General features: G+C 48.9%; 3 protein-coding genes and 1 long non-coding RNA gene across 7 annotated transcripts; 2 read left to right on the top strand and 2 right to left on the bottom strand.

Moving 5' to 3' along the window:
• Positions 1 to 10,710: 10,710 nt before the first annotated feature.
• On the top strand, positions 10,711 to 92,292 carry COG7 (component of oligomeric golgi complex 7). Of its 2 annotated transcripts, XM_032328084.1 has the most exons (18): positions 10,711 to 11,097; positions 16,191 to 16,339; positions 16,508 to 16,624; positions 18,818 to 18,986; positions 37,266 to 37,348; positions 38,096 to 38,218; positions 45,846 to 46,044; positions 52,017 to 52,144; positions 53,546 to 53,700; positions 59,424 to 59,540; positions 66,720 to 66,785; positions 71,131 to 71,317; positions 72,822 to 72,962; positions 78,022 to 78,105; positions 81,767 to 81,881; positions 89,015 to 89,158; positions 91,653 to 91,753; positions 92,102 to 92,292. In XM_032328084.1, the coding sequence occupies exons 1-18, from the start codon at positions 10,929 to 10,931 to the stop codon at positions 92,102 to 92,104; spliced, it is 2,250 nt and encodes a 749-aa protein (XP_032183975.1). In that variant the 5' UTR covers positions 10,711 to 10,928; the 3' UTR covers positions 92,105 to 92,292. The 2 variants fall into 2 exon arrangements, with proteins under 2 accessions (XP_032183975.1, XP_032183974.1); XM_032328083.1 differs by lacking the exon at positions 92,102 to 92,292 and having other exon boundaries at positions 91,653 to 92,074.
• On the bottom strand, positions 64,635 to 65,896 carry LOC116581073 (X-box-binding protein 1-like). Its single transcript, XM_032328089.1, is given in 2 exon segments — positions 64,635 to 65,349; positions 65,351 to 65,896. Coding segments are annotated over 2 exon segments (774 nt in total). The 5' UTR covers positions 65,860 to 65,896; the 3' UTR covers positions 64,635 to 65,084.
• A 3,968-nt stretch (positions 92,293 to 96,260) lies between the features above and the next one.
• On the bottom strand, positions 96,261 to 117,520 carry SCNN1B (sodium channel epithelial 1 subunit beta). The gene is made up of 12 exons (XM_032328088.1): positions 116,734 to 117,520; positions 114,654 to 114,930; positions 112,250 to 112,440; positions 105,456 to 105,559; positions 102,839 to 103,002; positions 102,490 to 102,597; positions 100,199 to 100,316; positions 99,125 to 99,200; positions 98,830 to 98,887; positions 98,121 to 98,182; positions 96,956 to 97,031; positions 96,261 to 96,689 (listed from the first exon to the last, which is right to left on the bottom strand). Exons 1-12 carry the CDS (start codon positions 117,255 to 117,257, stop codon positions 96,309 to 96,311), a joined length of 2,139 nt encoding a protein of 712 aa, XP_032183979.1. The 5' UTR covers positions 117,258 to 117,520; the 3' UTR covers positions 96,261 to 96,308.
• LOC116581074 lies at positions 106,514 to 111,561 on the top strand. Of its 3 annotated transcripts, none has more exons than XR_004281873.1 (3): positions 106,514 to 106,833; positions 106,970 to 109,260; positions 109,394 to 111,561. It is a non-coding gene; the product is annotated as an uncharacterized LOC116581074 (long non-coding RNA). The 3 variants fall into 3 exon arrangements; XR_004281872.1 differs by having other exon boundaries at positions 106,970 to 109,270; XR_004281871.1 differs by having other exon boundaries at positions 106,970 to 109,588; positions 109,737 to 111,561.
• Positions 117,521 to 118,754: the final 1,234 nt, after the last annotated feature.

Genomic DNA, 118,754 nt, shown 5'->3' with positions numbered 1-118,754 from the left:
AGCCTCCTCCTCCCCTCGCCCCTTCCCCTCCCATTTTCTTTTATTTGAAAGCACCTGTCTGAGCCTTCCTGGATTCTTGATTCCTGTTCGTTTTAGAACCACTCAGTAGCTTTGTCTCCTTTAGTCTCCTTCTAAATATGATATCTTGCCCTCCCCTGCATTCACATGGTCACTGCCCTGGTTTGGCTTTTTTGGCTGGCGGAGTGGGGGTCAGTGAGGCGGGGTGGTGCAGTTAGCTGCCTCTCAATTCTCTGAACTGTGAGACTTGGTGCCTCCAGATTTATCCGACAAATCGGGCCACTTGACCCCTTGCTGAGAAATCCTGAATGGCTTTCCAATGCCCTAAAAGTTGATACAATCCAATTGAGTGCTTAAGTATTCACTGCCCTTTAAGTATTCACTAACTTGGTGTGCTCCCTACTCTTCTGGCACCTGCCAGGATGAGCACTTTGCCACAGGCACAAGTACGTCCTTTCGTATTTTGACAATGCCATGTTTTTTCATGACGTTAGGAGGCAACTCCTTTCCCTTTATCTCTTCAGTGAATTTAAGACTAGGCTAGAACCCTGCTTTATCTGTGAGTCACTGTGAGCATAAATAGGCTTTGGAGATGGGAAGTGTTGAAAACAGGATAAAGGACTTAATGACCAAAAGAACATGCACATTAGTTATTGAAAATGGTATGGGGTGCCTGGGTGGCTCAGCGTCTGACTCTTGATCTCAGCTAAGGTCTTCATCTCAGGGTGGTGAGTTCATAATGACCAAACCTTCAGGATAGAAAGCAAAGGTGATATTCTAAAATACAAGTACTGCTTGATTACCACAGTGTTTACAAATCAAATTCTTCCTATCCAGTGTAGAAGACGCTGACTCAGCTCCAAAATACAAGGTTCTGTGAACTAGGTGTTTTGTTTTGTTTTGTTTTTTTCTTTTGAAGAAAACAGGAGGAGAGTGTCCTGGAATGTCCATGGTTTGGGGGGGGGGGGTGGCGGCTGTTTTAATAAAGATGTGACCTGTGATCTGTGAAGAGGTGAAGCCAGGTAGGACAAAGGAGACCTCAGGTGAGCTGAGCCAAGCCTTTCGTGACATAGTTGAGGCACTTAGAGTCCAGAGTTCTCATGACATCTAATGTCAGCCCGAGTGAAAAATCCAGTCCTTTTTTTTTCCCCTTGCACAATGCATTCCTGATGACGCCGTGCTCATTCTGAAAAAGCTTGCATTTTAAAAAGTGAACATTCTGTTCCTTCCAGCTTTCATTCTTAAATACCTCATCCCACTTAGAGAAGTAGCACTTTGATTTTAAAAGTTAAAATTGTGAGAGCATACTGCAGTGTCAGAGGCCCCGGATGCATAGGATATTGACGTTGGCCATCTTCTGAAGCCTCGAACTGGAAACACTGATCCTTAAGTTCACCCTTAGTTCCAATTCGGCTCTTCAGTGGCATTGCTGCCTCCATGAAGCCATGTGATCTTGGGTAAGTAATTTGCCACCTTCAGATTCCTCCTCCGTGTAGTGAATAACAGATATTTTTTTTTTTTGAGAATTAGAAAGACTATGTAAAGGAACTATACAATACTGCATGGCACTAAATTAGCTAAGACTTACTTCATTTACTGTCTACTGTTAGCCTGTCCACCTGGTGTCCTTCCAGCACGTGAATAGAGTCAACTTGCCCATAACTATAAAGTTTTATCTCCTAAAGTAAAAAGCAGATATTTAAAATTTTGGTAAGTCTCTAATACCGAGACACAGTAAAACGTCAAGGATAAAAAGATAACCAAAAGTTCATTGGAAACCAAAAGACTTCTTGCCATTTTGAAACACATCCCCAAGCTTCGTCAACAGATGAATTCTGTAGCAGAACACATTTCCTAGAAGACATTCAGTTACTTTTGTGAACAAAGCTGTGCATTCTAGAATGTATGGCCCTGACATCAGGTCTGGAGCAGGCAGTGTAGTCTGCTCTTGTTTTTGCCGTACACGCGGCACACTGCCGTACAGCCCGTGGCCTACTGAAAGAACACACGGTACAAACCACATCCGCGCAACCAGACTATTTGGTCATCTCATGGATGGAGAAAAAGTCCTTATAAATTATTCATTGTTTAATCCCAATAAAAATAAATGACCAGGGGAGCCTAGGTGGCTCTGTCAGTTAAGAGTCTGCCTTTGGCTCAGGTCATGATTCTAGGCTCCTGGGATGGAGTCCCGCATGGAGCTCCCCGCTCAGTGTGGAGTCTGCTGCTCCCTCTCCCTCCCCGACCTGAGCAACTCCTGCTGTTGGTCTCAGATAAAATACTACAAAAACAAAAACAAAAACCGACCAGTAGCATGTTTAATAAGGAGAGAGTATTGTGGCCTAAACACAGGTATATTTTCTTGTTAAAAAGACCTGATGTAGGGGCACCTGGGTGGCTCAGTGGGTTAAAGCCTCTGCCTTCGGCTCAGGTCATGGTCTCAGGGTTCTGGGATCGAGCCCCGCATTGGGCTCTCTCTCCTCAGCAGGGAGCCTGCTTCCCTCTCTCTCTCTGCCTGCCTCTCTGCCTACTTGTGATCTCTGTCTGTCAAATAAATGAATAAAATCTTTTTTAAAAATTAAAAAAAAAAGACCTGATGTAGTCTGAAACCATTGCTGATAAAAGCATCACAAAGTCATTAGGGATCCAGACTCCAGCCAGCCCGAAACCCTCGCCCACGAATACTCTCCTCAGCATGTTACGTGGTGATGGCTTGAGATGCGGACACAGCAAAGAAAGGAAGGAAGGAAGGAATAAAGGAAAACGGACATTCTTAAGGTTTCCCGTAAGTTTCATGTGATACTTGCATCCACATCTTACTGGCTGTGTAGTGACATCGCCACAATTTGGGCAAAGAAGGCTGAGAAATTGTCATATTTGCGCACAGTGCCACGCCTCATGAAACTGGGTTTTGGCCAAGGAAGAAGGGAAGACTGGATTTGTAGTAGATTAGCTATCTACCATAAGATACTATGGCCATCTATTGGAGGGAAAAAAGCTGTCCTTGAACTACTGTGGAATGGGACAAAACAAAAACCCAATCCCATGTTTCATGACCTGAGCTGAAGTCAGACACTTAACGTCTGAGCCACCCAGGTACCTCAAAACCCATACTTTTATATATATCGTATCGTAACCCGCTTTAAAAACCAAGCAATCGGGGCACCTGGGTGGCTCAGAGGGTTAAAGCCTCTGCTTTCGGCTCAGGTCATGGTCCCAGGGTCCTGGGATCGAGCCCCGCATCGGGCTCTCTGCTCAGCGGGGAGCCTGCTTCCTTCTCTCTCTCTCTCTGCCTGCCTCTCTGCCTGCTTGTGATCTCTTTGTCAAACAAATAAATAAAAAATCTTAAAAAAAAAAAAACAAACCAAGCAATCTAGGTAAATGTGTGCATATGTAATAACTGATAATCTTCGGGTCCTAGAATTGCAAATTGAGTTTTTTAAAGATTTCAGAGCGAGAACATGGTGGAGGAGAGGGAAAGGGAAGCTTAAGCAGACTCCACACTTGGGTGTGGAGCCTGACACAGAGCTCAGTCTGGCAACCCTGAGACTGTGACCCGAGCCAAATCTAGGAGTCAGACGTTTTTCCGACTGTGCCACCCAGGCGCCCTGTAAATGGGTTTTCTTTAAATTTTATTTGCATTTTCTAAAGTTGCTAGGCTGAAAAAAACATCTTTATGCTTAATGTTTTTTCCAGATTAAAAGGTGGAAAGTCTTCCACCTGATTACTCTTCTAGGAGACAGTGTTACTCGTTCTCTTTCGTCCTTGGAGATACTCTGGGCATACTCAAATGAACTGGAGTGTTGTTTGTTTTGTTTTGTTTTTAGATGTAATGATGTAGCTTGAAGATAATGTCATGCTACTTCTTAGTAGGAAAAAGAAGCTCTCTGATTCCATCTCCTGACAGCAGATGGGATCAATCAGTTCTATGTTAAAAGTCCCATGTATTAAAATTGGCACATGAATTTCCTGGTAGTTCCTGTGTATTTCCAGTCTCCCCCTCACCCTGGTTCCATTTCTATGGGCCCAGACATGCTTACATCTTCTCTAGCAATCCACTCCCTGCCTGCCTTCTGTCAGCCCAGCATTGTAGAGTGGAAACAGGTATGGGTTTTGGAGTCAGGTTCGATTTCTAGTTTTCTGCCATCTGTGTATCTTGGGCAGGACACTCAACAGTCTGGGCTTCAGTTTTTATATTGTTAAATTGTGAAAATGTTAAAAAATCTACTTCTTAGGTTTAGATGCAGGTTTTTAAAAAATATATTTTATTTATTTATTTGACAGAGAGAGAGAGGTCTCAAGTAGGCAGAGAGGCAGGCAGAGAGAGAGGGGGAAGCAGGCTCCCCGCTGAGCAGAGAGCCTGATTCAGGGCTTGATCTCAGGACCCTGAGATCATGACCTGAGCCGAAGGCAGAGGCTTAACCCACTGAGCCACCCAGGCGCCCTAGATGCAGTTTTAATAAGGTCAACAAAATACCAGACACAATAGGGACTCTGTAACTGTAGGTGCTATCATTTCTCCTCAAATCACCATACCCAAGATTCATTTACGATTGTAACTGTGGTGACTTCCATTTTGTCACTTGGTTCATTTCACAACCTTCTCTGTTCTCATGGAAACCAGTAAAATTTTGCTAATGTTACTAACCTAATGTTTGCTAAGGCTACAAAAATGTTTGGTTGTTTTGATGGAATCTGACCATCCCCTCCATCTCTGTCAAGGTTCTCATCAGCTGCAAGAAACGGGTAAGGCCAAAGAAGCATTGGTTAAACAAAAGATACTTATGTCTCTGTATTGGCTGCTTGGGACAACTGCAACAACATACAGTGAGTGGGGTGGCTTAAAAACAACAGACATTTGGCAGTTCTGGAGAAGTTTGAAATCAGGCCATGCTCACTCTGAAACTTGTCAAATAACTGTGGTGATTTGCAATGATCTTTGGCAGTCTTTGGCTTGCAGCTGCGGAACTCCTTCCTCTCCCTTTGTGGTCATGTGGTCTTCCTGTGTGTCTTCACGTGACCATCTTGATCATATTGGATTAAGGGCCAATCCTACTCCAGTAGGACATCTTAACTATTTCTGTAGTTTATTAATACAGATATAATACTATATCTGTATTATGCTATTGATAAGGTCACATTCTGAGGGACTAGGGATTAGGATTTCATGCCTAAGTTGAGACACAAGTCAACCATAATTCTCTCAAATTCAAAAACCCTGGAGGTAGGGGCGCCTGGGTGGCTCAGTGGGTTAAGCCGCTGCCTTCGGCTCGGGTCATGATCTCGGGGTCCTGGGATCGAGCCCCGCGTCGGGCTCTCTGCTCTGCGGGGAGCCTGCTTCTTCCTCTCCGCCTGCCTCTCTGCCTACTTGTGATCTCTGTCTGTCAAATAAATAAATAAAATCTTTAAAAAAAAAAACAACCCTGGAGGTAGTGGGATTAGGGTTTGTATGCAGTCCATATGATGTCTGGCACCCAGATGACTTCAATCTTGTTGCTTTGCCATGAGTGACTTCTATTACTAAGAACATTTTATGCTTCAAGATAGGAGACTGACCAACAATAAAAGATAAATTATCAAACTCAGGAAAGAAGACACATAACTACTGATTCTACAGAAATTGGAAAGGACTATAAAGAAATACTATGAACAATTTTATGCCAACTTAGGTGAAATGGAGAAGTTTCTAGAAAGCCATGAATTATCAACTGATTTAAGAAGAAATAGAACATCTGAATAGGTCTATAAGTTGAATCAATAAAATCTTCTCAAGAAGAAATAGCCAGGCCCAGATGGTTCCACAGTTCTGCCAAATTTTTAAAGAAGAGGCTTCCCCAGTTCTCAAACTCTGAAGCTAGAGAAGGAAGGATCATTTCCCAAATGATTCTAAGACCAGTATTACCCTTAAACCAAAATTAGAGAAAGATCACAAAAACAGTATTACAGACCAGTTTTCTCCCATGAACATTGACACAAAAGTCCTCAACAAAATAGTATCAAAGCAAATCTGGTAACATTCTACATCATGACCAAGTAGAACTTATCCTAGGAATGCAAGGTCAGTTTACCATCCAAATGTTAATTGCTATATAACATGAGTCGAATAAAAGGCAAAAACCACACAAGTATTCCAATAGGTACAAAAAGGTATATGTGTTTTAACCAACATTTTAATAAACTAGAAATAGAAGGGAACTTGGTCATCTTGAGAAAGGGATTGGACTGAAAGGGACGCCAAAGACCAGGAGCAAGGCCAAGATGTTTGCTCTGGCCGTTTCTACTCAATATTGTGCTGAAGATTCTGAGCAGTGCAGTTAGTAGGAGGAAGAGAAAGGAGAATCTCTATTCACAGATGTTATGAACCTGTACATAGCCAAATTCCAGGCAATACATACAGAAATAACTGGAACTGATCAATGTCCAAAGGGTACAAGACACATATACAAAAATCAATTGGATTCCTATAGCAAGAACATACGAAATGAAATTAATTACATTCATAATAGCATTAAAATGAATGCAATACTTTGGACTAAATTTAACAAAAGTAGTGCAAGATATTTACAATGTATAACAAAAGGTATTGCTGAGAGAATTAAGCTAAAGGTCTCAACCAGGGGTGATTGTTCGCACTGAGAAATTTTTGGCAATGTGTGGAGATATTTTTAGTTGCCACAATTTGGGGGAAGGGATGCTTTTGGGATCTAGTGGGTAGAGGCCAGAGATGCCTCTGGCATTGTAGTAGTGGGTAGAGGCCAGAGATGCCTCTGACATTGTACAAAACATAGGACAGCCTGAACAATAAAAAATTACGTGGCCATGAATGTGAATGACACCAAGGTTGAAAATCCTGATCTAAATAAATGCAGAGGCATTTCACATTTATGGATTGGAAGACTCCATATTGTCAAGATGCCAATTCTCTAAATGATGTGTAAGTTCAATAAAATCCTTATTCCAGCAGCATTTTTGTGTAGAGATTGATAAGTGGGTTATAAGATGTATAGGGACATGCAAGAGGTCTGGAGTAGCAGACCTCTTTTTTTTTTAATTTTTAATTTTTTTATTTTTATTTAAGATTTTATTTTTTTATTTTTATTTAAGATTTTATTTTTTTATTTTTATTTAAGATTTTATTTATTTGAGGGGCACCTGGGTGGCTTAGTCAGTTAAGTGTCTGTCTTCAGCTCAAGTCATGATCCCGGGGTTCTGCGATGAAGCCCCAAATCGGACTCCCTGCTCAGCGGGGAGGCTACTTCTCCCTCTCCCCAGCCCCCTACTCATGTTCTCTCTTTATTTCAAATAAATAAATAGAATCTTTAAAAAATTATTGTGTTGGGGCGCCTGGGTGGCTCAGTGGGTTAAGCCCCTGCCTTCGGCTCAGGTCATGATCTCAGGGTCCTGGGATCGAGTCCCGCATGGGGCTCTCTGCTTGGCAGGGAGCCTGCTTCCTCCTCTCTCTCTCTGCCTGCCTCTCCAACTACTTGTGATTTCTCTCTGTCAAATAAATAAATAAAATCTTTAAAAAAAAAAAATAAATAAAAAAATAAAAAAAAAAATAAAAAATTATTGTGTTTATCTCAGAGAGAGTGCACGTGAGAGAGCAGGCCAGAGAGGGCAGGAGGGGCAGAGGGAGAAACATATTCCCCCAAAAGCAGGGACCCCAACATAAGGCTGGATCCCAGGACCTTAGGATCATGATCTGAGCTGAAGGCAGATGCTTAGCCAGCCGGGTCACCCTGCAAAATAATTTTTTTAAAGATTATACTTATTTATTTGAGAGACAGAAATCACAAGCAGGCAGAGAGAGAGAGGAGGAAGCAGGCTCCCCGCTGAGTAGAGAGCCCAACGTGGGGCTCGATCCCAGGACCCCGAGATCACGACCTGAGCCGAAAGCAGAGGCTTTAGCCCACAGAGCCACCCAGGTGCCCCAATTTTTAAAAATAAAGTGGGTGGACCGACGCTATCAGACTTCCAAACTTACTATAAACTATGGTAATCAAGACAATTTGGTATTGGTACTATAAGAATATAGAAAATGCAACAGAATTTAAAGTCCAGAAATCCTCATATCTATATCACTTGATTTTTGACAAAGACATTAAGGCAATTCAGTGGAGAAGGAAAGTTTCTAAATCATCTTGGGATAACTGTATACGTGTATGTAAAAAATTAGATGGGCGCTTGGCTGGCTCAGTAGAGCATGTGACGCTCGATCTTGGGGTTGTAACTTTGAGCCCCACACTGGGTATAGAGGTTACTTTAATTCTTTAAAAAACTTAGGCCTTTACCTCACACCATACACAAAAAACTCAAAGTGGACCATGGGCATAAATGAAGAGCTACTACTTTAAAACTTCTAGAAGAAAATTTAGAACTTCACGATTTCGTGTTAGGCAAAGATTTGCTAGATAATGAGACAAAAGGTAGGATCTATAAGAAAGAACAAATGAAAATGGAATTTATCAAAATTAAAAACTTGCACCTCAAAGACACCATTAAGAAAATGACAAGATACAGATTGGAAGAAAATAGTTGTAAACCATATTAAAAAGGGAATTCAAGGGGCACCTGGGTGGCTCAGTGGGTTAACGCCTCTGTCTTCGGCTCAGGTCATGATCCCAGGGTCCTGGGATCGAGCCCCGCATCAGGCTCTCTGCTCAGCGGAGAGCCTGTTTCCTCTTCTCTCTCTGCCTGCCTCTCTGCCTACTTGTGATCTCTGTCAAATAAATAAATAAAATCTTTAAAAAAAGGGAATTCAGAATATGTAAGAAATTTAACAGCTCAATATGACGAAGACAGCCCCGTTTGAAAATGGGTCAAAGATCTGAATAGACGTTTCACCAAAGAAGATGTAAGAATGGCTAATAACATGAAAAGATGTTCAAAATCGTTGGTTGTTAGGGAAATGCAGACAGAAGCAACAGTGACTATTACATACCGGAAATAGGTAAGGGTACAGCGAAGCTGGAGCCCTCACATGTTACTGATGATAATGTAAAATGGTATCAGCTACTCTGGGTAAATTTGACAGTTTCTTAAAAAGTTGAACATAGGGGCACCTGGGTGGCTCAGTGGGTTAAAGCCTCTGCCTTCGGCTCCGGTCATGATCCCAGAGTCCTGGGATCAAGCCCCACGTGGGGCTCTCTGCTCCACGGGGAGTCTGCTTCCCCCTCTCTCTCTGCCTGCCTCTCTGCTTACTTGGGATCTCTCTCTCTATGTCAAATAAGTAAATAAAATCTTAAAAAAAAAAGTTGAACATAAATTTATCTTGTAACTTAGCAATTCCACTTCTAAGAATATATCCAAAAGTAATGAAAACTTGTCTACACAAAGGCATGTGGCCGAACATTCATAGCAGCATTATTCATAATGACTTTAAACTAGAAACAGGATAAATGCCCATTAGTTGGTGAATGGCTAATATGTCATATCCACACAATGGAATACTATTTAACAACATAAAAGGAACAAACCGATACATGGTGCAACACAAAGGGACCTCAAAAAACACGCTGGGCGAAAACAAGCCAGATGGAAATCTGAAATGTCTGCAAAAGGTAAATTTATAGAGATGGCAGATGAGTGGTTTCCTAGGGCCTGGTGTGGAAGCAGAAATTAAGTGCAAATGAGGAGGAAGGAACTTTTCTGGATGATGGAAATGTTCTTGTGGAGATAGACCAACTCTAAATTTTTTAAAAATCATTGAACTGTATAGTTACAATGGGTGAATTTTTAAAAAAGATTTATTTATTTGACACAGAGAGAGAGATCACCAGTAGGCAGAGCATCTGGCAGAAAGAGGGGGAAGCAGGTTCCCCGCTGAGCAGAGAGCCTGATGTGGGACCATGGCCCAAGCTGAAGGCAGAGGCGTAACCCACTGAGCCACCCAGGCATCCCACAATGGGTGAATTTTATATCCTGTAAATTATTAGTAAAGCAATTTTTAAAATGTTCATCAGGGAGGCCAAGGGATATATTGTAGAGGCGCCTAAGGCTTCCAACGCTCCCACCAAGAACAGTATACTAGCTTTCCTGATTTGTGGATTGGGGTTCTTAGATCTACAGAGTCTTCAAGAACTACCATATGCATCGAGTCGGAGTATGCCTGGCGTGAGAAGGGTAAGTGGCAAAACTATTCGCAATTACACACAAAGCATTTTTTTAAATTTTCGGTTCTCAGGACACTGAAGCCTTCTCTTTTCCGAGGCGTCCTACGAGGCTACAGAAAACAGGTGCAACCGGTCAGTTCCAGTTCCAGCGTGGTACGTTTCGGGAAAGGACAGGAGGACAATGTGGCTATGGCGAGGGCTGAGGCCACATCGCGTAGATTGATCCGCTCTCCGTAGGAAGGCAGGAAAGCGTGGTAAAGAGTTCAAGCTCCAGTGGCCCGCTTGCCCCAGTTCAAGGCCCCACAGTCCCCCTTTCTGGCGACCTGACCCTGGACCAGTTGCTCAGCGGCCTCTTGATTCTTTATCTTTACCTTGGGGGAGAATAACGGCCCTCGGAGGACAGTGAACTCTTTAAGTGCGCCAGTGCACGTAAGGGCTTCAGAGTAAGCACATACTTTCAGCGCTCAGCGTGCACTCAAGTTAGCAAGAGCAGCAGCGAGCCGCTCTGCGCCGGGAGCCTTTCTCCGGTCCCCAGCTCTGCAGAGCGCCCGGAAGCGCCGGCGTCGCTATGGTAACGGCCACCCACTTCCGGAAGAAGTACGGCGCGCGGCGAGGGCCATTCGGAGTCCGCTGCTCCGCGAGTTCACAGAGGGGACGCGGAGGGACGAGTTTAGTGGGCGCTGAGGGTTCTGCCTGCCGCCGCCCCCTCCCCCCAGGCCAGCCCGAGTGCCCTCTCAGGGCCGCTCGACCCCACAGCCTCGTTGCCGCCGGACGCCGGGGCTGAGCGCGGGTGCGGCCATGGACTTCTCTAAGTTCCTGGCGGAAGACTTCGACGTGAAGGAGTGGATCAACGCGGCCTTCAGGACCGGCCCCAAGGAGGCGGCGGCGGGGAAGGCGGACGGCCACGCGGCCACCCTGGTGATGAAGCTGCAGCTGTTCATCCAGGAGGTGAACCACGCCGTAGAGGGTGAGGCCGAGCTGCCGGGACCGGCGTGGGGCGGCGGGCGGCGGGCGGGCGCGGGCCCCGCGGTGGGAAGGCGAGCCCGGCCCTCCCCTCCCCCTCCTGCAGACCCTTGGTCGGGGGGTGCGGGTAGCCGGGGGCCGGTCTCAGCTCGCTGCCGCCTGTCTCACGCCTGCCGAGGCCGGGGCTTGCCTCCTACCCCTGGCGGTGCCATCAGGTTTCCTTTACGTCCCAAAGAGTGAATTTCAAGAATAGTAACTAATCGTCACCTGGTCCTTAAATTCGCAAAAGCATATCAAAGCGGCGTGGGAATGACACAAATCTGGGGAGCGTAGTTTTTTAGCGGACCCTCATGCCCTTGAAGACGGGCTGGTTTTAGCGGACCTTCATGTCCTTGGAGGTGGGCTGCCTTGAATAGAGACTTGAACCATCTTTCGAGGATAGTTAACTGAAAAACAATACACACCAGCAACCTTTCCATTAACTCCTCGACTCGATGTTTACTCACCGTATGTTCATTAGATGCATCCTGGACGCCGGTCTCTCTGCCAGGCTTGGTGGGAGAGAGGTCCCGCAGGGAAGTTTATGACCCAGTAAATAGAACTTTACTTTAGAGATGGGTCCAGTGTTTAAGAAAAGGCTGTTGTTGGGGGGAGGGGAGCTTTATTTCACTGCAGGTTCTTTATTGTGCTTTGCCTCTAATACTCATAATTGAGCATCTGCCACACCTGTGCCCAGAAACGGGGCCAGGGGCAAAAAGTTTACCCTTCAGGAGATTGCTGCCTCGTGGGGAAGATATAAAACAGTTGAGTTACAATGAGGGATGGCTTTTCTGCAAGTAGGACCAGGAGCTGTGAGAGCTGGCAGAAGCGTGCAGTCACCCCTAATCATAGAGGGTTTTCCAACTGTGTTAGGCCTTGAAGGAAGGCTTAATAGGGCAAAGAGAGAAAGGACATTAATAACGGTGATAGCAATATTTGAGTCCTTGGTATGTGTCAGTCACTCTTTTAAATGCTTTGTATGTATTAACTAAGTGGTTCTCAAACCAGGGGTGGTCATGTCACCTCCTTCCAGCCCCACCATCCCCCTGAGTTTCTGGATGTTGTGGGGGTGTGTTTTTCAGTCCTTGCGATGGGAAGGAATGTCACAATGAGGGACAGTTAGTGGAAATACCTAGCGATGCTTAGTGTCCTGCATGCTTGGGGTAGTCCTACACAATGAAGAACGGTCCTGGCCAAAATGCTAATGTTGCCCCTTTTCAGTCTAATTATCCAGTTTAAACCTGGCAATAATCCTTGGAGGTGGGCACAGTTATGGTTCCCACTTTATAGTTGTAGAGACTGTGGCTGAGTGAAGTCACGGACCCAGCATCAGGTTTCTAGTTTGGATTTGAAGCCAAGGATTGGTCCCAGAGTTTAGGGCTCTTACCCGTTATACCTTGCTCCCTCTGGTATGAAGGGGACAGAGAACACACGCAGGGCCATGTGGGTATAAGAAGGCCTAGCTAGCCCACAGAAGAGTGAGAAATTCTAACAGAGCTGCATCAGTAACATCAACAAACATTAGTCATTAATACTATTATTATAGGATCACACTTTCCCCGGGGGAGGGGAAGACTTCTGGAGATAAGACAAAAAAGTAGGTTGGGATGAAAGGCGTTTTTGCCCATCATTTTATTTTATTTTATTCTTTACACACAGATACACACACACACACGCACCCAGGGAAGGGGGGTGCAGAGGGAGAGAGGGGGAGAGAGAAAATCTGAAGCAGGCCTGATTCCATGACCCTGAGATCATGATCAGAGTGGAAATCAAGAGTGGGACACTTAATTGACTCAGCCACCCAGGTGTCCCCTTTTGGTCATCCTAAGGATTTGGGAATTTGGCCCTTAGGCAGTGGGAAGCCTTCAGAGGTTTAAAGCTTTATTTTTATGGAAGATGAGACAAGGGCTCAAGTCTGCAGTGAAGAGACGTTATTGCAGAGGCTCAAGGGGGGGATGTTGAGGCCTCCAAATTGGAGGATTGATTTGTTCATTCATTTAGTCAACAAACATTTACTGGGCACAAACTGTTTTCCAGGTTCCAGAGATACAGTGTTGAACAAGACCCAGTCCTAGGCGCCTGGGTGGCTCAGTGGGTTAAGCCTCTGCCTTCGACTCAGGTCATGATCAGGGTCCTGGGATCGAGCCCCACATCGGGCTCTCTGCTCAGCGGGGAGCCTACTTCCTCCTCTCTCTCTGCCTGCCTCTCTGCCTACTTGTGATCTCTGTTTGTCAAATAAATAAAATCTTAAAAACAAAACAAAACAAAAAAACAGACCAGTCTTAGGTTGGATCAGTTAATAGATCAGGTTGGGGGCGGGTGGAGGGAACCCACAAAAACCAAACAGGGACCAGATCATGCAGACATTTAATGTCACATTAAAGAGTTTGGATTTGATACAAAATGAATATAAAGGGTAGGTACCAGAGGATTTTTAAGCAGGGGAGAGACATGGATGGGTTTTTGTCTCTGTTTGAAAAGCAGCTGTCCAGAAGAATGGACTGTCACATAGTGGCTTTAAGTGGGGTTATGGCAGTGGGCATGGTGAGAAATGGGTAGATTTAAGATATTTTTAGGAGGGGGAATGGGAAGAACTTGCTGATGGATTGGAAGGAGGGGTGAGCGGGGGGAGCATCGAGAAACACAGCAGGTTCTTGAGCTGAGTGACTGTGGGTGCAGGTCCCTCGCGGTCGGGGACTGTGGGAGAGTTTGTAAAGAGAGTCCATAGCCCACCACCTGGATTCTGCAGCGAACAGTGTACTGCTCTGCTCTGTCACGGATCTGTCCCTCTCTCCACTCATTCATCTTTTTTTTTTTTTTCAAGGATTTTATTTATTTATTTGACAGACAGAGATCACAAGCAGGCAGAGAGAGGGGGGGAAGCAGGCTCCCCGCTGAGCAGAGAGCCCGATGTGGGGCTCGATCCCAGGACCCTGGGATCATGACCTGAGCCGAAGGCAGAGGCTTTTTTTTTTTTTTTTTTTTTTTTAAGATTTTATTTATTCATTTGACACAGAGAGATCACATGTAGGCAGAGAGGCAGGCAGAGAGAGAGAGAGGAGGAAGCAGGCTCCCCGCGGATCAGAGAACCCGATGCGGGACTCGATCCCAGGACCCTGAGATCATGACCTGAGCCGAAGGCAGCGGCTTAACCCACTGAGCCACCCAGGCGCCCCAAAGGCAGAGGCTTTAACCCACTGTGCCACCCAGGCACCCCCATCCATCCTGTTTTTTGACGTGTTTCAAAATGAGTTGCGGACGTCAGTATGCTTTACCCCTGTACATTTCAGTTGGTACCCTAAACAGTAGAATTCAGTACTTATTTTACAGCTCTTTATTTTTCAACTGAATACAGTTTACATAAGGTGAAAGGCACAGATCTGTTCTGATGAGCATCATGAGTTTTGGCCAGTGTGTACGCTGGGATAACCTAAATCTCTGTCAAGGAGAATATTGCCGTCACCCAAGAAAGTGCCTCCGTTCCCCTTCACAGTAAATCTGGTCCTTATCCTCCCAGAGGCAACCACTGCAAGTGAGAGTTTTAAAATGGGGGAAAGAGGGGCGCCTGGGTGGCTCAGCCGTTAAGCGTCTGTCTTTGGCTCAGGTCTTGATCCCAGGGTTCTGGGATCGAGCCCCACATCCGGCTCCCTGCTCGGCGGGAAGCCTGGTTCTGCCTCTCCTACTCTCCCCGCTTCTGTTCCCCTCTCTCACTGTCTCTCTTTCTGTCAAATAAAATCTTAAGAAAAAAAAAGTGGAAGAAAGAGTGGATTCAGTTTGTGGGGGGAAGGGTTGTGGAGAAGGAAAGCGAGGGATCAGCAGGGGCCGAAGAGTGACTGAGGCTTAGCAAGCAGAAGGTTGGGGCTATAAAAATGTTGTTAAAAGTCAGCATTGTTCAAAGTCCGTCTCTGTGTGAAAGAAATCCTTGTTCTGTCTTTGTTTTCTTAGTCTTAGAACTTTACCTGGGGTCAGTGCTGGAAACAGATTGTTATTCTATGTCACAGCTGGACGAACAGGTTCCTGAAATACTTCTTCAAGGTGTTCAGGTTCTAGGGGCGCCTGGTTGGCTCAGTGGGTTAAAGCCTCTGCCTCCGGCTCAGGTCATGATCCCAGGGTCCTGGGATCGAGTCCCACATCGGGCTCGCTGCTCAATGGGGAGCTACTTCCCTTCCTCTATCTCTGCTTGCCTCTCTGCCTGCTTGTGATCTCGTTCTGTCAAGTAAATAAATAAAATCTTAAAACAAGATGTTCAGGTTCCGTTCAGCGCACTGGTAGAGAGAAGACAGCGGACTTACTGATTCCCGGTGAATTGCCCGTTAAAGGTCAGAGGGCGTGCCATTAGCTCTCCCAGTTCCACGTAACACATCAGAGGGCCCAGAGATGTGCACGCTGTAGTCTGTGTTTGGGACGTTTGTTTACAACATGCAGCTTTCTTAGTGTCACCCGGTCTCCTACTGGACTTGCTAAATGACAAACTCTGGCAGGCGCCTAGAGACCTGCATTTAACTGTGCCCCAGTTGGCGCTGGCCGTCTGTGGAGTCTGTTTCAAAAAGACCATGGAATGCGGACATTGGGGCCAGACATATGTAAGGTTTGGTTTCAGCTCTGTGAAATCCGAGGGCAGTTACTCAACCTCTCTGAGCCTCAGTTTCCCAATTTGTAACAGGTGGCTGCTGGTGATTCCTGCGGACCTTCAGTGCTAGAATGTTCGTAGGTCACCTGCTACATAGTTGGCATTGACCCAGTGTCAGATTCTTTCACCTCCTCTCCTCACGAAGGGACTTTCAGTTGAACTCAGTCGTGGAGAAGCGTTCATGTTGGGTCAGGTTGACGGTTCCGTCCTTGTCAGATCACATGGCGCACGTCCGGCAGACTGGGAGGACACGGTCCTGGCAGAGCCCGCCTCCCAGCCCTCCTCCTCTCCCTCCGCATCTTCCACAGAAAACTTGTGTGGTTGGGGGTGCTTTGGGCAAAATCCCTTCCTGTCTCACGATCTGTTCATCTTGACACTGGTGACCGGTCCGAGTTTCACCTTTTGTTCTTGGGTTCTTGCTACAGAAACCAGTCACCAGGCTCTTCAGAACATGCCCAAAGTGCTCCGCGATGTCGAAGCCCTGAAACAGGAAGCGTCTTTTCTGAAAGAACAGATGATTCTTGTCAAGGAGGACATTAAAAAATTTGAACAGGATACATCTCAGTCAATGCAGGTATTTCGGCTCCTGTCCCTCATGCCGATTCTTGTTTTGGGGAGACATTCACAGAAGCTCCCTCAGGACAGGCACGTGCTGTGATGCTTATGTTTCCGGTCACAGGCGGAGGCCAGAGATGAAGGAACTGCCACTTCCTTAGTGTTTGCCCTCTCGTCTCTCTTTTAGGTATTGGTAGAAATCGACCAGGTGAAGTCCAGAATGCAGCTCGCGGCCGAATCCCTTCAGGAAGCGGACAAGTGGAGCACACTGAGTGCCGACATCGAGGAGACCTTCAAGACTCAGGTAAGTCTTGGGCTTCTGGGTGGCTCAGTGGGTTAAGCCTCTGCCTTTGGCTCAGGTCATGATCCCAGGGTCCTGGGATCCAGCCCCATATCAGGCTCTCTGCTCAGCGAGGAGCCTGCTTCCCTCATCTTCTCTCTCTCTGCCTGCTTCTCTGCCTACTTGTGATCTTTCTCTGTCAAATAAATAAATAAAATCTTTAAAAAAAAAAAAAACTCAGGTAGGTCTTTAGTTGAGGGCATGTCTGCAGGCCAGGTAGGCAGGCGCTTGAGGTTCAGAGACACAAACAAGAAAGTCATTTCCCCGAACCCGCAAGGGATTGGAAAAGGCAGCACGTGGAAACACACACAGGCAAAGAGTGGGAAGACCTGCAGTTGCTCTGGGTCTTTCCACCTTCTGGAGTTGGTGTCTCCCACCTGACGGAAGACCTTCTCAGTCACAGAGTTCGGGAGAAACCTCCATGGAAAAGGCAGAGAAAATGGATGAAATGGAGTGTGGAACACAGGTTGGGGGGCCTTTCCCATCCCGGGACCTCTCTGTGGTTGTCTGTTCGTTGGGTTCCTCTGCCACTGCTCTGGTCCTGCTTCCCGTTGTCCCTCCGCTAAACCGTTGCGGCAGTTGGCATCCCTGCTGGCTCCTGGCCTCTCGCGGGCAAACTCATTCGCTCCCTCCCTGTGCCCGCTGGCACCTGAGCCGTACTCCTTAAATTGTATCCTGATCTTACTGTCCCAGTACGCTGTGAACTCAGGGGCTGCCGTGTGAGCTTCTGTGTGTCTCAGGCATCTAACACGGTGTCTGACATGATATAGACACCTGTGGAGTGATGAAATGAAACACAATTACTATACCTTGAATTCTTCTAAAAAACAGCATTTATTTTTCTAATTTTAAACATAATTTATGTGTGTCTTAGAAGATTTGGAAAATTCCAGAAAGTACAAGGCAGAAAACAAAATGATCCTATTCCTGTGCACACTGATAAGTTTTTTTAATGTGTACTGGGTATTTTTTTCTACTATTTCCATATTTGTGCTTATGTATTTTGTATATATTATGTATTACTGGTATAAAGACATTACATATATTCTAGTGTCTATTTTTTATCTAAACAAGATCTTACTTAAATGAATGTCTTATTTCTTACTTAATAGAAAGTCTTATTTCCCTTTGTAATTAATACTTCTCAGGGGCGCCTGGGTGGCTCAGTGGGTTAAGCCGCTGCCTTCGGCTCAGGTCATGATCTCAGGGTCCTGGGATCGAGTCCCGCATCGGGCTCTCTGCTCAGCGGGGAGCCTGCTTCCTCCTCTCTCCCTCTCTGCCTGCCTCTCTGCCTACTTGTGATCTCTCTCTGTCAAATAAATAAATAAAATCTTTAAAAAAAAAAAATACTTCTCAAAAACACGATTTTTAATATGTGCACATATTCCGCATGTCATTATGAGTGACTCGTCCTTTAGGATTTAGGTTGCTTCCAGGCTTTCGTTACTACAACACTAGAATCACATTAATTAATTAGAATCCATGACTATCTCTGTGTCCCTCTGATTGTTCGTTCTTTGTTTTTTTAAAGATTTTATATCTAAGTAATCTCTACACCCAATGTTGGGCTCAAACTCACCACCCTGAGATCATGGTACACCAACTGAGCCAGCTGGGCACCCCCCCCCAATTGTTTCTTTAGGACAAATTTCTAGAAAAGGAAATACGAGGTCAAAAGATGTGAGGGGTGCTTGGGTGGCTCAGTTAAGCATCTGCCTTCGTGAAGCTCAGGTTATGATCTCAAGGTCCTGAGGTTTGCCACATTGGGCTCTGTGCTTGGCGAGTCGTCTGATTCTCCCTCTCCCTCTGCAACCCCCCCTCAGCCCTTTGCTCATGCGTGGCACCCTCTCTCTCTCTCTCAAGTACATGAGTAAAATCTTTAATAAAAAAATCGTGTGAATAATTTTCCATTTTTTTTAAAGATTTTATTTATTTATTTGATAGACACACAGTGAGAAAGGGAACACAAACAGAGGGAGTGGGAGAAGGAGAAGCAGGCTCCCCACTGAGCAGGGAGCCTAATGTGGGGCTTGATCCCAGGACCCTGAGATCATGACCTGAGCCGAAGGCAGAGGCTTAGCTAACTGAGCCACCCAGGCGCTCCTGAAGGGCCTGGGGTCTTTAAAAATAAATATCTTCTGTTCTGGCCTTTCGTAGGACATAGCTGTGATTTCTGCCAAGCTGACCGGTATGCAGAACAGCTTAATGATGCTTGTTGATACGCCAGACTACTCAGAAAAATGTGTGCACCTGGAGGCGCTGAAGAACAGGCTGGAGGCCTTGGCCTCGCCGCAGATTGTCACGGCCTTCGCCTCCCCGTCTTTAGGTACGTGCCGGCCTCTCTCCTCGCTCTGCACCCCCCCACAGGGGTAAGGCTTTCCAAGTCTTCCACCTTTTGAGTGTCTTACTTTGGATTAAATTATGTAATTTCGAATTAAGTTGTAACCTAATGGGGGTTACCTTTTTCCAGTAGTTCATATGAATATTTTTAAGCATATGGAAATGTCGAGATAAGCACACAACAAACAACATCTAGATCCTAGTTTGGTGTTTCAGCACATTAGCTTTGTCACACATCAACCCACCCATCCATCGCTCTGTCCATCCAGGTTCTGTTGGGGGTGCATTTCAGAGTAACTTGCAGATATCAACATACTTCACTCTTAACTGCTTCAGCATTCATATCAACAACTAGAGTTCAGTATCAGTTTAAGATTCTCTTTTGGGGGGGTAAAATTTACTTTTAAGGAAATGCACACATCTTAAGTGTACCGTTTGACCCTTGTCAAATACGATTTTTATTTCCTCTGATCTACTAATGTGGGTAATCATATTGATAGCATTCCTAATATCCTATTATTCTTGCACCTCAAGATCAAGCCCCCCATGTTTATGAGATGTCTGTGTGGGTTCGCATGTGCATGTGTGAGTGCATGTTAAAGTCCTACTGGATATTTGATGACGCTTTATTTAGAACTTTTTCATAGAGAGCTCGTTAGTAGATATCTGTGTCAGGAGTTAGTGTCATGGTTGTGTTGATGTCATAGAAACAGCTGGGAAGCTTTCATTCTTCGTTATTTTTTTTTTAAAGATTTTATTTATTTATTTGACAGACAGAGATCACAAGTAGGCAGAGAGAGAGAGAGGAGGAAGCAGGCTCCCCGCCGAGCAGAGAGCCAGATGCGGGGCTCGATCCCAGGACTCTGAGATCATGACCTGAGCTGAAGGCCGTGGCTTTAACCCACTGAGCCACCCAGGCGCCCCTCATTCTTCCTTATTACTCTATTACAGTTTTTTGTTTTTGTTTTTTTTGTTTTTTTAAAGATTTTATTTATTTATTTGACAGACAGAGATCTCAAGTAGGCAGAGAGGCAGGCAGAGAGAGAGGGGGAAGCAGGCTCCCTGCTGAGCAGAGAGCCTGATGCGGGGCTCGATCCCAGGACCCTAGGATTATGAGCTAAGCTGAAGGCAGAGGCTTTAACTCACTGAGCCACCCAGGCGCCCCTCTATTACGGTTTTTTTGTTTCTTCATTTGAGAGAGAGACAGAGAACAGGGAGTGGGGAGAGGCAGAGGGAGAAGCAGACTCCCCCTTGAGCAGGGAGCCTGGCTCGGGGCTTGATCCCAGGACCCTGGGATCATGACATGAACCAAAGGCTGATGCGTAACTGACTGAGCCAACCAGGTGCTCCAAAATAGCATTTCTGCTATTTTTCTGTTTAATTTTTACTTTTGTGAGATGATTATTTACTTTCTAATGTTTTCCCTTAAGCTCTCCCAGTGTCCTTTTATATCTCATTGTGATACCTTAGATCCCCAACCCCCCTTTATTTAAAAGATTTACTGTTTTAAGTAATCTCTACACCTAATGTGGTGCTCAAACTCAACTCCGGGATCAAGAGTTGCACCTCTGTTGACTGAGCCAGCCAGGTACCGAAACTTAGATCCTGTTAGGGAAAGCACACCGTATGTAATTTCCTTGAGTGTGAAGCGGTTGTAGCTTCAAATTTCTTCTCTTTCCTAGGCTAATTTTTTTTTTAAATTTTTATTTATTTATTAGACAGAGATGACAAGAAGGCAAAGAGGCAGGCGGGGAGGGGGAAGCAGGCTCCCCACTGAGCAGAGAGCCCGATGTAGGGCTCGATCCCAGGACCCTGGGATCATGGCCTGAGCCGAAGGCAGAGGCTTTAACTCACTGAGCCACCCAGGTGCCCCCCCAGGCTAACTTTTTGAAGTGCTCTCTCTTTTATTTATTTATTTATTTATTTAAAATATTTTTTTAAGTAACATATCATGTATTATTAGCCCCAGGGGTATGGGGAAGTGCTCTCTATTTTAAAAAGAGTTTGTTTTTCTTTTAATTATGGTAAAATACACAGAGCATATAATTTACCATTTTAACCATTTCTAAGTGTACAAGGTAATGGCATGAAGTATATTTACGTTGTGCAAACATGACCACCAGCCACCTCCAGAACTCCTCATCTTCCTCAGTGCTATTAAATACTAGCTCCTGGGATGCCTGGGTGGCTCAGTTGGTTAAGCCACTGCCTTCAGGGTCCCGGGATCGAGTCCCGGATTGGGCTCCTTGCTCAGCAGGGTGCCTGCTTCTCTCTCTGCCTCTGCCTGCTTGTGCTCTCTCTCTCTGTGATAAATAAATAAAATCTTAAAAAAAAAAAAAATACTAACTCCTTACTCTCTCACCCCCAGCCCCTGGCATCTGCCATCCTCTTTCTGTCTCTAGAGATTTGACTACTTTAGGTACCTTATAGAAGTAGAATCACATGGCATTTGTCATTGTGTGATTGGTTGATTTCACATAGCACGTATCATTAAGGTTTTTCTGTGTTTTAGCATGTGTAAACATTTCCCTCCTTAAAAAAAAAAAAATTTCCAGGGCGCCTGGGTGGCTCAGTGGGTTAAGCCTCTGCCTTCAGCTCAGGTCATGATCCCAGGGTGCTGGGATCGAGCCCCGCGTCGGGCTCTCTGCTCAGCGGGGAGCCTGCTTCCTCCTCTCTCTCTGCCTGCCTCTCTGCCTACTTGTGGTCTCTGTCTCTGTCAAAGAAATTTAAAAAAAAAAATCTTAAAAAAATTTTTTTTTCTCCTTTTTAAGTCTGAATATTATTCCATTATATGTATATATCACCTTTCATTTATTTATCTGTCCACAGACAGCTGAGTTACTTTCGTCTTTTGATTGTTGTGAATAGTATTGCTGTGCACACAAGTGTACAAATACCTGGTGGAGCCTCAGCTTTCGGTTCGTTCAGGTGTATGTCCAGAAGTGGAATTTTTGAATCATACGAGAATTCTACTTTTAATTTTTCAAGGAATCATGTTTTCCATAAGGAGTTACATCTTTTTACATTCCCACCAGTAATGTACATGTGTTCCAGTTTCCCCACATCTTCCCCAGCACGTGTCATTTTCTGCTTTTTTGATAGTAGTCATCCTAATAGGTGTGTATTAATATCGCAGTGTGATTTTGACCTGCATTTCCCTAATGACTAATGATACTGGATATGGCCATATCCTTATTGGCCATTTGAGTATCTTTGGAGAAATGTCTATTCAAGTCTTTTGTCCATTTTTTTTTTTTTTAAAGATTTTGTTTATTTATCTCTCAGGGAGAGAGACCATACAAGCAGGGGGAGCAGGAGGCAGAGGGAGAAGCAGGCTCCCCTCAGAGCAGGGAGCCCAGTGGGATACTTGATCCCAGCACTCTGGGATCATGACCTGAGCCGAAGGCAGACACTTAACCGACTGAGCCGCCCAGACGTTCCAAGTCATTTGCCCATTTTAAAATCAGGTTATTTGGGGCGCCTGAGGGGCTCAGTGGGTTAAGCCTCTGCCTTTGGTTCAGGTCATGATCCCAGGGTCCTGGGATCGAGGCCCGCATCGGGCTCTCTGCTCAGCGGGGAGCCTGCTTCCCTTCCTCTCAGCCTGCCTCTCTGCCTACTTGTGATCTCTGTCTGTCAAATAAATAAATAAAATCTTAAAAAAAAATAAATCAGGTTATTTATTTTTTATTGTTCAGTTGTAGGAGTTTGTTATATATTCTGGATATTAATCTCTGTTCAGATATATGATTTGTAAACTCTCATTCTGTGCGTTGTCCTTTCTTTCTTTTTATAGTGTCTTTTGATATACAGTTCTTAAATTTTTATGTAGTCCGATATATGTTTTTAATTTTGTTGCCTGTGTTATTGGTGTCACAAGTGAGAAACTATTGCCAAATCCAATGTCATGAAACTTTTCCCATCTTCTAAGAGTTAGTAGTTTTAGTTCTTATGTGTAACTCTTTGATCCATTTTAAGTTAATTTTTATATGGTGTAAGGTAAGTGTCCAACTTCTTTCTTTTGCATGTGGATATCCAGTTTTCTGAGCATCATTTGTTGTCCTTTCCCCACTGTATGGCCTCGACACCCTGTTGAAAGTCATTTGACTATATATGTGAAGATTTATTTCTGGGCACTCTGTTCTCTTCCGCTGATCATGTCCGTCCTTATGTCAGTACCACACCATTACCCCCACTGGTCCATACATATTGTTTTGATTATTGTAGCTTTGTTGTAAGTTTTGAAATCATGAAGTGTGAGACCATCAATGTTACCCTTCTTTTTCAGGAATGTTTTATCTATTTGGGGTCCCTTGAAGTTCCGTATGAATTCTAGGACAGGTTTTTCTGTTTCTCCACAAGACACCATTGGAATTTCAATAGGGATTGCATTGAATCTGTAGATGGTTTTGGGTAATATTACCATCTTAACAGTATTAAGTCATCCAATCCATGAACATGGGATGTTTTCTCATTTACTTGTGTCGTCTTTAATTTCTTTCATCAGTGTTGTGTTGTTTTCAGAGTACAAGGCTTTTAGCTCCTTGTTGAATTTTTTTCCTAAGTATTTTATTATTTTTTTTATGTTACTGTTAATGAATTTTTTCTCCTCTTCAGATCATTCATTGTCAGTATGTAGAAGAACAACTGATTTTTTTAAAAAAAGATTTTATTTATTAATTTGAGTGAGAGACAAGGCAGAGAAAACACAAGCAGGGGGAAAGGAAGAAGCAGATTCTCCACTGAGCTGGGAGACCAGTGTGGGGTTCGATCCAGGACCTGGAGATGATGACCTGAGCCAAAGGCAGATACCCAACCATCTGAGCCAGCTAGGTGCCCCAATACAGCTGATTTTTATGTGTTGATTTTGTGTCCTGCAACTTTGCCAAATTCTCTTATTAATTCTAACAGGTTTTTTTTGTGGAATATTTAGGGTTTTCTGATTATAAGATCATATCATCTGCAAACAAAGACAATTTTACTTCTTCCTCTTCTCTTTGAATGCTTTTTTCTTTCATGCCTCGTTTCTTTGGCTAAGACTTCCAGCACTAAGGCTTATAAAGGTGGCAAAAGCAGACATTCTTGTCCTGTTCCTGATCTCAGAGTAAGAGTTTGAAATAGTCTTTCACCATTGAGTATTAGGTCAGCTGGGAGCTTTTCATCCAGGGCCCTTAATTATGTTGACATAGTTTGCTTCTATTCCTGGATTGTTGAGTTATGTCATGAAAAGTGTTGAATTTTAACAACTCCTTTTCTTCACCATTTGAGATGATCATGTGGATTTTTTCCAGCATTCTGTCAATATCGTGTAATCCATTGCTTGACTTTTGTATATTGAACCATCCTTGCATCTCAGGAACAAATTCTACTCGGCTGTAGAGCATCATCCTTTAATATGCTGCTGATTTTGGTTTGCTAGTATTTCGTCAAGGATTTTTACATCACTATTCGGGGATGTGACATCTGGGTGGCTCAGCTGGCTAAGTGTCTGACTGGTGATTTCTGCTTAGGTCATGGTCTCAGGGTCATGAGATCGAGCCCCGTGTTGGGATCTGTGCTGGGGGTGGAGTTTGCTTGAGCACTCCACCCCTGCTTGAGTGCACGTGTCTTTTCTCTCTGTCCAGAAAAAAAAAAAAGTCTTCAGGGATATTGGTCTGTAGGTTTCTTTTCTTGCATTGTCTTTGTCTGGCTTTGGATTGGGGGAGTGTGGCCTCATAGAATGAGTTAGAGTGTTTCCTCCTCTTCATATTTTTGGAAGAGTTTGGGAAATATCAGTATAAATTTTTCTTTAAATGTCTAATATATTCACCAGTGAAGCTATTTGGTCTGCTTTTCTTTGTTGGAAGTTGTTGGATTACTGATTCAGTCTCCTTACTAGTTTTGGATCCATTTAGAGTTCTTATTTCTTCATGATTCAGTCTTGGTAGATTGTGTGTGTCTAAGAATTTGTTCATTTCATCTAGTTTATCCAATTTGTTGGTATTTATTTATTAATTTATTATTAATTGATTTACTTTAAAAAATATTTTATTTATTTATTTGAGAGAGTGAGCACGAGCTTTGGGAGGAGCAGAGGTAGAGAAGCGGAAACCCTGCTGAGCACAAAGACATGGGGCTCGCTCTCAGAACCTGAGCTGAAGTTAGTTGCTTAACTGACTGAACAACCCAGGGACCCGTATTTTTTTTTTTTTAAGTAGGCTCCATGCCCAACACAGGACTTGAACTCACAACCCTGAGATCAAGGCCTGAGATCAGGAGTTGGACACTCTACCAACTGAGCCATCCAGGCACCCCCCATAGTACTTTTTTATAATCCTTTTTATTTCTGTAAGATCAGTAGTAGTGTTCTTTCTTTCATTTCTGACTTTATTTGAAATGTCTTCTTTCTTTTTCATAATAAATCTAATTAAAAGTTTGTAAATTCTGTTCATCTTTTCAAACAACCACCTCTTGGTTTTGTTGATTTTTCTTTTTGTTTTGCTGTATTATATTGATCTCTGCTCCGATCTTTATTATCTTCCCTTCTGCTACCTTTCGGTTTAGTTTGTTCTTTTTTTTTTTCCCTTTTCTAGGTCTTTAGGATGTAGAGTTTAGGCAGTTGTTTTGAGATATTTCTTTCTTTCTTTTTTTTTTTTTTAACATAAACATTTACAGCTATAAATTAGCTCTTAGTGCTGCTTTTGTGGCATCCCACATATTTTGGTATATTGTGTTTTTATTTTCATTTGTCTCAAGATAATTCTTAATTTCCCTTATGGTATCTTCTTTGACCCATTGGTTGTTTAAGACTGTTGTTTAGTTTCTACATATTTGTGAATTTTCTCACTGTTTTTTTTTCTTTTGATTTCTAGTTTTATTTCATAATGATCGGAAAGGATATATGATTTCCGTCTTAGTTACGCTTGTTTTGTTTTTAAAGATTTTATTTATTTATTTATTTGTCAGAGAGAGAGAGAGAGAGAGAGCGCGCGCACAGAAGCAGGCAGAGTGGCAGGCAAAGGCAGAGGGAGAAGCAGGCTCCCTGCTGAGCAAGAAGCCCGATGTGAGACTCGATCCCAGGACCCTGGGATCGTGACCTGAGCGAAAGGCAGCCACTTAACCAACTGAGTTACCCAGCTAACTTGTTTTCTGGCCTCAGATGTGAGCTGTCCTAGAGAATGTTTCATGGGCACTTGAGAAAAATATGTATTCTGCTGTTGCTGGGTGGAGTGTTCTCTGTGTGTGTGTGTGTTAGGTCTAATTGGTTTATGGTGGTGGTCAAGTCCTTGACTTCCTTATTATCCTCCCTCTGCTTGATCTTTTTTTTTTTTTTTTTTTTAAAGATTTTATTTATTTATTTGACAGAGAGAAATAACAAGTAGATGGAGAGGCAGGCAGAGAGAGAGAGAGGGAAGCAGGCTCCCTGCTGAGCAGAGAGCCCGATGCGGGACTCGATCCCAGGACCCTGAGATCATGACCTGAGCCGAAGGCAGCGGCTTAACCCACTGAGCCACCCAGGCGCCCCTCCCTCTGCTTGATCTTGAGGCGCTCTCATGATGTACCTTCTGCACGCTCTGTTCCTTTTCTTTTCTCCCCTCCCTGTGCTACTTCTGCATAGGTCCTATTGTGGGGGTTTTTGGTTTTTTTTTAGTTTGTTTTCATTCTGCTTAGTCATACTTCTACGTGGCTGCTTTTTTCTGGGCTTGCTCTTTTTTTTTTTTTTTTAAAGATTTTATTTATTTATCAGAGAGAGAGAGGGGAGAGAGGGAACACAGGCAGACAGAATGGCAGGCAGAGGCAGAGGGAGAAGCAGGCTCCCCGCCGAGCAAGGAGCCCGATGTGGGACTCGATCCCAGGACGCTGGGATCATGACCTGAGCCGAAGGCAGCTGCTTAACCAACTGAGCCACCCAGGCGTCCCTGGGCTTGCTCTTAACTGGAAAATAACGTGCAATCTCCTTAGAAGCCCATCCTTGTTTACCTGGGCTTTGTTGAGAGCTGTCGCCTTGCCCTTGAATTAAAAGCTACATTCCGTGCTGTGCTCTTCAGCTGCCTAAAGAGAACGGCTTCAGTACCCATCTCCAGCCTTTCCCTTCCATGACTTACCCTCTTGTCAGTCATCTGTTTGGAGTGTTCTCTGCCTCTTTAGGATCCTAGGACTGGAGCTGGTTTGTGGAAAGTCACCATCTGGTAGCTTTGTCCCTCCCATTTCCTCACGAATTTTTGTGGCTAGAGGCCCACAGAGCTCACGGATATGGTAGGGGTGCACCTCTGGCTACGTGGGGTTGGAGAAGAAGTTAGGAATGGATGTGGGGAGGCAGTGGCTCCATGAATTTGAATGCTTTTCCCTTCCTGCTGAAGAGGTTTGCTGCTAGAATCAGGTTTGGAGGATGCCCTCTGGGTCAGGATTATGGGCCTTGGTAGCGAGGGCAAGCTATGTTTGATTACCTTTGTTCAGATTTAAATCAGGCCCGATTCCAGACCCACTCTCTGCAGGCAGGATGGCTCTTTTTAGCCTCTTCTGGGCTGATGCGGAACTAAGCCTTCTCCGCTGGCCTAGACCAGACCCCCTCTTTGCTCCCTGTCTCCACCCTGTCCTGCCATGCTTAGCTGCTCCCGGTGACATTCCCAGTGCTTCTGGATTCCCCACTCACCATGGGCCAGGGTGACTGAATATCTGACTTCTGATTCCTTTCTCCAAAGTTCCGCAGTACAGATATTTCCCCGGCTTCAGCACAGATGAAGTGGTTGTATTTTTCTCATGGTAGTGAATTTTGGTGAGCATCAGGAAGTTTCCCCACCCCACCCAAAGTAATGTGTTCTCTCATTGGACATCTTTCCTGGTAGGCCAAGTTGCTTTTTTATCTGATGGTTTTTATTTTTTAAAAGATTATTTATTTATGTATTTATTCGACAGACAGAAAAGTTTTGCATTAGCACAAGCAGGGAGCAGCAGCAGAAAGAGAGGGAGCAGCAGGCTCCCCGCCGAGGAAGGGCCCAATGCAGGGCTCGATCCCAGGACCTGGGGATCATGACCTGAGCTGAAGGCAGACACTTAACTGACTGAGCCACTCGAGCGCCCCATCTGCCTTTCTGCCTTTTTTTTTTTTTTTAAGATTTTATTTATTTGACAGAGAGAGATCACAACTAGGCAGAGAGGCAGGCAGAGAGAGAAGGGGAAGCAGGTTCCCTGCTGAGCAGAGAGTGCAAAGTGGGGCTCGATCCCAGGACTCTGAGATTATGAGCTGCACTGAAGGCAGAGGCTTAACCCACTAAGCCACTCAGGCACCCCATCCCTATCTGTTTTTAAAGGGAAATCTCTGGAAGTGCCTGGGTGGCTCAGTTGGCTAAGCATCTGACTCTTGTTCTCAGGGTCTGGGGTTCTGTTGACCTACTTAAAAAAATCAGGAGGGGAATCACTGCTAAGTTAGTACCTCCCCAACACCTTACCACTTCCCATCTCTGCTCAGAGTGACATTCTCCAACCTCATATGCCTATCTCTGTTTACACAACCAACCAGTAATTCAGTTATGTTGAAGCAAACTTTTAAAAAAAATTTTATTTAGGGACGCCTGGGTGGCTCAGTGGGTTAAAGCCTCTGCTTTTGGCTCAGGTCATGATCCCAGAGTCCTGGGATCGAGTCCCACATCGGGCTCTCTGCTCAGCAGGGAGCCTGCTTCCCTCCCTCTCTCTCTGCCTGCCTCTCTGCCTACTTGTAATTTCTCTCTCTGTCAAATAAATAAGTAAAATATTTTAAAAATTTTTATTTATTTGATAGAGAGAGACACAACAAGAGAGGAAACACAAGCAGAGGGAGAGGGAGAAGCAGACCCCCCATCAAGCAGGATGCCTGATGTGGGGCTCAATCCCAGGATCCCAGGATCATGATCTGAGCCTAAGGCAGATGAAGCAGATTTCTTTTACTGAAGATTTTATTTATTTATTTGTCGAAGAGAAAGAGAGAAAGAGCACAAGCAGGGGGAATAGCAGGCAGAGGGAGAAGCAGGCTCCCCACTTAGCAAGGAGCCCAATGTGGGACTCGATCCCAGAACTCTGGATCACCACCTGAGCCAAAAGCAGTTGCTTAACTGACTAAGCCACCCAGGTGTCCCTGAAGCAACTTTTTATAGCAGTTTTACACATAGCAGGGAGATTCATTGATCTAAGGGATCATGGGAAAATAATAAGCATTTTAGGGGCAAAAAGCCATCTTCCAACTCATGGACTCCTGCCCATCAAAGTGAGTTCTACTATCAGATTTCCAAAGCTGGATAATCATCACAATAACTGTCCTCACAGATTTTTCTTCTCAGCAAGTATAAAAGGTTGGCTACCAGTTTGTGCAGTTAAAAGTTTTCTTTCTTCTTTTCCTTCTGAGACGGTGGCATCTGAGTTTTGGCCAGAAGGGGGCAGACGAGTGCCATAGGTGGTGCTTTGGACAGCCTGTCCCAAGGCTGCCGCCCTGGCTTCTCAGCAGTGAGCCTGGAAGCAGGGGCTTCCCTTCAGTCCTTTCCTCTGCCCTTAGGAAAATATGTAAGAAACTACTTAATATAAATGCCAGAATTTGGCTCTTAGAGTCCATTGCTATGTGTGGAATGCTGATGTTTACCAAATTACTTACTTATTATCCTCAAGCCACCAAATATGTGAACATCTAAGCTGTTGAGCTTGTTTGCTTTTGTATAATTCCTATCTGGTGTAATTCCAAGTAGGCATTTCAAAAGGATAACTCCTTCTTAAATATTATTTTAAAATACTGATTAGTGAGGAACAGCAGGGAATGCAAGGATGAATAAGATAAGGTTGCTGTCCTTCAGGGACCTTACAGCTTGGTTGAGGGTGAGGCCAGGAGAGAACAAGCACACAAATCATTTTATTACCAGATGGAATGTGAAAGTTGCTTTAGCCGTCCCTGGGGTGAGGGGAAAAGATGATGGAAAATCGAGGAAGCTTTTCTGAAAGAACTGACATATGTGCAGAACTTTGAAAGAGCGAGGAATTTTTTAAAATTTTTAATTGTTTCCTTTTTTAAAATATTTTATTTAAGATTTTATTTATTTGACAGAGAGAGAGACAGAGCTAGAGAGGGAACACAAGCAGGGAGAGTGGGAGAGGGAGAATCAGGCTTTCCACCAAGCAGGGAATCCTTTGTGGGACTTGATCCCGGGACCCTGAGCTGAAGGCAGACACTTGATGACTGGGTCCCCCAGGTGCCCCTAAAGATTTTATTAATTTATTTGAGAGATAGAGAGTGAAAGACAGCACTAGCAGGGGGAGTGGCAGAGGAGAGGGAGAAGCAGGCTCCCCATTGAGCAGGGAGCCCGATGTGGGGCTCGATCCCAGGACCCTGGGATCATGAACTGAGCCGAAGGCAGATGCTTAACCTGCTGAGCCACCCGGGTGCCCCAGTGTTTCAATTATAAAGGTAACACAGGTTGTTGAGAATGGGAAGATATATACAAATATAAAAAAGAAGATGATTTACCAGTGAGCTCAACGCCCAGATAGAATTGTTAGTATTTCCTTTTAGTTTCTTCCTGTGAGTGTGTACCTACCTGTATCTTTTAAGGCAGGACTATCCATTGAATATATACAATTTTGTACCTTGTTTTTCTCCCCGTGAGCACCGTGGGATGAGCATTTTCCCATGGGTGTAGGATTTTGATAGGTGGGGAGAAATGTTTCCAGCAGAGGGAACGACATACATATGAGTAGTGTAGGAATGGGAAGACTCAGGGGCAGCTGTGGGCATAACAGTTAAGCCTGTTTCTGTGGCGTGGACATTGGGAAATGCTCAGAGATGAGCCTGGACAGGAGAGCTAGGAGAGCACAGCTGGCCTTGAACAGACTGAGGACTTTCTATCTGGGGAAGCATTTCATGGCTGCTGGCAGTTTACTAGTAAGTCTGTTGAGGGCTGTTGGCCAAGTGGAAGGAGTGTGGACTTCGGAAATGGACAGACCAATTTTGGAATCTTTGGGCTGCTGCCTCCTTTTTTTTTTTTTTTTTTTTTTTAATTTAAGATTTTATTTATTTGAGAGAGAAGGAACAAGTGAAAGCAGGAGCAGGGTGGTGAGGAGAGGCTGAAGTGGACTCCCCACTGAGCAGGCAGCCTGATGTGGGATTTGATCCCAGGACCCTGGGATCATGAGCTGAGCCAAAGGTAGACGCTTAATGACTGAGCCACCCAGGCGCCCCAATGGCTGCTGCCTGTTAGCAATGAGACCTCAATTTCCTTCTTAGAAAAGGGAGTATGGAATATACACACCCTGTGATTCCTACTTTCCTGGTCTTAGGGGAGGCACTCTGTGAATGTTATTCCTTTCTTTTGGACCCCCATTCAAGATTTCATGGCTCTCACAGTAACCCAAAGGGAGTAAGTCCTAAGAGACCAGTCGGGAACTCATGAAGTTTCTATTTAGCTCAGCATATGGAGCTACACTACAAATTGGAATCCAGACCCACAAATGACTTCACTGGTTGCATTTTTCTATTTCTTAAGTTCAGTTAAAATTTGTTCTCCTCACCAACAGTGTTGAAAAAAACTGGAGGTTGTTGAAAAAACAGTGGTGGTCTTACTGGGGAAAAGACCAATTTTTCCCTCTACTGCTTCATTCCCCAATCCTGATCCCAGGAGAGCACTTCTAATTCTCAGAACTGTTTTCTCTGGCATTTCACTTTGTGTTTCTGGATAAGTGAATGTACTTACTTATTTTTAAAGATTTATTCATTTCCAAGAGAGCACGTGCACATGTGTGCATGGTGTAGGGGGAGGGGGAGTAGCAGTGCAGAGGGGGAGAGAGACTCTCAAGCAGACTCGCCGCTGAGCACAGAGCCCAGCACAGGGCTCGATCCCATGAACGCTGAGATCATGGCCTAACCTGAAATCAAGAGTCAGGTGCTTAACTGACTGAGCCTCCCAGGTGCCCCTTTGCATCATACATTTATTATTTTACTTCTTTGTGTATTAATTTTAGGCATTGTCTATTGACTTCCTATTGTTGTAGCTAAGGATTTCACTCTCATATCCCTCGTCTCTCCTTTTGCATTTGCCTCGTATATCATGGTTTTTAATTGAATTAGTAAATAATGTTTCTGTTATCACAAATTTATAAGCTTAGTTCATTTTTGCAGAATCAGGTCAGGTACTATGATTTTAATCTTTATCCTTAAATTTCTGGTTGCCTTTTTTTTTTTTTTTTAAAGATTTTATTTATTTATTTGACACACAGAAATCACAAGTAGGCAGAGAAACAGATGGGGGGTTGGGGGGAAAGCAGGCTCCCTGCCAAGCAGAGAGACCGATGCGGGACTTGATCCCAGGATGCGGAGATCATGACCTGAGCTGAAGACAGAGGCTTAACCCACTGAGCCGCCCAGGCGCCCCTCTGGTTGCCTTTTTATTTCCTCTCCTTCCTGCTACCATCCTTTAGGCCTTCATTTTTTTCCAAAATGGGAGTAAGGGGTTCTGAGTTCCTTTCCGCTTCATCCCAGAGGCTTTCCTTCTGGAAGTCACTCCTCTTCTCTGAACCAGACCAGCAGAGCTCCTGGAATTTCTTTGCTGGATCTGAGGTTTAAACTCTTGCATCCGTCATTTGTCATTTTGGATAGTTAACTTGAGTTAAATGATGCCTCAGGAACCTGATTGAGAGACGGTCTCGGTCCTTCTGGTTGTGTGAACTGGACGGGCTTATGTATTCTGATGCCAGTTTCTCCATCTTCTGGCCTCAGTAGGGTTGCACTGGGGTTGAAGTGAGATTCTATAAATGGGAGATGCTTTGGAAGAAGTGTGAATGTAAGAGTGTGACAGAAGCTTCTAGATGGTGTGGGTTTTTTTATGTTATTACCTACATTGTATATCGGAGGCCTTTGATATTAGCCTCACCTCTGTTTATTTTACTGATACATTCAGATACTTTCTGATACAAGATGCTCTCTTTCCCCAGGAAGAATGAGTCTAGAGAGTGGTGCACGGGTGAAGGGAAGCCTTCCAGGGCAGAGTGGTGCTGACTGATGCAGTGGGGGAGATGTTTTAGGATGAGATTTCAGAGCATCTCTTCCCATATACTTACTTCACTTCATAGATAACTATGAGAGATCTCCTATGTGCAGGGCACTGTGTGAGAAGTACTTCCATATGTCTAAATAAAATGTGAAATCATACGCAAAAGCAACATAAGCGAAATTTCCCATTGGTGCTCTGTGTTTGTTAATATTACCTTGTTTATAATCCAAAATCAGTTGTTAATTTGAAATAAGAGTCCATTGGCCCTCTGTCACACTGGGGGTAGATGGCGTAGAGACTAGAGGCCCCATCTTACTCACATGAGGCCTCTAGGAGTTTGGGATTCTTCCACGGCAAGTGACAGAAACCCAATTCACACTGGCCTATGTGAAAAAGAGAGAGAGAGAGAGAGAGAGAAAGTCGGTTGCATACGGAACTGAGAAGTTCTGGAGTAGGTTTTGCGGAGCACAGACTGACAGACTGTGTTGTTATTAGAACCGTGTCTCTTGCCATTTCTTGATTCTGTCTCTCTGTGTGTTGGTGTTAGTTACTTCCAGGTGCCCTCTTCAGGTGGTGGCCTGTACACTTCCAGGCTTCTGTCCTCACAGCTTAAGAAGAGAGCCCAGCATTAATCTTGATTGCATTGATTGGCAGGCTTTTGCCCTTCTGAATCACTTACTTCGGTCAGGTGGATTTGAGGCTCTGGCTGGCCAACTCTGGATCCTGGAGTAGAGTCAGCTTCACTAGAAACACTTCAATGGAAAATGGTCAAAAGATACAAACTGCAGTTATAACAAGTACAGGGCTGTAACATACAGTATGATGATTGGAGTGAACAGTCCTATAGCAATCCTATGTATAACAATCCTATAACAACCCTGTAGGAGATACCAGGGCAGTTGTTAATAGAGTAAATCCTAGGAGTATTCATCACTAGAATAATTTTCTCCCCTTTATTCTTTCCTTATTTCCTTTCTTTTTACTGTGTCTGTATGAGGAAATGGATGTTAGCTGAACCTATTATCATTTCACAGTATGTGTAGATAAAACCAGCATGATGTATGCCTTAAAACTTACACAGTGATGTCATGTCAGTAAAACTAGAAACAAAACCAAAGTGTTCTTTCATAAAGACAATTGACGGGGTGCCTGGGTGGCTCAGTGGATTAAGCCTCTGCCTTCAGCTCAGGTCATGATCTCAGTGTCCTGGGATTGAGCCCTACATCGGGCTCTCTGCTCGGCGGGGAGCCTGCTTCCCCCTCTGTCTCTGCCTGCCTCTCTGCCTACTTGTGATCTCTCTCTCTGTCAAATAAAATAAATAAAATCTTAAAAAAAAAAAAGACAATTGACATTTGCTTTTGGCTTTTTTAAAGATTTTATTTATTTATTTATTTATTTATTTATTTTCTTTAAGATTTTTATTTATTTGTTAGAGAGAGAGAGAGATACAGAGCGCAAGCACAGGCAGACAGAGTGGCAGGCTAGAGGCAGAGGGAGAAACAGGCTCCCTGCCGAGCAAGGAGCCCAATGTGGGACTCGATCCCAGGACGCTGGGATCATGACCTGAGCCGAAGGCAGCCGCTTAACCAACTGAGCCACCCAGGCGTCCCGATTTTATTTATTTTTAAGAAAGATTTTATTTATTTATTTGACAGAGATCACAAGTAGACAGAGAGGCAGAGAGAGAGGAAGGGAAGCAGGCTCCCCGCTGAGCAGAGAGCCCGATGCGGGGCTCAATCCCAGGAACCTGGGATCGTGACCTGAGCCGAAGGCAGAGGCCTTAACCCACTGAGCCACCCAGGCGCCCCAAGATTTTATTTATTTATTTGATGGAGAGAGACACAGTGAGAGAGGGAACACACGTAGGGGGAGTAGGACAAGGCAAAGCAGGCTTCCCGCAGGGCAGGGAGCCCGATGTGGGGCTCGATCCCAGGACCCTGAGATCACGACCCGAGCCGAAGGCAGACACTTAATGACTGAGCCACCCAGCTGCCCCGACATCTGCTCTGTCTTATGTATGTGTAATTACTAGCAGCTGTAAGAAAGTGCTAATGGTGTTACTCGGTAATAATACCTAAATTTTTTGCCTGGTAAGAAAAAAACTAAAAACACAAACAGAAAAATGGGAGAAGGGGAGGCAGGCCCATGGTCTCTCAGAGAACGCCTAGAGCTCTGTCAGCAGAAGGGCAGTGGGATATGCTTGCAAAACAACACGTCTGCCATCAGAACCCCACCCCCTGTACCCCCACCGCAGCACCCAGCAGATGGCCCTTCACCAGGCAAGGGCTCAGCAGTGCCTTCTGCATGGAGTTGGTGGTATCGCAAGAGCCTCTAGTGTTTTATGGTTGCCCAAGTGAGTTTCCCATTTTTTTCTTTCTCTTGTCTGAATCAGGAACTTCCCCCAGTGTTACATGTTTATGTTTAATTTAATGTACTAACCTTGAAAAACTCGAATTCCTCTATAAGGGCTGAAGATTCACATGTCACCTTTAAGTTTTCCAACGCTTTGCTGTGTGGTCAAATTCTGTTTTATTATTTGTTATTCTGTTTATTATTTGTTTCAAGAAATAACAAGTTCTACTCTGGGGTGGAAACTTTTTTAAGTTGTGATTATATTTTTGGACTAGTAACCTTGTAGCAGTTTCTGTCTAAAAGCATTCTTTGAATATACACCAAAATGTTGACAGTGTTTAATAGAGTGTGATAGGCAGTTTTTTCTTCTTGTTTTCCATTTTTTCTACCCCGAACATACTATTTATATTTCTGAAAAGCAATGCTATTTAAAACAGTCATTAATTTACCACATTTAAAAAAAAGATTTTATTTATTTATTTGATGGACAAAGATCACAAATAGACAGAGAGGCAGGCAGGGATGGGGCAGGGGAAGCAGGCTCCCAGCTGAGCAGAAAGCCTGATGCAGGGCTCTATCCCAGGACCCTGCGATCATGACCTGAGCCAAAGGCAGAGACTTAACCCACTGAGCCACCCAGGTGCCCCAACTTACTGCATTTTGTGTGTGTGTACCATATGCTATGCTAATTTCTAGGAACAGTGAGACAAGACAGGAAAGGTCACAGCCTCATAGACCTTGTATTTCTGAGGATGAGAAAGATAACAAACTGTCATACAGGAACTAAATAGAAAAATACAGATTTTAATTAATTCTACAAAGGGAAAGATGTGATAGGGAATAAATAACAGGAGAAACCTAATTTAGGTTGGCTGATTGGGAAAGGCCTTCCTGATAAGGGAAGGGGAGAACCACACAGACAGCCAGAAGGATCATCTAAGACCTAGTAAGTGCAAAGGCCCTGGGGCAGAAAAGAGCATGATTTGTTCTCTGCAGCTGGCAGAAGGTCTGCTGTGTCAGTATTTCTTAGTTCATATACATATTAGATTGAGTCCTATGAGATTGCTGCTTTTGTAGGGTCAAATGGTTGAAGAGCAGTAGTTTTATATAGTTCCATCCATGTTGTGGTTGAGCAGTCCTGTCGTTGGCCTGCAAGTGACTGAAGCTCTCTGGGCTGCCCTTTCCTCCCCTGTAAAATTAGTTCAATTGATGGTTTTTCAAATGCCTTTCTGTCGCTGACATTTTATGATTTTAGTCTGGCCCAGGAGGAGGTGAGGCAGGTGAATTGCCTAAAGCAGAAAATCTAAGAGGCTCTCGCTCTGCCCTTGCACAACCCTGAGCATGAGTCTCCTTCAGTTTTGCAGCCCAGGCTTAGCTCCTACCACCGACCCCGTCCCACCCCCGCCCCTGGCCCAGGCCCGATTCGAACTCATTTCCTGGTTCCCGTGGAACAATGACTTTGCTGATGTATAATCTGAGTTCCCTTGCTGAAGCGTACAGATGTGTTATCTAAACAAGCCAAGGCTTGTGGCATCTGAGTCACATATTCTGCCCTTACGCTTATTTTTCATATCTGTATTCTCTGTGCGTGAGTTAATTCACTGTATAGGTAGACAGTTCAGAAGGCAAGCTTACATATGTCCACATTTAGCCGGAGGGATTCTTTTTTTTTTTTTAAAGATTTTATTTGTTTACTTGACAGAGATCACAAGTAGGCAGAGAGGCAGGCAGAGAGAGGAGGAAGCAGGCTCCCCGCTGAGCAGAGAGCCCTATGTGGGGCTCGATCCCAGGCCCCTGGGACCATGACCCGAGCCGAAGGCAGAGGCCTTAACCCACTGAGCCACCCAGGTGCCCCAGCCGGAGGGATTCTTTCTCTGGTCTGCAGCAGGAAGCCTGGTTCCAATGTGGCCATGTTTGATGTTGTTCTTCTTTAGATCAGTCCAGAATGTTTGTGAAGGTGTTTACTGAAATCGACCGGATGCCCCAGCTGCTTGCCTACTACTACAAATGCCACAAGGTGAGGAGCTGGGGGTGCTTACAGTTGTGGAATGCTCCCATGCTGGGCTGCTCCAATTTGCAAGCTCCAAGGAGGAGACACTGGCCTCTGTGCGCTCTGGCTTTTTTCTTCTGATTCACCAGTAGGGGGCGCTCTCGGTCCAACCTGTGGATTCATTTTCGTGGCGCTGGGAAAACACAAGCCCTCCCTTTCGGCCTCTTGTAGGTTAATAGCTGAATTTCACTTCCACACTGACAAGTTGTTTAAATTTTTTGCATTTTTGTCTTTCAAGGGAGAGTCCTGTCTTAGGCCTTATTATGCCCTCAGGAAGCCTGAAGAATTTTTTTGTTTTCTGGAGTTGTTTGACATGAGCTGAAAACCTGACCACTTTCTGGCCTGACTGAATTCCTCCAGGTCCAGCGCTTGTGTGTTTTAAGCAGTGCTGTTGGCCGTGCGGCTCAAGGGCACACACGCTCCCACCTTGAGGTCTTTTCTGGAGAGTGTAGCATGCCTGGTGGAAGGACGTTGGCAGGCTTTGGGGTGACGTGAAAAGAGCAGGGAGCACCGGAGGGCAGCGGAGTCACTCGAGTTGTTGATCAGAGCTGGCACCGAAGTCTTGTTTCCCTCGCTTTTGTTTGCAGTGAATGGTCATCAGGGGGCACCCGCTCGCCCTGGGGAGTGGGCAGCTCGATGTGGCTTGCCTTGCTGGGGTGATAGGGCGGCCTATCCTGTTTCCTCAGCGAGGTCCCCTCTGTTCTGCCTCTGCAGGCGCAGCTCTTAGCGACCTGGCAAGAACTGTGCCAGAGTGACCTCCCGCTGGACCGGCAGCTCACAGGGTTCTATGATGCCTTGCTCGGGGCCTGGCACACGCAAATCCAGTGGGCAACACAGGTAACTGCTCGCGTGGGTCCTAGGGGATGGGTGCCTGCCCCGGGAGTGGTGTCTCCCCACTTTAATGGCTGCTCGGGACATCTCCCTATTTGCTGTCCTCACCAAAGGAGTTAAAGATAAGCCTTGAAACCCAAGGCAGTAAAACCTTTAGGTCTCCTTAAGACTCTTGTTATCGTGCTTCTCTGTATCTTAAATAGAATCTAATGTGACAGCGTGGCATGGTGTTCAGCCAGGGAGCCTGTGGAATTCCTGAAGGCCATTATCTCCTGATCTAGAAGCAGGAGGCCCTTGGTCAGGTGCTGTTTGACCGAACAAGATTGTTTTTATCTTAACTTCAGGTAAAATGTACCTGGCCTAGAGTTAGTTTCCCTTATTCACACAGAACACCCAGAGCTGGAGGAAGAGGGCCGTTTGAAAGGCGCCCTCTGACTTAGGGGACTGATGAGGCAGAGGAACTTCATTGCCAGGGGACACTTGGCGTCATTGATTTTCCCAGAGCCTCTCGGCATGGCATTTTCCGCCTTCCGGGGTATGAACCACTGTTCCTTTGTCTTGATGCCTCCAGGTGCCCCATATCCTCTTTCCCTCGTTGAGGGCAGAAGAAGCCGTGACTCACTGGGCCTGTGTGGCTTGGATTTTTGTCTGTTTGCTTTCAGAGTGAGTTGTGCGCTCGGCCTACAGTGTGCATCTATCTCTGTCCCCCATTGGAATGAGCTCGGCTGTAGCTGGAAAGAACCCGCCAGACAGGGTCGTGTCCCTCCCGCTGGTTAAAGCGCTCTGCTCCAACCCCCGTAGCTTTCCCCTGGAGCCAGCAGAACTCAGGTCACAATAACACAAAACCCAGCCTCCTGTAGTCCTTCCTCGGCGTTGATGTGAACGTCGCTTCTCAGTGACCCTGTCGATGCCCACTCATTTCTGTGCCCTTGCCTCTTCTGCTGTCTCTCATGTGGTGAGGATAAAACCAGTTCACGGCCGCATGTGCAAATGCCCTTCATCATCTCCGAAAAAGGATTTAGACTTTTCAGACTTTTGTTCAGGCCTCATTCTAAATTTTGTAAGGTGTGAGTTTGTGCTAGTCTATACTTTTTGTCTGTGGCCCATTTCCTTTTCAGGAGGTAAGCATGATAAGAAGCCGTCATCTCCTGAGGCTTAGTACAATGCAAAAGAAAACAAAAGACACCACAGTAAATGTGTCCCCTTCTGATTTACCCCCCAGTATTTTAATATGAAAAACTTTGGACATATGAAAGAGTTGAAAGGATTGTGTAGTGAACACCCATATATCCACTTCGTGCGCTCTGCAATGGATATTTCACTATGTTTGCTTTATTATAAACCTATCCATCTCTCCATGTATCTGTCCATTCATTAGTCTTATTTTTTGATTGACTTCAAGGAACTTGTAAACATCACTTCTGGATATGCATGTCAGTGACTAGAGTTCAGTGTTGATTTCCCTTATTCTTCTGAGATAAGATTGTGAAATGTGGTGATCCTAAGTATGCCAGTTGATTTATTTTTGATAAATTCTATGTACCCTAATCTCTGTTAAGATGTAGAGAACATTTACCGGCACTCTAGAAATTTCTCTTACTCCTTCCTGGTCGGTCTTCATACCAGTACTCCTGAAGGCAACCACTGTTCTGGTATTTTCCCACCGTAAAGTAGTAGCCTGCTACTGAATTTTCTGTAGATGGAATTGTATGGTATGTGTTCTCTCCGTAAGGCCTCTTGGATTCAGTATGTTTGTGAAATTTATTCCTATTGCGTGAATCAGTACTTTGTTCCTTTTTATTGCTAAATACTGTTCCGTGGCATGACTAGACCACAGTTTGTTTATTCATACTTCTATTGAGGAACACTTGGGATGGTTTCAGTTTGGGGTTATTACGAATGAAGCTGCTACTGAGCATTGTTCTCTAAGTCTATTTGTGGATTCACATGTTCATATCTCTTGGGTAAATACCTAGGACTGGAATAGCTGGGTCATCAGGCGGGTGTACGTTTAGAGTTAGAAGAAACTGCCAGACATTTTCCCAAAGTGGTTGTACTTTTTATACTCCCACAACAAGGATGCGAGAGTCCTGATTGCCCCACATCTTTGCCAATGGTAGGTGATGTCAGTCTTTCTTAAGTTAGCCGTTCTGGTGGGTGTGTTGTAGCATCTCAGTGTGGTTTTAATTTGTACTTTCCTGATGACTAAGGCTGGTGAGCACCTTCTCAGTGTACTTATATCTTCCTTTGTGAGGTGTCTGTTCAGATCTTCTGGCCATTACAGAAAATTGGTTTATGTGCCTTTTTCTTATTGAGTTGTAGAAGTTCTTTCTATAGTTCGGATAAAAGTCCTTTGCCAGGGACACCTGGGCGGCTCAGTGGGTTAAGCTGCTGCCTTTGGCTCGGGTCATGATGCCAGGGTCCTGGGATCGAGTCCCACATCAGGCTCCTTGCTTGGCAGGGGGCCTGCTTCTCTCTCCGCCTCTGCCTGCTTGTGTGATCTCCTGCGCGCACTCTCTCTCTCTCTCTCTCTCTCTTTCCCTCTGACAAATAAATAAATAAAATCTAAAAGTCCTTTGCCAGATATATTTTCTAGATACTGCTTTCTGGTCTGTGGCTTAAACAGAGGTATTGATTTTGATGAGGCTTCGTTTTTTCAGTTTTTTTTTTTTAATTGTTTTGTAAGAAACTATCACAAACCCCCAGATTGCTGTGTTTTCTTCTAGAAGCTTATTTACTTTGTACAGAAATGTCTGTGGTCCGTCTTGAAATTGGTCTTGTTGTATAGTGTAAGGTCAGGTCAGATTGTTGTCAGGTGGGCTCTTGAGGTTGATTTCTGAAGCCCTAGTTGATAAGTTGGTAAGTCTGGGAACTTTGTGGTGGTTCTTTGACCCATGACCAGAGAATCCTTACGCCACATCACTTCCGAGGACCGGCGGACACCTCTGAGTGTAAGCGACCCAGCGTGTTTTAATTGAAACGCATAAAAAACATGCCACTGAAGGTCTAGGATCTGCCTTCGTAGCTTCAGCGGACCCACCGGTTAGAGCTCCTTAGAACCGAGCGACTTAGTTTCATTCTTCCCCTGCCCCAGGTCATTGGAGTAGGAGATGAGAGAGAAGGAGATCCTCACCGCGCAGTCCCTCTTCACCAGACGTGGTGAGGAGTCAGGATACCTTTTTCTAGACAAGATCCATTTTCCTTTCTTCCTTGGGTCCCTTCTGTCAGATTTCTTCTATTTCTTCTATCAGGTTTCTTCTGTCAGATGCGGACGTTGGGCTGAGCGGTATCTGAAGCTCTCGATGCTTCTCTGACATTTGCCTGTTCGGTGACAGTGAAGGGACCGCGTTGGCTGGAGACAGGAGGGTTCGTGTTGGTGCAGCTGTGTGTGTGGGCAGCGGAGCCACACAGCGGACGAACTGTGGAGCCAAGGCAGGAGCGTGGCTTTCTCAAGAAGGTAGTGAGAGTCTCGAGCCACAGACTGAGTGATGACGTTGCCGTTTTAAGGATGATGTTGGTGTCAGAACATCACCTGAGTAGTTTCCCTGCCCAAAAGGCTTAACCCTGAATGCTATCATGAGGAAACATGCAGACGAATTCAAATGCAGGACCATTTCGTGAAACAGTTGTCTTGGAGTCTTCAAAAATGTCAGTGTGGTGAAAGAAAAAAAAAAAAGTTGGGGCACCTGGGTGGCTCAGTTGTTAAGTGTCTGCCTTCAGCTTAGGTCATGATCCTAGGATCCTGGGATCGAGCCCCACATCGGGCTGCTTGCTCAGCGGGAAGCCTGCTTCTCCCTCTCACTCCCCTGGCTTGTGTTCCCTCTCTTGCTGTGCCTCTCTCTCTGACAAATAAATAAGTAAAATCTTAAAAAAAAAAAAAGTTGATTTGATTTTAGATTAAAGGAGACAAAAAAAAGAATGACAACTAAATGTAATCGCATGGTCCTTGATTGGATTCTGCATGATGACAAAAAAGCCATGTAGGGATAGTTGGACCATAAAGGTATTATTTCAAGATTGTTTGATTACTTGTAGTGTTGTGATGTAAGAGGATGCCCCCATTTTGTTGCTGCTATTGTTTTTAAAGAATTTATTTTTGAGTAATCTATACACCCAACATGGGGCTCGAACCTATAACCCCAAGATCAAGAGTCACGTGCTCCACTGACTGAGACAACCAGCTGCCCTAGGATGGCCCTGTTTTTAGGAGGTACATGCTGAGGTGCCTGCATTAGACCTGTGTTAGAGAAATAAAGCAGTTGTGACAGGATGTTAGTAACTGATGAATCTTGCAATTTTAAATACTTAAAATGTAAATAAGTCTTAAAAATAACATTTAAAAAATAACGAATTTGGAGGTAGCGTAGGCAGTGATCTGATGAGGAGAGGTTGGAGACAAGGCAAGAACTTTGTCTGGCCTTGCATGATGGAAACATAGTAGAAGGCATCCAGTTCAAGAAGAGTGGACAGTTGTTAAGACCTAGTAACTGATAACGGAAAAGTCCGAGGGGAGATTTTCACTGTGTCAGAAGGGAGGTGTTACTGTCAGAAGTACACAAGTTGAGGGAAGCAGGTCCGGGAAGGTCACGGGGACAGTAATGAATTCTAGTTTGGGACACTCAAATGCCAAGGAAGAGTGGCCGCCTCAGCGGTGTTGTACAGGAGACGGATGGAAGACTGGCGCCCAAGGAGTACAAATTGGGAAGGTTCCCACAGTTTGGTCATTTCGTTCCTCGTTGGCTTGTTTGGTTCTTTCCTCTGTTCCTACCTCTCAGACTCCAGCAGGGATGTTTCTCAAACTAAACAGGTGTTCACTGAAGCTTTGTGAGTTCTCTATTATTATAGTAATCTTAAAAAAAAAAAAAAAGGTAGTTTGGATTATGTACATGGTTGCCGTAGGACCAGCAGCTGTTATAAATGGGATTGTTTTCTTAATTTCCTTTTTGGGTTGTTGATTGCTGGTGTATAGAAACACAACTGATTTTTGTTTGTTGATTTTATATCCTGTAGCTTTGATGAATTTATTAATGCTAACAGGTTGTGTGTGTGAATTCTTTAAGGTTTTCTGTATATAAGATCATATAGTTTATGAACAGAGATGATTTTTTTCTTCCTTTACAATTTAGATGCCTGTTATCTCTTTCTCTTGTTGTACTGTTCTGGCTAGAAATTCCAATACTGTGTTAAATAAAATAGCGTACTTATCTTGTTCCTGGCCTTCAGGGAAAAGCTTTCAGCCTTTCACCGTAGAGTATGATAGCTGTTTTTCTTGTGTGACCTTTATCATGTTAAGGAAATTCATTTCTAGTTCTAGTTTATTGAGTTTTTTGGTTGTTTATTGTTTATCGTATTTTTTTTTTAACATAAAATGTGTTGAATTTTATCAGATGCTTTTTTCTGCATTGACTGAGATGGTCGTGTGTTTTCTTCCCTTCATTTTGTTAATGTAGTCCATTATATTGATTAATTTTTGTATATTGAGCCACTCTTCATTTTGGAGATCCATTCTACTTAATTATGGTATATAAGCCTTTTAATATGGTTGCTGAATTTAGTTTATTATTATTTTGTTGGGTATTGTTGATTGTGTATTTATAAGGAAATGGTCTGTAATTTTCTTTTAGTATTTGGTTGGCCTTGGTATCAGGTTAATGCTGGCTTCATAGAATGATTTAGGAAGTGTTTTGTATTAGTTTGCCAGGACTATCATAACTAAATATCACAAACTGGATGGTTTAAGAATAGAAATTTATTTTCTTATGTTTCCGGGCACTAGAAGTCCAAGCTCAAGGTATTGGCAGGGTTTTCTTCTGAGACCTCTCTCTGCTTGCTGGTGGCAGTCTTCTACCTATGTTTTCTTTCTATTGGTGTCTGTGTCCTGATCTTCTCTTGTTATAAAGACACCAGTCGGATTGGATAAGAGCCCACCTAGATGACCCGTCTTACCTTAATTGCCTCTTTAAAGCTCCTAGGTCCAAAGATAGCCACGCTCTGGGATACTGGAGATCTGGACTTCAACATATAAATTTTGGGGCAACACAGTTTTTGCTTACTGATTCTGCCTCCTTCCTAGTTAATTATAGGACTATTCAGATTTTCTGTTTCTTCTTCAATCAGTTTTGGCAAATTTTGTTTCTAGGAATTTTTTTTTTTTAAGATTTTATTTATTTATCAGAGAGAGAGAGGGAGAGAGAGCGAGCACAGGCAGACAGAGTGGCAGGCAGAGGCAGAGGGAGAAGCAGGCTCCCTGCCGAGCAAGGAGCCTGATGTGGGACTTGATCCCAGGACGCTGGGATCATGACCTGAGCCAAAGGCAGCTGCTTAACCAACTGAGCCACCCAGGCGTCCTTGTTTCTAGGAATTTGTCTGTGTCATGTAAGTTATCTAATTTGTTGGCATATAATTGTTCATCATATTCTCTTATAATCCCTTTTATTTCTGTAAAATTGTAATAAATGTACCACCTTCATATCTGATCTTAGTAATTGAAAGCTTTTTTTTGGTCAGTCTAGATACCAGGTTTGTCAGTTTCGTTGGTCTTTTCAAAGAATTTACTAGTTTTGTTGATTGTTAAAATTACTTTCTATTCTTTATTTCATTTACCTCTGCTCTAATCTTTATTTTTTCCTTCCTTCTACTAACTTTGGGTTTAGTTTCTTATTTTTCTTTTTCCTTAATGTGTACAGTTAGGTTATTGATTTGAGATATTTCTTCCTTTTTAATGTATGTGTTTAAAGCTATGAATTTCCCTCTTAGTGTTGCTTTTGCTGTGTCCCATAACTTTGGAGAAGTTGTGCTTTCATTTTCCTTCCTCTCAGGGTATTTTCTCCTAAAAATTTGAGTTTATTGATCTTACAGTTTTTAAGCTTACACCTTTTTTGGCCTTAGAGTTACCTAGGAATGGCGTTATATCTTGTTTTCATGTTTGGGCCTATTTAAGTTATGTTATGATAAAACAGCATTTTTATGATAAAAAAGCATCACAGACAGGGGTGTCCCTCAGAACCCCTCTCTAAATGTACTGTGTGCATTCTTCCAGTTTTGCCCACAAGAGATCAGTAGTATATGAAACAGAAAAGACCTTTAGCGAATAACTAAATCTGTAATCTTAAAGGCCCTGCACACACTCTTCCTGGTGGTCCTTAGAATAAAAGACAAATCCATCTTAACCAAAGATCTGTGTCAAGGGGAGAGGTGGCTGTGGGCTGCTCTGCAAATCTGGCTAGATGTCCTCCAGCCCTGACTCAGCGAATTGCTCTTCTTTAATTCCATTTTGTTCCCACCTCCCACCTACTCCCAGTTTCTGCACTGTCATCCACACAGTCCTCGCTGGCCAGTTTTGGGTGGCCATCTCCATACTCTGCGTGACAGATGGGGAAAGAGGCACTTGGGGCCAGTGATAGACATGAAGTAGCCAGTTGTTCTGGGCAGGTTGCAAGTTCTGCCGTTTACTTGGCCTTCTGAGCTTGCTCAAGTTTGGGATAAGGATCGGTTGGGGCTTAAAGCTCTTGACCAGGTCACTTTCCAGCTGTTGGAGGGATTCCTCTGAGAGCAGCCCAAGAGACTGTTTCTTTAACAGGTGTGCTTCTCTTTGGCCCTGTGTGCTAACACCGATACCTCTGTCTCGCTGCAGGTTTTCAAGAACCCCCACGAGGTGGTGACCGTGCTGCTGATTCAGACTCTGGGGGTCTTGCTGCCCACTCTTCCCGACTGCCTCAGCTCCAGCCTGGAAAGGGCAGGGCCTGAGCTGGAGCTTCTCAAGCTGCTGGAGTTCTATGACGCCACCGCCCACTTTGCCAAGGGATTGGAGATGGCGCAGCTCCCCCACCCACGTAAACATTCCTTCTGGCTTGTCTTCACTTGCTCTTTTTGAAGCTTCTGGGGCCTGGGTTTTCCCATCTTTTAGATGACTGATCTTGCAGAATTGGAAGGGATCCTTGTTTTCCTTCTCAGCAGATACAGAAGCCGCTTCCATGAAAGCATGGCCATTGTGGAAATGGTTGTTGCCTGTTAACCAAGCCCAGTGCTACCTAGGGGCTTTGCATGCTCTGGGAACGTGATGGGTACATCGGCAAGGGCTTAGAATACACATGAGGTAGCTGGACATCGGTGGCCTTGGATTGGCAGCCGGCTACATTGGGAGGGTGGAGTCCTCTTCCCTTTGAGGCATCATAAAACCTCAGACAACTCAACCTAAAAAGTAAGTTAGGAGAACAGATAGGTTAGAGGAGATTTTGATGGGGCACCAGCAAGTTCTGAAGGACAGGGTTAGGCTATGTCAGGACTAAGGGTGGTAATGGGGGAACTGGGCATTTCCCCAGCTGTATCTGGGAACAAAGCACTCCTCACTCCTATTTGGGAACACAGCAGTGGTACGTTACCTGTGTCCCCTGTAAGTCAAAAGCATCATAAAGTAGCACAGATCTCGTGACACATGCTGCTGTCAAATCAGGAAATCACTTCAGGAAGCTTTGTTCTGCCATTTGGCTGCTGTGTGTCACTACCTTGGTTTATTTAATAGTTATTCTCTTTAATTACATTTGTGTATAATTACTTTGTACATTCCAGGGAGTGTGTGTATTGTTCGAGTTCCGGATGATTCATAGGTGTTTTGGCTCACCCACTCGGCAGGTCTCGGTCGTGGGAGAGGCCGGGGGGATGTGGGTAGCTTCCAGGGGACCGGGATGCAGTGTCCAAGTGGCTAGAGCATAGGACATGCTGCCTTCTAGGGCCCAGCAGAATGAAGGTAGGGCAAAGTACAGAAGGGCTGGTCGCCTTCCTCCCACTGGTGAAGGACGTCCTTGAAGAAGAGAGGACCACCCTCCGAAGAATCAGAGGTGGAAGTGCTTTGTTAGCTAGCCACAGAAATTTCAATTTTTAAGGATTCCTATTGAGGTTTTCAAAAAAGTATTTCTTTAAATCTAAAAATACTTCAGAAACACACAAAAATAAAAATACAGAAGAATAAGACTGATTCGCTACACAAAAATAAAAATACAGAAGAATAAAAATGATTCACTACACAAAAATAAAAATACAGAAGCATAAAAATGATTCATCACCTCAGCACTCAGAGAGAGCCTCTGGCAGCCTTCTGTTATATTTTCTCCTAGTAATTCAAATATAAATACACATTTTCCACAAATGGAAAATATATACATGTGTAACCACTGTTAAAAATTTGGTGTATCTCCTCAAAATATCCTTATAGAGTAAGGATTTTTTTCCCATTGTTTATCAAGTATGTTGCAGAAATATTTTCAAACTTTATATTTTGCCTTTAACATTGTTTCTATTTTAGTAATTAATGCATGTACATGGCATGATTAGAAATACATGAAAGATCTTGCAATAGAAAAATGAAATTTTTAAGATAATTTATTTTATAATTAATAGATAACAGGATTCATTATAAAAAAAAACAGAAAAGACAAAGAAGGAAGGTCACTCTCCATCTCCCATCTAGAAATAATATTTTGTGTTACATACATGTGCAGATTCTGTGTGAATGACCGTGTCTCTGTATCCTTAACTACCTTTTTTAAAGATTTTATTTATTTATTTGAGATAGAGCGAGAGCAAGAGAGCATGCATTGGTGCAGGGGAGGTTGGTGGGCAGAGGGAAAGGGAGAAGCAGACTCACCGGTGAGCAGGGGGCCTGATCTGGGTCGTGATCCCAGGACCCAGGATCATGACCTGAGCCTCAGGCAGACACTTAACTGACTGAGCCATCCAGCTGTGCTTTAAATTTTTTTTTTTTTTAAGATTTTATTTATTGGGGCACCTGGGTGGCTTAGTCAGTTAAGTATCAGATCATTGATTTTTTTTTTTAATTTTTAAAGATTTTATTTATTTATTTGACAGAGAGAGATGACAAGCAGGCAGAGAGGCAGGCAGAGAGAGAGGAAGGAAGCAGACTCCCTGCTGAGCAGAGAGCCCGATGCGGGGCTCGATCCCAGGACCCTGAGATCATGACCTGAGCCGAAGGCAGAGGCTTAACTCACTGAGCCACCTAGGCATGCCAGAAATAAATAAAATCTTTTAAAAATATTTCATTTATTTGACAGAAAGCAGGAGCAGGGGGAGGGGCAGAGGGAGAAGCAGGCTCCCTGCTGAATAGGGAGTGCGATGTTGGACTCCATCCCAGGACCCTGGGTTCATAACCTGAGTTGAAGGTAGACTCTTAACTGACTGAGCCACTCAGGTTCCGCTCCTTAAATATGTTTTGTTTTGTTTTAAAGATTTTATTTATTCATTTGACAGAGATCACAGGTAGGCAGAGAGGGAGGCAGAGGAGTGGGGGAAGCAGGCTCCCTGCTGAGCAGAGAACCAGAAGCAGAGTTCGATCCCAGGACTCTGGGATCACGACCTCAGCTGAAGGCAGAGGCCTTAACCCACTGAGCCACTTAGGTGCCCCCTTAAATATGTTGTTAATAGAGTATTTTGTTACTGTATTAACCCCCTCAAATTTAGGGGGAAGGGACAAAAACCGTTCAAATTTAATATTTACTCAATAATGTCACCTGATACATGAGTTTTTCCATTTGTTCCACAAAAGTTTTTTTTTTTTTTTCCCCACTAGTCTTCATAGCTGCTTGCCCACTTCTGCCTCCCATTAAGATCAGTTGATGCACATTGTATCTGGTTGTGTTGTCTCTTTAATCTCTTAATCTGAAATAGTCATCTCCTCTTCTGTCTTTCAAGACACTGACCTCTTTGAAGAATATAGGGTAGTTTTCTAGTGGAATGTCCCATATTCTGGAACTGTCTGATTGATTCCTCAAGATTAGATTTAGATGAAATATTTTGGCAAGAATGCTGCATTGATGATGGGGTGTGTTTCCTGTGGCACCACGTCAGGAGACACATAATGTCCAATCATTGGTGATGGTTGGATTAATCACTTAGTAGATGTATCCACTAGATCTCTCCATTATAAACGTACTTCTTCCTCTTTGTAACTCATAAGTAATCCTTATTACTTAAGGATTACTTAAGGGTGGATTTAAGGGTGCCTGGATGCTTCAGTCGGTTAAAGTGTCGGCGTTTGGCTCAGGTCATGCAGGGTCCTGGGATTGAGTCCCACATCTGGTTCCTTGTTCAGTGGGGAGTCTCCTTCTCCCTCTGCTTCTCACCGCTTGTGCTCTCTCTCACTCTCCACCTGTCTCTCAAGTCAATAAATAAAATCTTAAAAAAATTAAGTAACCCATGGAGTGATGCCTTGAGCCCATAGAAATATACTAATCCTCAAAAAATATTTACCCAGTGACTTTAGCCTCCATCGATAATCCTTGCCTGAATAAACTTTTACACTGCTGATTATAAAATGATGATTTCCTAATTCTCTGCTTCCTTCTACATCTGTTTGTGGCCTTCTTTTATAAAAAAGAGATTTCCCTTTCTTTCCTCACTTTTTAAAAAAGTTTTATTTATTTACGTAATCTGTACACCCCATGTGGTGCTCAAACTCACAACCCTGAGGTCAAGAGTCTTGTGGTCTTCTGACTGAGCCAGCCTGGTGGCCCCTTTCCTCACTTTCATATCACTGTGAATTCCTGGATTCTTTTTTTACTCATTGTGTTATGATTTGTTGTTGCCACTATTCATTTTGATGCTTGAATTATTTCCAGTTTGGTCAGTGGTTGCCCCCTTTGGGCTGCCTCCTGGATCTTTTCAACGTGTCCCCACCAGTCTTTAAGTGCATTCTTGCTGTTTGGCACAAACTGTTCCAGGAACACATACCTTCCCTGCCTCAGCTCTGTGTTTTCCCAAGGAGCCTGGTTTCTTCTAGTGGTAAATGGTATTTAGAACAAGGTCTGGACACCGAGGGTACTCATTGTTGCTGGGCTCCTAGGGTCTTTTGTTGAACAGAGCTAGGAAATGCATGTTTCTAGTTTGTTCCAAAGAATTGGAACAGTGGATTGTTCTAGATCGTTCCAAAGCAGATCCACCACAGGTTCATAGCTTCTGTCTTCCCACTTGCACCTCTGGTTCCCAACTTGTGTGTGTGTCTTTTGTCTGTGTAGATGTCCAATTATTTTTCATGACTGCTTTATAGATAGATCACAATGTGTTTAATTTATTCTGTTCAACTACAAATGGACGAGTTCTGGAATGCCGGACGCTGAGGTTGCTGTGCCGAGCAAAACCAGACAGTCCCTGCTGTCACCCATCATCTGTTCCGGTGGGAGATAACCTAATGATCATAGTAATGGGTGTATAATTACAAAATGAGATGAGTACTTTGAAGAAAAACACAGTGGTTCTAGGAGCATATGTGAGCCAACAAAGCTGATCGAGCCTAGTGACTTGAGCTGAGTGAGTCCTGGAAGAAAAACGGGGAGGTGACCAGATGCTGGAGGATAAGGGAGAACAAGATCCTTCCGGACAGAAGCATCGGCACACGACCGGAAGGGAGCCCGGTGTGTCCGAGGGGCTGCGAGAAGGCGGGGGCCAGGGGATGGCAAAGGAGGAGAGGCTGGGGCAGGTAAAAACAGAAAGAGCTGGCTTTTATGGAGTGTTCCCACAGGCTAGACACAGATTTTATGGAATCCCCACGAAGGCCTTACAAGATTGATGCCTTTAGTAATCTTAATTTATAGCTGAGGAAACAGGCCTCCAGAGTTCTGTCATTGTACACAGTCCCGTAAGTAGGAGGCAGGGGAGCCTGGACAGAAGAGCCTTCACTCGCCACTGCCTGCGCCTTTCACCTCCTGAGGTCAGCCTGCGAGGGTCCTTGCAGGCTAGAGAAAAGATTTTGGATTCCAGCTGAGGCACTCGGAGGCTGATTAGGGAGAGACACGTCAGAAAGATTTCAGGAGGCAGCCTGCAGGGGCCCCCGCTGACCAAATTCAAAACAGTTTGAGCATCAAAGCGGATCATGACAATCGTGGATCCTAGCACCGTGAATATGGAAGAATCTACGGGTTCACGGGATTTATTATATTTTTTTTTTTAAAGATTTTATTTATTTATTTGACAGAGAGAGATCACAAGTAGACAGAGAGGCAGGCAGAGAGAGAGAGAGAAGCAGGCTCTCTGCTGAGCAGAGAGCCCGATGTGGGACTCGATCCCAGGACCCTGAGATCATGACCTGAGCTGAAGGCAGCGGCTTAACCCACTGAGCCACCCAGGCGCCCCGGGATTTATTATATTAAAGAGAGCGACAAAGGAAAATTTTTTCTTTGTAAGAGAAGACCTGCAAGTAGATCTAGAAGAAACGAGAGGATTAGGAAATCATTTTATAATCAGCATTGTAAGTTTATTCAGGCAAGGCTTATCAGTGGATGCTGAAGTCACTTGGGTGTCAGTATTCAGCCTAGAAGCTGAGTTGCTATTCTTGGAAGGTGCCCATTTCGATTTTTGGTACAAACATGCTTTGTATTTTTTTTTTTTTTAATGTAGGCGAATATAGGAATTTTGGGGATGCCTAGTATATGATGTATCCTGTCTCTAAAGTCCTGGAAAAATATTCCAGCAGACCCTTTTCTCTGCAGCACTTCTGGAACTGGCCCTTGACTAGAGTTATCATTTGAAGTGATTCTTAGCCATGGTGGGTTGTGGGACGAAGGGAGTTGGCATCTTAGTGCTCTAGACAAATTACACCCCGAGCCCAAGTTCCTCAGAATTATTTACCGAAGTGGTGGCTGCAGCTTCCATGAGTAGCCACGGCACATTCACAAAATGCGGTCAGTCACCCCTGAGGTGAAGCCAGACAAGTTCCAGCAGAGTACGATCACCCGTTGCTTTCCAGCAATTTCGGCCCCTTTGTTCATTATCGATTTGAATTTTTCATCCCCTTAAGATGAGTGCAACCTGGTGAAAGTCACGGAACTGGTGGAGGCTGTGTATGGTCCCTACAAACCCTACCAGCTGAAGTACGGCGACCTGGAAGAGAGGAACGTCCTCATCCAGATCAGCGCGGTGCCCTTGGTAATGGCCCAGTCCCCCCGGTGGCCAGGCAGGGAGCCTCTGGTTTGCCAGCCCCAGGGAAGGGGGTGGGGTGCAAAGACTGGGAACGGGGGGGCTGGCAAAAAACGGGCTCTAAGTACCCAGTGGACTCTTGCAATCCAGGTGTAAAATGAGACCATGGAGATGCTACCGATTTTCTATTTAAAATCTCAAATAAAGGTCCAGCAGAATGAGAGGCTTAAATCTTTGGGGGGGAAGTTGATGATCTCCCAGATAATGAATTCTTTTTTTTTTTTTTTTTTTAAAGATTTTATTTATTTATTTGACAGAGAACACAAGTAGGCAGAGAGGCAGGCAGAGAGAGAGGAGGAAGCAGGCTCCCTGCTGAGCAGAGAGCCCGATGCGGGACTCGATCCCAGGACCCTGAGATCATGACCTGAGCCGAAGGCAGCGGCTTAACCCACTGAGCCACCCAGGCGCCCCAGATAATGAATTCTTACTATGGCAGTCTTCCGTCTGAGCTGAAGGCCGACACCTAATGACTGAGCCACCCAGGCGCCCCCTTCTTTTTCTTTTTTTTTACTTGATGAGCATTTACTGAGCACTTACTGCATACTGACATTACTTTAAATGCTGGAAACTAGAAAAGCACGAACAAGTGGTGTGTTCTGCCCTTGAGGAACTTATAGTCAGGGTCCTATTTTGAGACTGGAGAATCAGGGAAGGCACCCTTTCCTCTGTGTCCTCGCTTGGTTGCTGGCAGTGGTTTCTGGCCCTGAGAAGCAGGGACCAATCCGTGATCTTAGACTGGGCTTCTCAAAGCCTCAGAGCCTGGGTGCAGATGGGCACAGGAGCAGAGCACTCAGGGATGGTGCCCCAGGGGCAGGTTCCCTCGGGCGGGCCTCCGGGGGTGAGGGAAGGCATTCCCGTCGCCAGTATTGTGGTGATCTAGCATGACGCGAGTTGACATTCAAGAGCAGATCTCCCACTAGTTAAACTCTGCTGCCCTCTGCCATTTTTCCATTTTCTAGTGATGTGCCTAGAAAGTCTGCTCCGCCTCAGTTACGTTCTTGCCCCTGAAGGAAGATTTTCCTTTCGCTGCATTCTTTTGGAGTGTCTGATACAGAGAATCTGAATTCTAGCTTTAGAGCCAGAGGGGAGATGCCATCTTAATCACAGAAAAAGAGGAAAGAGGTGAAAAATGGAAGGCTTTTCTCCCAGGGATTGGTGTGTGTGATCTTACTGGCCATGTAGATGTCCTGCCCTTGGCTCGGGCTCTGGAAGAGCTCTGCAGCTTTGGGGCTGCGTTTCTGCTGCCTGACCACGTGCCAGGAGGTTTAGACATCTCCTCCATCTTAATGTTGTCAGTTCATCTGTTCTTGAGTCTGAGGCGGCCCTCATTTGTCCATATTTGCCTACCAGGAACACGGGGAAGTCATTGACTGCGTGCAGGAGCTGAGCCACTCCGTGAACAAGCTCTTTGGTCTGGCTTCTGCAGCCGTCGACAGATGCGTCAGATTCACCAACGGCCTGGGGACCTGCGGCTTGCTGGCAGCACTGAAATCCCTCTTTGCCAAGTAAGGCTGGGGTGTGGGGACAGGTCAAGACAGAGGGTGCTGTCTGCCCCAGTTAAAAATGCATGTGTTCTGTGTTCCTGCTCTGAGCCCTGGAGTAGCACATGTGCCTGAGCCCGGGGCAATCTTTTTTAAAGATTTTATTTATTTGAGAGAGAGAGAGACAGAGATAGTGAGAAGGAGCATGAGTGGGGAGGAGAGAGAGAAGCAGGCTCAGTACTGAACAAGAAGCGTGACGTGGGGGGCGGGGGGGGTCAGTCCCAGGACGCCGGGATCGTGAATTCAGCTGAAGGCAAACACTTAGCCAACTGAGCCACTCAGGCATTCCCCCGCCTATCCCCCAAAGGGGCAGTCTTTGTTTTTATTCCCCCTGAGGGGGCAATCTCAAGGATATTCCTTGTAGCACCATTACCGATAGTAGAACATTTGAAGCAACCTGAATGTCCATGAATTTGGCAATCACTAAATAATATACACGTTCATACAAGGGAACTCTGGCAGTTACAGCCTTAATTAGATCAACATATATCCACATTGATGGATCTCCAAAATATGGTGTCCAGTGAAAAAAACAAAGTTGCAGAATATTATGTAGAGTCCAATACAGTATGTAAAAAGAACATACAAAAAAATAAGGTATATTTTCCATAGTGGGGTTCAGCGAGCTTTTTCCTCAGAGGGCCAGATGGTAAGCATTGTAGGCTTTGTGGGCCGTGCGTGCAGTCAGTAGAGACTTTTGTAAATGACATGTAAATGAATGGGTGTGACTGTATGTCAGGAAAACTTTTTCTTACAAAAAAGTCGAAAGTACCAATCCCTGTTCTGGATCTATTTTAATGCTTTAACATGCGTTATATATTCCTGTAGAATGGGTGTTAGCAAACTAGCTCATGAGCCAAACCTGGTCTGCCCTCTGGTTTTGTAAATAAAGTTTTATTGGAATGCAACCATGCCCCTTCACTTACCTCTGGTCTATGAAGGTAGAGTTCAATAGTTACGACAGACCTTGGGCTTTGCAATGCCTAAAATATCTGGACCTTAGCAGAAAATTTTGCTGAGCCCTGATGTGTGGAAGGTTAGGCCACAAACTCAAAACCTCCGGGGGGGATGGGGAGGCAGGGAAGGAGTAGGGTGGTGTTCATAGGGAATTCAGCTTTATTTGTTGTTTTCTGACTTTCAGAAGAGAGCGTATGTTCACACATTGCTTACGTAATTAAAAATATAAGATGAGGGACGCCTGGGTGGCTCAGTTGGTTAAGCAGCTGCCTTCGGCTCAGGTCATGATCCCAGCGTCCTGGGATCGAGTCCCACATCGGGCTCCTTGCTCCGCAGGGAGCCTGCTTCTCCCTCTGACTCTGCCTGCCACTCTGTCTGCCTGTGCTCGCTCTCGCTCGCTCTCTCTCTGACAAATAAATAAATAAAATCTTTGAAAAAAAAAAAAAAATATAAGATGAAAAAAATATAAACATGCTAAGTGAAGGAAGTCAGTCATAAAAGACCATGTGTTTTATGATTCTGTCTATATGAAGTGTCCAAAACAGGCAAATCGATAGAAACAGAAGATAGACCGCGGTTGCCTCGGGCTGAGGAGAGGTAGGCACCTGGAGGAGATGGGGGGTGACTCCTAAAACGGACGGGGCTGCTTTTTTGGGCGATGAAAATGTTCTGAAGTCGACTGTGGTGATGGTCACATAGCTCTGTGACTACGCTGAATACTGTTGAATTGTGCTCTTTCAGTGGGTGAATTGTGCAGTGTGTGAATTACATCGCAGCCGAGCTGTGTGAAGGAAGAAAGAGGATGCGAAGTGACATGCAGTTAGGGGACAGAACAGGCGAGCAGGAGGCGTGAGGCTGGGTTCTCGGACCTGCGCAGTCCACGCGCCACGGCCCGCAGCTGGTCAGAGCTGCAGTCTCCGGCTTACACACAGACACATTCTCGGGCTCTCCAAAGCCCTTCTCTTGGTAGCTTGTTCTAGATTATAGTTGCCCTCAGTCTTAAGAAATTTATTTTTATTTCTTATTTTGTTTTAGAGAGAGGGAGAGCGTGCAGGCTTGGGGTGGGGTGAGGGGCAGCAGAGAGAGAGAGAGAATCTTAAGCAGGCTCTGTACTCAGCGTGGATCCTGACGTGGGGCCTGATCTCATGACCCTGAGGTCATGACCTGAGCCACAATCAAGAGCCAGATGCTCAACCAACTGAGCCACCCAGGTGTCCCACAAGAATTTTTTTTTTTTTTAATTGAACAGAATGCTGTTTTCCTATAGTAAGTTCAGGGAGCTCTTGTCATTCCAGAAATACTGGGCACGCCCCTGTGAGCTCTGAGGTCCGTGGAGCCAGAGCTCTCAGTCCCCGCAGCAGGTGGTCAGCACCATCGGAGGGCAGCTCAAGGTGGAGGCATTAGGGCCGCCAAGAACACAGGCACTGCTCTCAGATCGAGGAGTAACCAGATAAACCCAGATGTGTGCCCGTAGAAAGAGGAGTATGAGCAGTAAGTCTCATTGGACAGAATTGGCCAATTTCTGTCTCTACCACCAACCAAGATCTTGTGGGTAGAAAGAACTTTTTTATTGGGATCTAAAAATTTTATTATGAAATAACAAAAATAATACATTAGAGTAATTTTTTAAAAATTTTATTTATTTATTTATTTATTTATTTGACAGAGAGAGAGAGAGAGAGACCACAAGAGAAGGAACACAAGCAGGGGGAGCTGGAGAGGGAGAAACAGGCTTCCCGCTGAGCAGGGAGCCCCATCTGGAGCTTGATCCTAGAACCCTGGGATCATGACCTGAGCTGAAGGCAGACGCTTAACAACTGAGCTACCCAGGCGCCTGCATTAGAGTAATTTTTAAAAAACACGTAAAGGTATAAAAATGTGAAAGTCTTCCTCCCACCCTTAGTCTTTCTGCTAAAAAAAATACCTACTTTTTTTTTTTAAAGATTAATTTATTTGACAGACAGAGATCACATGTAGGCAGAGAGGCAGGCAGAGAGAGAGGAGGAAGCAGGCTCCCCGCCAAGTGGAGAGCCTGATGCGGGGCTTGATCCCAGGACCCTGGGACCATGACCCGAGCCGAAGGCAGAAGCTTTAACCCACTGAACCACCCAGGCACCCCAAAATACCCACTTTTGAACATTTTGCTTTTATTCTTTCAAAAGAAGACATTCAGCTCTTTCCTCCGTACTTCAAAGGAGTTTTTTAATCAACCTTAACTATTATATCTTTTTTTTTTTAAAGATTTTATTTATTTATTTGACAGAGATCACAAGTAGGCAGAGAGGCAGGCAGAGAGGGAGAGAAGAGGAAGCAGGCTCCCCGCTGAGCACATCGGGCTCAATCCCAGGACCCTGAGATCATGGCCTGAGCTGAACGCAGATGCTTAACCCGCTGAGCCACCCAGGCGCCCCATCCTTTACTGTTGTATCTTGAGGAACTAATGTATATAAGCCTGTTCCTCTCTCTTATCCCCTGCTCTTCTCAGCTGTTGTGAGTGAGATAGTTCTTCTGTTGGTTATTTAGATTACTTCATTAAAAAAAAAATAACACAAATCTATATTAAAAATTCAAACTGTAGAGAGGGGCCATGGTGAAACTAGGTCACCTCGAGAAGGGAAGATCTGGAAGCTACCCCAGCAGCTGCTGTCTGTAGAATGAGGACAATCAGTGTGAAGCTCACCTGAGCGGGGTTGAGATGGTACACCGTTCAGTCATAGGGAGGGGTATTGGGGACGGCAGGACGGAGCATGCGGGGGAGGTAGGAGGGGCCTGGCCTAACTTGAACCAGAGTGAGGTCGAAGGGTATAACAGGCGAGAACGGGTTTCAGAATCAGGGGCTTTCCAGCTCTGCCGGGAGTGTGGGCTCTGGTGTTGGAGCCCTGCCAGGCTCACTGCTCTGATGCTTACTGCTTGGGATGTCTTGGTGTCCTGACATCTTTTCTTTGAGTGATGAGGCTCTCCCCATGGCGTTCGTGGCTAGTAAGTGAAAGCAGGTAATTAAAGCCCCCAACACAGCGACCCTTACGTGGTGGAGACACCTGGAGATGTTGATCATGAGAGAGAATTGGAAAATCTGGGCATAAATGTGATGAAAATGTGATGTGATACACACTGAGGCTGAACGGGGGACCCCCCCGCCCCCGCTCCAGTGCTCTGCTGCCCACTCTGCAACCTGGGAACACCCATGAGCTGCTGCCAAGCAGGTCCAGCGGCGGGTCGCACACTCTTGTAAGACACGTTTGTCATAGCCGCGGGGTGGTGGCCCAGTTGTTCAACCTGCCGCTGAAGCATGATTATGTTCCTCAGCATCCCTCTGTCAGGTGGTCCTTGAGGCCCCTCCGCATCCACCAAGGACCGATCTCCCCAAGAAGGCTGACTTCAGGGCTGTGCCCTGCGGGGCACAACCCACCTTCCTCACTTAGGGTTTGTGGTTTGGGAAGGGAGCAAGGTCAGGCGTCTTGGGATGCATACAGATGTCCTGGGTTTTCAGGGAGCCTCGTGGTTTCCAGAGAATAAGACCCTGCTTACCTGTGTCCTCCTCACCGTACCCTCTCAAGGACGTGCGCACATTCGTTCCTGTTCCAGGAAGTGTACGCCTCAGAAAACAACGCCACCCCACAGCAGCTTTCCTTTTATTCTTTTCAAAGAGCTTTTGTATATATTATTTCATCTATTTAGTTTTTAAAGATTTTATTTATTCATTCGCAAAAGAGAGTAAGCTTGCTCGAGAGGAGGGAGAGGGACAAGCAAACTCCACACTGAGCGTAGAGCCCGATGTGGGGCTCAGCGTCATGACCCAGAGATTGTGACCTGAGCCGATGCCAAGAGTCTGACGCTTAACCGACTGAGCCACCCAGAAACCCCTATTTCATTTATTTGATCATCACAATTCCTTGAGGCAATGTAGAAGACACCATTCGTTAAGTCCATTTTAAAGATGAGAAAACAGTCCCAAAGACACCCAGATACTTTCTCAGGGCCCCAGTGCAAGTCTTGCATTCATCCAGGAACTTTCCAGGTGTCTCTTTTGTTCCCAGCTCTGTGCTCCTTCCTGGGGACACTTATGAGCCACAAGGACATAGTCCCTCTTCCTCTGGAGCTTCTAACCTGGTGACAGCACACACATTAAACACACACAGGAAAGAAGCGATGGACTTGTACTTGGGCTGCCTGCTGGGCAGGGAAGCAGCTGGGGTCTGGGGGAGCAGACAGCAGCCTGGGGGGGGATGCCTCAGCTTCGAATCCATTTCACATCCTGTGCCATTCAAGCCGGGAACCTGCCTGCTGTGGAGCTTGGCTGTTTAATCTAAACTGGAGGGCTGGGAGGGGGCCGGGAATCCTGCAAGAGTACCCTGTGCATTGGTGAGCTGCCTTACAGTGTGCTCGGTGGCGGTCAGGTATCATCATGGGCCTGTGACATGTCAGGATAGTTCTTTGGGCCAGGGAGTCATTTCTCAGCACCACCTCTCACCTGGTGGGTCACCAGAATCTTTGTCTTAGTGGCTCTCTCCTTCTGTCTCGTCTTGAGCACCGCTCTTAAATCTCCCTTCCAGGTGAAAAAGATGGTCCGGCCCTACAGAGAAGACCCTGCTGTGGTCAGATTTTACAGGCCTCTAAAGATGCTCTCAGGGTCCTTAGCCCTTTTCCCAAAGCCACATGATTCCAGGTGTCTTTAGAGCCGAGGAGTTTATGCTGACATCCCTGTCGGGTTTTTTTTTCTTTCCGCATAGGTACGTGTCTGATTTCACCAGTACTCTCCAGTCAATACGAAAGAAGTGTAAGCTCGATGATATTCCTCCCAACTCACTTTTTCAAGAAGATTGGACAGCTTTTCAGAATTCCATCAGGTAAAAATGAGGGCTGTAACTTAAATGTGTGCCCCATGTAGTAGGCAGAAACATGCATTATAGAATACGTAAAATTGATGAGCGCGTTGTTTTGTTTTGTTTTTTTTAAAGATTTTATTTACTTATTTGACAGACAGAAATCACAAGTAGGTAGAGAGGCAGGCAGAGAGAGAAGGGGGGAAGCAGGCTCCCCGCTGAGCAGAGAGCCTGATGCAGGGCTCGATCCCAGGACCCTGAGATCATGACCTGAGCTGAAGGCAGATGCTTTAACCTGTTGAGCCACCCAGGCGCCCCTGATGAGCGTGCTTTTAAGGGGTTCATTTTTTTTTTTTCCCTCACTGCTTTCTTTTTTTTTAAAGCAAACTCTAGGGGTGCCTGGTCATGATCCCAGGGTCCTGGGATTGAGCCCTGCATTGGCCCTGCTTCCTCCTCTCACTCTCTGCCTCTCTGCCTACTTATGATCTCTGTCAAATAAATAAATAAATAATCTTAAAGCAAACTCTAAAAACAAGCCAATTAAAAACAGCAGCAGCGACAACAGCAGCCCAGAGAGACCCCCCCTCACTGTTAAAGCATTTTAGTCTTTGTGTATGCCTCATCTCCTTAGGTGACTTATATTTTTTTATATTTGGCTTGAGATTTATTTTCCCCTTAGCCTATAATTTTTTCAGGCTAAAATAACTTGGAACTTATATTTTAGAAAATATGTAGCTGATTAGATCCTATTTTTATTATTTTTAAAATTTTTTAAATTTTTTGTAAGTTTTTTTTTTAAGTAATCTCTACACCCAACTTGGGTCTCAAACCCAGAAGCCCGAGATAAAGAGTCACATGTTCCACTGACTGAGCCAGCCAGGGATCCCAGGTTTTGTTTTTTAAATCTAAACGCCATACCTCTAAGTGGTAAGGCAACATTATCTGGCCTTAAAGGACCATGTTAGAGTTCATAACAGGCTTTGTGGTCACTCTTCCAAGTGGTGGTTGATGGCTAGATCCTGGGGTAGCCCCTGTGACCTGTGGGCCAATAGATAGACCCCCTTTGCCCCAAGCCCTGAGCCCTGGTGGGAGTGTGATCAGCAGTGGCCTGCAAGGGTTTGGCCCTTGAGAAGGTCCAGCCAGAAAGTGTAGACCGCTGGCCTATGGCCAGACCTGACCTATGGATGTGGTTTGATCGCATCATTTACAAAATTTGGGGTTTGTTGTCCACATTTATAAACCAGATTTAACATAATCCAGATTTAACATAATCCAGATTTCTAACATCACCTAAACCCTGGAAGCCCTAGAAGCAATGGGTTCGTATCATCTCCCCGGCGCTGGTCGCTGAAGTCCCCGCCAGCCTGGCCGTACGTTCTCTTGTGCCGCTGCTCTGCTACCACGTGGGACAGCTGCTCTACTCTTAGGCTGAGATAAACGACAACCCAGAATTTCTTTTCCTTAAAACCAGTCTTCATGGTTGTACATTCTGAAGAGGGCGGTTGACCTTCGCCCTCTTGCCTGACCCCTGGCCTAGGTAGTGTGTGCAGGGTGCCTCCGACGCTTGGAGTTCTCAGTGTGGTGGTCCACACCAGAGCACGTCCAGATCCTCTGAGAGCTGTCTTTTTTTCTTTCTTTCTTTCTTTCTTTTTTTTTTTTTTTTTAAAGGATTGATTTATTCTCTGTCAGGGAGTGAGAAAGTGAGGCCAGGGGCAGAGGGGGAGGGAGAAGCAGACCCCATGGCATGGCGTCCAACTCCGGGCTCAATCCCATGACCCCGAGATCATGACTTGAGCTGAAACCAGGAGTCAGATGCCCAACCAGCTCAGCCACCCAGGCACCCCTGAAAGCTGTCTTTAATCAGAGCAGATCCAGCACCTCCCAGGGCCATTCGGATAATTTCTTCATGGGCTCTGATCTGGACTTCTAATTTTGGGGGATGAAATTTAATGTTCTCGATGCTAACTGTATCCCCCTAGCATGTGTGGCTTGGTACACTGGAAAATACTACATACAAGGTTATTCTGTTGCACTCAAGGCAAGTGGAAAGTGGAATATTTCATTTTCTCATAAACCTTTCTTATGATGGAATGCCTAGATACCCTGGTGATGGATAGGCACTTGTAGAGAAGTTAAAAATTAACTAGACTTAAGATGTTTTTAATCCTTGGATTTGTCCTGACATTTATAGTTTGGTGTTGAAGGACTCGGTCGCTGGACTTCAGGGCCTCGCATAAAATTACTTGAAAATTAAAAGATTATTAAGTAAAGGTATGACGGTCATTCAGTCTTACCTCTGAGAAGCCAAATGGATTACTCTTCATCTGCCTTTCATGGGATCAGAGAGAGACACAGCTTAAAACCAGTTTTCTTTGCCTTGCAAATAGCAGACATCTAACAAATACTAAGTAATGACTTTTGGTTTTTAAATTTTAACTTAATTTTTTTAAACCCCCTTTCTCTGTTTCACCAATCCCCCCCCCCCCCCCCCCGTCATCGTTTGTTTTCTGTACTCAAGAGTCTATTTGTCTCTTTTGTTTTGCTTTGTGTCTTAAAATCTACGTGTGAGTGAAATCATACGGTCAATTGTCTTTGACTTACTTCACTTAGAATAATACCTTTAGGTTCATTCATGTGATCACAAATGGCAAGATCTCATTTTCTATGGCTGAGTCCATTGTCGATCTGTGTATCACACACTGTGTCCATTCATTTATGCTTCTGTATCTTGGCTATTGTAAATAACATTGCAGTCAACTTAGGGATGGGTATATATTTTGAATTAGGGTTTTTGTTTTCTTTGATATATACCCAATAGTGACATTACTGGAGCATATGGTAATTCTGTTTTTAATTTTTTTAGGAAGCTCCGTACTGTTTTCCAGAGTGGCTGCACCAGTTTGCATTCCCACCAACAGTGCAAGAGGGTTCCTTTTCCTTCACCTCCTCACCAGTACTTCTTTCTTCCTTCCTTCCTTTCTTTCTCTCTCCTTTTCTTTCTTCCTTCCTTCCTTTCTTCCGATTTTTTAGAGAGAGAGAGAGAGCGAGCGAGCGTGAGTTGGGGGAAGAGGCAGAAGGAGGAGAGAGAACCTTAAGCAGGCTCTGGGCTGAGCCCAGAGCCTGATGCGCGGGGATCAGTCTCACGACCCTGAGATCATGACCTCAGCCGAAATCAGTAGTTGGATGCTTAACTGACTGAGCCACCCCGGTGTTCCAATGCTTATTATTTCTTTTATTTTTGATCGTAGCCATTCTGACAGGTGTGACGTGATACCTCCTTGTGATTCTGATTTGTATTTCCCTGATGATAGTGATGTTGAGCGTCTTTTCATGTGTCTGTTAGCCGTTTGTCCGTCTTTGGAAAAATCTGCTCTGCTCATTTTTTAATTGGATTATTTCATTTTTTTGGTGTTGAGTTGCATACGTTCTTTATATACTCTGGATGTTAACCCCTTATCGGATATATCATTTGCAAACATCTTGTCCCATTCAGTAGATTGCCTTTATGTTTTGTTGGTGGTTTCCTTCGCAAAAAGCAAAAGCTTTTTATTTTGGTGGTGGTGTCCCAATAGTTAAATTTCACTTTTGTTTCCCTTGCCTGAGGAGACATATTTAGAAAAATGTGTTTATGGCTGATGTCAAAGAAACACTGCCTGTATTTTCTCCTGGAAGTTTTATGGTTTTGGGCCTCACATTTAAGCTTTAATCCATTTTGAATTTATTTTTGCGTGTGGTGTAAGGAAGTAGTCCGGTTTCATTGTTTTGCATGGGGCTGTCCAGTTTTCCCAACGCCATTTGTTGAAGATGTTTATTTATTCTGTCTTTTCCCCATTGTTTATTCTCGCCTCCTTTGTCGAGGATTAATTGACCATATATGTGTGGGTTTATTTCTGAGCTCTCTATTCTGTTCTGGTGATTAGTCACTGTTACTGTGCCAGTATCGTACTATTTGGATGACTCTGATGTATCTTGAAATCTGGAATTACGATCTCTCCAGCTTTGTTCATCTTTCTGAGGGTTGCCTTGGCTATATTCAGGGTCTTTTATGGTTCCATATGAATTTTAGGTTGTTTGTTCTAGTTCTGTGAAAATGCTGTTGGTATTTTGATAGGGATTGGATTAAATCTGTAGATTGCCTTGGGTAGTGTGGACATTTTAACAATATTGACTCCTCCAACTATGAGCATAAAACTTCTTTCCATTTGTATCATCTTCAGTTCCTTTTATAAGTGTTTTATAGTTTTCAGAATATAGGTCTTTTTGTCTGTTTGGTTTTTAGTTCTAAGTGTTTTATTATTTTTGGTGCAGTTGGAAATTTTCACTTTCTGCTTCTTCATGATTAGTGCAAGAAATGCAACAGATTTCTGTACACTGATTTTGTATCCACTGACTTAATGGAATTCATTAATCAGTTCTAGTGGTCTTTTGGTGGAGTCTTTAGGGTTCTCTATATTATATTATGTCATCTGCAAATAGTGAAAGCTTCACCTTGTCCTTACCAGTCTGGATGCCTTCTATTTCTGTTTCTTGTCTGATTGCGGTGGCTAGGTCTTCCCAGTGCTATGTTGAATGAAAGTGGGTAGAGTGGTCATCCTTGTCTTTTTTTTTTTTTTGCATTGCACTTTTTAATTGCACAGGTAGTTTTAAATAAATGGAGAAAGCACCTTCCAAAAATTACACTAGCAGGGAAAGATTCCATCAAGCATTTACTCAGTAAATTTCCATAGTTTTACACAAGATTCTTGATCTTTACGTGAACTGTACATGAGGGAAAGGAGCCCCCTCAGGTAGGTTCTCTGCTTGCAGAAGCAAACTAAAGGACTTAAAATTGGAGGCAAGCCTGGGATGCCAAGAAGGAGTAAAAGAAATGTTAAAGGGCCACTCATAAATTTCATGTCTAAGATGCTTGTCTGATGACCCTTACGTAAGAATTTTAGGGCAGACTACTGCCCTTAAGGGTACAACCTCAAAAACTGTAATTCTGGATTGTAGTAATGTATCTGAGTACCTTGGACTGCTGGATGACAAAGACAATACTTGGGATGACCTATACAGTTTAACAGACAAATACTTTAAGGGAATTCCCTAGCACTGTACACCCTCTACTTTGGCTTTTTTAAATGAAGCACAGGCTTCTTTGCTATCTTCCAGGCAGTATAATGGTCAAAAGAAAAGGGTAACAGCACTGGATCATTCCTTAGACACTAATCAGCTGAGGAAAGAGTTCATTAGCAAAAGTGTCCTCCCAAGAATGGTCTACACCAAGCAGAGAGGACATGTCGCTCAAGGGAGAAGGGGAGCCCTCATATCCACAGTCACTATAAGCATCCAGTAGACAGGAAGATGACTTCAGGCAGTGGCTGGATGAAAGTAGATCTGAGGTGCCCAGCTCTGGAGTGAAGTCATCTTCTACCAAGTTCTTCCTTCACTGAGACAGTGATTCAGGGTGATCTTTCTCTGAGGGGCTGAAAGGTGCTTCCTCAATTTTCACTACCACATTAGCTTGGCTCTGTGTCTCAGAGGGTATCTCTAAGACTAGGGGCTTGGTGTATACTTAATCAAAACGAATCAGTTCATTAATGGCTTCCAGCTTGGCTGATGACGTCCCCAGTGAGGGAGAAGGGGAGGCTGGTAAGGAACTGGGTCCTTCTGGGTGGGCTTCTGGATGCTGCTCCAGGCTGGGAGACTCTGGGGAAGGACACCTGAAGAACATGACTGGATCCAAGTTGAACAGAATGCCCGACAGGATATCAGACTCTGAGTCTGAAGAGTCAACGCTGTCAGAATCCATGGGGAGATGTTCTGGAGGGGTGACAACTGGGCCTGCACCTGCCGCGGACTCAGCAGACCCGGCCGCCGGCCTCGCTCCATTCCCCTTGGTCTGGGTCTCCGCCTCCTCTTCAGTAACCAGGGCATCCGTCCCCAAGCGCTGTCTTAACTCCTGGTTCTCAACTACAAGGCCATGAGTTTTCTCTCGCAAAAGTTGATTTTCTAGCAAAAGTTTTTGGTTCCCTTCCTCCAAATCTACCACTTGCTGTTCCAGCTCACTCATTCGAGCTTTCTTTCGGTCTCTGGCAGTCTGGGCTGCTACTCTGTTTTTCAGTTTCCTCCGCAGCACCTTCTCCTCGGGGCTCAGGTGCGTGAGGCGCTGTCGCTTGCGTGCCTGGGGCGGCCCCCTGCTTGCCGCCTCGGGGCTGGCCCCTCGCGGGCCCGACACCATGAGTGGCAGAGCCCGTCCGGCTGGGGCTCCGGTGGCGGTGGCAGCGGCAGCGGGCTCGCCGGACAGAAGCAGCACTTTGGGGGCCCCGGCAGCCGGGCTCTGCACGGGTGCCACCACCACCATGGCCCGAGAGTGTCTACGCCAGTGCGCGCCGCCGCTGTCCGCCCTCCTTGTCTTGATCCTTAGGGGAAAAGCTCTCAGTTTTGCCCCATTGAGGATGATATTAGCTGTGTGTTTTTCATTTTTTCATATATGGCCTTTATTATGTTGATGTATGTTCCCTTTAAACCGACTTTGTTGAGAGTTTTTGTCATGAATGGATGTTGTACTTTGTTGGATGCTTTTTCCGCATCTCTTGAGATGCTTGTATGATTTTTATGCTCTCTCTTGTGGATGTGATGTATCAGGTTGACTGATTCGCAAGTATAGAACCACTGTTGCATCCCCGGAATAATCCCACTTGATTGTGGTGAATGATTTTTTAAATGTATTGCTGATTTCTAAATTTTATTTTATTTTATTTTTTAAAGCTTTTAAATATAAGTAGTCTCTGCACCCCAGGTGGGCTCGGACTCACTACCCCAAGATCGAGTCACATGCTCTTCTGAGACTGAGCCTGCCAGGTGCCCATTTTTAATTTTAGATATGAACTATTTCCAACCCATTTTATTAAGGACAAAGCCCCAAAGCACACCTCAGTATTTGGGAAATGTAAGATTATTTGAGATGTGTGGCACAGAACTCCCAATTCCCAGCAGAGAGGTCTCGAGGCTGTTAGAGCGAAGTCGAGTTTCCCTTCTCCACGAATTACTGATTAGTGAGACATGTCAGGTAGTTGTCCAATGGTTAACCACTTCTCCAGAACCCAGCACCCCCAAAAGGAGTGAATAGTTAGAATGTTTATGAATGAGACAGTATTTGTCCGGTAAATGTCAACATTCCAGATACTTGAACTTGAAGTGCTTTTGTTTTGTTTTGTTTAGGATAATAGCCACCTGTGGCGAGCTCTTGCGGCAGTGTGGGGACTTCGAGCAGCAGCTAGCAAACAGGTAGGCCAGAGCTGTGGGCGATTCCCCGGGATCCTGGCTGGGGAAGAACCTGATACAGCACACAATGACGACATACGGTCAAATGTGAAAGTCACAGGCCCGAGGACTGTCTGTACCTAGATACAAAGTGTCATTATGTCATCATTAAACATTTACTGAGCACCTGAAAAAGATAAGGCTCTGAGCTCCTTGGCAGTGGTCACAAAGTTTTTGTTAGATATGGAAGTTACAGCCCAAATGAGACCATACGCGTTGTCTCCAAATTATAAATGGGCTGGGTTCCCACTGCTTGTTTGTAAGTGAATTACTGGGACTCTAAAGTTTCTCCATAGAAGCAGCATTATAGGTAGTGGTGAAGGCCCTGGGGCAGCCCGCAGAATCGGGATTCACTCGCCAGCCTTCTGGGTTCTGCAGTGGAATTCTGTGCTGCCAAGGGCAGTCTGTGTCAAAGGAGGATTTCCGGGGTCAGCCCTAGGAAAAGTTTCTTCCCCTCCTTTCTCTGTTCTGATACCTGCCGGGGTTTCCTTTGCCCTGAGGTCATCCCGTTCAAACTGGTTTTCCCCTCAGAGGGCTCCAGCCTCCCAGATCTCCCTCCTTCCTTTTTCCATCTAAATCTGTCAATTCCTTGGAACCAATGATTTCTGTGTTCTCCGGGAGTTGGGGGGAAGAAGTCCATTTTGTACGGTTGTCTGAGGGCCTAGCAGCAGCCCCGTCGCCTCTTTCTTGGGTACTTCCTTATTGTCCTAAAGTGATGTGGGTGGGAGGGAATTTCTGGCCCTGGTCCGTGTGGGGTGGGCTGTGCGCGGTGACACAGCCGCCTGGTGGAAAGTGGGGTGAGGGGCTGAGGAGTGCAGTCAGTGCTCCAAGGCAGCTCTTTCTCCGTCCCGCCACATTCTGTCTTCTTTCATTTCTGAGCCCAGGGACTGTCTTCAGGTTCACCATGTCCCACAGTGGTTCCCGTTCTGGGCAGTGTCTCGCTGCGGGGTAGAACGGGCAGCTGCTGCTGACCGGAACTCCGGAGCCGGGCGGAGTAGAACCCAAGCAGCACAGGTGCATAGTGGAGTGTGTGTAAATAATATAAACGCCGTGAACATAACCCCCCCGCACACACTCATGCCGACATGCGCACACGCACACGTGGTGAAGGGCGCCTGTAGTGGACGGCGAGTGGGCCCGAGTGTTCGAGGACTCCTGGGAAGAGCTGAAAGTGTAACATTTATGTTTAAAGGAAAGGCATACCACTTCTTACTTTCTCAAGTTCAGTAGTAATTCTAGCCTGGCCCTAGCTCATGGCAAAAATGAGAACAGTTCACGAGTGTATGAAATAAAAAGGGAAACCACTCACCCTCAATATTCTCTCTAGAAGAAACATTATTAACATCTGCCCCCACCTATAATATTTATTGAGCTCTGATATTAGGGACTTTCCAGGAATTAAATCTTTAATCCTCCCAGTGACCAAAGAGGTAGGTACTATCCGTCTGTAATTTTACAAATGAAGGAACATTGAGGCATCAAGTCTGGCACAGGTGGTAATTTAAGTGAAAGAAATGATCTGTGGAAATAGCTGCGTCTGAGGTCACGGGACCACGAGGCAGGGATTCGAACGTGGACGTGAGCTGAGCCGTCCAGAGTGTGTCAGCCCTGCACTGCCCACACCGTCTTTCTCACAGATTAGTGTCCCACCCTGGACTTGGGTTCCTCTGCCTGTGTACGGCAGACATCTTTCCATGTCAGGACATACAGGCTTTCCTCAATCTTGTAGTGAAGGTGAATATTACATTCTTAGAGGAAGGGAAGGGTCTGGTTAGGAAGTTGACCCGGTAGTGGTAAAGGATGAGCCTCTCTATCAGCATTTTGCAGCCCAGAGAAGCTGAAACTCTGACCCAAGCTTTGGCATGAGATGAGAAGGGACCGGGCGTATCCAGGGGAGCTTCTTTAAGAGGTGACATCATTCTTGGAAGCACTGAGCCTGGAAAGGGAAAATGGCGACAGTCACCATCTGTGTTCCCATCGGGGAGGCACAGGTGTGGCAGCTGCTTATAAAGCTTATCTTATCTGCCTCTCAATCTCCCCTCAATCTCCCCTGCAGAACCCAGACTCCCTCGGCCCAAGGACCACGCCTCCCACCACCCCTCAAGGTGACAAAGGCAGTAGCTCAGAACACTCTAGATTACTTTGGCAACAAGAGTGGCATTGGCTTTGGGGCTCTTAAGATCACTTCCTTGCAGAAAAGGATCGTTTTGTGATGTATGGGCTGAGTGCCACTGGAGGACTTTCTGGTGCACTGGGCAAGTCAGGTGAGCTACAGAGAGATAGACATGACTCCTCTATACTTTCATTGCACAGTGATGGTTTCACTGGGAAAAGGTCTTCGTGGGACAGTTTAATGGGAAAATCAGGTTTGGGGGATCCAGTGTAAATTTACAAGTTTCCATGGCTTGTAAAGAAGTGGGTAACAACCTCCCGTGAAGGGAGATGAGTTGAAGTGGTTGCAAGTGTGACATTGGGTTCCCTCCTCTGTGCGTGCTCACTGCTGTCTCCCTGAACACTCGTTAGCACATTAGTGCAGGTCGGACTCCCCCCTTAATCCGTGAGCTTCTTGAGGGTGAGGACTGTTTACTTATCTGCTGTCTCCTGTTCCAGCAATGAGAGAACATTTCTTTGTGAGTGTAGAAATCAGGTGTTCATTTCAGTAAGGTTTAGCTCATAGTACTAGTGAACACACATCCTAGGAAATCTGAGTCTGATGATTAGTTCATCTAAGAGGAGACTAGGGAGGAAGAGATATGGTTCATTCCTTGGGAGTTGGAACCGATTCTGCCTTTTTTTTTTTTTTTTTTTTTGTTCTCACTTTATTTTTTTTTTTTAAAGATTTGATAGAGAGATAGCAAGAGAGAGAGCACGAGCATGGGGGAGAGGGAAATGCTCGATCCCAGGACCCTGAGATCATGACGTGAGCCAGAGGCAAGACGCTTAACCGACGGAGCCATTCAGGTGCCCTGGTTCTTATTTTAGAGCACACTGTTCTAACATTTTAAACTGTAATCTTTAATACTTAAAACATTCCTGACATACCTATTTTTCTTCAGCGTGGATGGCATACTAGTGCCAGTCTCCTCCTAGATGACCCAGGGGAGGCACAAATGACTGTGACCTAACAGGGGGAGCTGATTTCCCAGAGGCAGCTCTCAGCTTCTTGCTCACCAAACCCAGGGTCAGCCCCCATGGGCCAGGCCCTGTGCTCCGTGCTTGCAATTTAGACGGGAAGAACACCCTGTTTGGTCCTCACAGATCGTGAAGGCTTGGAAGAAAGGGTGATGGCAGGAACAGGCCGCGGTTTGGCAGAGAAGAGACCCAGCTGAAGCGACCTGGAGGCTTAAGCATCAGGGAGAACCATAGCTTAGTGGCAGAGACAGGCGGCCGCTTGTGTCGGCTGTGGCTCCCCAGGAAGGTGCTATAAACGCGTTCGTTTGTCTGTAGGTAAACGTGTGCCTTGACAGGTTTCACTGGACTTGTTTTTTTAAAAAGTGAGTTCAACCAGAAAGCTGCCAGGGCGATCCTTTTTCATAACATGTTATGGTCAAGGAGGGGTCGGGGAGTCAGCCACACGTGGGACGGTCCTGCGTATGTTCACCTGGTTCTGGGCGGTCCAGCTGTGCTCAGGGAGGACAGCAGAGGCTTTGCAGCATCTGTCAGGGAAGGCCGTCCTCGGCCTTGGCGGAAAGAGAAGATAGAGGTACAGCCCTAGAGGTTGGTCGTCACCTGGAACGTTCTCCAGGCGTTTTTTCTTCCTGAGAAACGGGACAGAGTAGAGCTCTCTGTGGCACCTAAACCACAAAAGTAAACTATACAGGGCAGGTGAACACGAACCCCACACCGGCCCAGTCGTGTGACGGTGAGTCATGTGGCTAGCGGCGTGCTTCGAGCTGCTGTCCCCACTCTCCCACGACCGGCTCCCCCGCTGCCGGTGGCTCCCCATGGCTTCATTCCAGATGGTGATGCCCGCGGAGCCAGAAAGTGCTGCACAGAAAATGCACAGTGTCCCAGATCGTAATAAACTGACGACGGCCCCTATGTAGGCTGTCTGTCACGTTAGGAAGGTGGCAGGTGCTGGTGGACTGAGTGTTAAATAGGAACTAAAAGCACCTGGGGTCTCGTGTGCACCCGAGGTCCAGCTTGTTCCTCAGCGGTGTGGGATGTCTTCCTTTTATTAGCAAATGGACCCGAAATCAGTCTCCCTCATCAGGATATCCTGGGATTTAGGAAGGAGCAAACTGAATGCTCCCAGAGGAAGGTTCCGTACAAATAGCTCAGGGCGTAATGGTCATCACTTTCATTTCAGGATTTTGTCTACAGCTGGCAAGTATCTCTCTGACTCCTACAGCCCTCGGAGCCTGGCCGGGTTTCAGGATAGCATCTTGACAGACAAGAAGAGCTCTGCCAAGAACCCATGGCAAGAATATAATTACCTCCAGAAGGATAACCCTGCTGAATATGCCAGTTTAATGGAAATACTATATACCCTCAAGGTATGAGACCAGACTGATGGCATTCTTGTCACCCGTTCCCCGATCCAGGCTTTTCGGCTCTGCGTGTGGACCGCAGTCTGCCGTGTGCCCTACTGCCTCCTCTCGGTCTCGTTTATGTTGCGTTTTAAGGAGCTAACAAACTAAACTGGGTGGGAACGAATGGACGTATAGGTGTGGGAGTTGGAGAAGTGGAGCTTTATTACTGACGGAAGGCAGTAGAGCCCTCATGGACAGCATGACTTCAGGTGTGTGGCGATGGGCTTGCCGTACTGCCCTCCAGAGTCAGATTTGCCAGGAGGATGGCTGGGGAGCCCCTGACTCCAGGGCAGGGACAGGCCCCTGTTACTGAGTGGCAGAGAGGGGACTACACTGTGGACTGCCCGCTAGTGGGGAGAACCCCCAAAGGAGGCCCCCAACCCTGCCAGGAGGGAAATCGATCCTCCTCGTGGCAGTAGGAGGACCTGAGGTTAAGTGTTCCCTTCTGGCCATCCCTTTAGCTTAAGCTCTTGGTATGCCTATCACAGTGCTGCTCTTTGAGCTCTGGGCGCCTTGGGGCTCCAGGGATGGAAGAACCTCCCAACACGTGGAGTGAACCACACAACAACCTATGAATGGCCCCAAGATCCTAAGTGGACTGTAGCATCCTTTCCAGAACCATCCCCCGACCTGTCTTGGTGATAGGCAGAGGAGACATTGCCCTTCCCTTGAAACCAAATGCCATCTCATCGTGTCCTGGTGGGCCTTGAGCTCTGGGGGTGACGGCCCAGTGAGCCTCTGGACGTGTCTGCGCCTTCATCTGCCCTCACACGGTCTCCCCATCGCCGTGCACTTTGGCCCGCCAGTTGGCTGCACTAGAGCTTGACAAACACTTAAAACAGTTGTGCAGGTTCATTCATCCGTGTTTCCGTGATTAGGTTAAAGCAACTCTGTTTATCTTTATTGCTGATCTGGTTTAGTTTGTTGTAATCGGCTCATTTATAATAGCAAAACTAAGGTTACATTTTCCACCTCTGTATTTTCTCAGGCTGTTTGGAATTCCTTGGAACTCATGTAGATTGTGCGTAGTCTGCCGTACGACCGAGTGTGACTGAGCTGACCTCGCTGGGAGGTCAGGCTCCTGTCCCTCAGTCTTGTTTATACCTGACACTTCTGATCATTTTCTCCCTCTGCCTCTATCCCTGAGGGACACTCACCAGTTAATTTTTTCCTAAACTGCCAGTCCCTGAGCTTGTGTTAGCAGATGCATCAGAATTACATGAAAAAGTGAGCTAAAATGCTCCCTACACCCCAGAACCTTGCTGGGCTCTGATTCAGTAGCTCTGAGTGCATCTATAATCCCGCATCTTCCACAGGGGGTGCTGGGGCATAGTCGGACTTGGGAACCACTGCTGTACTGAACCACCACCTCAGTTTTTTCCTTTCAGGGGCTTTTCAAAATGTTGAACGAGCTGATCGCCTTGGTTAGAGCCAGGCCCTAATATTTTTTTGCATTATCTCGTCTTAGGAAAAAGGGTCCAGTAACCACAACCTGCTGTCTGCGTCTCGCACGGCCCTGACTCGCCTTAACCAGCAGGCCCACCAGCTGGCTTTCGATTCCGTGTTCCTGCGCATCAAACAGCAGCTGCTACTCGTTTCCAAGATGGACGTGAGTTTCCCACGGACCGCAGACATCCCCCTGTTGGGCCCCGGCTCCTCCCCTCACCCCCACCCCCACCCCGCCTGGCCCCCAGGAGCTTTAGGAGGAAGCTCTCTAACTCTCCTGACTTGGAAGTCCCACCGTGCAGACTCACTGTTCCCTTGCAACTCACTGCTTAGCAAGAATGTCTTATCTTAATTGGAGTCACTGTGATGCCTTATTTTCATCCTGCTTCCTGGGATGATTATTATTGCTTGATTAACTTTCACCTTTCGGAGCAGCGTAGCTGTGCCCTCTGCGGGAGAAGTGAGGCAGATTATGTGCCACTGGATAGGTTGGGGCAGGTCAGAGGAGCTAATTGTGCCGTGAGATTGCATTCTTTTCATGAGCATTAGTTCTGGAACTTTGCCCAGGAGAGTGTCTTACCAGATCTGATCTGGTGATTTTGATGGGGGTTTGAGGGGGCTGCTGTTTTCTGTCCTTGATGGCTTTGCTCTCTGGCTGTTCCCGGGGCGCCTCCCTTCCCTCACCTTATACCCTTTTCTGCTTGTCCTGACTCCTTTAAGGGATTACCCATCAGTCAGATCTCTACCTGCTCTGACTCCCGTGGCTCTGGTCTCTTCACTGACGTTTGGATTTCTGGGCTGGGATTTTGAGAAGGATCCAGTTGTGGGCCTTTAATAACTGGGGGATCCTTTTTAGGAGGCAGCAAGAAGCCATAAGGCATCATTACAAGTTCTTTGCTTCTTGCTGCCTTCTGGAAAGCATATAAGACCAGGGCTCGAGGGGCACTCGTTTCTTCACTGTATGACCTGGGTCCAGTCTGTGGATCTCTCTGGATCTCAGAAACCCCATCCGTGAAACAGTGGGGTTGGACAGTGGATTTTCCCACAGAATGCCATGCGATCTGCTGCAGTCAGATCTGTGTTTCTGGCGGGGGGCGGACAGTGGCGGGGGTGGGCGAAACTGGAGAAATGACGTCCCTGACACGGTCCCATCGGCCTGGCTTCCTGTGTCAGCCTCATTAGATGGGGACACACTGATTCTGACCATGCAGATGTGTGAGGATTACATGACATTTCATAGACGATGGGACTTAGCCCTACAGCTGCCACAGTGTGCATGCTTAATGATTGCTGGTTTTCTTTTTCTCTGTGATTCTCATTTTTTAAGAGGAATGAGAGTTTTTTAAAGTAAAAATTGCACACACTCCTTTTCAGAAATTCAGGCAATACAGGATAGTACAATGAAAAAAGCAGTAAATCCCTTCAGAATCCCACAACGTAGAAATGCCACGAACGTGTGGTACTTATCCCCTAGACGCCTCTTCTGGACGGCTGGACGGCCGGATGGGCACCACTGGGCAGGTAGATCTGTAGAAGAAATGGAACTGGGCTACACGTGCTGTTTTTTTAAAAACCAAAATATATACAATATAACATTTATTTGAACTTGACTAGAAAAGGGAGACAGGAAGTGAAAGGAGTCGCGGAGCCTGAGATAGCAGGCTCCTCCCGACAAAAGGTGTCAGCGCCCAGAAGTTCTCTCCAAAGTTGCACGGAAAGGATTATGAAAACTGTTAGGAGGCCAGGGTCCTTGTTTTGGGTTAGTCACCCTTCCATGTTGCGGAGCTGCTGGTGCTCGTGGAGCTGCTGTGAAAGTTGAGGCCCTTAGCATTCTTCATACTTCCCATCCCCCGCCCCCAGAGCTGACTGCTTTATTATTTTTCTTAGAGCTTAAAAAGGAATTTTTAACTTTGTCCAGTCATTTTATTGCTAGTAGTAATGCCATTGTAGTTTTGAAACGATTTCATGTGGATTGTAGGATAAAACAAGTGATTCATGGGAATGTTAAGAACCAGGATATTTTTTTTAACCTCTTTTTTACTGCAGTGTAATTAAGATACAGTGTTACGTGAGTGTCAGGCGTACAGTGCGGTGATCAGTGTCCCCGGCTCAGTGCTCCTCGCGAAAAGTATGCTTTTGTTCCCCTTCACCTGTGTCACCCATTCCCCCACCCCAGATCCTAATGTCGTGACCTTCTGTACTGGAAGGTCGTTTCTTTCTTTCTTTCTTTCTTTTTTTTAAGATTTTATTTATTTACTTAACAGAGAGAGAGAGATCACAAGTAGGCAGAGAGAAAGGGGAAAGCAGGCTCCCCGCCGAGCGGAGAGCCCGATGGTGGGGCTCGATCCCAGGACCCTGAGGTCATGACCTGAGCCGAAGGCAGAGGCTGAACCCCCTGAGCCACGCGGGTGCCCCGGAAGGTCCGCTCTTCCCGCTGCTCTTCCACCGCCTCGCTGTGCTCGGGCTCTGGGTCGCTTGAATCTGACCTTACTCCGGCCGCGCTGTGACACCGCGGGACCCTGGGAACGGAGACAGGCAGCTCAGAGATTAGGAGGAGCTCTCCCAGAGTCGCCAGGGGGAAAGCACACAGCACAAACGCAAACACTTCGGCCGTAAGGATTTGAAAATTAAACCCTGGTCATTCAGTGTTTGCTTTTAATGTTTGCCGGTGAATTGTATTCCCCTTTCACAGCTGAAGAATATAAACCAACACTACAGTCCATTTCAGAATCGACTGTTGACGTTTGCCCACATCACCTGGTGACAGATGAGACAGAAAAGCCCCTATGAAGGAACTTTTCAATAGATTTTGAACAATTGAAAAATACCCTGCAGCATTTCCCGGTCGCCCTACTTGCTAAGCGCCTCCTGGTTCGTCCACTGTCCACCCGCCCTTCTTGCAAAACCCCCTTTGATTGTGGCTTCCCCCCCGCCCCCCCGCCGCCCTCTGCCTGGCCACTCTCCTCCTGCCTCCCCATGGGGCCTTCCCAGGGCCTCCTGCCCGCTGTGCTCGTCCCCTGCAAGTTCTTGGGGGACACTGCTCCTTCCCTGCAGCCCAGCCCCGAGGTGTGGCTCCCGTTCTCACAGGCACCGTCCCTCTCCCACACGTCTGCCTCACCGGCCTTCCTGGCTCTGCCTCATCCCTACAGCTCCCCAGGCCCAGGAGAGCGGTCTGTCTTTCAGAAGTTACGAGGGAAGTTTTCACACAAACGTACAGTGGAGAGAAGAGTCTAACAAACCCTACGTCGTCATCATGCCCCTTCGACATGGTCACCTGGTCGTCTGTCTTGTATATATATCCTTTCTCTAAAGCATAACAACGCTAAAAATAATCATAGGACCCAAATCACCCCTAAGTTAGAAATGATTTCTTTTTTTTTTTTTTTTAAGATTTTATTTATTTATTTGACAGAGAGAGATCACAGTAGACAGGCAGGCAGAGAGAGAGAGAGGGAAGCAGGCTCCCCGCTGAGCAGAGAGCCCGATGCGGGACTCGATCCCAGGACCCTGAGATCATGACCTGAGCCGAAGGCAGCGGCTTAACCCACTGAGCCACCCAGGTGCCCCAGAAATGATTTCTTAATACCATTAATCAGTGTTCAAATTTCCAGTTGTCATAAAAGTCATAATTTCACTGTTTGAGGCAGGATCCAGGTTTGTTCTGCACGTTGGGGTTGGTGCATGTGTCCTTTATGAGGTACAGGCTACCTTCTCGTGCCCTCCCTGCCTCCCCTCCCCTTCTCTCTGCAGTTGATCTGTTAAAAATAAAGCCCTCTCTTAGCCCATTCGGAGCTGTGCCGCGTCCTCCCGGTCTTCCCTCTCTGCCCCTCAGGCATCCTGCAGCCCACTCCTCCTATACTCACCGGTACTCACGGCATCACACCTCGCCTCTGCCTCAGAGAACTCCCAAGTGGAAACCTGTGCACGTGCACATGGGGGAGCGCATGGGGGTGCACAGCGCGGGAGCGTGTCACCGGCTCTTGGTTTCCCAAGGAGCGCAGGCACCAAGTCTTACCTCTTTTAGTCTCCTCTCCCCCACGGGGGGCCCAGGGCTGTGCGCGTCCTGGGCACGCAGTGTATGGGGGTGATCACAGTGCTTCCTCTCCGTGGGTGGGAGTTAACTGATGAAAAGTAGGCTATTTTGAAACAGAGGAGGATTCTCGAACAAGAACAAGGAGTTTAGAAAACTAGGGGCGGAGGTGGGGAAGGAAAGAACTTGTCTCAAGCAAAGAAAATAAGAATTGAGCTGCTGCTGGGGAACACGGGGAGGGAAGCTGAGGCTTAGGCTGGGCTGGGAGCCCAGGGGTGGACGTGACCATGACATTCCCGGAACGTTGCTTAAAGGATCAGGCAGCCTGATGGCATCAGGTGGCTGCAGAGGGCAGCTACAGGGTGACCTGGGAGTTACTCCCAGGGCACAGCCAGAAAGGGCCTTGTTTTCCAGGCTGGCTTTAGGGTGACTCAGATTGGAATTAAGAAACTAGATTTCTGTGAGGTGTGCCAGGCTGAACTCTGTAACCACGTACATGCTGGTAATTTGCCTGGCTCTAGAGAGCCCGTTGGGAGGGCTCACAGCACAATACCGTAGACAGTCTGTATTTGAAATGTCGGAAGGAAGAGCATCTCCCCAGACAGAGGGGTCACAGAGAGGACAGGGGGCAGCTGGTGGGGTTTGGAGGTTCCCCCCCATCCCTTTCCCTCTGAGCTCTGAATCCATTTAGAAATAGATCTGGAAGGCAAGTAGAAATAAAAGAGGTAAAATAGTGTGGGGAATGTGGGATTTATGTGGGGTCTCTGTGGAGGATTTGGGGCACTCCTAGTCTCTTTAGAGTGCTGAGGACCCAGGCAGCTCTTAACCTGGTGTGCCCACCCAAGTAGAGAAACTCAAACCACAGGGTAACTGGCTCTTCGCTTCACGGTCTGAGTGGGAGCAACAGACGGGATCTGTTCTCATCAAGTAGTTCTGTTGAGAAGGCAGGCGCTCCCGTTGGACGGGTCTGCGGGAACTCGGAGAGAGAGGATTATTTTCTCCGTGGCGGGCTTCAGGGTGATGACTTGAAGAGAAGTCCCTGGTCTCTCGAATAGTGACGATTCCCAAGACTGTCACTGAGCAAAGGCACCTCTAGGAAGGCTGCATTCTTCGAGTATTTTCCGGCATGGGGTGCTTTCCCGGGCCTCCTGGTTTCAGTGACCTTAATCGCTTTCTCTCCTTCCCGCCCTAGAGCTGGAACACAGCAGGCATTGGCGAGACCCTGACCGACGACCTGCCCACCTTCAGTCTCACGCCTCTGGAGTACATCAGCAACGTAAGAGCTGTAGGGCGCTTTCCTCCGGGGCAACTGTAACCTTGCAGACCTTGCCTTGTCTTTGGATTCTGGGCCTTTGGGGAAAGCAGTCATTACCACATTGGTGCTTGTGTGAACCTTCACTTTTGGGTTGTTTCCTTCCATATCGAGGACTTTAAGGGCAGGCTTATTCAATCAGTGGACGAAACACAGGCTGATTTCAAAACCTAACACGTACCCCTCCTCCCCCTCCCCCGATGGGCGATGTGGCTGGCACCTAAGGGCATCCCAGTGTGAGTGCACAGAGGAGATTCTTGGGAGGACAGGAAGCAGGTGGCCACATTCTTCTCCGCGACTTTTCAGAGGAACAATGTGTGTGTAGTTCTGAATTCAGATTCAGCCAATGTGTAGTGACAGCCACTGTGCACCAGGCCAATGTGTAGTGACAGCCACTGTGCACCAGGCATGGTGTGGAGTGTTCTCCTGAGTAATTTCACAACAGGAAAGATATCTCTTAAGAACTGTAGTTCTGGAGACTCCATGTTAACAAAGTACAGAATAAACCCTACAGGGGAGCCGGGCACTTGGAGTCCTTTTCCTCCTCCTCCGTTCACGCCTGGGAGGCGACAGTCCCCCTGCACGTGGCCTTTCTGGTTGCAACTTCCTGCATCCACCTCGGCTGCTCTTAAATACCAGGTAGGAGTAGAAGACTCCAGCCACGGGCACCTCACGCTGTGGGAGACTTCTGGACTTCTCCAGGGCCATTCTGAGATAAGCAATTTCTTCTGCCTAAGGCTGTCACTTAGAACCCACTGCTTTCTAAGTTATGGTTCTATTGTAAGAGGTACAAAGGAATTTTAGATTTTGAAAATAGCTGTGGTACAGTTGGAAGTGTCTGGTGATCCCTTGGGCGTGGAGGATGGCCTTGTTTGCTCTGTTCGCTGGGAGCAGCGTCGAGTTCAAAATGGCAATCCCTCTCCTCCTGTTTCCCAGGGCATGACCTCATAAAGCTGAACTGATGAAACTATGAAGATGAGCGTCGGTTCTTCCAACCAATGGGAATCCTCTTATTTTTAGAACTGAGACGCTGTGTGTTACAGTCGGAGTGGATTGAGGAAACGATGTTGCTGGAAGGGACTGGAGAGGTTGTTGAACGGTTTTACAGTTGAGGAAATTGAGCTGTTGGAGGAGTAGCGGAGGCCCAGATTAGTATCCAGGCCAGGGCCCTTGTCCACCTGCCGTAACCCCCCATGAGTTAAGGTTTGTACCTGGGGGCTGATGAGCTGAACTCCGGAAATGAGCACTTACCGGACACACGCTGTGTGCAAGGACAGTGCGCGGCTCATATCACCGCCGTGAGGTGGTGCATGGTCCACACAGACTTTTATCTTGACAGCAACGATGTGAGCTGGTTGGCGGTAGCGTTCACGGGCAAGCAGTGAGGTTCTGGGCAATGGAGAGGGGCCGCTCTGTTAGGACGCCGGGCGCTCTGTGCATGTATCGTCCTTGGCACCGCTGTCTGAAGTCAGTATGAGACTGTCCTCCTGTCAGAGATGCTGATCCCAGGAAGATCACACAGCGGCAGAGCCAGAACTCAGACCCAAGGCTGTCTGACCACAGAGCTCTTCACTCTCCCTGTGTCACTGAGCTTACCCAAACCGAACAGCAAGGAGTATGTATTGAATACGTGGGAAGAGCAGACAAACGTCCTCATTGAGCCGGTAGGCATCCCTTTCCACACTGACTGCAGAAAGATGAATGTGGACAGAATTCCCGAGGGAGACCTGGAGTCGTGGGGTCTGTCTAGGAACCACAGTGGTCCCCACAAGCTCAACCAAGCAGCTCAAGTTTGAGATGTCAGATTATTGAAATTCTGCCCCCGAACGACACTCTGCCTCGCCGGTGATGCCCTTTCCCGCACAGAGCCGCGTGGGCGCTCTAGAGGGGCACCATGGGAGATAAGACTTTGAAAAATGAAAAAACAGCATAGATGTAAGGTATAAGGATCCTGGCGTCTCACTGCAGGTAAAACTGGGTGTGTGGGTTTAGCCAGAGGGTTATGGCCCCACAGGAAAGCTGTACCAAACACAGGAGTATGCCTGGGGTCCTTGCACATAGTAGGTGTTCAGGAACGCCTGCCACGTGGAATTAGAATGGAGGGATCCAAGCGCAGAAACCAGCATCTGTCTCTTCCTCCGGCCTTGTGGGGAAATGATGCATTTGTTGCCGTGTTCGAGCTGCCGTGTACGGTGACGGCTGTGACTAGTGAGGAAAGTGGCCCAGATGCCTAGTTTGAGTAGGAGATCATACTAAGGAAATGCAAAGAAAAAATGCTGATTGAATTTATGTTACCATCCGTGTGCCTCCTTAAAGGAAGAGCAGACTAACCCTGTTGCGTTAGCATGATGGACTAGAGGATGTTGGGACTTAACTAGAGTCAGCCCACGTTCAGTGTTTGGAAATGTTGGGAATCTCCCTCTGGGCTGGGAGATTTGGGGAGTCTGGGTGTGTGTGAGGCCAGGACAGGAAGATCTTACTTGGATAATCCTAAGGCTTTTAGTTGACAGAATCAGGATCAACTCTAAGTTTAAAGGTATGGAACAAATATAGAACCAAAAAAAAGCAACAACAACAACAAAATAAAACAAAAAGCAACAGGCTCAAAGACCTTTTTTTTTTTTTAAATTTTTTTTTATTTTAAGATTTTATTTATTTATTTGACAGAGAGAGATCACAAGTAGGCAGAGAGGCAGGCAAAGAGAGAAAGGAGGAAGCAGGCTCTCCGCAGAGCAGAGAGCCCGATGTGGGGCTCAATCCCAGGACCCTGAGATCATGACCTGAGCCGAAGGCAGAGGCTTTAACCCACTGAGCCACCCAGGCTCAAAGACCTTTTTTTTTAAAACAAAAACAAAAACAAAAGGCAGTATGTTGTTGTAACCTGAAAATCAACCTTATTTTGAAACAAAAACATATACTTACCTTAAAACACAAAACAGGAGTTTGAATAGAAATTAGTGTCTGAAGTATACCCGTGGTAACAGTCATGTGCATCCGACAGATGTGACCAACATTGTGGTATTTGTGGGCTTATCCCAAATGTCTCGTACACCTGTCTTCTGCAGTTCCCCACCAGCCAAGAAGGCATTGTCCATGTTTATTTCTAGAGTCTGTATTATGAAATCAGTAGTGTTCCCTCCAAATTAATTTATAATTATAAATGGCATTTCTTCCCAACAAAATTCCTTCCTTCTCTTAGATCCCTTCTAAAGGGGAGACGCACAGCCAAGTTCAGAAGACAGGATTCAGATTCTTGCTTGGCCGGGCACCTCTGGGTGTTAGCACTTTCCTGGTTTTGCACCCATGAATAGTCATCATTTATGTTTATTTGCACAGTTGCTTGTCAGTGTCCATTACCTCATTTCAGATAGAGATTGCACTGAGTGCATTCCAAGAATAGTGGGGCCATGAGTGTGAGGGTGAATCTGTGACGTCCATGCAAATTGCCATTGATTTTTGTAGGGTCCTGTCATGGCAGTATTAGCACAGGCTGGAAAGATCAGAGTTGGGGTTGCCCCAGGCTTCATGCTTTTGTCTGCCCCCGGTTTGCCTTCACACGAACATGCTGCAGAAATAATGACCGTATGTGGCAATGTGGGGCTGAAAGTGCTTTCTTCTGTTTCAGATCGGGCAGTACATCATGTCCCTCCCCCTGAATCTTGAGCCTTTTGTGACTCAGGAGGACTCTGCCTTGGAGCTGGCTCTGCACGCTGGGAAGCTGCCCTTTCCTCCTGAGCAAGGTGAGCAGGGCCTGCCTGGAGGCCAGGAGAGGCTCACTGTAGCCCCATGCAAACCTGGGGCCCACCTGTTATCCCCCTGGGGAACTTCTGCAGCACAGAGTGGATTAAGGAGGAATTCCCGCAGTGCCCCTCAGCTGGGGAGGCAGGGGCAGGAGGTCCCAGGGTAAATTAGATGTACCCACGGGAGGTGGAAGCTAGCGCTCCAGGCAAGGGTCCCACCTGGCCAGTGAAAGCCCCCTCTTTGGACCATGTGCCGAGTAAAATGTCCCCCGCAAGAAGAGTTTTCCTCATTAGGACAAAAACAAACTCTTCACTGTAGAAGTGATGTTTTCTGTCCAGACGCCTCTGGTTGGAGCTTGTTCCTAGCTCTCCCAAGGCTCCTGGATCTCTAAACTGACAAGAAGATACAGTAATTAAAACTATTCCTTTTCCCATTATCTGGGCCCTGACACGTTTGAACAGAGACCACATACTTTGTGATAAAAAATCCTCTTACTCCTAATATGGGATTTTATAGGCCTCCCTTCATAAGGCTGAGCAAACAGAAAAATCACATGGTATAGAAGAGATTTCAGCAGCTTACAAGAAGGTACAACCCTGAGAATAAAATCACACTGAAAAGTTTAAACAGATGCTAAAAGGCATACCATATAAATGCAAATAAAAAGAAAGCAAGAAAGTGATGTTGAATCAGAGCAAAAGATAACAGATGGGACCAAAGTGAGTCATTACATTGATAAAAGGCAGATCCCACAGTGAGCCTGTGACAGTCAGGTATACTAACATGTCAGGTGGCACAGCACTGAGCGCTGTGAATGAGAAGCTACCCAAAATAGGAGAAACTTTTTTATCTTTTTTGGTTAGATCAGCCAAACATATTTTATTACATTTGACAAGCGTTTGAAATCCAAGTTGTAATTAAAGCTGATTTGCTGCTTTTGTTTTTGAATGTAAAATAAAAATCAGTTTTATATTTTGGTATACATTACATTTTATTGGTTATGTTGTCCATATGACAAAAATTTTTATTATTAGCAAGTTATATTAACTATAAAAAATTGAAATTAATTAAATTGGAATACAGAAAGTTAAAACTAAAGATGGAAATTACACAAAAGGAAAGTGATTTATTGATACATTTTATGCCAACTTGGTTATTCCTATCCCATTAAACTGTTTGGTGTCATAATCCTAAAATTTTATGATTTTGAGAGACAAAACCACGTGAGTATTGAGAACGTCGTGCACCTCTCTTTCAGGCTTTGAAAGGAAAATTAATGAGGCTAAAAGAGGAATTATTCAGTATAATCAATACACTTGATCACATCAATACATTGGGCTTTTTAATCCCACAGAGAATAGGCTTTGTCAAATTTCTGTAAATCATTTGTGAAGATGTTACAAATAAAATCTCTGTGAGTTTCATAGGGTCATACACATTAAGGGAACTCATCATTTTTGGAAAAAAAGGATAATTGTATACAAATTTCACAGTTAGCTACAGTACGAGTGAATAGCAACTCAGGGGTAGGGAAGGGAAGACTCTTTGAAATGAAAGCTAGAAACTAAAGGAAGTTGGAAGATGAACGTGAGAGACTAAAGCAAAACAGCGACGCGGCTGGCAGGTGGCAGTCCGTATCCTTGTTGTATAAAAGTGCCCACGGATCAGTACGAAAAAGATGACACCCCACGGAAAGATAAGTAAGTAACACGAAGGCATTCAAATAACCTCAAAACAGGAAGAAATGTGTAACTTTAGTAATCCTCAAATGGCTGTGAGGAAAGTAATGTATGCCTTTATTTTTTTTAAAGTAGGCTCCACGCCATGTGGAGCTCAGTGCAGGGATTGAATTTACAACCCTGAGATCAACACTCGAACTGAGATCACGAGTCGGACACTTAACCGACTGAAACACCCAGGCTCCCTGAATGTATGCCATTTTGTAACCTATCAGACTGACTATGTAGAAAATATATACAGATTTATATATATACACATATGTATGTTTGCACTGAATATTGGCAAGCACAGAGGAGAGCCGTTTAAATTATGCCGTTTGGATTTTTGGAGTTTGATACACGTGCATGCACATGCCTACACACAGACCCAAACATGCCGGGTGTGAGACCAGTTACACTGGAGTCCCAGGTTCTGCTCGTCTGGCTTCCAGAACGGCTTCTTGTTTCTTCTTCTTTTTTTTTTTAAAGATTTTATTTATTTATTTGACAGATAGAGATCACAAGTAGGCAGAGAGAGAGAGAGGAGGAAGCAGGCTCCCTGCCAAGCAGAGAGCCCGATGTGGGGCTCGATCCTAGGACTCTGGGATCATGACCTGAGCCAAAGGCAGCGGCTTTAACGCACTGAGCCACCCAGGCGCCCCTGGCTTCTTGTTTCTTATGTTCCTCTCATATTTTTTTCAAGAATATTTAAGTCAGATCCCACGCATCCTATTATTCCATGCACAAATACACCATCATGTATCCAAGATCGGACACCCAACCAACTGAGCCACCCAGGTGCCCCACCAACATGTATCTCTTATTGATGCCGATTATGTTCAAGTTCAAATTCTTGGGCAAGAAAATAGTGGTGCTGTGTCTATGTCTGTTACAGCACACCTGGGTGAGCGGAAGGCCTTATTGTCCTACTGCAAGGAAATAACATACACATTTAGTTAAACTGCAATTGTTTTCAGTCATTCATTCACTTACCAAACTGTTACTAATTGCTGGGCATTTGTTTGGGGCATTGTCAGGAGGGAAGAAACTCCAGCCATAAAGTAAACTTGTAGCAGAGATGGAAAACAGCAACAGGCCTTTCCAGGTATTTCCTTTTTTTTTTTTTTTTTAAGCCCTTCCCTCTCAACATCATATTATGAAAAATTTCAAACAGAGAGAAAACTGGGAAGAATTACCCAGGGGATTTCTAGCATGTTAACATTTGCACATTTTAAGAACTAGATGGTAAGCCGCCAGTAGGAGCTTTGAGGCTTAGAATAAATGGCTTTTCATAATCCGTGTAGTTAGAAGGTAGTTTTAAAAATCCTTACAAGTCTTTTTCCCGCAAGGAGATGGAATGTTGGGAACTTTGAAGTGATGTGTCCAGAGGTCACACACAGCATGTGCTAAAGCAGGGGCCTTTGCAGGGAAACTGCAATCCCTGTGCCCACCACGTCCGCGCTCTCGGTGGGGGTGCTGAGGTTGGGCTGCCGTGGGGTGGGGTCCCCCAGAGGTGGCCCACACCTGCCGGATGCAGGGCAGAGGTGCTGCCTAGGTGTGGTGCTGGGCCCCCTGGAGGCTTCCTTCTGTGTGGCTGGGGTTACGGGCAGAGGGGACAGCTGGTAGGCCCTGACACAGAGTGGCCCTATGGGGAGGCCCGGGAAGGTCGGGACTACACCATTCCCACAATCAGACACAAAAGCTGAGCCTGATGCTTCATCTACCTGGCTTTTTAACACCCACCTCCTTTTTTGTTTTTGTTTTTTTAATTTAATCTTTTTTTCAGTGTTCCAAGATTCATTGTTTATGCACCACACCCAGTGCTCCATGCAATACGTGCCCTCCTTAAAACCCACCACCAGGCCCTCCTAACCCCCTTCCCACCTCCCCTCCAAAACCCTCAAATTGTTTCTCAGAGTCCACAGCTTCTCATGGTTCTTCTCCCCATCCGATTGCCCCCAGCCCACTTCTGCTGTCCTTCACCCAGTGTCCTCCATGTTATTCCTTATGTTTCATGAGTAAGTGAAACCATACGATAATTGACTTTCTCTTCTTCACTTAGTTCACTCAGCATAATCTCTTCCAGTCCCATCCATGTTGATACAAAAGTTGGGTGTTCATCCTTTCTGATGGAGGCATCATACTCCATTGTATATATGAACCATATCTTCTTTATCCATTCGTCTGTTGAAGGGCATCTTGGCTCTTCCCACAGTTTGGTGATGGTGGCCATTGCTGCTGTGAACACTGGGGTACAGGTGGTCCTTCTTTTCCCTACCTCTGTATGGGGTAAATACCCAGCAGTGCAATTGCAGGGTCATAGGGTAGCTCTGTTTTTAGTTTCTTAAGGAATCTCCACACTGTTTTCCAGAGTGTCTGTACCAGCTTGCATTCCCACCAACAGTGTAAGAGGGATCCTCTTTCTCCACATCCTCTCCAACACTTGTTGTTTACTGTCTTGTTAATTTTGGCCTTTATAACTGGCGTAAGGTGGTTTTGATTTGAAACTCCCTGGTGGCTAGTGATGATGAACATCTTTTCATGTGTCTGTTAGCCATTTGTATGTCTTCTTTGGAAGACATGTCTGTTCATGTTCTTCTGCACATTTTTTAACGTGATTATCTGTTTTTTGGGTGTTGAGTTTGAGGAGTTCTTTATGGATTTTGGAGATCAGCCCTTTGTCTGTAGTGTCATTTGGGACTATCTTCTCCCATTCTGTGGGTTGCCTCTTTGTTTTATTGGCTGTTTCTTTGCTGTGGCAGAAGCTTTTGATCTTGATGAAGTCCCAAAAGTTCATTTTCGCTTTTGTTTCCTTTACCTTTGGAGACATCTCTTTTATTTTTTATTTATTTGACAGAGAGAGAGAGATCACAAGTAGGCAGAGAGACAGGCAGAGAGAGAGGAAGGGAACCAAGCTCCCTGCCAAGCAGAGAGCCCAGCGCAGGGCTCAATCCCAGGATCCTGGGATCACGACCTGAGCCGAAGGCAGAGGCTTTAACCCAGTGAGCCACTCAGGCGCCCCTGGAGACATGTCTTGGAGAAGTTGCTGTGGCCGATGTCGAAGAGGTTACTGCCTATGTTCTCCTCTAGGATTCTGATGGATTCCTGCCTCTCGTTGAGGTCTTTTATCCATTTTGAGTTTATCTTTGTGTATGGTGTAAGAGAATGGTCTAGTTTCTTCTATGCATAGCTGTCCAATTTTCCCAGCACCATTTATTGAAGAGACTGTCTTTTTTCCACTGGATATTTTTTCCTGTTTTGTCGAAGATTATTTGACCAGAGTTGTGGGTCCGTATCTGGGCTTTTCCCACTGGTCTATGTGTCTGTTTTTGTGCCAGTACCATGCTGTCTTGGTGATCGCAGCTTTGTAGTAAAGCTTAAAATCAGGCAACCTGACGCCCCAGTTTTTTCAACATTTCCTTAGCAATCCCAACAGCCCTCCTTTTTGAGATTTCTTTTCTCACCTGCATTTTGTGTATCTTGCTCCCATATCTTGCTTCTTGTCCTTGCCCTCTAATTATTCCTGCCTGCTTAAAAACCCACAGATCCCCTAAAACCTACGGGATGAGATCTAGCTCCTCCCTGGCCCGCATTGGAGACCCTTCTCAATCCCACGCGGTCACAGTGCACAGCCCCATCTCCCGCCTCAACGTGCTCACACCCCAGCCACTCAGAGGATTTTTTTTTTCCTGAGTAAAAGTCTCCTGCCCCGAGTCCCACTAGCATCTGAGGAGTGATTGCCCGGGGCCCCTCTCTCTGCAGCTCTGTGTGCACACGCATGTCAGCAGCAGGACCATTTCCCACGTGTCCTGTTTGTCCCGCGCGCTTCTGTAAACCCGTGTGTGTGCGCCATCTGCCCGACTGCCCTTTCTCCTCCCGTGTGTCTGGGAAACTGTCCCTCGTGCTCAGGAAGCCCGGGGATGAGCTCCCACTTCCGGGCTCCTGTCGGTCTTCGGCGACGCCCTGGCTACAGCCCCGACATGGCTGCATGATGGGGCCTTGTCTGTCCCCCAGCCAGAGTTTGCCTTCGGGGCCGGGGGCAGTGTGGACCCGGCAGGGCCTGAGACGGGACTCGTCCAGTTAGCAAGCAAGCAACTACCTGCCACTCTCTCGGTCCCGCATGGGCGCCCCGTTCCCCACCCCACAGTGCCGCCCCAGGCCTGGTAGGTTTATCCTTTCCTGGGCCAGGGTCTCAGGGAGGGAGGGTTATGCCCCAGACCAGCCACCCTGCCTGGCTGCATTGCCGGCCACACGACCACCGGGCCAGCGGTCCATTTCCAGGGTGGAAGCCTTAGACCTCGTGTTCTTAGCCTTGTGCTCAGTTATGTTCATCCTATTTTTGGTTTTTAACTTTCTGGTTTGTGTTTGTTGTAGAGATGCTACATGTAAAACAAGGTCACAATTTTAGAAAGAAGAAACCATGACATCCCATCGGTGAACACGATGGGGTTTCCATTTTCCCATGTGCGGATGGTATTTGACTTGTAGCTTTGTGTTCTGTATTATTACTGTTGTTACTGGTGGTGATATAGCAGCATTTTGCTTATCTTCTCCTACATGTATTTGTTTTCTCTACTTGTCCGCCTGCTTTTTTTTGTTGTTTAATATCAGGCCTCAGGGTGCAAGGCCTGTCGGGCTAGGATGGCGGCTCCCTCTCCCCATCTCCCTGCCCCAGCCGGACTGGCTCTCGCGACCTTGCTGTTGACCTACAGTCATTGCCTGTTTGCCCTGAGATGGGGTTCCTACGATTCTAAGGGCACCCTCATTGACCCAGGCCTGTTCCCCCAACCCTGCCCGCTCCTGCTCTGTATACAGACTCCTCCCCCTTCCCCACAGGTGATGTGACACGGAGAGTCACCATGTGTGCGGCACTGGGAGTGTGTCACACACTCCATGCTTGAGGCCCAGACCAAGGCGTCACGTGATTCTCACCACAGTCCCGCAGAGTTGGGCTCTCAGAGGCTGGGGAGCACGCAGCTCATCCATGGTGGAGGGCCCTGGTCCGGGTCTCCTTCTGCTGCGGTGCCTGTGCGTCAGTTGTTGCCATCTGTCTGTCTCCTTTGGGCCGTGCTGGCTCGCCCACCTTCTCTGCTCATATGGGCTGCGTGTCCTCTCACGGGGTCCCCCTCCTGCCCCCCTTCCCGGCCTGCGTGGCTGCACAGAGCCCTTCGCCTTCAGGCGCGCGGAGATCTCTCTCCCTCACCTGACTGCGCTCTCTCCGGAATCATCCTCGTAGTCCGTCCTTACCACCAATTGTTCTCTGTCCCCGTGTTGCCCACGGAGACTGCAGCTCCCTGGTGTGTGTGGGCATATGGCCCCCGCCATGGGCCTGGCCGCCTGGAGGCAAAAGCTGCTGCCGGTGGGATCCTCCCGACCACGGTCGTTGTTTCTGACGCCCTTCCCTCCCTTCCCAGGGGACGAACTGCCCGAGCTGGACAACATGGCCGACAACTGGCTGGGCTCCATCGCCAGAGCCACGATGCAGACCTACTGCGACGTGATCCTGCAGATCCCCGAGCTGACCCCGCACTCCACCAAGCAGCTGGCCACTGACATCGGTGGGTGCCCCCGGGGCAGGCGGCCGGAGGGGTGGCTGTGGCCCATCGCATCTGTCGGTGCCCCCACCCTCCAGCTCTGGGCTTGGCTGTGGAGCTTGTTAGAAATGCAGACTCTCTGGGCCTCGTCCCCAGAGATTCTGACCTGGAAGTCTGGGTTGAAGGCTGGACATCTGTATTTTGAAAAACGTCCTGGGGGATGCTGGTAGGCTGCCCTTGAGGGGGGCTTCCGTGAGGTGGGTTGAAGTGAGTGACACAGACTTGCCTTTGCTGCCTGGCCTGCTGCTGCTTCTGTATAATTCCCCGAACCAGTGCTGATTAGGCTGCCACCGTGTCCCAGGCATGCCAGGCACTGAGCCAAACCCTTGTACCCACATTGAAGGCCACCTTCAGGGCCCCCCTGTGAGGTTGGTGCACAGTGGAGGTCCCCCCCGCCCCCAGTGCTGGTGAGGACACGGAGGCATAGGACAGCTGAATAACAAGGCCACATACGATGCCTGTGTGCCTCCCTGGTCAGAGGGCCACATGCTCACCTGCTCCTGCTGGCGCCCGCCCCCCCGCAGGCGGGGCCCTGAGGTTGTGGGTGCTGTGGGCAGGAGGCAGGGGAGTCTCCCCAGGGTCTTGGTATCCTTCCGTGGACCCGTCTCCTCTTTACCTGAAGCAGCTCTTGGGGTGGTGGGGAGAGGGTCGTAGGAGCCTTAGAGATCAGCTCCCTGGGGACCCAGACAGAGCTGTGACCTGGACATCCACGGGGCCAAACCAGGCTATTTTGCTACAGAAGAACTAGAAGTGAGGTGCTTTCCTCCGGGTCCCGGGGCCACTAGGGACGGAGCCAGGCCTGGAGTCCAGTGTCCTGACTTCACAGTCAGCCCTGCGCAGTCGCAGAGAGCAGCCAGCTCTTCACTGTGGCTCTGGGCTGTGTTTAGGGAGGAAGGATGAGGCAATCCTGGCGCCCGGAGGCGGCGCCTGTTGGTACAGGCAGGCGCACTGAGGACGGAACCAGTCGGGACGAGCGAGATGCTGGCATTGCCTGCAGATTCCGGGAGTCCCTGTTCTTTCTCCCTCTGTGTTCAGCTCCCTCTGAACCTCTGGTCCCGCTCGGCACTGACCAAGCAGCCATTCCGTGCGAGCCACAGAGCCTGGAGCCTTAGCCACTCCCTGGGCTTACTGAGCTTCCACAGCGGGGAGCATGGCCGGGACCGGGCTCCCGGATGAGCAGAGCTCAGTTTTACGGATAAACTCAGGCGGGTGACAGGTGCCTGGGACACCGCTCAGCCTGAGTTGGACGTGAGCCAGCCAGCCCGCCAGGGCAGAGCAGGCACCTCCGGTGGGCTGTGGCTGGAGCCGGCCATGGACAGAAGGGCAGCAGGGGCTTTGGGCGGGGGGGTGGGGGGGTGCTGTCTGCAGCCCTTGAGGACGGGGATGAAGGCGGAGCCCGAGGACACCACAGAGTACTCCTCCCCTCAGGTCTGGCTCAGATGTGCCCTGCGGGGAGGAAGTCAGGGCAGCGCTCATTTGTCGCCTGTGACACATCGGGTGCTCTTGTGGCCTTTGGCCCATTTCATCCTCTTGACAGTGCAGCATCGACGGATGGATGCAGGGCCTCAGAGAGAGGGGTTCACCGAGCTCACCCCAACCTTGGAAACCAGTTTTCACCTGCCGCACTCTGCCAGTGTCGCACAAGCTTGCCTGGTGGTTAGAGTCGTGGGGCTTCTCTTAGAAGGATCCTGGGCCCTCTCTCGGAGTTTCTCACCGATGTGGTCTGGGGTGGGCTCGGGAATCGGTCTCTAGCTCGGGCCCCAAGGGGTGAAACGGGAAGTGTGGGAACGTGCAGCGCACCAGGCCCCCAACCCGGACACCGTCCTCGTCTACACGGGGAGCTTGTGCTGGGAAGTCTTAGTCGCTGCTCGTATAACCCCGTGTGTCCCCGGACTCCTTGGGGTCTCCATGTGGTCAGTGGGGTCCACTGGGGAGTGTGGTCCCAGTGTAGCACTGTGGGCTCGTCCAGCTGCAGAGCTGAGTGTGCAGTGGGTGGTGGGGGAGGGCCAGTCCTATATGCAATTAGAACTCCCAGATTTGGGCCAAACTGACAGGTTTTTCTTTTTCGTTCTTCTTCTTTTTTTTTTTTTTAAGAATTTGTTTATTAATTTATTTATTTGAGAGAGAAAGTGCAGGGGAGCAGGGAAGAGGGGCGGAGGGAGAGGGAGAGAGAGAATCCCAGGCAAACTGTGTGTTGAGCGTGGAGCCTGACGTGGGGCTCGATTGCAGGACCTGAGCTGAAATCCGGCATCGGACGCTCAACTAGTTGGGTCCCCTAGGTGCTCCTAAGCTGACAGTAGGTTTAATCCTGTTGGAAAACCGCTCAGAGTAAAAAGGCCTGGCTGCTCGGGGCAGAGTGGACACCTGGCATTTTGGGGGGTTCAGGGTGGACGTCTGTCTCCGTCCCACTTGGTGCTCAGTCTGTTGAGCTGTGTGTGTCTGCTCCCCATCCGTACAGACTACCTGATCAACGTGATGGATGCCCTCGGCCTGCAGCCGTCCCGTACCCTTCAGAATATCGTGACTCTCCTGAAGATCAAACCGGAGGATTACAGGCAGGTCAGCAAAGGCCTGCCCCGTCGCCTGGCCGCCACAGTGGCTACCATGCGCAGCGTGGACTACTGACAGCCCCCCAACCCCCCAGCCTGGTTGAGAAGAGGCCCGAGGCTGGGGTTCCGGGGTCACAACAGCTCTCCAGAATGGATTTGTTCAAAACTTCCGCCTGGGATTGGGCACGATTCATTTCAAAAAGACTTGTTTCGTTTGTATAATCAAAAGGGGGGGGTTGTAAATTAGAGGCGTATTATTTATTAGAGCAGGATTTTCAGATGATTTTCTGAATGATCCGATCTGAAGATTGATAAATACCGTGAAATGAAAGCAGGCTGTTTTCTTTCCTTTGCTCAGTGAGTATTTGGGTGCCTTCCATGTGCTGTGCTCCAGGCCCTGGGACACGGGCCAGAAAGGAGGGGGGAGAATCACCAGAGAAACCAGCGAGGAAGAGGCATCAGGGTGGAGGGCAGCCCCCAGACCCACAGATCAGAGCCATGCCTGGCAGCGAGGGACCAACGCAGACCAGGCCCTGGGTCACATCCAAGGTCAGCGGCATGGAAGTAGGAAATCAGGTTAGAGGGGAGCTGGGGGTCAGAGCACGGACCAGCCTGTTGGCCATGATGAGGACTCGAGCTTTTACTTTGTCTCATTCGAAAACTCAGGGGGTGATGGGGACCTCAGGTGTTTTTGCCAGTAGCTTCTCTGTTAAGACGAACAGAAAAAGGTAATTTGAGTGACTCAAGAAAATAGCATTTGAGCTTTCTCAAGAGCAGGAAGTGTGGCGCCAGCTTTGGGCAGTAACTCAGTGGCTGGAGGAGTCAGAACCAGGACCAGCACTTCCCTGTGATTTTGACCTTTTCTACACGTGCCGGCTCCTTCCTCCGGGCAGGGTGACTCTTGCAGCTGCAGACATCACACCGCGGTCCAGGGGGAGGGACGATGGCAGAAGGGACACCGTCGCTTCACCCTGGCGGCAAAGGCCTCCCCAGGGGCCCCCATGGCTGTCTCCTCGTTGTCTCTGGTGGGTTCTTGGTCACCGGGCATCCTCCCAGCAGCAAGCAAGGCTGGGAGCGCGGGCAGCAGGACACGTCTAGCTGGGGTTCTCTTGGGCAGGATGGTCGCGGGGCATTCAGTGGCATCCCTGGCCTCTGTCCACCAGACGCCGGTGGCGCTGTCCAGCTGGGACAGCCAGAAAGGTCTCCGGACCGTGCCCAAGGGCTGGACTCCCCTCCAGCATGGAAATCCTGACGTGGACCAGGCAGGACTTATTGCCTAGGCTGGGCGCCCTGATGCCATGAGCAGGCCCGGTTTCTGTTAAAACAAGAGAAGGGGGCACCACTGTGTCTGTGGGGTCCTTTATTGGAATTCATGTGTCAGGCGTTCCTCCTGCAGCAAAGGCTTCTTTCTCTCTGGGAAGCCTCAGCGGCCCCGGGGATTATTCCCATCTTACACACAAAGGCATTAAGGTGTGGGCGGGTTAGGGGCTTGCCTGGTGCCCGCGGTGCCTGTGCCCCTCACCATGGGACGCAAGGCGAGCACAGGACACCTATCCTGGCCAGGACAGTCAGCTTGTGCTGGCCCTCCGAAGTGGCACCACTGTGCCCACAGCCTCTCGGGAACTGGCCCTCACAGGCTGCCGGGGCCAGTGCCATGCTGTTCCTGTCATCTAGGGTTTCCCCACGTTCTGTCCCCACATCCACTGGCCCTGAAAGAACCCGCACCAAGAAAAATACTGTGTTTTCTCATGTGGTGGATCCTGGGCTGTCCCTGGCAGGGATCGAGCCTGGGTCCTGCCTTCAAGAAGTGAGAGCTGGAAACCTGGAAGGCAGAATGTACTATGCAAAGTGGAAACCTCTTTGGGGTGACCTTTGTGCCAGTGTCCAGGAGAGCTGTTTGATTCTTGGCTTCACCACCTCCCGACTGTGTGACCTTAGGGAAGTTGCTTCCCCTCTCTGAGCCTCATTTCCTCTTGTGAAAGATGGGAGCCACAGTAGTACCTAATCAGGGTTATTTGAAGAACTGGTGAGGTCCGGCAGGGGTAAGGCACGTAACAAGTGCCCCTTCCCACTCCTGCTTCACAGTGTCTCTGAACAGAACCTCTCACAGCTCGCGATGAATGTGTGTCCCGGGCTGATTCAGTGACCTCCATTATTGGGGCTTTTGCTGGGACACTGTGAAGAAGAAGGTTTCTTCTCACCATGTATATTTGCTGAGCTGAGGGAACGGAGCCTGGAACTGTGCGGGGAGGAGCAGCACGTGGAGGGAACCTGTTTGCGAGGGACATCAACATGGAGTCACCTGAGTCCGCCCGGAGCTGGGGAAAGCACCAGATCTAGGTGAACCCCAGGAACAGCCGTACTTGATATCACTGGACTTTTATTACAAGAACTAACGGACTTCCTTTTTTAGCTTAAGTCAGCTCGAATTAGTGTGACACAAGAGCTGGCAAAAGGAGCTCGATAATAACCATTGCTCTGCCTGCCCCACAGCTTCAGATGAGACGGAAAATAGGAAAGCTCTGGACTCCTAGAAGGGTATTCTTGTGACTGCTGGCGGCAAGGGGATGAGGCTGGAGTTTCACCTTTGTCACCTAGTGGGGAAGTGGTCTGGGGCACCTGACTTCACCTGAGTCTCAATGTGCTTACCCTTAAGATGGGGTGATAATGCTTCTCAGTCATTCTGAGAATTAATTGAAAAAAGACGTACAAAGTACTTGGCCTAGTGCTTGGCATGTGGTGTTTGATACAGTGTAGCCATTGTTTGATAACGACAACAAATAATCATTGTGTGGTGACAACTATCCCTAGTAATAAAAGTAGTAGTCGTGGGAGTTAGCGTGGCAGCCACCGAGAACTGGACCCCAGCCTGCAGACTCGCCTGGCCCCGAGCTGGGAAACCCTGTTCCCCGAGGCCCTCCCCACACAATGCTTCCCGGCGCTGTCTTTGGCTGGAGTGGCACCAAGTCTGGGGCACCGCCTTCCTCCACAGGTGCCACTGTGGGCACTTCATGGGAGGTCGGCTTGTTTGCCTTCCCAGCCAAGGACCCAGGTGTTCCCCAGCAGCAGGGCGGGGCCCTCAGAGGTCCAGGCTCTACAGCCAGCGCTGCTTTGTGACCGGGGCTGGGAGGTGGTCCGCTCTCCGCACCTGACCAGCCCCATGCTTCTTTGGTAACAGCTCTCTGGTCTCTCTTTGGAGAGCCATCAGGGTTCCCATGCTTAGCAATTAAAAATACAGGACACGCAGTTAAATTTGAGTTTCAGAGAAACAACAAATGATTTTATTAGTATAATATGTCCCAAATATCTTTTTAAATTTTTAAAATATGTTTATTCATTTAGAGAGCGAGCGTACACACAGGGGCAGAGGAGGAAGCAGAGAGAATCTGAAGCAGACTCCACACTGAGGCAGAGCCCCATAAAGGACTCGATCTCACAACCCTGAGATCATGACCTGAGCCGAAATCAAAAGTCAGCCACTTAACCTGCTGGGTCACCTAGGTGCCCCTGTCCCAAATACTACTTGGATATACTCACACTAAAAACGTCAATTCATAGTCTATCTGAAATTCCTATTTAACTTGGGGGCCTGTATTTTATCCGGCAATCTTTGGCCTGGTGTCCCCACCACCTGATTCTGCTGGGGGCCACCTGGCCTCAGGTATGGGCAGGGTCTGGCCCATCCAAGCAGCCGGTCACACTGATTGGCTCAGAGGCAAGCATGTGACCCAATCAGTGACCAATGAGAGTCAGCCTAGGAACTTGCAGAGACAACTGGGAAAGAGGTCCTTACCCGGTGAGTTTGGACTCGCTGAGGGGACTTTCAGTGTGAGGGGAGCCTGCCCAGGAAAGCTGAGACCAAGAGACACCGTTTGAGGTCCTTGAGGTTCTCTCACTTAAGCCAGCTTGAGCCTCATTCTCTTTCTCTCTGTCCTTGCCACCCAGAGAAGAGTGGCGGATGGCACTAAGTCACAAGTAGACTGTGGGGACAACGCCGAAATCACCTGCTTGAGAGCCTTCCCGCGGCCAGGCCCTTGCTTTCCAGCCACTATGGATGCTGCTTTTATTTTCTAGAACAAAACACGGGCCACCCGGCAGCACGTCCCCCCACCCCCCACCCTGCCCCTGGGCCCGATACTCTTCCTGCTCTCCACAGATGCTCACCTCACTAAACCCACTCGCAGAGGTCAGCCAAGACTGTGGGGACAGACAGCACAGCCTGCCGGGCTGTTTGTCTCGGGAGCAGACAGTGCACTGGGAAGAAACTAGCCTGCTGCAGGGGACAGTGTCCCAGGGTCTCTCGAGCCAGGCTGGGGACGTCCCAGCCAAGGATCAGGTCAGGTTGGGGGTGTGGGCAGGAACCAAATGAGCACATATTTCCCACATCTGTACCCGCAACGTGGCCCTCAGCCTGGGACTGGCCGGGAGCTGCTGGTCTCTCTGTAGAGAGACACAGACTCTGGCCTTGGATACCCACTGTCCTGGCCCTTTGGAGAGAGCACCCCAAAGTGAAGCTTGGGGCCACGATCATGGCTTCTCGGGTGTGAGTTCTGGTTTCCCCGGGTCTAGATGGCCTCGCCCTCACTGTCGGACTCGATGATGTCCAGCGGCTGCAGACGGAGGGAATCATAGTTGGGAGGTGGGGTGCCCGGGATGGGCACGGTCTGCTCATCAGGGTAGGTCCCGGGTTCGGGGCCAGGCCTGGCCACATCAGGCTGGAAGCCAAAGTTGGTGTGAGCCTCCACCAGCTCGGCCACGGTGGGCGGCGGGCCAGCATAGCGAGCCTGGGCGCGTCTCTGCCGCAGGTTCTTGGCGAAGGCCACCAGCTTGATGACGGTGATCCACACGAAGTCGATGAGGATCTCTCCGAATTCGATGAGGCACAGCACCGAGCCCCCCATCCAGAAGCCAAACTGGCCACCCAGGTTTGAGAGCAGCCAAACAATCTGTGGGGAGCAGGGGGTGGACGGCCTGGTGAGGGTGGGGGTCGGGCCACAGGTTCCTGCCTTGAACCCCGCCTCACGGCTTCCTGGGAGGTAGGCCATTGGCCAGGAAGGGGGGGACAGGGTGACTGACTCGACCCACGGAAACCATTTGGGACTCCAGGACTCTCCCAATTCCCCTGTAGGGCTCAGGACCCTCCCCCAACCTCAGGGTGCAGGGTGGAGGGGCAGCGGGACAGGGCTGAAGTGTCAGGAGCCCCCAGACTCACATTATTGGCTGCCGACTCCTCAATGGTGCGATAGTTGAATTCTTGGAAGTAGATGTTGAGCTTGACCACTCCCTTCCTGTAGGAGCAGCAGGAAGGACTGGTGTCCCCTCCCCAGGACTCACACACACACACACACACACACACACACACACACACACACACATATGCACGCACGCACGCACACACAGGAAGGACAGCCAAGGGGCTGCCCCAGTCCTCGACCTTGAGCTGCTCACATGTCCACTCCCAGGATGGGTGAGGTCCAAGCAAGGGCCCAAAGTGTGGCCCTCCCTGGTCCCTCGGGGCCTTGGGGCCACGAAGGGCATCTCTGCACAGCATCCCCTCTGGGGGCCCCAAGGACCGGCTCTGAGCTCCCCTCTCCCATCCCCGGGGGCGGGGGTGCAGCACATACACAGTAGGCTCTGCGTGGAGTCCTAAGTCTTGTCCCTTCATCAAGGGACCTGGGGCCCAGGCCGCCGGCTGCGTGGGCTTCCCCTTGGCACCCAGTAGTCCTCAGGAAAGCTCCGCTCTCCCACACCTCCAGTGTCCTCCCTGAACACCTCTGCCTCTCTTATTTGTCTGAGCAGTTCCTGCCCCTCCTCGGAGAGTTAGCTCAAGTCCCCCTCCCTCTCCGCGCGTAGCTTCTTCCCTGCTGTGCTCCCAAAGGAAAGGTCTTACACAGGCTCCCACCCCCATCAGCCCTGTGGGCCTATTTCTGTTCTCTGCACTGGCGCTTCTTCCCAAGAGTATGGACCTGTGTCTTCTGTGCTCAGTTCGTGTTCGTGTTGGATGGAGGAAAAGATGGAGGAATGGGTGGACGAGTAGTTGATGGAGGGATGCGGGGCTGCAGCGATGGGTGCGCGGAGGAGCAAACGGCGAGATGGGTGGGAAGATGGATGAGTAATGGAAGGTTGAATGGATGGGGGTTGGGGGGTGGTGAACAGGTGACATTTGGAGGACAGGCTCTCCTTGGCGAAGTGGCAAACCCTGAATTCCATGCGCTGGCTTCTCTCCCATTCCCAGGGCCAACTCCTCTAGGCCTCCTCCTGGACCTGACCAGTGTGAGGTGTCTGAGTCGCGGCCCTGTATCCAAACCCCTCCCTTGAGGCTCTGGTTCCGCCCATTTTCTGCATTTCCCCCAGCCCCACCCAGACTCTAGGCCCACCTGCTCAAGGTGATGTTGGTGCTCTGGTCCCGCTCCTGAGACAGGACGTGGAAAATCCAGTCCTGGAATCCAAGAAGGCAGCTGAAAAAATATGCACCTGCAGCACCGCCTCCCAGTCGTGGGCCCTGCCCCCAGTCAGGGACAGACCACAGCCCCGAAGCTTCCCGAAGCCCCCTGGGACGGTGCTGGCACAGGATAAAAGTCATAGTGCACACTGGCTGCTGCTGCGGGGAGAAGGCGCTCTGGGCTCTAGACACCTCCCCCAGAAGCCCAGCCATGGCGCTGGCTCTCACCCACCTCCGGCCCTCACGTGTGCTGTGCCTCTGCCCGCGTCACGTCCTCCTCCCCAGCCCACCGAGGCCAGCTCAGTTCATGCTGCAGCTTTCACTCAAATGTCGCCTTTGCTGGGAGGTCTTCCCTGACCACTCTGTCTAAAGTGGTTTCCCCTGGTTACTCTCCGCTCACCCTGTCTACTTCCTACCATCATCAACTTGGAGATGATCTAATTTCTGTGTATTGTCCCTCTCTGCCACTAAAATGTAAGCTCCCTAAGCGCAGAGGGCTTTGCCTCTCTCCTTCACTGCTGTGTCCCCAGCACAGCGCCTTGGGAGACACAGGTGGAGGGACAAACAGCCTGCAGACCTGTGCCCAGACCTGTCCCCCAGCCCAAAGGTGGGCGGCCAGGAGCCCGGCCACTCCACCGCCTCACCTCAGAGGCCTCGGAAGGCCAGTCGGCCATGGAGATGGTCATCTTATACTGGGTGTCACTGCAAGAGAGAAGGCAGTCCTGTGGCTGTCGCCATCCCTGCCAGCGCTGCCCCCCACCCCGGCTCCCCAGTCCCCATGCCCCCCACCCTTGCCCCCCAGTTTCCATGCCCCCCACTCCGGGTCCCCAGTCGCCATGCCCCACAGCCCTGCCCCCTGAGTCTCCGTGCTCCCCACCCTGGCTCCCCAGTCCCTGCACCCCCAGCCCCTGCCCCCCATTCTCCGTGCCCCCCACTCACTTGCAGGACTCCTTGCACATGTTGATGCAGGTCTCCCTCTGGGCCACACTCATGCGCAGGCGTGAGTAACAATATGCTGAAAAGGACAAGGCGGGGGGCCGGGGGGGGGGGTGCAGGCAGGGAGAGTTAGAGGCAGGGCTTTCTACATGTTCTCTCCCTCTTCGGGCCTCCGGCTGTCCCCTGCCTTCCTGGCCATGGCCACCCGAGGCCAGTGGTTCAGTGGGAGGGGGTGTGTTCTCCGTCCAAGCTCTCCTGCCGTGGAGGGTCATCCCCTCCCATCCCGCACCCCCTGCCCCCCCCACGTCCAGCCCTTTTGCCCCAGCCTGGCTTTGGGGAGCCTCGACCCAAACACCCCAGACTCAGCTCAGCAGGCTGACAGCAGTTTTCCCTCTGTCATCCCCACTTGGGGCTGGTGGGCCGGGTGATGGGGTCATGCATGAAGTGATGGGTGATGGGGAGGTAGAGTTTCCCCTCTCGGCTGCATATTTCCTTGGTTTTATGAGGTGGTGGGGCGCTCTCTGCTCCCCAAAACATCCACCATGTTTGGACTCCGGGGCTTCTCCTTCTGTGGCTTCAAACTCTTGGAGGCCACCTCGGTCTCCCCACCCAGCAGCGCACAGAGAGACCCTGTGAGCTCGCACACATGGACACACATTCTGAGGCTCGTACGTGTGGCACTGTGGTTGCACGCACGCGCGCACACACGTGGGCACGCAAACCAGCGTGCACAGCTGCAGACACTGGAAGCAATCACACCCATGCGTGAACACACGTGCAGACTCGGTCCCGAGTGCTCCCGTGCATGCATACAAATGCCCTCTCCCGTGCATGTGTGCACACACACACGTGCCCTCACCAGCCACTGCACGCCAAGCTCATGCGTGTGCAGACGTTTACACGGCACACAAACACAGGAGGGAGGAGAGCCTGGGCTGGGGCGCTGCAGACCGTGGAGGGGCAGGACTGGCCACCACCACCCCCACCTGGCCCTGCTGAGGACATGGAGCTCTGCCCCCCGCTCTGCGGTCAGAGCCCCAGCTGGCCGGGCAGCAGTGCCCAGGACTGTGCGCTCACCCCAGTCTGGGAACTCCCGGTTGTTGCAGTATCTCTCCCCGCGGGGCAGTGGGTACAGGTAGTGGGCACAGCTGCAGTTCTGGATCATGTGCTCTTGGAAGCAGGAGCGAATGCAGGCCTGCGGTAGGAGGGCAGGAGAACACGGCTGTGACTGCGACGCCCCGCCCCCAGCCCCAGAGGGTAGGGGCCCAGGGCGGGTCATGCCGAGGCCAGGGGAGCCGGGGAGCCAGGGAAGAGGACCCTCTGGCCCAGGAGCTGCACCTCCTGACCCCTTGCAGCCTGTGCGTCGTCGCTGTGCTGCTTGGTCCCTGGTCCCCACGGAGGGACTCGGGCCAGACCCAGCTCTCTGAGGATGGCCCCGCCACCTTGCAGAGCTGGAGCCCCACACAGGACATGAGGCGGGGTGGCTTGGTCCAAATGCCAGAGCCAACTTTCGGTAGTTCTTAATAACCAGGCTGCCAGCCTTGATGGAGCAGAGTGTCCCCTCGTGGGGACGGGGGAGGAAGAGTGGATTTGGCGCCCTGGGAGTGCGTGGGATGACTCCACTCGTGCTGGGGTCTCAGGTCACCCTGACCTGCTTCCAGAGCACTTGGAGGCCAATCGCAGTCACTCATGGGAGGAGCAGGGGTGACAGCTGCCTCTGTGGGCTAAGGTCGGGGGGGCCTGGCACCGCATGGGGAATGGAAGCGGCTGGTACTCCTGTGTCTCCTCTTGTCCAGCTTCCCGAGTCCGGGGCGCGGAGGAACCCTTGCTCCAACTCTTACTGTCCCCTGCTCTGGGCTCTGCCCCGCCCGGCACAGAGCCGGCCCCTTCCGCCCCAGCTTCTCCTACTCCCCAAGCTGCTCCTCCCCAACCTAGCACGCCCCGTCCTGTTCTCTCTGACAGGGCCGCGGCCTCCCTACGGGCACAGCCGGGAGGGGAAGAGCAGGAGTGAGGGGCCAGCGGGGTCGGACGAGGAGCTCTGATCGGGGGCCAGGGCCTCACAGTCTTCCAGACCTCACCGTGTCCCCTGGAAAGGAGGAATCCTCTCCAGGCCCCACAGCAGAGGCTGGGGGTGGGGGCGGGGGCGGTAGGAGGATGCAAGCAGAGTACCCGACCAGGGCCTTGGTCTTTGCCAAGGTCTGACCAGAGGGACGGCTGCATGGGACAAAGCAAGAGTGGAGGTTTTTCTGGAACGGGGTCTCTAAGGCTGGGCCTGACGGATGTCTCCGTGGCCCCCCTCGGTGCTCCCCACCTCCCTATGCTGCCTGTCTATGCCTTTATTAGCTCAGAAGGTTCCCCCAAGTTCCCCATTGTAGGCAGAAGCGCCTCCAGATAGAAGGCGGCCAAACCAGCTGGGGCAGGGTGTGGGGTGCGCAGGTCAGCCGGACAGGGTGGGCGGGAGGGCAGGGTGGTGCGCGATTTTCAGAACTGGGGCAAAAGGGAAGCCCACACCATGCCCAGAGCTCGCAGGCACAGAGGCAGGCCCTGGAGTTCCCCTCATCAAGCCTCAGTTTCTTTTATCTGCAAAGGCCGCCCAGGCTGGGGGAGAAGGGTCAGCCAGGGTCACGTTCGTCACCTGCGTGGAGGCTTTAGATGATCCTCTCCGCCGGGGCTGGGTCTTGGGACAGGCCCCCCAGGCTGCCCCTGAAGGTCAGGGCGAGAGGGAAGCCCCAGCTACAGCAAGGGAGATCGAGGCCGGATATGAAGAGGGACTTTTCAGGTAAAGTGATAAGACCTTTGTATTGGGGTCTGGACACCCCGATTTCCTCATTTCTATAATATCCTCTACATCTTAGCGTCGCTGTGAGGAGTGAATGAATCACTGAATGTAAAAGGCCCCAGCAGTGCCTGACCAGCGCACGATGTGCCGGATCCTCTCAGGATATTAGGAATTGTAGCAAGTAACTGGTATGTATAATAAATGCTGTTACTTTCCCGTGGGGTGTAGACGGGAAGAAAGGATCATGTAATACACGTGAACCCTCAGCACACCCTGTCTCCCACACAAGCGTTCTTCTTGGGAGACCCCGGAGTGAGATCCCTGTGTTCTGGGCATCCCCAGGGGCACAGCTGCCTGGTGGGGACGAGCAGTGGCTGGCCCTGGGCCCTGGTGAGCACCCAGGGACAGGCCTGGCTTAGTCCCAAAGGCCACAAACCCCACCAAACTACCCTGTGGTCACCCACAAAAATCCAGTACAGCCAGTCCTGCCCAGGCCCAGCCGCCCCGGACCCTGAGCCCTGAGGCCTTGGGCCTGCTTGATGCGGACTGCCAGGGTTCCCAGGTCCCCAGGCCCACACTGTCTTCCCACCTGGATAGAGTAGGTCGTGTTGTAGTCGCTGTAGAGGTTTCGCACGGGAACGTCGGAGCCATTCATGGTGCACTGGCTGTAGGGCTCCCCCATGCGTTCCAGCTTGTCCTGTGTCCAGAGAGGTTGCTCCTGGAGGCCCCGCCCCTCCCCAGGAAGCCCCCTTGGTACCTCCCTCCCAGCAAGCACGGGGGTCGGTGCCACAGGCCCGGTCGGTACCAGGCCGTGCCCACCCTCCCCCACAGCATGGTGGTCCTGGTGGGGGTTCTGGCCAGCAGACACGGCAGGAACGGACCACAAGGAGGCGTCCCCCCTCAGCCCCGCTCAGGCTGCCCTCGGGCCGCGGCCATACCACCAGCACCCCGATGGATGTCTCTGTCCCTGACATGGCGTAGATGCCCTCGTCTTTGATGAAGGGGTAGGACCTCTGCTCGTGGAGCAGCAGCCGGGCACCGGCCGTGGACGTGAGGAAGGGCACATAGTCCTCTTGGCCTATATCCAGGATCAGCTTCAGGCCTGTGGGAAGGTGAGGCTAAGGGCTGCCTGAATTCGCTCCCCAAAACCCACCTGTCCAGGCCTTCTCCCCACCCTCCCAAGGAGACCTCTACGGCCCACCTAGGAAGCTGGTTCTGCCTTGCGAAAATTGAGACTTCTTGCCTTCTCCAAGGCCCCCTTCCTAGCTCAAGCCACCCTGGCTCCCCCCAGCTCCACAATCTCTTTTCCATGTGGCAGGGGAGCAGGACTGCCCTGCCCCACCTCGAATCACATCATTCTTATTCAATCCCTGTTGGCTTCCAAGCTCCTTCCTGCTGCTGGGCCTTTGCTAATGCTGTTCCCTCAAGGATGCTGTTCCCTTACTCTGGAATTATGTCCCCGCCTTCACCCTTCCCCTAGAACCTCCTGCTTTTCCTTCGGATCTCAGCCCAAGTGTCGCCTCCTCCAGACGCCTTCCCTGACTACCAAGACTAGGTCTCCCATCTCTGGAAATTTCCTCCCAAGCACGTCCCTCACTTATATGACTCTTCTATTGTCTATCTTCCTTCCCTACTGGATGGCTCCCATTTTTTTTTAATTAATTTATTTTTTAAAACATTTTTTAAAAAATTTTATTTATTTATTTGACAGACAGCGATCATAAGTAGGCAGAGAGGCAGGCAGAGAAGAGGAAGGAGGCTCCCCGCTGAGCAGAGAGCCCGAGGCGGGGCTTGATCCCAGGACCCTGGGATCATGACCTGAGCTGAAGGTAGAGGCTTTAACCCACTGAGCCACCCAGACGCCCCGGATGGCTCCCTTCTTGAGGGCAGAGATTAGACCCCATATCTTATGTACCAGAGGGCTCTGCTGAGTGGCTAGGACAACAGGTTAGCATTCACCGAGCACTTGCTATGTGCCGAGTGCTGGGCCAAATGCTATTCTGTACACGATCCTACTGGTACTCCCAGGAGCAAGGGCATTACAATCCCCATGTTACAGGTGAGCAAACTGAAGCACAGAGAAGGAAAAGGACTTGTTCAGGGTCACCCAGGGGAGAAGGGGCAGTGTTGGGGTTCTAACACAGGCGGCTGAGCTCCTTGGTCCGAATCATCTGTCCCTGTGAAGCGAGTTGACCAGCACCTCTGTGACACACAGTGATTTCGGGGGCACAGGGGCTGGGTGAGGGGCGGTCAGCATCCCCTCTGGGCCCCCCTTGACCAACAGCCCTGATGCTTAGAATGACAGCCTGACTCCTAGAGGCTGGGGAGGTCCGAAGCTGATGGGGTAGGGGAGAAAGGATCGCCGAAGCCCTCCTGAGGCCACCATGACTCTTTCCCCAGAAACAGGCCCACACAGTGGCCTCTGTCATCAACCACTTCTGGCTTCACCCCCTTTCTGTCTCGCTCAAGAACCATGTCACAGTGAGATTCAGTAAGCGTACGGGCTCTGCCATGGGCCAGCTGTGTGCGTGGGCAAGTTCTTTAAGCCTTCAAAGACTATTCAGCATATACCGAGCACATAGGACTTGCCAGCCTCTGTGCTAAGCGGGCGATAGTATTACATCGCAATGACTCTGTGAGCTCTACTTGTTAGGCTCTCCTGGGCTACATATACTGTCTTTGAATGGGGCAACCAGGGCTTCCGGAAGTTCAGTCTTGAGCTCAGGCTTACGGTGTGTGTGTGGGGGGGGGTGGCGTCCGTGGTGGGGCTGGGGTTTCACCTGGGCCCAGGAGCTTGGGCTCTGATCCCTGAGCTGTACTGCTTTTGAATCCTTGCCTTGCTCAGCAGAAAAATGGGAGCACTGATCCCTAGCCCAGACATTTACAGGAGTTCTGGGAGGGTGATAGAGCCGATTTTTGTTCTACCATTCACGGGCCCTGCTCCTGGGCTCCCAAGGGAAACTATGGTGTAACAGTCACCAAGGTCAAAATGACTCCATCGAAACCTCGGAGGCTCTATTTCTGCCCCGGGCAGCCCACATTGTACATCTCCTCTGTTAAATAATCAAAAGGAGCATTCCAAACATAAGGGGAAAAAAACAAACAAACCAACCCTGATTCCCATAAAATTAAAGGCATATAGACCTGCACATACTAAAACCACAAGATAATGTCTATAACTTTCTGGAACGGCCTTGCTCATGATAATTTGTAACCCTTTATGTCAAAACCATATATAATCCCGCTCCAAACACTCCCTTCCCAGAGCACTCTTCCTGGTGAAGACTGTGTATCCCCAGCAGCTCTCCTAACTTGGGCTTGAATAAAACGCTTCCTTTCTTTCTAAAATTTTGAAAGGATTTGTTCATTTTGCAGGGACAGTGGAACAGCTCGGCGCACACAGAAGAGACCCAGCCGTGGCCGTCCCTCCGTGGGCCACCTGCTGTCTCACCCTGGCCCCGCCCCTTAACAGCTCCCGGTCACTAGGTCTTTCAGCCCCACGTGGTGGGGATTTCAAGCCCCCTGGCTCTGGCCCCAGGGTGAACCAAGACTTACCGAACTCAGCTCCGGGGTTGGCCGAAGGGAGCGCCTTCTCTGTCATGCCCCAGTTGAAGATGTAACAGTTGCCATAATCTGGGTGGAAGATGGACGTGAAGTTCCTAAAAGAAACACCATGAGCTGGAGAGCAGGGCCCGCCCCAGCTGGTCTGCTGTCCAGGACGCAGGGTGGAGTTACAGAGGGCGGAGGGAGCCACGGATCCCAGCCAGGTGCGCTGCCCAAGCTGGGGACTCACACCGAGAGGGAAGAGGCTGACACGGTGGGGAGGAGAGGGGGTAAATCAGGAGAGGGCACCCCGGAGGCTGAGGAAAGGCACAGCTTTATAAGGAGGCACATGGGGACCCGACGCAGGGTCCTCTCTCATGTCCTGGAAATGTTTCCTAAGGAAGGAAGTCAGCTACCACAAGAAACGTTTCCAATAAAGATGCTCATGGCAGTAGTAGCGGTATCCTGCAGTTTCAAAGAATTCAGCTTGAAAAAGACTTCCTTGGATACAGAACATTTCAAACACAAAAAAGTCGAGACAGTGAAGTCCACCACCAGCTTCAGGAATCCTCACGGCAGAGCCACGAAGGAACCTTCATCCCTACCCGCCGCGCCCCATCTCCCTTCCATGTGGTTCTCAAGCAAACCTCAGACGTCATGATTTTGTCTATAAACATTTCCAGATGTACCTTGAAAAGTAAGAACTCTTTTTTAAAAATACTATTACCACGTTAAACATAACTAACAAAAATTCCTTCATATCGTTAAATAATCAGTTTGAAGTTCTAACCATCTCCTACGTGTCGATTTTTGTTTTTACAATTTTTAAATCGGGATTCAAATGAGGTTAATGTGATTGGTTGACGGGGCTTTCGAGTTTCTTTTAATCTATGGCTCCCTCCATCTTTTTTTTTTTTCCTTGTCATATAGTTGTTAAAACAGTTCTGGTTTGACCCAGCTCATTCTTTGGAGAAGCAGTAAAGGGATCAACATTTCGCACCCTGGATGAATGAATGGCTTTGGTCAATGCCCACCGGTGGTGGCCAGTGCTACTCCTCTCCTGATGGACGAGCACAGGCTGCCGAGGAGGTGGCCTTGCCAGTAAAACACAAAAATCCTCCCGGAACAGGACCGAGCATCTGTAACCACCATCTACAGGAAATACTGGAGACAGAGGAACAGGTTCAAAGACACCAAGGAAAAGTCAACTTGTAAAATTCAGACCTTGGGGAAGTCAACAGGATAAATATCCCAGTTTCTTCAACAAACACCCTGTGAGAGAGGAAAAGGAAGACAACCTACAGATGAACAGAAACTTTAAGACTTGGGTTGCAACCACAACATGCTGCCTTTAGTTGGATCCTAACTCACACACACAGATGAGCAAAAGGTAGGACATTGATGAGTGTGGACGCGACTGGATAGTTGATGGTATTGAGGAATTATTGTTAGTTTTCTTTTTTTGGATGGGATAATTGCACTGTGGTTTGGTTTAAAAAAAAAAAAAAAGTCTTTCTCTCTTGCAGATACATTCTGAGCTTTTTAGAGGTGAAAGACCCTGGAGTCTGGGCTTTGCTGCAGAATGGACAGGAGGGGGAGATAGTAGCAGCTCTGGAATCGGGATGGTGCATCCATGTGAGGTCATCGTGCTCTGTTCTGTCTGCAGGTGTGTCCTCGGGCCTCTGTTAGGAATCGCTTCACGAATGTCTTTGCGTGATTTTATTTTGTTTTCTTGTCTTATTAAAAACAGGAAGGAAAGGAGCCTGATTGCAACATGGTCTTCTAAGCCCTGGATTTGGAAACCTTGACCGTGCAACTTTTAGGGGCCAGCCCGGGTTGCATAGTTCTGCATGCATTTTCTCATTTGATCCTCAAAGTAACCCCGTGGTGAGGTCAGCTGTTATTTGCCCCAGTGTTCAGATTAGGAAACCATTCCTTCCACCTGTGTCCCCCCCAAGCGCTAGCAGAACACGAGGTGGGTCCCGGGCAGGCTGCCACATCTAAGCAGGGAGCTGATCCTGGGCACATGTGAGCGCCTTACTCCACGTCTGGCCTTTGGTGTCCTCAATAGTGAAAGGGAAATCAGAACAAAATCACATTTCTTCACTCCACAGGTGTTTACTGAGGCAGATGCTGGGTTGGGCACAACCGAGGTAAACAACAGAGTCCTGCCCTGGACAGTCACCGTGTAGCGGGGGGACCCGGCATGGCGAGAGCAGCGTTCTGTCCATGCTCCCCTTCCAGAATGTGCCTCTGGCTTGTCCACCTGTCTCCATGGCTGAGGCTCCCCCTGCAACAGGGTTCAAGCCACCAGCTCCCGGCCCTGCTCGCCTCCTACAGGAGCCTCTGTCCTTCCCCTCTTGTTCTAGTAGTGGTCCTTCTAGTAGTCTTGTTCTAGTTCTAGTCCTTCCCCTCTTGTTCCCCTCTTGTTCTGCACGGCGGGCAGGGTGATGGTTTGAACTGTGAATTGGAGAAGGGTACACTTCCACTGGGAACCCTCCAGAAGCTCCTTGCAGTTCCAGAAGAAAACACCAATGCCCTACGTTGGTCTTCCCCTCCTTGTCTGTTACACTCCGGCAGCACTCCAAGGTGTTTCCAAATTCAAGGTCCCTGGGTGCCCGGAATATTTTCCGATCCGTTAGCCCAGTAAGTGGCTTCTTCTCATTCTTTGGGATTCACCAGCTCTGAGACCAACCCCCTGCACTCTCTGGGCAAAGTCACTTCCCTCCCCAGTTACCGGATCATTTCTACCTGCTTATTCCCTGAGAGCATGAGTCCAAATTGGAAATTATCCTCTTTAGTTAACTGCTTATCAACGGCCTCCTGATTTAGAAGGTAAGCCCAAGGAGGGCAGTTGTCTGTCTTGAAGGAGGAATCACATTTGGAGGCTAAGATCCCGGGCCTGGGAGCCAGCCTGTCTGGATTCCAGTTTCGGCTTTGTCACCGAGTTAACTGGTGAGCTTGGGCTCTCTGAGCCTCGCCGGCCCCTCCTGTCACGCTGGGGTAGTTAGCAGCACCCATCCCACAGGACCAAGGTGAGGGCTGGATGGCGAGCGTATTGAAATACTCAGCAAGTGCTGGGTTACACACTCTGTCCTCAGAGCCCGGCCCGCACTAGACAGACACTCAGTAAATATTTGTTGGGTGAATTATAATACGGGATAAGTGGATCAACAGAGATAAGCTTGGAGGAGGGACACCTCATTCTCGCTGGGCTGTGTGTGGGCGTGTGGGTCATGGAAGGGTTCTTGGAGGAGGGGAGGCCCGAGCTGAGACTTTTAAGCATGGCTAAGAGGTAGGCGAGCAGCCTCGGGGACAGAGAGGAGAAAGGGCACATCAGGCCGGCAGCGCACAGGCGAAGGCCCAGAGGGAAGGAATCGCTCTGGGCGGGTACTAGCGAGTCTCATCTGCGGATGATCAGGGCTGTGGCCGCAGGAGGAAGAGAGAAGGGCAGACCAGCCGAAGCCGGGCACTGTTCTAGAAGGAGAGACCCCGCCCCAGGCATGTGGGGACACAGTGTTCCCAAGAAACCGTCTTGGACATCTGCGGCCCGGGAGCAGGCGGCCGCCGCCCAGGGCGTGGCCAGACCCCCTCCTGCCCAGGGCCGTGCTCTCCGTCTCGCCGTGTGAGCCAACTGTCTGCTTGTTGACTGTGCCCTTTCCCTGGAGGGGCTGCTCCCAGCACCTGCCGACTCTCGCTCCAGAGCCAGGCTTTTTCCCAAAATACCTTCCCGGGACAGGCGTAAGGCATGGTGGCCCCAGACCGGCGCAAAACCTCCAGAAAAGACTTCCTGGCAGGAAGACGTACAACAGCGGTGGTACTGTGTGGTAGGGGTTGGGAAAGGCTTCCCAGGGCGGAAGCTGGTTAGCCGGTCCCTAAAGCAGTAATAAGCAGCTGCTGCTGCTGGCACATACATGCCTCGATCTCGGTTTCTAAATACCGTTCTCCAGGAGAAGGAAGCAGAGCTCCTCAGAGAAACGGCGGCTTCTGGGGCTGGGGCATCATCAGGGGCCAGAAAGCAAGGAAGTAGACCAAAAAAAAAAAAAAAAAGAGAGAGAGAGAGAGAGAGAGAGATGGGGATGTGTCAGAGAGACACAGGAGCCCAACGCAAGGCCCTGCTACTAGCCAAAGCTGGAAGAATTTGAGTAAGAAAATAAATAACGTGGGATGGGATCCCAAGGCAAATATATACGAGTCGGTACCAGGATAAGTGATTGAATAACATGAAAAAGGAAAGAAGACGGAACCCTTCCCCACGGAAGAATTCCAAAGAGTCTATATTCCTGCCTCCAGGAGACCAGGAGCCAAGTGCCCCTTGCTCCCTGTCACCCCATCTCCCCCCGAGCGTGGGCTCCACTACATGATTTGTTCCGCGTGGAAGGGAAGGCGGCCCCCACCCCGTCCCTTAACCAAGTGAGGAAGGTCAATATCCTGGGCGGTGTCCCCCCCGGAGGAGGCTGGGAGGAGGTGAGCACCTCACCTCTGTGCCCTTCTTCCCGCAAACCCATCTAGTCTGTATAAACCCAAATCAGGGACCTTCTATAACACAGCATCTAGGTCCTTCCATCCCCACGATAGCCCTAGGAGGCCATGGCACGATCCCCATTTTCCAGATGAGAATACTGAGGCCCAGAGAGGCCAAGAAGCGGGCCCAGCAGCACACGGAGTGGGCATTCAAATCCAGGCGCTGTGGCATCGGGGTCCTAATGTGGCTCCTTGTTTCCTAATTACAGCTGCTGTTTCGTGAGCCTTTGTCACGGTCCAGGGAGAGAGGATGGAGTCAGAAGGACAGTGAGGAAGTGGAGACGTAGCGTTTGGAGCCCGGCATTGGGAGGGCAGAGGGCGGTGTGTGTCCTCTGGCACCACATCTGAGGCTGACTCGAGAAGGCAAGTGACAAAGAGCAGGCTTGGGAGACGTGGGTGGGGAAGGCAGATGATGATCTGGTTTTCTGATGGCCCAGACTGCCGGCTCTGCCACTCACCAGCTGTGTGACCTCCAAGACGTTGCTTAACCTCTCTGGGCCGTGGCTGCCTCCTGGGCTGACAAAAGAGTACCTTTCTCATGGGCTTGTGGCCAGGGTTAAATTAATTTTACACCTGTGAAGGGCTAAGAATAGCATCTGACACAGCAGCAGGGCTAGATCCACGCTAGCATTATTATGGGATAGTGAGTTTCTGATCAAATGTGGGTTGAATGGCAGTAATAGCTATTATTTATTGAGGCCAGCCCTACTGTGGGCACCTCACCTCATTTAATACTCAAAATACCCCCACCGAGTAGACATGTTACTACCCCATTTCACAGAAGAGGAAAACCGAGACCCATGGAGTTTAAGCTTGTTGAGGGTCATATGGCTTTGTAGAGCAGGGCAGGGATCTGAGCCCAGTGGTCTAACCACACAGCCCAGCCTTGACCCCCTCGCTAGAGCTACCCCCGGCCCCAGCCATACCACAGACGTGGCGTGGCCGACGCTGGGTGTTCTGCCTGCCCCAACACCATCTGTTCCCCCTTCTCTGCTAAGGCTCCTCTGCTTCTCTTTGGGGGACCACCCATTCCTCACTCTCAGTCTTGGGGCCCCCACAGGACCTGCTTTGTGGAGGGTGCGGGGGCAGGAGCTGCCCAGAATGGAGCCATGCCTTGTGCACAGTGCAGGCCCTGGGGACTGAGGGTAGAACCCAGCAGACCCTAATGGACCCCTCCCCTTCCTACCTCACCACCCCGCCCCGCAACAGCCAGGTCTCTCCTCACCGAGCAGAAGGACCCCAGGCTTGAAGGCAGAGGCTGACCCCTCTCTCTAGCTGAGAGGGCAAAGGTGGCCGCGCCAATGTGACAACGCTGGCCCACCGGCTCCCTGCGGCCTTCTGGGAGGGCTGCCAGGAGTGGCTGACCACGGGCACGCGGAGCAAAGGCCACTGGCTGAGAGTAAGGGGCTGGCATCCAGCCAGCCAGCAGCCACCCACGCCACCAGCAGGATGCCTCCTGTCACCAGGGACACTGGCCTGCTTTTTTCCGCCTGCGGGCCACACCTTTCTAGCTCACACCATGCGGCCGGGTGCGCAGATCTGGCGCCTCAGGGCTCCGGAGTCCCTGGCGCTGCCTGCAGAGTGCCTGCCCCTGTGCGTCTGGGGGGACAGAGGGTCCCCCTGGCATTCACTTGGGCCGCGGTCCTGCCCCAGAGACACCAGGGGCTCGATGTGTCAGAGCAGGGGTGGGGAAGGAGGGGGGACCTGGGGACCCGTCGTAAGAGCCGCAGGCTTTGGGGTGAATGTTCTTCTCCCTCTGCCCTCCTCTCAACCTTGGGGGGCTGTCAGGGATGCGGGCGAACTCTCCCAGGGCCCGGCTCTCGGTGCTGACCTGAGCCAACTCAGCTCTCGTCCCGGGCGGGTGAGGTGGCGGGACGGTCTGGGAAGGAGAAGCGGGGCAGGAGGTACCGCCTCGCCCGCCCGGGTCCCTCAGCCGCTGGGTGTTGGAGGCCAACGGCTCCCAGCTGCCCCCTCTGCAGCCCCCTTGCCTGGGACGTGATGGGATCTCAGCCCATCCCCCACGAGGTACTGATGCAGCAGGGACAAAAGGCTGGCCCCTCAGGGGGACCGTCCTGTGTGGCTAATGCTCCCGACGCCCCAGGGATGGGGCCTCCATGTCACCTGCCTTTTATGACATGGACCCTCCCCACATCCCTGTCTCAGGCTCTGCCTCCAGGAAATGCGACCGGAGACCCCGAGGCACAGGGCACCGTGCTGGTTCGTGGCCACGCCAGGCTGTGACGGGGCAGGGAGGGGTGTTGGGGGGCCGGGGCGGCTCTCACCTGTAGCTGCAGGGCTCGGACCCGAACAGGCAGGCCAGGATCAGCCGCTCGGCAGGGTAGCCCATCTCCGCCAGCTTGTGCGTGGGCACCTGCGAGAAGATGTTGGTGGCCTGCAGCTGGTACCACTCCGTCACGGCGTGGGTGGCGCTGGTGAAGTTCCGGAAAGTGCACGCGGTCCCGTTGAGGCTGCACTGCAGGGGCCGGGAGGGGTTCCGGTGGGCGCAGGCCCGGGCTGGCTGGGCCCCCGCCACCGTCCCCAAGGGCCAGCTGCCCTTCCCATGGCGGCACCTTGGCGCGGGGGCAAGCGGCTGCAGAGCCAGTGGGGGATGTGTTCACACGCACACGCGCAGGGCTCGGGGGCTGTCCCCTCACACACGGCTGCTCGGTCACAGGGTCTCACACAGTGTCGCCGGCCTCCCGTATCCTAGCCCAGTGCCTGAGCGAGTGCGCACACGCGTGCACACGCGCACACACAGACTCGCCCACGTCCTGACATCCACAGCCCCACGATGTCACGGTCACAACCACACACACTCATATCCGAATGTTTTCCCCCGCCCACATACCCCGCTGACCCACAGTCACGCTCCTGTGGCCCACAGACAGGCAGACACCCCAGGACCCTCCACTTTCTTCTTTCCTGGCATCCTTGCAGACTTCCAGAGGCGTTTCCTTGGGGGCCGTGTGGCACGAAGGACTCAAGGCTCAAGGCTCCCTCCCCCTCACCAGGGAAAGGACCTGGGCCTTGTCAGCCTGAGCCCGGTGAGGCGTGCAGGGCCCCCCTCCCCCTCACCACAGCCGGCCCACCACAGCGGCCAGGTCACTGTTGTAGACGCAGCATGGAAACAGCCCCAGGACTCTGGCCTCGGCCACTCTGCCTCTATCGGCCCTCACAGCGGGCCTTCCAGTGGAACCCAGGAGGCCAGGAGGAGCTTCTCCACATTCTGAGAGTCCCCTCCCCAGGGCCTGCCGCGGGCACTGTCCTTGGGCCCATTCCCGGAGGTCTCCTAAGGACAGCTTAGGGAGAGGACGGTAGTACTTGACACTCGCTCTGTCCCAGACTGCGTTCTGCGGGCTTTCTGTTACCGCATTCGATTTGTACAGTCATTCTACTCCATCATCGTGAGGAAACTGAGGCCAGCAGACCTCCTCCCACAACACAGGGGCGCGTGCGCACACACACACACACACACACACACACACACACACACACCGTGCACCACATGCACACACATACGGGCCTGACCCCGCGAGCTGGGGCAGCCAGCGGGAACAAGCCTGCTTCACAGACGAGGAGCAGGGCATGGGAAGCCAGGTAACAGCATCAGAAATCAGTAGGGCACGGGATCAGAGTTGGCGTGGGGACTCTGGAGCCTCTAACTCTTCGCTGGTTTTGCAGAGACATACGGGGAGCCCTGACCCGGTAAAGGTCAGTGACCTCCTCCTGCGCAGTGTATGGCCACAGCCCGGGTCCCCAACCAAGGGTGACCATGTGGATCACCAGGGAGGCTGTTAATACAGATTCCTAGGCCCGTTCAGCTTCCCTGGGAGTGGGGCCCAGGGATCTGTCAGTTAGGGAGCTCCCTAGACTGAGAGGCACAGACAGGGAATCTTTTAACCCCTGGCACGCTGGCAGGCGTCCCAGCAGAACCGCCCAGGGCAGTTACGCTCTGGCACTGGACGGCACTGCGCGGCTGTGGGTTTTCACCTGCCCAGTACTTATGCCCTTGTCTTTTGATAGTAGGACTTAATTCCTTCTTCAGGAAAGCACCCTTTTCTGCCTCACTGTGTCCACCTGGTAGAGGCTGACATCACCCCAGCTCCAGGGCGCATGACCCAGGACTGGCCAATCATGAGAGCGCATTCTCCAGTGCACAGTGATTGGTTGCAGAATGAGCATGTGACCCAATGAGTCCCTCCCAGGACTTCTGCTGGGGCCATTGGGAAACAGGAGTTCTGTTTCTTGGGGGAGAGTGCTGAGCTGATGGGGTGTATGTCTGGCATTGCCAAGACCCTCTGCATGGAGAGAGCCTGACAGAGAGTCAAGTCAGTGGGGAGAAAAGCTGAACAAAAATAGAGAAAGGTAGTGTCCTGATGACAGCATTTGAGTGCCTGGATCCAGCCATACCTGAACCCATTATACCCCTCACTCCATCAGCCAGTGAATTCCTTGTTTTGCTTAAGCTAGTTTGACCTGGGTCAATGGCATCCAACAGTGTCTTGACTAATATACCAGCTCTTTCTATTAAAAACAAAAAAAATCGAAACTTTGTAAACATACAAAATGGGCACTGGCTTCCAGCCTACCTTTCCCCAACAAGACCCAGATTATTAAAGGAAAGAAACTCCCCTCAGCCTCCCTGGGTAGGGTCCGTTGCTCCATGTGTGCTTGGGGCCCACTTACTAGTCTCATGGCCACTTTGCACCCCTGGGCAGTGCAGGTCCTTCCTGGCGCTAGGCTGCTGTCTGCTGAGCCATTGTGGACGTCCCCAAAGAGGTCAAGGACCACTGGGCGGTGGGGGTTCTGCTCGTCGATCAGAACCAGCGGTGTGTCGTTCCAGATGGTGAAGTTCAGGGTCCTAGTGGCGTTGGCATAGCTCTGCTCGGGAGCTAGGATCCTCTCCAGGACCGCTTCCATGAGCTCATCCAGATCCTTCAGCAAATGCTTGACTTTAGAATACCTGGGTGGGGAGGGGGCCAGTCAGGGGGGCAAGGGCAGCTGAGGGGCAGCTGAGAACAACCCCAGTCTGCACCCCCCCCCAGTGCAGCTGCCAGCCACCATGTGTGAGGAGAGCGCTGCACCCAAGCCCCTGCCTCTCTCCCCACCACAGGTGACCATGCCTCCTGCCATCCGCCAGTTCACGTCTTCATCCACCGAGTATGCAGTGAGCGCCTACTAGGTACCAGGCATTGCGCAAAGCACAGAGGATAAGAGAGCGAACAAGCCACATGCATTCCCTTTCCTTTACGAAGTTCACACTGTAACGAGGAAGACTCCTAACAGCTCCTGGCTCCAACGCTCCAGCAGCGACTTTGGGAAGCAGAGGAAGTCTCAAGAGGGAGAAGGTGGTCGGGGACTGTGGGGCTGGGCTCCAGCAGCTCCTCTCAGCCCCCGCAGAGCTCCCGTATTGGGAATGGTGACTGGTCAGTCTGGCAGAAATGTGTCCGGACCAGGGAGGGTCCCACCCACGGGCCGGTCAGCTCTGGCTGGAGGACAGCCTGCAGGAGTGTGTGTTAAAGCCTGGCCACAGACCCACATCCTGCTACAAAGGGGTACAGCAGCCCCACCTGAGAGTGGCTTCAGCTGCGGACACCTCCTGTCCCCAGAGTGTGAAAGCAGCCACCTTTGTGTACACAGCAAGAGGAGGGTTCAGGGAGGGCGGTGGGCTGCGGGGGCGGGGGCTGCTAGGATAGCCCGGATGTCCAGAGCTGCTGTTGAGCCAGGTGGGACAGGGCCTGAGGACTGGGTTCGAATCCCAACATGTCACTTGATATCTGTGTGACCTTGGGGCATGTTAGCGGCTCTGTGGCTCTGCTCTCGTCTACAAGGCGGGGGGATGAAAATATTGACCCTGGAGGGCTGTCGGGAGGATTCAGTGAGGTGAGGTCCCTACAGCATGGAGAACCGGGTCGGGCCAGGGCCGTGCTGTCCTGCGCTGACTGCGGGCTCTCTGGAGAGGCCCCAGGGATCCACCCAAGCAGGCAGGAGCCCAATCGCGAGAAAGAACAGACTTTCTGATCACTAGGCATGCAATCAGGAAGTATGAATTCCCTTCCAGGACCTTGTTTCGGGCAAGAATGTTCCCTGTGACTCAGCCACACTGGCCCTTCCTGCAGTTCCTGGAAAGCACCAGACTCCGTCTCGTCCCAGGGCCTTGGCAGCCATCCTCCACTGGGGGCCACTCTGCGTCCCACCTAGCGGGTGTCTCCCCATACCTGGGGGTGTTCTCCTCTGGCTGACCCCCTGCCCCTCCTCAACCCCGGTCAGGCCGGCTGCCTCGCCGTGTCCTGTTCATAGGCCTTTGCCATCACGTGGCTGTGCAGTGGCAGCTCCGGAGTCAGATCTGGCCGGGGTTCCGACGCCACGGCTGTTCGCTGTGTGTCTCTGGGTAAGTTCCCTCGCCTCTCTGAATCTCCAATTCCCGCCCTATAAATCTATAAATTGGGGCTAACACGGTCGTGCCCACCCCTAGGGTGGTCGTGTGGATCAGAATTACATAAATCAACCAAAACACAGACGCATGCTCTACTGACCGAGCCAGCCGGGCGCCCCTCGTTAAGCCTAGGAAGTTTATGAATTTTGAAAGGTCCTTGCTGCAAAGGGATGATGTCAACAGGAAATGGAGGAGAAAAAGGAAGGGAGGGGGGAGAATAGGAGAGTGGAGAGAGATGCGGGAGGGGTGGCGAGGCAGGAATGAGGAGGGAGAGAGACAGAGGGGGAGGCAGGCAGGGGAAGCCAGCCTGGCTCTCCAGGGACCACCTACTGGAAGGGGCTGGCATTGCAGATGGTGACGGCGGGGAAGTCCATGGTCTTGAAGCCGAGGGAGAGGGACACGCTGACCTCCCAGCTCAGGTAGGTCCTGATGAAGACGCCCCACTGCCAGCAGACCAGGGAGGTGAAGAGCAGCGTGATGAGGAACCACACGGCCTTCTTCTTGGGCCCCTCGCAGATGATGCGCTTGGGGCCGTGGGTGTTGGTGTTGCTGCAGTACCACACCAGCAGCTCCTTGTACGAGTAGCCCGGGCCCTTCTGCAGCCGGTGCAGGCACTTCACCAGGCACTTCTTCACCAGCATCATGGCGCCTGCACGGAGACCCCGCAGCCAGATCCCGCGTCGGTCCCCTGCCGTGGCCGCCGCATCCTGGTCCCCATCCCGGGCCAGGGCAGGGGGCGGGGGCACCTGGCCCCGGCTGCTGGGCTGCTCATCCCGGCCCCCCGCCCCCCTTGTTCTCGGCTCCTCTCCCTTCCTCCCATCTCTCCTCCAACCGTCCAACCAACCCCAAAACATTTATTGAATGCCTACTGTATGCCATGCACTGACTTAGTCCCTCTGGACTCAATGATGGGCAAAACAAACAAGGTTTCTGCCCTCTGGGAATTGTAGCCTGGGGGGGGCAAGTTCCTTCTTAGGTGCGCCAGCTGCAAACTGAGGACAGTTGTACCTCATTTCCAGAACTACTGAGAGGGTGAAACTAGGTGATGCACAAAACGTGCTCAATACGGTGCCTAAACTCAGACCAAGTGCCCGATACGTTGGCTACCTTTATTTATTGTACTTATGTTTTATTTTTATTTTATTTTATTTTAAATTAATTGGTTTTTTTTGAGAGAGAAACCACTGGGGAGTGGGGGTGGGAGGGGCAGAGGGAGAGGGAGCACACCCAGCGCTGAGCCCGACGTGGGGCTCGATCTCACAACCCTACGATCATGATCTGAGCCGAAATCAAGAGCCTGACACTTCATCGACAGGGCCACCCTGGTGCCCCATCAGCTACCCCCTCACTCACCTGGTGGGTGAGACAGATGTCATCAAATGATCTGCCCAAAATGCGTGGTTATGAAACATGGTAGGAAGCGGCGGGCGGGGGGGACCCCGTGCCCTGAGCTCACAGAAGCGGTAAAGGTGATAAAGGGCCGGGTCTCCGGAGCTGGAATGTCTGCTTTGCCTGTCAGCCCCACCCCTTTCTAGCTGTGTGACTTTGAGCCAGTCACTTTCCTGGTGCCTCCGTGTCCTGCTCTGTCAGTGGGGGTAATAATACCTCTCCCTCAGCGGTGGTTGTAAAGACCGAATGAAAATACGTAGCGTGTGGACAAATGCTGGGCGCCTGTCAGCTCTCGTGCTTATCAAAGCACCCCCTCCCCAGGCCCGAGAGTCCCCGGAGAAGCTGAGTTAAAGAACACAGAGTTGGGGACATCTGGGTGGCTCAGTTGGCTGGACGACTGCCTTCGGCTCAGGTCACGATCCCGGAGTCGTGGGATCGAGTCCCGCATCGGGCTCCCAGCTCCACGGGGAGTCTGCTTCTCTCTCTGACCTTCTCCTTGCTCATGCTCTCTCTCACTGTCTCTCTCTCAAATAAATAAATAAATAAAAATCTAAAAAAAAAAAAAAAGAACACAGAGTTAAGTAGCTGAAGAGGAGTGTGTGTGGGGGGGGAGCTCTCGGGAGGGGACGGCAGCAGAGGCTCTGAGCGGGCGGAGGGAGCCTTCAGGAGTGAGTAGGACCTTGTGGGCCACGTTCAGGACCCGGAGGCACGAAGCCGTCCAGTCTGCCGTCTGGGAAGACACAGGCGGGAACGGGGTGAGGGCGGGTCCAGCAGCACCAGGGGCGAGCTGTGGGCTGTTGAGGAATGTCTAATCTTTCTTTCTGAGACTCTGTTTCTCACGTGCATGCGGACACAGGGTTCTTGTGAAGAGGAACCCTGCCACAGAGCCTGGCCCCTGACGGCTTCTCAGGCAGTATGCGTTTCCTTCCTCCTCCTCCTCAGACACAGAAGGAACCTGCCGC

Source organism: Mustela erminea, chromosome 20, assembly GCF_009829155.1.
Source record: "Mustela erminea isolate mMusErm1 chromosome 20, mMusErm1.Pri, whole genome shotgun sequence".
In the NCBI taxonomy this organism is placed as follows: domain Eukaryota; kingdom Metazoa; phylum Chordata; class Mammalia; order Carnivora; family Mustelidae; genus Mustela; species Mustela erminea.
The sequence above is the reverse complement of the archived record's forward strand: the minus strand, read 5'-3'. Positions and strand labels throughout refer to the sequence as shown.

Coding starts and splice junctions, on each gene's coding strand:
- COG7 (XM_032328083.1), top strand. CDS start 10,929: ATGGACTTCTCTAAGTTCCTGGCGGAAGACTTCGACGTGAAGGAGTGG. Junction 11,098..16,190: donor GGTGAACCACGCCGTAGAGG/GTGAGGCCGAGC, acceptor TTCTTGCTACAG/AAACCAGTCACCAGGCTCTT. Junction 89,159..91,652: donor GCAGCTGGCCACTGACATCG/GTGGGTGCCCCC, acceptor CCATCCGTACAG/ACTACCTGATCAACGTGATG.
- SCNN1B (XM_032328088.1), bottom strand. CDS start 117,257: ATGTTTTGGGGTTGGTTGGACGGTTGGAGGAGAGATGGGAGGAAGGGA. Junction 102,598..102,838: donor CATCCATCGGGGTGCTGGTG/GTATGGCCGCGG, acceptor CTCTGGACACAG/GACAAGCTGGAACGCATGGG. Junction 99,201..100,198: donor CCGGGAGTTCCCAGACTGGG/GTGAGCGCACAG, acceptor TGTCCTTTTCAG/CATATTGTTACTCACGCCTG.